The 141,876-nt window shown below is 37.8% G+C and overlaps 1 protein-coding gene across 8 annotated transcripts; it reads left to right on the top strand.

Moving 5' to 3' along the window:
* The first annotated feature begins 20,517 nt into the window (after nt 1-20,517).
* LOC106052104 (EH domain-binding protein 1-like) lies at nt 20,518-132,272 on the top strand. 8 transcript variants are annotated; one of them, XR_008777063.1, is made up of 24 exons: nt 20,535-20,663; nt 31,895-32,054; nt 32,439-32,496; nt 32,601-32,750; nt 37,166-37,344; nt 41,865-42,100; nt 43,922-44,360; nt 45,064-45,118; nt 46,332-46,480; nt 58,341-58,389; nt 58,486-58,672; nt 66,084-66,487; nt 66,853-66,885; nt 68,050-68,142; nt 68,894-69,008; nt 69,812-69,856; nt 75,482-75,598; nt 76,960-77,018; nt 83,035-83,155; nt 83,689-83,788; nt 101,706-101,779; nt 128,072-128,186; nt 129,012-129,193; nt 129,571-132,272. XR_008777063.1 is itself a non-coding variant. In XM_056024574.1 (23 exons), exons 2-23 carry the CDS (start codon nt 31,954-31,956, stop codon nt 129,097-129,099), a joined length of 2,967 nt encoding a protein of 988 aa, XP_055880549.1. In that variant the 5' UTR covers nt 20,518-20,616; nt 31,895-31,953; the 3' UTR covers nt 129,100-132,272. The 8 variants fall into 8 exon arrangements, 6 of the variants coding, with proteins under 6 accessions (XP_055880549.1, XP_055880551.1, XP_055880550.1 ...); XM_056024574.1 differs by having other exon boundaries at nt 20,518-20,616; nt 129,012-132,272; XM_056024576.1 differs by having other exon boundaries at nt 20,534-20,663; nt 41,865-42,049; nt 129,012-132,272.
* Nucleotides 132,273-141,876: the final 9,604 nt, after the last annotated feature.

The following is a 141,876-nucleotide window of genomic DNA, read 5'->3' as shown; positions in this document are numbered from 1 at the left end:
AAATACTATAGCTGTAATAGAGTCGGACAACTTTATTTTTTTTTGAGGGTCTTAAGTTTGTTTTAGGGCTTAAATACATGCACTACGGTCTAAGTTGGTACCCAAGGAAAATTGCTGCCTAGTTTTATCAAGATTGGTCAAGCGGTTTATGTATAAGTAACATACATCCATACACATTCTACTTTATAATATAGAATAAAGTATTATCGATATTCATGAATATAAGGAGTTAGAGTTGATGTATATTATGTGTTCGTATTTAAGTTAAGCAAGTATTAATGAATTATAATTGAGTAACCAAGAAAGTATCAAGCAAGTATTATTTAATATTCAAGAAACCCCTAGTGAGCCAAGTTAAGAAACACAACAAGAACTAGAGACAAGCAGCAGTATATATATATATATATATATATATATATATATAATTTGGAAACCCTGACAGTATTAACAATATGTATTACTATCCAGTGAATTTGTCTGTGCGCGAACTATCAATTAATGATTTGTCATGAACCAACTGTCGGTGAACAAGTTGTCTGTGTCAGGTGAACGAATACAAATGTCGGGTGAACGGTGAAATTCTAGATCTATTTCTTTTAGAGGTTTTAAACTTTACAAGTTCTGATTTGAACAAAGGTATTGTAAGAAGACTTGAGCGAGAGTCAGTTATTAGACAATAGTACAAACATGGTTTCGTTCTTGAGCCTTCGGGCTCTATTTATAATAGCCCCAACTGTTCTTATCATCCCTATATGAGTTTGGTGTCCATGGAACTTGCAGTGAAGTTAATATTGTTAATTCCAGTTTGGGTAGACTATTAGGGCCATAAACCCAGATCTAGCAGGTTCCTTTAATGCCTACCCATCCGTACATGGGCGTAACCAGGGGTGGGTATGGGGTTCAACCCTCCCCAGAAATGAAATCCCCCCTCTCCCTACAGGGGGGGGGGGATAGGAATTTAGTGACTGATTTTTTGCTTTGATTTTGTTTATTTTAGGTGAGATTTTAATACTAATCCATCACTTGCCCCAGCCTATGTGGTTTTGAGTTTTAAACCCCCTACCAGGGGGTTTTGAGTTTAATACCCCCTACCAGGAATTTTTGCAGTAAAATTCCTCTCTTCTATAAAACAAAAAAAAAAAAAATGCAGCAAACAACAATCCCCAATTCCAAGAGCACAGTTAAGGAAGATTTCGATTTTAAAACCCCCTCCAAAATGTACGATAAACCTCTCTTCAATGTAAAAAAGCAAATTACACACTCAAAATTCTATGAGCGTAGCCAAAAGGGTTTTGAGTTTACCCCCCCCCCCTTTAGTAGGGTTTGAAGCTAAAAAAATACATCTTCAATACAAAAAAAAAACAAATTACGCACTCAAAATGTTATGACTCAGTTTTGAGTTTAAACTCCCCTTCAGAGGGGTTTGAAGGTAAAAAATATCTCTTTAATATTAAAAACAAAGCAAATTATACACTTAAAATTCTATGAGTGTAGTCAAAGGGGTTTTGAGTTTAAACTCCCCTCCAGTGGAGTTAGAAGCTAAAAAATACATATTCAATATAAATATATGCTATGAGCGTTGCCAAAAGGGGTTTTGAGTTTAAACCCCCCCCCTTCAGAGGGGTTTGATGCTAAAAAATACCTCTTCAATATAAAAAAAAGCAAATTACACACTAAATTATTTGAGCGTAGCCAAGCCAATTGGGGGTTTTGAGTTTAAACCCTCTCCTCCAGATGGTTTTTTAAAAGTTTAAAACCACTCAAAGATAGTTTTGAATTTAAAATCCCCCTACAGAGCGTTTTAAGGCTGAAAGCCTCTCTCTTCAATATTATTTCTAAAGCAAACTACAGTCACCAAATTCTATGACCGTAGCTAAATGTGGTTTTGAATTAAAAAAAAAACAACTCCAGATATATTTTAGCTTAAAACCCCCCAACAGATGATTTTGACGATAAAACTTCTCTTTTCGATATAACATCTAAAGCAAAATAGTCACCTAATTCCAAGATCGTAGACAAGAGAAGTTACACATGTCTACCAGTGGCTGTGCTCCATTAATAAAGTGAATTGAATAGTCATCTGCCGAAATTGAAAAGCACTAAATGTGGCTCTACAAAGATGGCTAAGACGGATTTTAGGAGTCAGTTATAGAGATCGGGTCTAAATCAAAGAAATCCTATGCCGAACTGGGAGTCGACCCCTTGGTAAGATTGTGACAGAGCGTCGTATGAGAATTGCGGGACATGTTCTCCGACAAAATGAATTAAGCATAATAAGAGTTGCGATGACATCCTAGTATAACTTGGCGCCACACTTTAATGGAGGTCCCTCAAGCAGGTGGGAAGAGGCTTCAGACATTGCCAGTGACAGATTTTTGTGGAAACAGCTTGCCAGCAAATGCGCCGAACGGCACGGGAGGGTCTAAGTCAGTAAGAATAGCACATTAGGTTTTTGAAATAAAACTTTCTAATAGCAAAATAATGCACTGTAGGTGCAATTAGTTGGTTTTCAATACCAGAAATAGAGCTCTCAGCGCTACCCCAGACCCCTTGCTGGCAATGGCGAGGAGTCTGCAATTTTTTCGCTAACTCCAGGAAGAACCTATTAAAGGGCACAATGAACGTCTTCCGAAAGAATGAAGGGTCAGAATGTAATAGAGATTAATTATGTACACACACACATCCATCCATAGAAACATATATATAACAACCCCCCCCCCCCGAAAAAAATCCGGCTACGCCCATGGGTCTTTGCCGAACTGGCGTGTACTGTCACTGGTCACGGTTGACCGCTCGTCTAGCGCTGGACTGGGGCGATTTGCGTAGGCTAAAAGCACACTCAGCCTACCACCATCTGTGTCACCACCAGGTTTATAACAATATGTAGCTCTAGATCTACTATATTACCAACGCATTCATACAGATTTCAATACATAGATTTAATTATAGGCCTACTAATAAAGAGATATAATTTTGATCTTTACATTGTTAGCGAATAGCGTTAAAAAAAAAACGAACCTGTGTTTTTCTGAAATCTGATACTTGGTTTGTAATAGTAAAACAGTACCTACCTAAATAAATCGTAAATAGAGTGCGAATACATACATTTATTGTAGTAGACCTATATATAGGTCTGTGGTTTTATATTATATAACTTTCGTAACTTCTTCTATAGAGAAATGACTTTTGTAATTTCTTTTACTGAAAATTTGGGCTATTCGCGCCTGACACATATATAAATTTTATGTGCAGCAACAAAGCCCATTACAAGATATGCCCATGTCGGACAAAGATAGTTTGCTCTCAACTTCCACATCACTATCATCACAATAGTCATTGTTCTGTTCATGTTTGTTGTTTCCCACACTTATCTTATATTCACCAAAGGGTAACGTTTTCTGCTTGTTCAACTCATCTTCTAGATTCATCAATTCACTACGCCACTACAACCACCAACAAAATAACCAAACCAACTATCTAACACAAACTAATAAAACCAACTATCTAACTAAATGACGACAACTACTACACTAGACCTAGATCTACACAAAAACACTACAATAAACTAGTCTAGATCTACAATATTCTACTACTACAACCAACCCATAACACTAACACTAAAACAAGAATGCCTTAGTAATGAGTACCTTACTATTAGAATTAGTATTCACTACGTCACTAAGAACAGACTAAGCCTGACTAAGCTGACTAAGTACCCAAAAACAATAACACTAGACTCTATATCTACAGCAGCAGCCTAAAGCAGCAATATTAGATACAGCAGCATGTATTTCAGCAGTAACAATAGCAGTAATAATAGCCTGCAATACATAAATGCAAAACAATAATTACAAATCATATATTCTATTACTACCATTAGATCTAGAACACTTATAGCGGGACTAATGGGCGCCGCCATCTTTAATACAGCATGTTGACAACTATATGACAAATAGTCCAAGCAGAAAATAAAATAACTACCTTAAAATGTAAAGTATATTTACACATATTGTGACATAGATCTAGTAAAAGAAAATATAAAATAGTTACAAACTTACAGGCCGTCCCAGGTACAGGAATACAAATATTGAAAACAATTACTAGCATTTCAATCCCCAAGACCTTTCGTCACACAGACAGAAATGCTGTACTGTACACTGGTCAACTGTCCAAGAAACAGCATGGACATAGCATTATATACTATCCCGCACTAACCTTTATAAAAATATGCGGAAGTACAATTGTAAAAATAGCTCTAGCCTATAGAATTAATAAAAAAATACACATAAAAACAGCTCTCGGAGCGCAAGCTCACATTGGCATTGACTTGGGTCTCTTTCAGACAGAACTGCGGTTCACGCAGTTTTTTTTTTTTTTGTTTTTTTTTTACTGTTTGACGCTCAAACAGGTTTTTTTTTTCAAACTTAGAGCTTAAAGAGCCTTCGGCTCAGATTTAGACGATCAAACGGTCAAATGCTACGCCCCAACGAAAGACAGCGAAGAGGAGGAGAAGCACAATTTTTACAACAGGCTGACTACCATTATACATGACAGACCTAAAAAGAACATCCTCATCATTTTGGGGGACTTCAATGCTAAGTTTGGCAATGACAACAGGAGGATATAAAGTGATCATGGGGAAAACAGGAACTAGGTGAGATGAACGAAAATGGAAAGAGATTTGTAGACATGTGTGCCACGATCGACTTGATGATTGGAGGAACTGTCTTCCCACACAAACGAATACACAAGACAACGTGGATATTACCATACCCAAACCAAACTCACCAACCACTATTCAGATCCACTCCTGTTAAACCTAAATCTACTAAAATTAATACAACAGCCTCACTAAACAAACCTACTAAAGAAGTAACACCAAAATACCTTAAAACCTTAGTAATAAATTTTCAAAGCATTAGGAACAAAACAGCAGACTTAGAAATTTTATTAGAATGTGAGAAACCAGACATAATTGCAGGCACAGAAACTTGGCTACATCCTGAAATTTATAATGCAGAAATTTTCAATAGTAATTATGAAATTTTTAGAAAAGATAGGGCTGATAATCATGGAGGAGTCCTTTTAGCAATAAAAAACACTCTTATAGCAGAAGAAATTACCTTACCTAACTCAAAAAATATAGAATCAACATTTTGTAAAATTAATACCACCTCAACATCCCTAATAATAGGCAGCATTTACAGACCACCAAATTCTAGTTTAGAATACATGCAGGAACTATGTAATCAGATTACGACACTTAAAGAGACAAATAAAAATGCAGTTTTTTTGGATTATGGGTGATTTCAACCTACCTGATATAAATTGGAAAACACTAACCATAGATAAACACCAAAACCTTAAGGACATAAATGAGCTTTTCATAGAAACTTTACACAACCTAAGTTTAGATCAAATCATTAAAAAGCCAACTAGATTAAACAACACATTAGATCTCTTCTTAACCAACAGACCTGGATTAGTAGTTGATTATGATATTATCCCTGGTCTATCAGACCATGAGATCATAAAAATACACAGTCAGATAAAAGCAGTAGCCAATACAAAACCCAAAAGAAAAATCTTACTCTGGAATAAATGTAACCTAACACAACTACACCAAGCTGCATTAAACTTTCAACAAACATTCTTATTAGAAAAAGACATTAACCAACCAGTCGATGACCTCTGGAATTTCATTAAAAACCATCTTAAAAGCATTATAGAAAATCAAATACCAACTAAATACACATCAAACAAAATAAATAAATGCTGGTTTAATAATAGACTAAAGAAGCTTTGTAAACAGAAGGAAAACCTATATAGAAATTTAAAGAAACTAATGCAGAAAGAGTTTACAAAAAGTATATAAAAATTAAACACTTAACCCAAAAAGTAAGCAGACAGCTGCAGAGTGAATACATAAACAATGTAATATCTAAAGACAACAACAAAAACCTATGGTCATACATTAAGTCTAAGAAAATGGAAACAACAGGCGTAGCGCCATTAAAAGATGAACATAACATAATACATAATGATAATGAAACTAAAGCAAACATTCTAAACAAATACTTTGCATCAGCATTCTCAGCTCCAGGAGACAAAGACATATTACTGAATTTGAACCAAGTAGACAACATAGAAGATATAGTAGTACAAGAAAATGGAATTCAAAAACTATTAGCCAACACCAAACCAAATAAAGCTTCTGGACCTGATGGTATTCCAGCTAGATTACTCAAAGAACTAAGTAATGAGCTAGCCCCAGTGTTCAAAATACTCTTTCAGGCTTCACTTAACCAGGGCAGAGTACCAAAGGACTGGAAAGAAGCTAATGTCACCCCCCTATTTAAAAAAGGAGAAAAATCTGACCCAGGAAACTACAGACCAGTATCACTTACCAGCATCACATGTAAAATCCTAGAACACATAATATGTAGCAACATCATAAACCACTTAGACAAACATAATGTCCTCACACCATACCAACATGGCTTTAGGAAATATAGATCATGTGAAACACAACTAATAGGACTAATTGATGATTTTTCAAAAGGTTTAGATAATAGTGAACAAATAGATGCTATCTTACTAGATTTTTCTAAGGCTTTTGACAAAGTTCACCACCATAGTTTGCTTAAAAAATTAAAATATTTCGGCATTAATGGTCCACTGCATCAGTGGATTAAAGACTTTCTGATAGGGAGAGAACAAACTGTAATAATAAATGGCTCTAATTCAACACCGATAACAGTAAACTCAGGTGTACCTCAAGGAACAGTCTTGGGTCCACTACTATTTTTAATTTACATAAATGATTTACCAAATTGCATTAGTTCAGGAACAAAAGTCAGATTATTTGCAGACGATTGCATAATATATAGAACAATAAAAACAACACAAGACACAGATATTTTACAAAGAGAATTAGATGAATTACAGAAATGGGAATCAAATTGGAGCATGTCTTTCCACCCAGAAAAATGTCAGTTGTTAAGAGTAACAAAAAAACTAAAACAAATTAATTCCACTTATCTTATTCATGGCAAACCAGTAACACAGACTGAAAACGCAAAATACCTAGGTGTTATAATAAATGAAAAACTGTCATGGAATCCACATATTGATGAAACTACAAAAAAATCAAACAAAGCATTAGGATTTATTAAAAGAAATTTCTATAAATCAAATAAGAACATAAAACTAAAATGTTATTTAACCTTGGTTAGGCCAATAATAGAATATGCATCCTCTGTTTGGGACCCCTCAACTCAAGAAAACATTAAGAAACTAGAACAGACACAAAATAGAGCAGTGCGATTCATAACAAACGAATATTCACATTTGACTAGAGTAACACCTTTAGTAAAATCACTAAATTTAGAAAGCCTTCAGGACAGAAGCCTCAAAAGTAAAGTAGCAATAATACATAAAACACTGAACCATAATCTTCAAATACAAAAACAAAATTTAATAAAATACTCTGAAAGACACAAAGATAAAGGCACATTCCTCGTCCCATATGCTAGGACAAATTTGTACAAATACTCCTTCTTCCCTAGTGCTATTAGAGCATGGAATGGGTTGCCTGAGCTAGCCAGGAAAACCAGTGACTTGGCAGAATTTAAGTCATTGGTTAATATGCATGACTAAATGCATGACGCGTTGGACGTAATCATCTTCTTTTTTGAAGTAACGTCTGTATTATATAAGATAAGAAAGAGAACCAAATAGACCACGTCTGTATTGTGATTAATTTTCGACGCTCTCTTCAGGATGTACGTGTCAGACGAGGCGCAGTTATTGCTTATGATCATCATCTTCTGATCGCCCGAGTAAAACTGAAGCTGGAGAAGAGTTGAAGGTCCAGCCACACCACACTACCAAACCATTGCGCTGAAAGACTGCACAAAACAGGAAGAGTTCAATGTTATTCTATCAAACAAGTTCCAGCTCCTAGAAGAGCTTTTAGAAGAGGAGACAGTATAACAGACGTGGCAGAAAGTGAAAGAAACTGTAACCTCCTCATGCCAAGAAGTACTGGGCCACAAGTCATACACCTACAAGGAGTGGAGTTTAGCAGAAACTTTTAAGAAGATTAAGGAAAGAAGAAATAAGAAAGCAGGTATGAATAGCAGTAAAGCAAGAGCAGCAAAAGGAAAAGCACAATAAGAATATGCTGAAATAGAAATGTCAAGTGTAGCCTCAGAACAGAGAGGCAGAACTATTCAGAACAGCACCAAATACCTAACTCAATCATCAAAAAGATATTGGGAAAATTTTCCAAGCCAGAAAGTCCAGTAAATGGCAAAATGTTGAAGTGATAGCAGATACCAGATGAAGATGGGCAAAGGATGGATTGATCAAGCATTATCAAACCTACTCCTGCAAACCCACCAGAGATACCGCCAGCTGCAAGAGACCTGCATATAAAGAGCGGTGCACCCACTAAAGAAGAGATTCGCAGCGCAATCAAGCAGTTGAAGAAAGGGCAAATCTGCAGGACCTGACATCATCCCAGAAGATTAAGGAAATAAGAAATAAGAAAGCAGGTATAAACAGTAGTAAAGCAAGAGCAGCAAAAGGAAAAGCACAATAAGAATATGCTGAAATAGAAATTTCAAGTGTAGCCTCAGAACAGAGAGGCAGAACTATTCAGAACAGCACCAAATACCTAACTCAATCATCAAAAAGATATTGGGAAAATTTTCCAAGCCAGAAAGTCCAGTAAATGGCAAAAATGTTGAAGTGATAGCAGATACCAGATGAAGATGGGCAAAGGATGGATTGATCAAGCATTATCAAACCTACTCCTGCAAACCCACCAGAGATACCACCAGCAGCAAGAGACCTGCCTATAAAGAGCGGTGCACTCACTAAAGAAGAGATTCGCAGCGCAATCAAGCAGTTGAAGAATGGGCAAATCTGCAGGACCTGACATCATCCTAGAAGAAAGGCAGATATTGATACCAGTGTGAAGTTACTCTACTCTCTCTAATTCAAGATATAGAAAAAAGAAAAAGTACCACCAGAGTGAAGGAAAGACTACCTCATCAAACTTCCCAAGAAAGGCGATCTTAGTTCCTGCTGCAACTATCAAGGAAAAATGTTTAATTGCATTTTGCTGAGCCGAATGAAAGATGGTGTAGATCCACGCCTCCGTGACCAACAAGACGGCTTTCGAAAGTAGAGATCATGCACAGATCAAATTGCAACCCTGCGCAAAAACGCATCATTTTGGAATAGTCCTTGAAATAGATCTCCCATCTCTACGTCAGTTTTTATAGACTATGAGAAGGCGTTTGACAGCGCGGACAGACAGTCCCTCTGTAAAATACTGAGACACCATGGAGTGCCTGAAAAAAAAAACAATATCACCAGGAAATCATATGAGGGAATGACTTGCAAAAAAGTTCATGGCAGACAACTGACAGCATTTGAAGTCCAAACAGGAGTGAGACATGGCTGTTTCTCCATTCTTGTTTCTGCTATAGATTGGGTCATGACGACAGCAACGGACCAAAAGTGGAACAATGTGGAAACAGCTAGACGACCTCGACTTTGCAGATAAACTGGCTCTTCTTTCCCACACACAACAGCAGATGCAGGAAAAGATAAGCGTCATTGCGGACAATTCATCCAAAAGGAGTCTTACCAAAACAGAGGGTAGATCAAGGTGTTCTATGTAAAGGCGTCCAACAACACACCCATTACAGTTCAAGGTGAGGCGCTGGAATAGGTGGAATTTTTTAAGCTTCACCTATCTCGGTAGTATCCTAGACAACCATGGAGGAATAGATGCAGATGTCGGAAACCGAATTTTTAAAGCTTGAGCAGCCTTCCATCAGCTGAATAACACCTGAAATGGGGATCTAGGAAAATAAACACCCCCACTAAGATCAGGCTCTTCAACATGATTGTTAACCCAAAACTACTTTATGGAGTAGAGACCGGGAGAACCACCATCACCACCATGATAAAAATCCAAGTATTCATCAATACCTTCCTGAGGAAGATTCTTATGATCCACTGACCACACAAGATCTCGAATGAGGAACTGTATCGAAGAACAAAGCAGAAGCCAATTGAAGCAGATATGCTTCAGAGACGCTGGAGATGGATAGGTCAAACCCATCGTAAGATTGCATCCAAACATAGCTAGGCAAGCCCTAACCTAAAACCCCCACGATAAGAGGAAGAGGGGACGGCCCAGGAATACATGGCGTCGCGATTTGGAAGCAGATAATTGTTTGTTTAACATGTTTCGGATGTTCCTTCAGAGTTGAAGATAGTTTACTTCCTAGTCCAAACCTCCCGCAGGACGACGGGGGATGGGAGCGGGCAGGATTTGAACCATCGATAAATCCGAACGACAGTCCAGCGCTCAAACCGCACAACCAGGATGCCAAGCAGATGGACAAGACATGGGGACAGTTGAAAAGACTCGCCCAGTACCGAGACACTCTGAGAAAGCTGGTTAGTGGCCTATGCCACACAAGGGACCACAGTTTGAGATACGATGATTTCTTTACAAAACGCAGAAGGTATATTCTTTACTCAGATTGAGCTGTGAATAAGTTAGGTGGTTGGCTATTTTGTAGCTGAACGTGTCTTAAAGTAAATTCCTACTTACTATTGTTAACGAGCTCATTGTCAACCCCTATTTTTCTTTCAGCGTTACATCAATGTTTTCTAACTTAACCTCTCTCATCCCTTTTTTTTGGTAATATTGTCATTGGACTCTTTAAAATACGGGGAAGGGAAGGAGAAAAAATGGGAGTGCCATCAAACGTCAATGCCGACCAGCAAAATGATTTGGCTAAACACAACCTCTAAACCGTGAAAGCACGATATTAAGGACAGTGTATGTAGGCTATACTAATGTAAATTATTTGATATTATTGTTGAATTTCAAACAAAATTAATTTTAAAAAATAAATGTTTTCGGTCATCTGTATAAGGCTGCTGTCACGTACACTATGACCATATATGGTAACAGTTTCGGGTTGTTTGCCGACATAGCTTGACATAGCTGGGAAAAAAAACAAGCATGTAATTAAATGAATTCCATTGGTTCCGAAAGTTAAATGTTGTACATTAGACTGCAATGATTGGTTGGTCTGGGAGGGGTAAGTTGTTTATCACGTGATTACGAGCTGAAACCCGGCGAAGATGCAAAATAGCCTCAGTCTTGTACGGAATGTGTTAGTGTAAACATGTACTAAAGTCTTGTCTCGGAAGTTGTAGTGTTAACATCTAACTTGTATGTAACGTGAAATTGAGAATATATATCTTATTTGTATTAAGACTCAGATATACTATAGTGTAGATTCAATTCAAGTACATTTTAACCATTGTAACTATTTGTGAATAGTGTTTTCAAGTTATTAATTAAAGTAATTGTTTTGGACGAAGAGAAGTTTCTTCATTGAATTTAGAACGTACTTAGATCATATTTGTCAAGTAGTAACTCCTAGACCTAGATGATCCTCTTATCAATTGGCAACATTCTGTATGATCGTATTATCAACATAGATCTGTCTACTTCTATACGATCATCTTATTGAAAGATCATTTCAAGATCCTCGGCAATCACGATCATTGATAGTGCAATATAGTTCAAGTCTGATCGTGACAGTGGCACAATCAAGATTAAGCGTGACATCTGGCACCATCTTAGATTGTGACATCAACACCATTGATGATATTGACATCTGGCACCTCCGACACTCGATAAAGGTCATCACAAGGTCATCAAAAGATCATCAAAAAGATCATCCAAAAAAAATTTAGCACGAGAAAGTAAGGCTTAGGGTTTCCCTTATGCTTAGGGTGAGGGGGTAAGGCTTATCCTTAGCGTTAGTATTAGGTTGTTAGGCTCTCCGTTACTTTCAGTTCATGCTTAGGTTTTTTTTTCTGTATTATGCTTAGTGTTTGTTTGGTCTATACTTAGGGTTCGGCCTAGGCACGGCCAGCCTAGGGCTCGGCCAAGGTTAGGTTGATATGCCCTCTGTTGTTTCAGCTTATGCTTAGGGTATGTCTGTATTATGCTTAGGTTTAGGCTTATGCTTAGGGTTTCTTCGGCATATACTTGGGCCTATACTTAGGGTTTGGTCTAGGTGTGCGGCCTATGGCTCAGCCAAGGATTAGGGTTAGGCTGATGTTGTTTGTTTCAGCTTAAGCTTAGGGTTTGTCTGCATTTTGCTTAGGTTTTGGCTTATAATTAGGGTTTCTTCGGCCTATACTTAGGGTTCGGTCTAGGTGTGCTGCCAGCCTAGGGGCTCGGCCAAGGATTAGGATTAGGTTGATATGCCCTCTGTTGTTTCAGCTTAAGCTGCATTTTGCTTAGGTTTTGTTAGGTTTTGGGTTATGCTTTTTTTTTTGGCCTATACTTAAGGTTAGGTCAGGCCTAGGGCCTAGGGCCTAGAATATTTTGCATCGGGGTACTAGTACTAAAGTATTAGTACTAATAATATCTAATATACTAATATCTAATACTTTAGTACTAGTACCAGAATCGATAGCTATACTAGCATAGAATCTAATGCATTAAAGATGACAGTGTTTGTATGTCTGTGTGTGTCTGCACTAGCGTTTTAAAAATTGCTAGGTACAATGGAATTAAGAACAATTTTTTTTTTAAGATCTAAGGAAACATTTTCGAAACTTCGTCAAATACAACCCTTCGATTTTCTTCAACTTGAGAATAGTTCTACTGTGTTTAAAGGTCAGTTTGGTTATCGATATCTTATCTTATTATAGCTATAGATCTACGATAGAGTTTTCAATATAACTCTCGAGATCTAATATTATTATATTGTATTGGCATTGGCAATAAGACCAATATTATTTAACTGGCATGATATATAAGCCCAGTAATATTTAGCTGGCATAACATAAGCCCAGTTCTGGCATAACATAAGCCCAGTATTATTCAACCGACACAGTAGATAAGCCCAGTATCATTTAACTGGCATCATTAGTATTATAGATAAGCCCAGTAGAAATTACCTGGCACTATAATCTATCAAGTATCATTCAACTGACATCATTATTACTATAGATAAGCCCAGTAGCAATTACCTGACACTATAAGCTATCAAGTAAACATTTTTCTACTAAATGATATCAAGTCAATCGTACAGAACGACGACTTTAATACTACAAGTTATACTAGATCTACAATCTCAAGAAAGAGAAAGTTCATAGCCTTGTACGGCTCAGCAATATTTTATTAACCTGATACGGTTGAATACATCTACACTTCCTACAACGACTCCAGTAGTACTTCTACTGTAAAACAAAGTTATACTTCATAGCCAGTTACGGCATAACTAACATTGATTTGTTATATTCCAAACGGTACTATATTTGTACATTCCAAGTTCGTATATATTTATCAACATGTCTCCAAAGACAAGAACAAAAGATTGTTGGAATTACTTGACACAGCGGGGTTATTGGTATTACCGCCACATGAAATACTGCCTTTGGTAGATCGTCAATTAGATCAAGAAGAAGAAAAACAAAACCAAGCTGAAGAAAAACAAAGACAAGAAGCAGAAAAACAAAGACAAGAAGCAGAAAAACAAAGACAAGAAGCAGAAAAACAAAGACAAGAAGCAGAAAAACAAAGACAAGAAGCAGAAAAACAAAGACATGAAGCAGAAAGACAAAGAGAATATGAAGCAAAGAAACGTCAAGCAGAAAGACAAAGAGAAAAAGACAAACAAAGACAAAAAGAACTGAAACGAAAATTATTAGAATTGAAAAATACTGAATTCAAAGCTGAACAAAGCAATGATACTACAATAGAAAGAATGTACCAGAGAGCTCAATCTAATAGAATTACACAAAACTTAGCATATCTCGAAGAAGGATTTCTCAAGAAGATTATTGTCCGCAAGTACACCAATGTAATTGAACAAATATATGTACCACTAAAGTACAGAAAACAAATAATTGAAGCAAAGCATGAGTTTCATTACACCAAACATATGAGTGTAACAAGTACTAAGAAGAGAATTGCCAAAGAATATTATTGGCCTAGCTTGAACAAAGATGTCAAGAAATATGTTGACAATTGTCCAGATTGTAAAAGAGACAAACTTAAAAAGAAGCAAAGTCAAAAGCAATCTAAATCAATCAAAACAAAGAATGAACCAGACTACTAAGTCAGAACCGACAACAATGAATCTATGCATCACGACTCAAGCAAATCTACAGGGACATCACTGCCTACTAGATCTACATGTCCATCCCTACCTGTTACTACATGTCCATCCCTACCTGTTACTACATGTCCATCCCTACCTGCTACTACATGTCCATCCTTACCTGCTATTACATGTCCATCCCTACCTGACAATACAAGCCCATCCCTACCAAGTACTTTCCCATCCCTAACCACTGATGATGACTTCATACATCAAGACTTGAATAAGAATGCATCTGCATCAAATACTATGGTATGCATTGAACATTTCTGCTACAATAAAGACAAGTCTCATGAACCAGAAGCAGATAACAAAGAAACTTTTATTCAATCAACTTCGGCTATACCAGACAAAAGTGAAACTGTTCAATCTAACTATACCACTCATACAAGTATTCCTCATTTGAAAGAATGTGAGTCAACTAAAGAAGCCATTACAACCATGAACATTGGAAGTCAAAGAATATTACATGAACACATGAAATCAAGATATTTTGCTCAAGGAGATCAAGTCAAATTACTGTTACCAGATTGGAGTAACAAACTGTTCTACAAATGGCAAGGTCCATTTCACATCACCAGAAAGATTTCCAACCTGCTTTATGAAATCAATGTCAACAAGGTTACCAAGGTATTTCATGTTCATATGTTTGAACATTACCATGAAACAGATAATGAAGACATCAAAGCAGAAGTTGAACATTTTACAAGCTTAGCAACTATTCCTGAGGAAGAAGAAGAAACATCATCAACACCCATTCCTGAGATAGATGTTTCATTACCAACATCAAATCACATTGACATTCCCAAGGTCATCACTCTGGATGACATAGCACTACAAACAGTGAAGAACATTAAAGTGTTTCCAGACCATGCAGATTTCTTTACCAGTCTTTCTGAAACATTTTCAGTCCTGCCATTTGAAAGAAACTCAGAAAGCAACAACATTGACAACACCAAGTTTCATCCTCCGTCCACTCAAGGGGCAACTTTTCTTCAGAAAGGAACAAATGAACTTCTTCAACATTGCTGTATTGACCGATTGAACTCAGACCTGTTCAGTCATTGCTCTATTGAACATTATAACGCAAAGCATTCTGCTACCATTGTTCTACAGCGTCAAAGTTCATCAACCAGAAAATTGAGTTTTGGTTTCGGACAGTTCTTATTTTCACCAAATTCAAACGCGGTTCAATCAGACATTATCTGTGAGATCAATATGACATGGAGACAACAGCTTCATAAACTGAAAGACCTTTTTTTCAAGTTTAGAAAACGCGCACACCCATCCATGACGGCAACTCAGAAGGGTTCCGAACTTCACACTTACATTTTATATATGTACTATACCATATTTAGTGTCACTTGATCCATTATCATTCATACTCGTCAAGGAAGAACAATATTCAGTTATATTTAATCAATTAATTAATTTGTTTACTCATTTTTTCCACAGGTATTCTATATCAGATTATGTTACATTTATTTTAGCACCAAGCAACCCATTGAGAAAGGTCACTCATTCAAGATACGTTGTTTATTATGTTTCAGCATCTTTGCATATGACATGCATCAGACATCTTAATTTTTAAATCATGTGTATTTTATTTCAGGTATAATATTATTGCATATATCCTATTATAATGGTACGGATACATGACATGTAATTGGAATTTTTTATTGCTTCACACATGTTGAGATTTATATCACATTGAGTATTATTATTCAGAAGATTGATCACATTGAGTATTATTTTCTCAGAAGATTGTCATGTATTATCAATTTTTTCTATGTCAATTTTTCATATGCAATATATTTTTCCATGTACACATTTTCACATTAGTACTAACCAAATGAGTTATAATGTCTTAATAATTTTTTTGTGTATTATACGCATTTCTATTACCATACAAATGCTTAAGATAGCGGGGTGTAATATGTCACGTACACTATGACCATATATGGTAACAGTTTCGGGTTGTTTGCCGACATAGCTGGGAAAAAAAACAAGCATGTAATTAAATGAACTCCATTGGTTCCGAAAGTTAAATGTTGTACATTAGACTGCAATGATTGGTTGGTCTGGGAGGGGTAAGTTGTTTATCACGTGATTACAAGCTGAAACCCGGCGAAGATGCAAAATAGCCTCAGTCTTGTACGGAATGTGTTAGTGTAAACATGTACTAAAGTCTTGTCTCGGAAGTTGTAGTGTTAACATCTAACTTGTATGTAACGTGAAATTGAGAATATATATTTTATTTGTATTAAGACTCAGATATACTATAGTGTAGATTCAATTCAAGTACATTTTAACCATTGTAACTATTTGTGAATAGTGTTTTCAAGTTATTAATTAAAGTAATTGTTTTGGACGAAGAGAAGTTTCTTCATTGAATTTAGAACGTACTTAGATCATATTTGTCAAGTAGTAACTCCTAGACCTAGATGATCCTCTTATCAATTGGCAACATTCTGTATGATCGTATTATCAACATAGATCTGTCTACTTCTATACGATCATCTTATTGAAAGATCATTTCAAGATTCTCGGCAATCACGATCATTGATAGTGCAATATAGTTCAAGTCTGATCGTGACAGTGGCACAATCAAGATTGAGCGTGACATCTGGCACCATCTTAGATTGTGACATCAACACCATTGATGATCGTGACAGCTGCTTTTTTAAAAAAGTTGTCTGTATATAAAAAAAAGTTTTTAGTGCCGGCTCACCAGGCATTTGCTCGAATGCCCTTATAGACTAGCCAGTTTGCCCCTGCCTACAGCCTTTGTGAATAAATTTAGATCAGCGGTTCTCAGCCTTTTTAGTGCCGCGACCCCTTAATACGATTCCCCATTAGGCGTCTACCCCCAGCCGTAATTGTTTTTTTCGTTTTCGCCTAGGTAAATGTAAATTTTCTATTGTTATTAAATCGTTATCTTAATGTCTATATATGACGTATGTATTTTCATTGATATAAGTTAGATATAGGAAAATGGTTTATATAATCGTAAATAGTGTAAAATAAATGTGTTTTATAATTAAATCGCTAACATAAAATTATCTTTATAAGTTGCATTATTAACTTTTCTACTGCGAATTCACCATATTCCTGTGCATACTTGTGTGACAATGTGAAAAGTAAGTGGAGTATGATATTATATAAGGTCAACTACATTGCTACACATTTCTAAATAAGCCAACATTAGTGCGAAAGTTGGATTCTTGTGGGAGTCTTTGTAAGAGCACAATGAATGTAATCTTCAGCATCAATCAAATTCTTTATTGAGACTTGGTAACTAACAGGCTGGGAAACCCTGCTCCACAAAGATATAAGCCTACTTTTAGAACTGGACCATAAAGACGCAACACAATCTCAAAATGGGATATGTCTACAAACACGTTATCCAGAATTGTTTAACTGACATTGAAAAGCAATCATTTTTAGCTGCATCGCTTTTGATGAGCTCAACAAACTCTTTCTGTCTCTGGAACATCGTTAACTTAGAGTTTAGGAAAATGTAAACAGGATATCCTGCAGATTCGCAAAGTAAGTGAAATTTCACTGGCACACTAGTACATATGTTCTTTGACATAATTTACCATTGTATTCGTTTTGTCAAATTCAATGCCTTTTATTCTCCATAGATAAAGTTGGCAAGATATCAATTTTATTTTCGTATCTTTATCTTATATAATACAGACGTTACTTCAAAAAAGAAGATGATTACGTCCTACGCGTCATGCATTAAGTCATGCATATTAACAGTGAGCCAAAGTCTGCCAAGTCACTGGTTTTCCTGGCTAGCTCAGGCAATCCTTTTCCGTGCTCTAATAGCACTAGGGAAAAAGGAGCATTTGTACAAATTTGTCTTAGCATACGGAACGAGGAATGTGCCTTTATCTTTGTGTACAGTTACTGTTGAAGTTTCATTTGGACGAACGGATCTTTCTAGTTTAAACAAATCGAGGCACAATGTATTTGGTTCTTGCATTGAATAATTATTTTAGGTGACAAAGATGTCTACCAGGTCGGCTTTTATCTGTATTTGTTATTGCTTTAAAAAAAAACTTTTTCACGAAGTTAAAAAAAAAAACCTCAGTTTTTTAGAAGTTTGACTCTCGAGAAGCTTGTAATATCAGTGTGAAATAGCAGAACACGTTGAACGCATCAAACTCATTACAAAAAAGTAACTATCAATGAAAAAAAACATGTCTACCTTCAAACGATGACGTTACACTCACAAACTCAAAGTACCATCTGTATCCACTAACAAAATATCAATCTTCTAAATAGAATTTATGTTACCATCATTTTTTTAAAAATATTTTATTAAATTTATGTTTGACGGTCGTTACATCGTTTGTAAAATAAAAATCAATTTCAGTAATGTCCCTTTGTTTTGTTATCAGAAATATAAATGTATACAAACTATGGTACAATTATGTTAAAACGAAAAAAAAAATTTCGATGATAAATAGACCAAAAAAAAAAAAACAACAACAAAAAAAAAAAAAACAAATTTCCGACCCCTGACAAATGGTCATTCGACCCCCAAAGGGGTCGCGTTCCATAGGTTGAGAACCCCTTATTTAGATCTAGAGCAGGGGTGGTCAACCTTTTCCTATCGAGGGCCGCATTACAAAACTTTTGGGAATGGGGGGGGGGCGCATATATGTATAATGTACCGTACTTACAACTTACACTAGCTAATATCTTAATTGGCATTTATACTGATTTAACAGGATTTAATTTTTTACACTCCCAGTTGAGGGAATTAGCGATTTCTGGAACTAATATTTTCGATAATTTTTTAATATTTTTGTTATAGACTGTTTACATCAGACCATTTGACAACAAATGAACAGTTGTACTTAATTTGAGTGTTTAACTGTTTACACTCGAGCATAATGTTCCAGAATTGTGGAACTAGCTTACTAGTTGTTATTACACTCAGTCAGCATCGACCTATTCCTACACTTGCTTGTTCATAGATGAATGTGCACAAAATTAATGTGAAAGTTTAGCAGCTAAGTATTTTTAAAGCGTGGAAATCCCTAAAACTCTCATGAAAGAACTGAATGGAACTTCTTTTATTTCATAATTTGCTTGGAGGTATGTCCTCTAGAGCTGAATCAGCAACTGCACTAAAAGGGTTATTGGGTATCTGAGAGTATTGTCGTTTTAAAACTAGTTTTCAAATTCTACAATCAAAGAATTCAAATAAGTCTTGTACTTTTCAACCTTTTCACTAGAAATAGTTTCACCTTTCAACAAAGGAAAATGACAAAACCTGTTTTCACTTGCTTGCCTGGAGAAATGGGAAAGCTTTGTTTGAAGAGATTTAACATGCACATTGATGTGTACTACTGTCGACTACAAAAATGAAGTCTTCACCTTTTCATCAGAAATATTAGTAACAAAGTTACAGTAAATTTCTTCAAGGAACATAGCAATTTCTTCCTCGATATTCTATTTCTTCTCACTACATTGCCCATGATAAACCAGCGGATATTACTGTTTTAACGAACGTGGAATGTTTTGTTTCCTAATCTTCAAGTACTCATTGGAGCTGTCTGTGTTTAAGACCCTTAGCAGTGTTAAGATGGATTACTGATATTGTTACACCATTAATGTAATTGATATTTAATGCAGCTTTGCGCAAACTTTTCCGTTAAAAATTTATGGTTGAGATATTTTCTTTTTTTTTATTAAAAAAAATGTTTTTCTGTCAAAACACGGGCTCTATCAGTTGTTACACTTGCCATCTTGTTCCAAGCTAACCCAAAACTTTCAACACAGCTCAAGACATTGAATAAATATAGGCCTGAGTTTGAATCTTTAACTGAGTTTTTCGAAACATTGCAAATAAAAATAATCTTTGTTTACTTTAAGCTTTTTAGAATGACATGTAAAGACAATCTTTCTTTCCCCTCTTCATTAATTATAAGTGATAAGAATCAGGAATTGCAATAATTTATATAGATATTTTAAAATTAGCTATTTTAAAAATATTTGTATTTTTATATGTATAATCTGTGAGCATACCTGATTACGGTAGGTGTCTGTGGGCGCATAAAACAGTTCGGCGGGCCGCATGTGGCCCGCTGGTCGTAATTTGCCCACCCCTGATTTAGAGGTATTGTAAAAAAAAAACAACGCATAAACTCTCGGAAATCACGTGATTAATTTTTTTTGTTCAACATGGCGACATCGCACTGACACATATACATATATATTATATATCTTATTTAACTTATTTATATAAATAGTAGATATTACTAGACTATATCTCTATATGACTAGAATCTAGTAGATATATATCACTGGATTCTAGACTATATTTTATTTACCCAATCTAGATGTAGTATTTTGTAGATCTAGACTAGATTCGGTAATCTATACCTACTCGAACTGAAGACTGTTTTAACTTTTAATTAAGTGTTAGTCATTATCATTAGTACATTAGTGATTAGTGTGATTACTAGTAGTAGTAGACTAAGTAGTCTAGATCTATTTATAAAATCAGTTAGATCTAGAGAATCAAAGTCAAAGTAAAAGACTAAAAAGTCTGTCTTTAGAACTAAAAACTATCAATCTTTCATTCTTTCAATCTTTGTTGTTGATCCAGGTTTTTTTTTTTTTTTTCGTACTAATTTATAGACTTAATTCTTAATAGACTCTACTGTCTCTACTATCTCTAGACTCTAGTTCTAGAGTGCTCTAGATCTAGAATCTAGACTAACCCTTAAGGCTTAGACTAGATTGACTAGATCATGAGTAGATCTAGATCTTGAATTATAACATATGATGATATAATATTAATTAAATTAATAATAGTAATAAGTAATAGATTATAGATCTATTCTAGAATAATAAATTTTTAACTTACATATCTGATTATCTGAGTATAGTCATATAATATAATCTATAGACTAGATTTAACTGGTCAAGATGACATAGACCATATATCAATTATGATGTTACTCATCTCATATCTAGAGGTAGACCTAGACAATCTAGTCAATTTAGAGATGAGATGATCTAGGTAAAAGTTAAAAGCATACAAGTAAGCAGTGGCGTAGAATCCATGGCGCGAAGGGGTTCAATGAACCCGGGCCCACAACCATTTACCCAATGGGCCCCTCTTTGCAACATAACCACTAGCTTTAAAGGGCCTCTATGAAATATTTAGAAGTTACATGTAATACAATATCTGGACTAATATGGGGCCCCATATCTGAAATGACTTTTCATCTCTAAATATAACCTGGCATAGCGTGTATGGGTTTCATTTTGCCTGGTCCCATGACTAATGACCAATTGTAGCCTGCCCTAAACTGCAATTTTGTAAAAAAAAATAAAAAATTAAAAAGTTTCCTTAAATTATCCTGCACGACACGTCATATCAAACTTTATATTAACTTCCAAACATGAACCTGTGTTTTCAACTAGAGTCATTATAAGGGACTGCTTTCATCAGTTTATTGTAATCTGGGGACAGTGCGTTGGTGGTGACGTTTGGATCCCATACGCCCAGTCTTTCTTTTGCTTTTTCCCTCTATGTTAATGAAATCGTTGATAGTATTTAACCTTTTTTCGGCTTTTTTTTTTTTTTTTTTGTTAAAAAATAAGATTTTTTTTCTTTATTTTTCCATTACCAGAAATCTAGACTTAAAATAGGTATTAAACAAGAAAAAACAACATTATATTCTGTTTGTTACTTAGGGAATTATTAAAGATCTTGACTTTTTAGCTACTTATTGTGACTGAATTGGGGAGGAGGTTTATAGGCCTAATAAACATTTTTAAGATATAGCGATAACTGATAGCTCCTCCTTCGTAGTCGAAGGTGAACACATTTCTTATTTCCTATGGACTCGAAGAGACTAAAGTCCAATCCTCGCTTTAAAAAGCCAGCTGCATACGTAGCATGTGTGGGTTAGGTCAGTTACAGATAGGCCTGGTTCTTGTCTCAGTTTTTTGTTGGTTTGGCGCTCTTTCGCCCTGGCCACTCTTCTTGCTTCATATCTTGAGACTCTGTGACTCACAGCTTCACGCCATGAGGAGCAATCGAGAGCTAGTGCTTCCCAGCCGTGATTGTCGATATCACATTCCTTGAAGGAGCTCTTGAGAGTGTCTTTGTAGCGCTTATATTGGCCTCCCTCGGAGCTCTTTCCTGCACACAGCTCCCTGTACAGAAATCGTTTGGGAAGGCGTTTCACTGGCATGCAGACTTCATGTTCCACCCATTGAAGTTGGGACCTTTTTACTGTTGCATTGATACTGTACATGTTGGACAGCTTTAAGATTTCTGTGTCTGGTATGTGGTCGGACCAATCCACCTTATGGATACTCCTTAGACAGAATGGCTGCTTTGTCGTCTGGTATCTGCACTGGAAAGTCATTCGGATGGTCTGGATGGTGTTGGGTTTATACCCTGAGATAGCATCAATGTTGTTTGTTTTCCAATCATATCGTCAAAAAAAAAGATAGGCCTACTATATATATAATTACTTAACTCCATCAACAAGCTTGCAAACAAACATACACAATGAACAACTGATGTATGTGAATCTTATCTAGACAAGGAGCACATTGAAGAAGTTGACAATTACTGACGAAAGTAATTCATTGCATATTGAATACTAGTTTTAACTTTAGCAAGCAACAACCTTTCATTTAGTGGTCATTGCGAAGATTATTGTTTAGGTGATGAAAGTAACAACAACAATGTCTAAAGCATTACATAAATTCTTATGAAAATAAAAACACAACCCTTTACTTCGACCCACAGTTTCAAAACGAAATAATAGACCTGTTGGGCAGTGCAATTTTATCAAAACACCTGAAGGATATTCAATCTGTGTAATTTTTCTCTATCATGATTGACAGCACTCAGAGAGAATTAAAAAGTTTATAAAATTAGCATTATTTTTTGAAAATGTTTTGTCAACTCCGATGACGAATTACTCAAAGAAATTCCAATTAGATAGTTATTTGTAGGTTTTCATAATTTCGAGAAGCAGAAGTCTGCATGATTGACTGAACAAATACTCTTATGTAATAAAATATCACCATCTTTCTTTAAATTACATACGATGCCAAGGCAATGATGGTTTTTTAATATGAGCAAACAGTACAATAGCCTCAGTGGCATAGCTAGGGATTTGTGAGCCCGTCAGGCTTGACATCTTTATGGGCCCCTTCATTTTGACATTCGACATCATGACATTAGATAAAGGCATAATATTTAATATATAATGTAAAACAAACTTCGGACACTCATTTGCTAGACCCCTCAAGTGGGTGCTCAGGGGTATTTTTAAATGTGGACCCCCCACCCTACCTACACCACTATTTCAATATATAGTACTTAAACATGGTCTTTAATGATTCTGTCAGCTGTGCTCATGAATGTCTTTTAGTAAAAGTACTGATACATACAAACTACTGGATTTCTTTGTCACACAAAATATGTGTCATATTTGGGGGTGGGGGAGGGGGGGGCCCATCAACATATTCTTGAACCTGGGCCCACGGGTACCTTGCTACGCCACTGCATACAAGGTCTACGCCAAACTCCTCTCTTACCAGTAGGAATACTACAAGACTGAAACAGGTTACAGGCGCTAGTGGTCCAGTTTGAGCTGCCTGCTGAGTCCTCACATAGAAAATTTAGAGCACTTGTCTTAAACAGGAGTGATTTCGTGAAATTATCTTATCTTATATTTAGACCTTACTTCAAAAAAGAAGATTACGTCGTACGTGTCATGCATTTATTCATGCATGTTAATCAATGACCTAAATTCTGCTAAGTCAACTGGTTTTCCTGGCTAGCTCAGGCAACCCATTCCATGCTCTAATAGCACTAGGGAAGAAGGAGCATTTGTACAAATTTGTCCTAGCATATGGAACAAGGAATCTTTGTGTTTTTCTTAGTATTTTATTAGATTGAGGGGCGCTGGGAGTCAAAGGGGCAGTAGGGAGCAGAAACAACATTAGAAATTAGAGTTCGGCAATTCCCTTTTTCTCTAGATATATAAATAATTAAAATCTTACTCTCTTGCTGTAAGTGGATGGTATCGATTGTCTTTAGTTCTTTAGAGCGTTAACGTTTATGATTTGATAAACAAACTATGTAATACACTTTTTAGATTATAGTTTTTTATCTACATATATGTTAAAATATTAATATATATATATATATATATATATATATATATATATAAAATATTAATTTAAAAACACTAAAGCGAACATTCAAATAGAATAGTTTAACCTTTTTTAAAAGATAAAAACTTTGACAAAGTCAGTCTTGAGGAAAACTCACTAGGGTGCATGTACAGATTACTTCACGTTTATTGAATTATTCCAATGTTCTACTTTGAATGCCATTTTCAAATAAGGTTATGAAAGTTGGCTTCACTTACATATACATATATATAGCAATATCCAAAAAGTAAAATTGAAAGAGCATTCATAAACAATTAAAAAAACTTTCTGCTGTTCAAACAATATTTAAAAATAAAATCTCAAAGCAGAATGCTTTAGTGGCCTCCTAGAAAATTTCATCTATAGTTGTTTTTGTTTTTTTGTCTAAACAAAAAAAAAAAGCCTTAAATTTATGATGTTGTTTGAAAATCGATTATTAAAACTAAAATTAAAAACTTATAGGATACAAGAATAATTTATTTTTTTGGTTAGTGTCACATGTAGAACCTCATTGTGATATACTATGACTTTCTAGTCACTGATCATAAACCGTGCTTATAGTATGGAAAAAAAACCTCAGTGCGGAAAGTTTGATGTTGTTATTAAGTCCTTATAGAATAGCAAGACAGTGCGCTAACAAATACTGGCAGGACCTATGTGAAAACATCCTGCTGGTGCCAGTACACAGACCTAGGATGCCTCCAATGCTGTGGTTTTGTCCTGAAGTATGTGTTGGTAATGCAGAGCTTATGGTATGCACAGAATTCAAGAAGTCTTTGTCCGTTCTCATTCATCCTGCCGATTCCAAAAAGCCCTAGCCAGTCTGGCCAGGTTGTGTGGCCTGCTCCTACTCTTACATTGAATCACCTAGAATAACCATGTGCTCTTATTGAGGAATAATTTCAATGGGTTTCCTTGAGGTCTTCGTAGAACTTGTCTTTGTCCTCCTGAAGTGAACATAGTGTAGGGGCATAGGCACTAATTAGACTGACTTTTCCAGATGTAGTCATCATACTTATGCTTAGTAGCCGTTCCGAGCCACCAACTGGAGAGACTATTGTGGGAAGTAGACTGTTCTTGACAGCAAAGCAAACACCATGCATTCGCTTTTCATTCTATGCTTTTCCTTTCCAAAAGAAAGTGTAATCAGCTTCGGCCAGTCAGGTTTCTTGGAGAGCTGCAATGTCAATGTGTAGTCTTTTCAGCTAGTTTTTTATGACTGCCATCTTCCTTGCATCGTCAACCTGCCGTGAGATCAGGACACATTGTCCTGACGTTCCATGTGGCCAGTTGCACGATAGGAATTTTCTTTTTCATTTTTCTTCTTCTTTTGTTGCTTGGTGCAAGTTTTCAGCCTACTTGTCATTTTAAACTAAGCTCTAAGCACCCAGTAGAGCAGGCAGGCTGTGGTGGATCAGCACCTAACTGTCTGGGGGCTGCCCAGGCGGTAGCTGATCAGTGAGGTGCGAAGACCTCTCCCACTGTCATAGACAACCCGTGGCATCCATACATTACGCCAAACAAGTTGGTCTTATATCCCGTAACTGTTGTCTCCCGTGTTGTTTTAGCCGCTTTGCAGCAGCACCAGAGTTTACTCTCCAGGGCGCATTCCTGGGCCTTAGATAAAGGGGTCATGGGTGGCCCATGCGTCTATGATTTCTCTCTCGACCTTGCTTATGTAATCCAAAGGAATGCATTGCGTTACATTTGGCACCAATTTAGTTGCAGAAGCTGCTGGAGGGAATTTCATAGCTGATACTCCCAACGCCTAAGGGGCTTCACTCCTGATTTTTCCTCGAGGTTTTCTCCTGAAACCTTGTTATCGCAAGGCAGCGGGAGTTTGAAGTCCGAGTACCCCTCTCCTAGCTGAATTGCCTTACTAGGCTGACGAGCTCCATCTCCCCGACTGCAAGTAAAGTAATTGACTTTCATTGATTAAAATTTTTTTTTTCTTTTATTGAGATATCAAAAAATCTACTTTAAAGGGTTTTACAATCTCACATAACTTGTTTGTTGACAAATGAATTACTGCCTAAGGGCATCAATGTCTATACAATTCACCTAACAATGCTCTATGAAGAACTGGCGATTGGCTTCTAGGGTGTAATAAATTTAAAAATGTAAATATAAATGACAATTTTTAAACATCTGTTACTGATGTTCAAATTGAGTTGCAGGAAAACAATAGATTTACTAAATCATGTCTTCAGTAAAAAGAATGTTAATATAGGAGGCACAACAGAGAAATGGCTGCACTTAAATGTTCCTGTAAAATTCCAAAACTGTGGTCGAAAATGAAATTATTTTTAGCTTTTCCATCAACATATATGGTTAAACTGGATTTAGTGCGTAACAAACTTAATGAGTAAGCAAAGACATATACTGGATGTTGCAACTAGGGGTGACCTTCACCTTGCTTTCGCTAATTGACATTTCTAATGTTGTCAGACTGCAGGAGGCATAAGGTTCCCAATAGCTTAACTTCATTTTTTTTTTAGTGAATTTAGTAATAAAATATTTTATAAAAAATAAAACTAAATTTACAATTAAACCTAAAAATAGTAGGCCTTAATATTCAATAACTTAAAAAGGGACTATGCCAAGGATTTGAAAGAAAGTCATGACAATGAGATTAATTTCTGTGTGTAATCACTGCAAGTTATTTGAAAAAAACTTTGTATAATAGTTATAAAATTAATTATCTGTTATTGACGCATGAAAATAATCAATAAATGTCATTTTATTCAAATTTTCCTTCTCACACTTGTTTATTAGTATTTTCTTTAGAGAGGGGCGCTGGCAGATTTTTTTAAAAGAAAAAAATATGAAAGGGTGGCAGTAGACCAAAAAAGGTTGAAACCACTGATTTGGAGTGTTTAAAAAAGCTTAGTGGCACATTCTCAGCCAACTGCTAGAGACCTATGAAAACCTAGTGAGCCTCTTACTCTCTAAGAAGCTACTAGAGTGTATGCCGAGCAAAGTAAAAGTCTTTATTAGAGAACAGCAAGTTTCTGCTCCCTACGACATTGCATCAGCTGCAGACATGTACATGACTGCCCGCAAAGAAATTAAAGGCAAGGTCCCAACATCAGACAAACAAGCTGACAAGCCTTCCTCTCCCCCTTCCATAAAAAGCTATGCCACTCCAAATAAGCACCAACAGACACCTAGGGAAAAACACTGCAATCATAGCAGCACCCCACCAAGCACGTGAATGACCTGGTAGAAAGGGTTCAACCACACCCTGATTACCAAGCTCCATCATCTCACCGAAAGCAAACCAGAATAATGAGATAACCGCCGCCCAGCTGCTCTGTTCGCCTACTGAGAGGTACTGCAAGCCAGCCTGGGTTACTCCCCTTACCAAATAATCTTTGGGTCACACCCCCATGGCCCACTGGAGATCCTAAAGCACCTGGACAAAGCATTGATGAGGAGATAAAAACTGTATCCAAGTACGTTCAAGATCTTCTAGAAAGACTGCAAGAGATGAGATCCATGGCTCGAAACAACAACATCAAGGCTCGCAGGCAAGAAAAGTATTACAACCAGAGGGCCAAAGAGTGAGCCATCCAAGTTGGAGATAAGGTGCTTTTGTTACTGCCTAAAAGCACCAACAAACTGCAAATCTGCTGGCAAGGTCCCTTTGAGGTGATCAGGAAGGTCTCACCCACCAACTACATAATCTAGACCGGACGCTAGGAGAAAATGTGTCACATCTATCTCCTTAAACTTTATTGTGGAACGACCTCCACCATACTCCATGCAGAGCTTATTGGCAATATTTGTTCCTGAATATCATCTTCATCCTAGGGAGACACAAGGACATTAGCATTGGTGTTAACTAAATAGCAGCCACACAGCAGAAGCCAATTTTAAGATGTCATGTCAGATGAACCAGGCAGGACCACCTTGGAATGATTTTCAATGAAGCTCCTTAGCAGCAAATCAATTAGGGCTAATTGGCAGTAAGTGGATGAATTGCTCAAGGCTGGGATCAGTCTCCCCATATAATGCACAGGTGGCGTTAGTCTGCAACCAGGATGGCAGTCACAATGTGCATATCCTTTGGTGGCTTAACACCATGGCTGAATTCTAAGTGGAGCCACTCCCTGATCTGTCAACAATATTTGAGTAATGCCAAATACTTAAGTAAGTTTGACCTTAGCTGCATGTACTACCAGATCGAAGTTGGTAGTAGAATGCCATGAATGAATTCGAGATGGTCCCATTTTGGGCTCAACAACTTCTCCAGGATGATGAGAAAATTGAACAATCCAGGCATCCAGAATTTCATTGACAACATTCTGATAGCCACTGAAACCTGGTCCGAACACATAAAACTTATCTCCTCGCTCTTGCACAAACTGCGAGAAGCCTACTAATGCCACATTGAGTTCAACCGACTGAAATTTCTGGGCCACACTATACAACTCAACTAGCTCTTGCCACTTGAAGAAAATGTGGTGCAGTTACTTGCAGCTCCTCAACCTTTCAACAAGTCAGGAGTGAAATCCTTCCTGGGGACATGTGGATACTCTAAAAAAATTCATACTACATTTTAACTCTATAGCAGCACCCTAGTCAAACCTAATGAAAAAGAGTCAACTCGACAAGGTGACCAGGAAAAAAGAATGCAAGCTGGCCTTCCAAGCACTCAAAATGTACACATCTTACCCAGTGCTCAAACTCCCTGATCTCTCCCCGACGTTCATGCTTAGAACAGATGCTAGTGACTCAGGCCTGGTAGCAGTTCTGATGCAGATGGCGGGAGAAGCAGGACTTTTATTTCTGGTAGCCTATGCCAGCCGAAAGCTTAACCGAGTAGAGCAGGAATGCCTTGCTCTGGTATCGGCCATAGAGAAGTTCCAGACATACCTGTATGACAAACATTTCATCCTCCAAACCTTATCCTATTTGTCATCCAGCAAACACCTCATCACAGGCTCATGAGATGGTCACTCCTCCTGCTACCATACTCTTTCCAGATAGAGCTTGTCACATGGAACAAAAACATAGCCCCTGACTTTTTCAGCCGGCACACCCTGCAAGAGACAGCTGAGCCTAAACCCATCCAACAATCTAAGGAGAACGCTCTAGAGGAGAGGGGAGAAAACAACCTCCCCATCTAAGTGGAGCATGGAAACTCCAATGACACTCTTTAGCCTACATGTAGTGGTCAAGCTTGCAAGCTGGCACCATTGGTTTCATTTATCTTTGAAAGGGTTTTTGTGACAAAACACCATAGCCAGTGTCCTAGAGATTGACCACACACATACACATTGCACTCATTACATCCCCTTAGTTGTTACATAACATCTGAACATTCCCCTAGCAAAATTTTATTTTGGCTGGAACCTCCACTTCTTTATAAAGGTTGGGTTTTTTTGCACTTCAATAAAATGGCCCCCATTTTAACATACTTTTAAGTCCATAAATATGTTTCATTAAATTGAACTGCCTGCTTTTTCTCTTTCTTTCTCTCCCACTTCTCTATCTTCTCTCTCTCTCTTTCCTTTTCTCTCTCTGATATGCTAGTTAACAATAAATAAGGAATTATTAGTTGTTTTGTGTATTATTTGGTTAGGCTTTATATAGCAACAATAATGTCATAATAAAAACAAAGACTAGAGTTAGATATGAAATAAACAATAAACAGTTCATAAGTTTCTACTGTACACTATTCCTTCCATTATAAAGAGTGCATGTCTAAAAAAGTGAAAACAATAAGTTGTGGCACATGCCAATACTGAAGTATTAGGGACATCTGAGACACTTGCAGCCTACTGATACCTTTGTATACTAGTATAGGCTGTATCAGTTAGGGACATCTGAGACACTTGCAACCTACTGATACCTTTGTATACTAGTATAGGCTGTATCAGTTAGGGACATTTGAGACACATGCAGCCTACTGATACCTTTGTATACTAGTATAGGCTGTATCAGTTAGGGACATTTGAGACACATGCAGCCTACTGATACCTTTGTATACTAGTATAGGCTGTATCAGTTAGGGACATTTGAGACACATGCAGCCTACTGATACCTTTGTATACTAGTATAGGCTGTATCAGTTAGGGACATTTGAGACACATGCAGCCTACTGATACCTTTGTATACTAGTATAGGCTGTATCAGTTAGGGACATTTGAGACACATGCAGCCTACTGATACCTTTGTATACTAGTATAGGCTGTATCAGTTAGGGACATTTGAGACACATGCAGCCTACTGATACCTTTGTATACTAGTATAGGCTGTATCAGTTAGGGACATTTGAGACACTTGCAGCCTACTGATACCTTTGTATACTAGTATAGGCTGTATCAGTTAGGGACATTTGAGACACATGCAGCCTACTGATACCTTTGTATACTAGTATAGGCTGTATCAGTTAGGGACATTTGAGACACTTGCAGCCTACTGATACCTTTGTATACTAGTATAGGCTGTATCAGTTAGGGACATCTGAGACACATGCAGCCTACTGATACCTTTGTATTCTAGTATAGGCTGTATCAGTTAGGGACATTTGAGACACATGCAGCCTACTGATACCTTTGTATACTAGTATAGGCTGTATCAGTTAGGGACATTTGAGACACATGCAGCCTACTGATACCTTTGTATACTAGTATAAGCTGGATCAGTTAGGGACATTTGAGACACTTGCAGCCTACTGATACCTTTGTATACTAGTATAGGCTGTATCAGTTAGGGACATCTGAGACACATGCAGCCTACTGATACCTTTGTATACTAGTATAGGCTGTATCAGTTAGGGACATTTGAGACACATGCAGCCTACTGATACCTTTGTATACTAGTATAGGCTGTATCAGTTAGGGACATTTGAGACACATTCAGCCTACTGATACCTTTGTATACTAGTATAAGCTGGATTAGTTAGGGACATTTTAGACACTTGCAGCCTACTGATACCTTTGTATACTAGTATAGGCTGTATCACTTAGGGACATTTGAGACACATTCAGCCTACTGATACCTTTGTATACTAGTATAAGCTGGATCAGTTTTGGGTTCAACAGGATTTCACACAAAAGACATTAACTGGTTGATGGTATGATATACTTATGAGAAATGCAAACATTTTTATTGAGAAATACTGGTAGAATCAAATTGGTAAAGACATGTCTTCTTCAAAAGAATGTTTTGAGCCAATATTTTTGTAGATGTTCCTACTTAGAAGATGAGATGGCATCGCTTTATTTACTTATTTAAATTTTTTAGATATAGTTACATCATATAGATACTTTTTTAGATATAGTTACTTTATCAATATTCAAATTTTGATTTATAATTACAATTCAGATTCAATTGATATTTGTCCATTCAAAAAAAAAAAAATAACATTGATAAATGCTGGTGTAGAGATTTAGAAACATGTAAACTATTTATTCTATTTTTTTTTTTTTTTTTTTTTTTTGTTTCAGAATAATTACTATCATGTACATCTAAATAACATGGTGTAATTTTGTGCACATCAGCCAAGATGTCTGTTTGGAAGCGGCTTCAGCGAGTTGGAAAATCAGCCTCTAAATTTCAATTTACAGCATCCTATCAAGAGTTGGCTGTTGAGTGTTGCAAGAAATGGTAACAAACTTTCTCCCTATTTAGCCTAAGGGTCTTATTTTAATATGGAAACATTTGATCAATGACATAGATCCTAGTTGCTAATACAAACATAGACAAAGTTTTAGGAACCAGTTTCACCTAATTCACGAGAAACACATTATATGGACATAACTATGACCCTTAGAGTCTTTAGAAAAATTTGGCAGTGATCTTGACATTGCTTTGGAATTTATTTCAGAAATATAGTGTATTCAATGTTTGAGAAGCACTTAGCAGTGACTATGATACCAGCCACAGGTTCTAACTTGTAGCATATTTAATTGTAAATGTTTTCAATTTCTCTAAAAATACTTTCATCATCCACTTAAAATCCTGTCTTTTGTTTGTACTGTATTCTACTAGGCAACCTACAAAGCTGTGTGTTGTTTGGACTAGACGAAGTAGACGCAGGGCAACACAAGTAAGTAGATGTACAACTGGATTTGAGTTTTCAGATAGTTTTTTCAATCTTTAATATTTCAGAAAGCAGTTTGAATCTTAAATAAAATCAGATCTATTTTTCAGCCCTATAAATGGGAGCCTACTATTCAAAATCCTTACTTGGGTTTAATAACATGGAAAGTTCCAGAAAACATTGAGATAACTGTCACTTTGTTTCGAGACTCCAGACAACAAGAATATGAAGACAAAGAATGGACATTTACTATTGAAGATGTAAGTCTATTTTATGTTTTCCTGGGGAGTTACCAAAAAGAATATATAACTTTCTCTTTGGATGAAATTAAAGATTTTTTTTTTAATGTTATAACTGAAAAAAAAATTGAAATTCTGAGTGATTCTATTCAAACATTTCAAATCTATTCACTAACCCTAATGACTAGAGTAAAGAAACTAATATTTATTCAGATAAAAACTAGATTAGTCATAGTATTTTGAAACTGTTCCTATGCACACATCTATGCACACTTGAAATGGAGCCACCTTATTGTGTCCAGATTTAAATCTAGTTGAAACATCCTGTTAGTCTTTCCACTTCAACAAATACTTCCTTGATAACCATACTGTTAGCTTGAATCATGTTCAAAACACTTCCACTAGATGCTATTCATATATAGATTTAGACTAAGTTATTTTCACATTTATGCACACATTAATTTTTCAGATACAAAAGGTGTCAAAATGTTTTCTCGTGATCAGAATGGACTTGTAGGTTTATTATATGCAAATATGACCCAAATAAAAATAATGCTTGATACATTCAGTTTTAGCTAAAAATTTAGACTGTTTATTAAGAGATGTTTGACTTAAACCTTCACGGTTTTGAGCTAATTGTGGGCTGTAATCAAGTATATAAAAGTCTAATTCTGTTAGAATACAGAAAACAATTCTGAAGACAAAGAGTTAACTGTTGATGAAAGAAACACTGTAGAGAACTTAAATAAGGCTTTATTAAACTAGAACGACAGATGAACTGACAGAGATAATTAGACAGTAACAAACTAAATCATTGAAAACATTCTCACGACATTACACAAACATAAACAAGTATCAACTATTTCATCACATTCACCCAGAGGGTCAGAATGAGCGTACTCTGGCACCCCAACTAATGACAATAGCAGATTTAGATTACGACAGTAGATGAGGACATATCGGGACATGGGTAGCCAAATGGGAAGCATGGTTAGCCTTGATGAGGGTGCCTGAAAACTGTTTAAAGAATTTAGTCTTCATTTTGTTGACACAGCAGCATTTTCAAGTTCATGTTTAGTTTTTTAAAAACTTTTTTAGCTCATTCAGAGGGAGGAAAGGTTTTATTGTTCACCAATAAATGGATTTTGTTAGAAAAATTTGGGATCCATTGTGAATAATAGGACACTAGTCCAATCACCTTGTGTGATTTCATGTCTTGTGGTGAGTTAGATTTATCAACGCCTGAACCTGAAATCTTTTAGGGTCTGGTCTTAACTGTCCTTGAGAGATTTCGTAGCCTAGGAGGCACACTGTATTAGCCGCAATTGCACTTTTGTCATCATTAAAAGAGATGCTAAATTTCTTGGATGCGTTGAGAAATCTCTGTAGATTCTGGTCATGGCCACTGAAATCATGACCACAGATGGTAACATTATCCATGTATGTGAATGTATCATGTTGCCCTTCCTCCTTAATTATTTTGTTAATTGTCTTTTGAAAGGCAGCAACTCCATTTATCACTATGAAAGGATTGAGGTAACTGATAAAGCTTTCCATAAGCCTCAAACGCAGTATACTGCTTCTCATCTTCCCTGATAGTTTTCTGGCAGTAAGGGCTTTTGAGGTCAAACGTACTGTACTTGAGTATTTAGATATTTCCTTCACCAATTCATCAACTTTTGGCATGGGGTATGTGTCGAGGTTAGTGAATAAATTGATGGTTTGACTAGAATCTCATGATTTCATTTTGAATGACTTTGGCGTCGGGCATCAAATATTTTCTATGTTTAGTGGCAATAGGGTGGCAGTCAGAAGCAAGATTTGCGAAGAGATGTGTGGCTTCAACTCGTGTTGCTTCCAGCTTGCAGACTGAAGAGTGCTCCGTTTTCCCTCAAATGGGGTCATCAGTTTTTCTTGCTGGCAGGTGAAATCTAGCCCTAGGATTACATCAGACACTAGTTAATCTAGTAGTGAGAACTTCACACTTTGCTAATCTTTTTTACTTAATTTTAGCAAAAATGTGGCTGTGAGTAGTGCGAGAAAGATTTGCAGAGGTCATGTAGATTCTTTTTCTGGACGTTTCTAATTTCCCTTTGTACCTTTTAGCTATTGAAGAAAATAGCTTTTTCTCTGTATCTACAAGAGCCTTCAAGTTTACTCCATTGATGAGTACAGAAATAGTTGATTTTTTAATGCTGGATGCTTGTGTCAATGCTCAGGAAGATCCAACACTTGTAGTCCATGACGTCTGATTGCCCACTTTTACTATAGCTGAGGTTACAGATTTGGGTGTCTCTTTGGTTCTTCTTCTTCATCGTTCTCATTGTTATGTTGGAGTGTTCATATGACTAGACCAATACATGAGATGAACTGCGCAGTGGTTTCCAAATCAGGGAGCTCTCCATATAGTTTTCTTTCTATTGGGGTGATTTGGGGCCAATGTCTTATACGGGCCTCTTGGTAGAGAGAGCAGTTTTGGAGGACGTGGTCGGCATTTTCTGGTGATACTCCACATGGGCAGATTTCACTGGTTCCAATTTTGAGCTTCTGGAACATGTGTTGTCGCATTCTATTGTGTCCGGTCCTGAGTCGAAAGATTAGACGTTGGTCTTGTCGGGATAGCTTATAGTAAGCATCATCTTTCTTGTGATTTGGATGGGAGCTCATCCATTTCTCATTTATTTTATCTACAATTAATTTCTTCATTTCTTCTGGATAGAGTGCAGAATTTACTTGTGAGTTTGTTCTCCCACTCTTGGCGAGTGTGTCAGCCTTCTCTTTGGTTGAATTACAGACTTTCTTAAAATGACTTTTCTTCACACACAAGTTGCATGTAGCGTCACAGGCTGGACTTCTAAATCACTTGTGTGGGTTATTGTCACAAAGAAGCATCTTTTACCAGCCACCGCACTCACCTTGTGTTCTTTGACTAGATCTAATTATAGCATTGGAGAAAGCCTCCACACAACAGTGCTGGCTCCACAGGGAGTTTCAGTGCCAATGTTATAAACGATGGCATGGTTTTGGGTGTACTCAAGCTGCCTGGCCTCTTCATCAGCACTTTGTAAAGATAAGGTAGACTTCACTAGGAGTCATTGTCTTATGTTGTTTGAAGCCAATCCAATTGGGAAGTCACTGTTATGAAGATGTCCCTGTGTTCTTCTGCGGTGAGAGTCTGCGGCCATGTTTTTTCAACTTTAGTAAGAATGAGTTGATAGTTTGCCTTATTTTTTTGTCGACAGAGTGTGATCATGTGTATTGAAAAAATTTCACTCTTAGGTTTGACATAAATATTCTGAAGAACTTTGATTGAGTCTTGAAATGATGCGCATTTTTATATACTGGAATATGCTAGAATATACATAATTTTCCAACATTTTTTTTTAGCAATCTAACAGTGAGAGACTGAGGAGATACAATTTTCAAATATCTTTTCTTAGAAGCCTATGGCTCTAGCCTCTTTAGGTTTAAATAGATGTTCCATTTTGTTTAACTAAGAGAAGTCTTGTCTGTGCGCATCACCAAGACAGCTAGTTCTTCTGTCCCTGCTGGGCCATCTATTTCATCAGTGAAGGGCAGGTTAGTTATTCTTCTTCCTCCAATGCTTACAGTACCTTCATAGCCCTTGAGCTCATCTTCCATAATCCTTTCAAGAAAGACATTGAAAAGTGTTGGTGAGAGTAGGCAGCCTTGTCCTACTCCAACTGTGGTTTTAAACCAGTCTCCAATGTTGTTTCTGAAGTACACTGCACTAGTGGCCTGCTTATAGAGGTTTTGGATAACTTCTACTATGTTTTTATTTATGTTGTACTTTTCCATTGTCACCCAGAGTGCCCCATGCCATACTTGGCTGAAAGCTTTCTTGAAATCAATAAAGACTTGTAAAAGATTCTCTTGGTGTTGGAGGTATTTCTCCCAGAGAAAGATTACTACATCCCAGCAATACTGTGGAAGATGACATTGGGTTTGAATGCAGGACCATTGTGCAGACATTTTGATGCATATAGCACACAACCAGGCAGCCCTCATATAGCACACAACCAGGCAGCCATCATATAGCACACAACCAGGCAGCCCTCATATAGCACACAACCAGGCAGCCCTCATATAGCACACAACCAGGCAGCCATCATATAGCACACAACCAGGCAGCCCTCATATAGCACACAACCAGGCAGCCATCATATAGCACACAACCAGGCAGCCATCATATAGCACACAACCAGGCAGCCCTCATATAGCACACAACCAGGCAGCCATCATATAGCACACAACCAGGCAGCCCTCATATAGCACACAACCAGGCAGCCCTCATATTTTGTTATCATTTTTCTCAATAGAGACACACACATTAATGCAAACTTTACTAAGAATTTATGTAATATATATATACAATTTTTTTTTTTTTTTTTTTTTTTTTTTTTCTCGCTCACCAGCATTCAAAGGGCTCTCGTAAAGTTCTAGCATCAAGGGCTATCAATATGAAGGATTTTGCTAGTCAAATCCCAACACAAACAACTTTAAAATTGAAAATGAAGCCTCTAAGTAAAAAAATTGTATCCGCAGTTCTGGAATTGACATTGTCCTGTGCATTCATCAGAGAGGGCAAAGCAACGTAAGTTAGAGAATAGTGTTAGAGAATAGAGCTAGAGAACGTAAGTTAGAGAATAGAGCTATTGAATAGAGTTAGAGAATAGAGCTAGAGAATAGAGTTAGAGAATAGAGCTAAGAATAGAGTTAGAGAATAGAGCTAGAGAATAGTGTTAGAGAAGAGAGTTAGAGAAGAGAGTTAGAGAATAGAGTTAGATAATAGAGCTAGAGAATAGAGTTAAGAATAGAGTTAGAGAATAGAGCTAGAGAATAGAGCTAGAGAATAGAGTTAGAGAATAGAGCTAGAGAATAGAGTTAAGAATAGAGCTAGAGAATAGAGCTAGATAATAGAGCTAGAGAATAGAGTTAGAAAATAGAGTTAAGAATAGAGTTAGATAATAGAGCTAGAGAATAGAGTTAAGAATAGAGTTAGAGAATAGAGCTAGAGAATAGAGTTAAGAATAGAGCTAGAGAATAGAGTTAGGGAATAGAGCTAGAGAATAGAGTTAGTGAATAGAGCTAGAGAATAGAGCTAGAAAATAGAGCTAGAGAATAGTGTTAGAGAATAGAGCTAGAGAATAGAGTTAAGGATAGAGTTAGAGAATAGAGCTAGAGAATAGAGTTAGAGAATAGAGTAAGGGAATAGAGCAAGAGAATAGGGTTAGTGAATAGAGCTAGAGAATAGAGTTACAGAATAGAGTTAGAGAATAGAGCTAGAGAATAGTGTTAGAGAAGAGAGTTAGAGAATAGAGTTAGATAATAGAGCTAGAGAATAGAGTTAGAGAATAGAGTTATTGAATAGAGTTAGAGAATTGAGCTAGAGAATAGAGTTAGAGAATAGAGCTAGAGAATAGTGTCAGAGAAGAGAGTTAGAGAATAGAGCTAGAGAATAGAGTTAAGAATAGAGTTAGAGAATAGAGCTAGAGAATAGAGTGAAGAATAGAGCTAGAGAATAGAGTTAGGGAATAGAGCTAGAGAATAGAGCTAGGGAATAGAGCTAGAGAATAGAGCTAGAAAATAGCTAGAGAATAGTGTTAGAGAATAGAGTTAGAGAATAGAGTTAGAGAATAGAGCTAGAGAATAGAGTTAAGGATAGAGTTAGAGAATAGAGTAAGGGAATAGAGCAAGAGAATAGGGTTAGTGAATAGAGCTAGAGAATAGAGTTAGAGAATAGAGCTAGAGAATAGAGTTAGAGAATAGAGCTAGAGAATAGTGTTAGAGAAGAAAGTTAGAGAATAGAGTTAGATAATAGAGCTAGAGAATAGAGTTAGAGAATAGAGTTAGAGAATAGAGTTAAGAATAGAGTTAGAGAATAGAGTAAGGGAATAGAGCAAGAGAATAGGGTTAGAGAATAGAGCTAGAGAATAGAGTTAGAGAATAGAGCTAGAGAATAGAGCTAGAGAATAGAGCTAGAGAATAGTGTTAGAGAATAGAGTTAGAGAATAGAGTTAGAGAACAGAGCTAGAGAATAGAGTTAGAGAATAGAGCTAGAGAATAGAGTTAGAGAATAGAGCTAGAGAATAGAGTTAGAGAATAGAGCAAGAGAATAGGGTTAGTGAATAGAGCTAGAGAATAGAGTTAGAGAATAGAGCTAGAGAATAGAGTTAGAGAATAGAGCTAGAGAATAGTGTTAGAGAAGAGAGTTAGAGAATAGAGTTAGATAATAGAGCTAGAGAATAGAGTTAGAGAATAGAGTTAGAGAATAGAGTTAAGAATAGAGTTAGAGAATAGAGTAAGGGAATAGAGCAAGAGAATAGGGTTAGAGAATAGAGCTAGAGAATAGAGTTAGAGAATAGAGCTAGAGAATAGAGCTAGAGAATAGAGCTAGAGAATAGTGTTAGAGAATAGAGCTAGAGAATAGAGTTAAGGATAGAGTTAGAGAATAGAGCTAGAGAATAGAGTTAGAGAATAGAGTAAGGGAATAGAGCAAGAGAATAGGGTTAGTGAATAGAGCTAGAGAATAGAGTTACAGAATAGAGTTAGAGAATAGAGCTAGAGAATAGTGTTAGAGAAGAGAGTTAGAGAATAGAGTTAGATAATAGAGCTAGAGAATAGAGTTAGAGAATAGAGTTATTGAATAGAGTTAGAGAATTGAGCTAGAGAATAGAGTTAGAGAATAGAGCTAGAGAATAGTGTCAGAGAAGAGAGTTAGAGAATAGAGCTAGAGAATAGAGTTAAGAATAGAGTTAGAGAATAGAGCTAGAGAATAGAGTGAAGAATAGAGCTAGAGAATAGAGTTAGGGAATAGAGCTAGAGAATAGAGCTAGGGAATAGAGCTAGAGAATAGAGCTAGAAAATAGCTAGAGAATAGTGTTAGAGAATAGAGTTAGAGAATAGAGTTAGAGAATAGAGCTAGAGAATAGAGTTAAGGATAGAGTTAGAGAATAGAGTAAGGGAATAGAGCAAGAGAATAGGGTTAGTGAATAGAGCTAGAGAATAGAGTTAGAGAATAGAGCTAGAGAATAGAGTTAGAGAATAGAGCTAGAGAATAGTGTTAGAGAAGAAAGTTAGAGAATAGAGTTAGATAATAGAGCTAGAGAATAGAGTTAGAGAATAGAGTTAGAGAATAGAGTTAAGAATAGAGTTAGAGAATAGAGTAAGGGAATAGAGCAAGAGAATAGGGTTAGAGAATAGAGCTAGAGAATAGAGTTAGAGAATAGAGCTAGAGAATAGAGCTAGAGAATAGAGCTAGAGAATAGTGTTAGAGAATAGAGTTAGAGAATAGAGTTAGAGAACAGAGCTAGAGAATAGAGTTAGAGAATAGAGCTAGAGAATAGAGTTAGAGAATAGAGCTAGAGAATAGAGTTAGAGAATAGAGCAAGAGAATAGGGTTAGTGAATAGAGCTAGAGAATAGAGTTAGAGAATAGAGCTAGAGAATAGAGTTAGAGAATAGAGCTAGAGAATAGTGTTAGAGAAGAGAGTTAGAGAATAGAGTTAGATAATAGAGCTAGAGAATAGAGTTAGAGAATAGAGTTAGAGAATAGAGTTAAGAATAGAGTTAGAGAATAGAGTAAGGGAATAGAGCAAGAGAATAGGGTTAGAGAATAGAGCTAGAGAATAGAGTTAGAGAATAGAGCTAGAGAATAGAGCTAGAGAATAGAGCTAGAGAATAGTGTTAGAGAATAGAGTTAGAGAATAGAGTTAGAGAACAGAGCTAGAGAATAGAGTTAGAGAATAGAGCTAGAGAATAGAGTTAGAGAATAGAGCTAGAGAATAGAGTTAGAGAATAGAGCAAGAGAATAGGGTTAGTGAATAGAGCTAGAGAATAGAGTTAGAGAATAGAGCTAGAGAATAGAGTTAGAGAATAGAGCTAGAGAATAGTGTTAGAGAAGAGAGTTAGAGAATAGAGTTAGATAATAGAGCTAGAGAATAGAGTTAGAGAATAGAGTTAGAGAATAGAGTTAAGAATAGAGTTAGAGAATAGAGTTAGAGAATAGAGCTAGAGAATAGAGTTAGAGAATAGAGTTAGATAATAGAGCTAGAGAATAGAGCTAGCGAATAGAGCTAGAGACTAGAGTTAGAGAATAGAGCTAGAGAATAGAGTTAGTGAATAGAGCTAGAGAATAGAGTTAGAGAATAGAGTTAGAGAATAGAGTTAGAGAATAGAGCTAAGAATAGAGTTAGAGAATAGAGCTAGAGAATAGAGCTAGAGAATAGTGTTAGAGAAGAGAGTTAGAGAATAGAGTTAGAGAATAGAGCTAGAGAATAGAGCTAGAGAATAGAGTTAGAGAATAGAGATAGAGAATAGAGTTAGAGAATAGAGCTAGAGAATAGAGTTAAAGAATAGAGCTAGAGAATAGAGTTAAGAATAGAGTTAAGAATAGAGTTTGAGAATAGAGTTAGAGAATAGAGCTAGAGAATAGAGTTAGAGAATAGAGTTAGAGAATAGAGCTAGAGAATAGAGTTAGATAATAGAGTTAGAGAATAGAGCTAGAGAATAGAGCTAGAGACTAGAGTTAGAGAATAGAGCTAAGAATAGAGTTAGAGAATAGAGTTAAGAATAGAGTTAGTGAATAGAGCTAGAGAATAGAGTTAAAGAATAGAGCTAGAGAATAGAGTTAGAGAATAGAGCTAGAGAATAGAGCTAGAGAATAGAGTTAGAGAATAGAGTTAGAGAATAGAGCTAGAGAATAGTGTTAGAGAATAGAGTTAGATAATAGAGCTAGAGAATAGAGTTAGAGAATAGAGTTAGAGAATAGAGTTAAGAATAGAGTTAGAGAATAGAGTTAGAGAATAGAGCTAGAGAATAGAGAATAGAGCTAGAGAATAGAGTTAGAGAATAGAGTTAGATAATAAAGCTAGAGAATAGAGCTAGAGAATAGAGCTAGAGACTAGAGTTAGAGAATAGAGTTAAAGAATAGAGCTAGAGAATAGAGTTAGAGAATATAGCTAGAGAATAGAGTTAAGAATAGAGCTAGAGAATAGAGTGTACATTGCTCTTTTTTTTTTAAAGGTTACTTATGAGCATGGGTTATAAAATTGTTCTTATTACTATGAAAACTTTTTTTTCTTAGAGTTGAATAATACTTGTTGTTTTGTTTCAGTGATGAAGATATGCAAAGTGTAGCAAGTCTTATGAGTGTTGGCAAGGTTGATATTGGAAACTTGGAAGATTTAGAAGAGGAAGATGAAAATGAACCTATTAAAGGCCCCAATATACAAGCAACTCACACACAAATTCGAGATATCACAAACCAAATGGTATTGCTTGAACAGGAAGCTAATTCGGGTAATCCTTTTGATGAAGAGGAAGAAGAGCATGATCCCAATAATCCATTTGGTACTAGTTCATTTATTTCAGAATAATCTTTTTTATTTTAATCCTCTTTTAACCTTAAAAGTAGCAATGGTTCCATTTGTATTTCCTATTTTACAATGGTATCTTATTATTTTATCTAAAAAATTGAAATTTAAAACATAACTTCTTTTTTTCTCTTCCTGAATGTATCCTGCTGCTTAGACCTGATCATCTTCATCCTATTATCTAGACAGTTCAAATCTAAAGCTTCATCACAAACATTTGATTCATGATTCACTAAACAACACAGACATTTGATTCACTAAACAACAAAGACATTTGATTTGATTCACTAAACAGCACAGAGATTTGATTCACTAAACAACACTGAGATGGACTCAATTATACAACACAGACATTGACTCACATGTATTGATTCACTTTAATTACACATATTGATTCACTAAACAACACAGACATTGGCACACTTTAATACAGACATCGACTCACTTCAACACATAATTTGAGTCACTTCAATACAGACATTGACTCAATTCAACAAAGACATTGACTTAGTTCAATTCAGACATTGGCTCACTTTAATACAGACATTGGCTCACTTATATTAACTCACTTCAACAACAGACATTGACTCACTTCAATACAGACATTGGCTCAATTCAATACAGACATTGGCTCACTTCAATACAGACATTGACTCAATTCAACACAGAGATTGGCTCACTTCAACACAGACATTGGCTCACTTCAATACAGACATTGGCTCACTTCAACACAGACATTGACTCACTTCAATTAAGACGTTGGCTCACTTCAATACAGACATTGACTCACTTCAACACAGACATTGGCTCCCTTCAATACAGACATTGACTCACTTCAACAACAGACATTGGCTCACTTCAATACAGACATTGGCTCACTTCAATACAGACATTGGCTCACTTCAATACAGACATTGGCTCACTTCAATACAGACATTGGCTCACTTCAACACAGACATCGGCTCACTTCAATACAGACATTGGCTCACTTCAATACAGACATTGACTCAATTCAACACAGAGATTGGCTCACTTCAACACAGACATTGACTCACTTCAATTAAGACGTTGGCTCACTTCAATACAGACATTGACTCACTTCAACACAGACATTGGCTCCCTTCAATACAGACATTGACTCACTTCAACACATACATTGGCTCACTTCAACACAGACATTGACTCACTTAAATAGTAGAAAAAATAAAATAAGACAATCTGTTTTATTGGTCTCTACACTTAGTAAAAGTAGAATAAAACAATAAAACCATCAGTTTTAGTCATCTCTGCACTTCGTAAAAGAGACTTGACATGTTCCTGTGAACTCCTAGGGCAATTACTCATCTTCAACGAACTTGGCTCGGAGCAGCTTTTTGTATCTGCTTCAAGTTATTCCAGCTTCGTTGATAACCAACCTTTTCCAGGTTTGCTGGACCTGCCACTTTCTTCTTGGATTCTAATCAAGTGCCTGCCTTGCAATATTGGTAGTTGTTTTTCTCAGGGTGTGTCTAGTTTCAAAGAACCAATCTAGTGGTCGTTGTATTATGCAGAAGTAAAATGCACACATTTTTTGACATTTCACTTTAATATAAAACCAGATACACAAATATCTTGATTTTCATCAGTAGATATTAAATCAAATTTATTTGGGAAAGTCAACTGGAAACCTGAGCTCTTGTGTCTAGTTTGACTGCAAGACTGGGCCATCACATGCTCTACACCCATTACAAACAAAAACAGTATTCATTAATCAATTTTAATAAAATTAAATCAGTACAAATTATTCTCTATTATACAGCTAATGATGTCAGTAGTAGCAATCCATTTGAAGAAGATGATGAGAAACAGGAAGATGACATTAATGCTGCATTTGAAATATACAAGGCTTCACAAAATGTCAACTCAGAAGTGAAATCTAATTCTTCATCTCCAGTTAAAGACTCGGAACAAACTTTAAACACCTCCTCAACAAAAAGTACCATAGACTCTGAAACAAAAGAATCATTGAAACTGAATTTTAACAAACCAGAGAAAGTCTCTACAGAACCAATAACTAAAGCATTAAGTCCAACTAGTCAGAGTAAACAAGTGTCCCAGGCAAGTCCATCTGTGATCATTCAGCCAACATCTCAACCAAGTCCAGCACGCCCCAATTATGAGGGGACACCACCTTCTACTCCAGAGGAAGAGAAAAAATTCAAAATAAGGCCCTTAACTCCACCAGTTGATGAAACAAAGTGAGTATTTTGTGTTTCTGTATCTTGCATCCTTACAATTTACTCAAATAATGTTTTAGGACATTCACAGAAAGACTTTTGGCATATTGACATTTTGAAATGGTTTATTTAGGTTATTTTTTTTTTTGAATACACATTCTTATTGGTAAATCTTTATTGACTTGAACACTTATTGGTAAATCTTTATTGACATGAACACTTATTGGTAAATCTTTATTGACATGTACACTTATTGGTAAATCTTTATTGACATGAACACTTATTGGTAAATCTTTATTGACATGAACACTTATTTGTAAATCTTTATTGACATGAACCCTTATTGGTAAATCTTTATTGACATGAACACTTATTTGTAAATCTTTATTGACATGAACACTTATTGGTAAATCTTTATTGACATGAACACTTATTGGTAAATCTTTATTGACATGTACACTTATTGGTAAATCTTTATTGACATGAACACTTATTGGTAAATCTTTATTGACATGAACACTTATTTGTAAATCTTTATTGACATGAACACTTATTGGTAAATCTTTATTGACATGAACACTTATTTGTAAATCTTTATTGACATGAACACTTATTGGTAAATCTTTATTGACATGAACACTTATTTGTAAATCTTTATTGACATGAACACTTATTGGTAAATCTTTATTGACATGAACACTTATTGGTAAACCTTTATTGACAGTAAAAGAGCAAGTGCTATGACAAGCCCAAGTTCTCCAGTATACTCCAGTAGTCAGGTACAGACTGTTTTCTTACTTTTAGGCTGCTATTAGTTTAACTTAGATTAAAATTATATTATAACGCTTGCAATTTCCTTACATTTGCTCATCCTGTTTTTCTTACATCTGCTCATCCTCTTTTCCTTACATTTGCTCATCTTGTTGAGCGAGTAAACTCAAATTAGTTATAGTTGTTCTCATATTTAGTACATTTCCCAGGCTTATAGTCTACATATTTTTTTCTTTAACAAAATTGACATTCTTTGAATAGCTAGTGATTGACTTTTTTACAATATCTCTATTCAAGTGACTCCTTCATGGAGCCTAGACCCGGAAGAAACCTGGACAGCTGATCTCAAAAACAGCTCTAACGATTTTTCTAGAAATTAAACAGTATATCACTGAGAAAAGAATGACTGGCTTGTTGGCCACATGGGGAAAACTCTAGTTTGACTTATATTTTTCAAAGTAAAAAATAAATAAATCTAAATTTGGCTAGACTAGACTTAGAAAAAAACAAACATGGCATAGTCAGCCTTGTATACTAAAATTATACGATAACAGGGTAAATTTAAAGTTGCTTCAATTTTATTGAAAGAAATCTAAGCTTTGCTTATATTTTTGAAATTGTAAATCTAATATAGATTACATCTCGATTCTAGATCTAGGTCTAGTATTAGATTTAGATGTCCCTATAATGATAATATCATTAAATAATCACTTAAAGTACGAAGTCCAGGTGGCTCAATTGTTAAATGCATAATTTCACTCATCTGGGTTCGATACCCGGTTTGAACCGAATATTTTTTTAAAAATTATTTTATTTTATTTTATTTTAAGCTTTATAATGATTATTAGAGGTATTATTTAAAAAAAAATGTATTTTTCTTGTTTAATACAATTTCTGACATTTTGGCTGCAACCACAAATCTTAGTGTCTAAAAATGCATTTTCAAAGTGTTTTATATGGTTAAATTTTGCTTCTAATAAGATGATTACCTCTATAACCCATACCTCTTGGAAGGACATGATTCAATATTTGTTGAAGAGCACATAACTCATGAGGAAGCAATAGCTACCAAATTGACACCCTAACCCTTGTCTTGGAAGATTAAGCTCATTATGGTTAATGTAATCTCAATATTAACTAAGTGCTTGGAATGTTCCTTCCACTCATTGTTTCTGTTCATATGCTGTACACGCTAATACAATTGTATCCATTTGATTGCAGAATGACATCAATCCACACGATGAGCTGTTAGCTTGGTGTCAACAAGTGACCCATGGCTATAAAGGTGTTAAGATTACTAACTTGACTACATCTTGGAGAAATGGTCTTGCATTCTGTGCCATTGTTCATCATTTCAGACCTGATCTCATGTAGGTTTACCTCTTCATAGTGTTGAAACCTGAAATGATCAGTAGTTAGTAGATAGTTATTACTGTCTCAGTTACTCTCCACAGGATTTCCCTCCTCTTACTTCCTTATCTAGTCTCACCTCTTTCAATGTGCTTCTTACTTCCTCATCTAGTCTCACCTCTTTCAATGTGCTTCTTACTTCATCTAGTCTCACCTCTTTCAATGTGTTTCTTACTTCCTCATCTAGTCTCACCTCTTTCAATGTGCTTCTTACTTCCTCATCTAGTCTCACCTCTTTCAATGTGCTTCTTACTTCCTCATCTAGTCTCACCTCTTTCAATGTGCTTCTTACTTCCTCATCTAGTCTCACCTCTTTCAATGTGCTTCTTACTTCCTCATCTAGTCTCACCTCTTTCAATGTGCTTCTTACTTCATCTAGTCTCACCTCTTTCAATGTGTTTCTTACTTCCTCATCTAGTCTCACCTCTTTCAATGTGCTTCTTACTTCCTCATCTAGTCTCACCTCTTTCGATGTGCTTCTTACTTCCTCATCTAGTCTCACCTCTTTTGATGTGCTTCTTACTTCCTCATCTAGTCTCACCTCTTTCAATGTGCTTCTTACTTCCTCATCTAGTCTCACCTCTTTCAATGTGTTTCTTACTTCCTCATCTAGTCTCACCTCTTTCAATGTGTTTCTTACTTCCTCATCTAGTCTCACCTCTTTCAATGTGCTTCTTACTTCCTCATCTAGTCTCACCTCTTTCAATGTGCTTCTTACTTCCTCATCTAGTCTCACCTCTTTCGATGTGCTTCTTACTTCCTCATCTAGTCTCACCTCTTTTGATGTGCTTCTTACTTCCTCATCTAGTCTCACCTCTTTCAATGTGCTTCTTACTTCCTCATCTAGTCTCACCTCTTTCAATGTGTTTCTTACTTCCTCATCTAGTCTCACCTCCTTCAATGTGTTTCTTACTTCCTCATCTAGTCTCACCTCTTTCAATGTGTTTCTTACTTCCTTATCTAGTCTCACCTCTTTCCATGTGCTTCTTACTTCCTCATCTAGTCTCACCTCTTTCAATGTGCTTCTTACTTCCTCATCTAGTCTTCCTTATCTAATCTCACCTCTTTCAATGTGTTTCTTACTTCCTCATCTAGTCTCACCTCTTTCAATGTGCTTCTTACTTCCTCATCTAGTCTCACCTCTTTCAATGTGCTTCTTACTTCCTTATCTAGTCTCACCTCTTTCAATGTGTTTCTTACTTCCTCATCTAGTCTCACCTCTTTCCATGTGCTTCTTACTTCCTCATCTAGTCTCACCTCTTTCAATGTGCTTCTTACTTCCTCATCTAGTCTCACCTCTTTCAATGTGTTTCTTACTTCCTCATCTAGTCTCACCTCTTTCAATGTGTTTCTTACTTCCTCATCTAGTCTCACCTCTTTCAATGTGCTTCTTACTTCCTCATCTAGTCTCACCTCTTTCAATATGCTTCTTACTTCCTCATCTAGTCTCACCTCTTTCAATGTGCTTCTTCATCTAGCTTCTTACTTTAAAATGTATACTCTTCATAAAAATAAGTTAAGTTTTAATTTGCCTTTGGATCAGGCTCATTTTTTAAACATTTTAATTTCTTCTATGTACTCAAATAGGATATATTTGTTTTTTGAAAATAGATCTGATATTAAATGTATTTTTGCTTCATTAAGTCTGTGTTTCTCAAACTTTTCCCAGTGTTGCCCCCTTCCATGAAAAGTAATTGTGTTGTGCCCCCTAAACCAGCTGGGGACCTGGAGGAGAGCTGTAGGCATCCACAGTGGGGTCCAGGAGGGTTTTTAAATATAATGAAAAAGAAAAGAAACTTAAAGTTTATTTCTTGAGATTATGGAGAAGGTTCTCCCTCTATTCAGCAAGAAATCCAATCATTTTCCTGCATTCTGAACTTCAGACATTTTTTCTCCACGTCATTAACAATGCCTTTTTCTAGTAAAAAGACTAGATTTTAAAAAAGGTTCAAGTAGAAAAGACGAGCCAATATTGAAGTGTTTTCTTGCAATTAGAGCTCACTATTCATCCTAATAAAATAGTTGCAGGTAAAAGTCTAATAATAAGGCTTGTCTTCGAGTCAGAAGATTAATGAGGAATGCAGTATTTCCCGTGGCTATGAAGCCCCAGCTGTGACCTACATATTTTGCCACATCCAGGGGAACCATTACCATTATCTGCTGATGGTCGATTAAGATTTTCTTTTCGCTGTCTGGGTTTGTCCTTGGCAGCAGATTTTCTTTTGGTCTCAAATGTGTGTCCTGTGGCCTTTGTCAGTGACCTCCAGCTGTCTTGTTCTGAAGCCACATGCAACTAGGTGCTCTCTTCTATGTCAGCTAAGGCAAGTTGTCTTTAAAGCATTTCCGTGGGGCACTTCTGTTACGTCAACCACCATTGGCATACGTTCATCCTTCAACCAGGATACTTTCCCTGCCCAGCGTAACTGTTGGATCATAAGAAATCCCTATATACTGTCCATACCGGCGTTCGCAATTATAATTATTAAGAAAAAGGCAGCTCTGGCCAATACTATTATGTCAGGGGCATTCAAGTTAGTTATAGCTACAAACTTCTGTTATGGGCCTAATTGCTGTAAGATAACTTTCATGTCAAGTAAAAGTCTTGAATATAACAATGCACAACAGACGGGAAACTTTTGATTTGATGTTTTAAAATGTCTTTTTCAAAAGCTTTTTGAGTATATTGTTGCAGACCCCTTTGTAAATTAGATATACATTTATTAGATGAAACAATATCTATTGCTTAAAATATTTTAATTTTTAAAACATTAGTAATAATGTCATTTTAGTCAGTTAATATTAATTTATAACTACAATGAAAATACAACTTTTTGCTCCTTGAAAAATAAATTTGACATTTTATTTCACCGACCCCACACCCCCCTTTCAGAACGTCATGCCCTCTCAAAACCCCTCCCCCCCTTCCCAAGCTGCACAGTTTGAGAAACTATATTAAGTTGTATATTGATGTATGTATGTGTAATGCACAAATTGTAAGACCAATTTCCTTACGGACAATAAAGATTATTATTATGTTAGAAAAAAATGAGCATTCATTTTCTGGCGCTGCCAGGGTCGAGTTTTGTTAAAGGGAAACAAAATTCATTGTAGGCCCACTGAGGAATTTTCTGGTGATGTGGCAGGTCTGCAGTAGTATCGCCCTCTGACAGGCAACAAGAATGTTCCTAGGAATGCCAAGGGCCTTGAAGGTATCTGTTAGGTCGGTTGTTATTATCCCCTCGGTTGATATAACAATTAGGTATATTGTTGTTTTAGATAACTTCCATAAACTCTTAATCTCCAAGCCTAGGTTCCCATATTTTCATAGTTTTTCTATCTCAGTTTTTCTTAAATTATGAGACAGTGGTACGGCGATATCAATAATGGTAGCGGCTTTTTCTTTTTTACAGATGTGAAGCAGATTAGGGTGATTAAAATTATTATTATTATGTTAGAAATGAACGGGTAGTCATTCTCTGGCGCTGCCAGGGTCGAGTTTCGCTTAAGAGAAACAAAATTCATCGTAGTCCCTTTAACAGTTTCAACTGAGAAATTTTCTGGTGATGTGGCAGGTCTGCAGCAGTACCGCCCTCTGACAGGCAACGAAGTTGTTCCTAGGAATGTTAAGGGCCTTGAAGGTGTCTATGAGGTCAGTTGTTATTATCCCCTCGGTTGATATAACAATGGGGTATATTGTTATTTTGGACAAGTTCCATAGACGCTTAATCTCCAAGCCCAGGTTCCCATATTTTCTTTGTTTTTCTATCTCAGTTTTTCTTAAATTATGAGACAGTGGTACGGCGATATCGATAATGGTAGCGGTTTTTCCTTTTTTATCGATGAACAGCAGATCCGGGCGATTGAAATCTACCGTTTTGTCGGTCAGAATAGGCCTATCCCAGTACAGCAGATGTTCAGTAGACTCGAGAACCTCTTGCGGAGAGTATTTATAATAAGGGGGAGTGTCCTTACCGATCAATTTGTACGTCAAAGCCAGGTGTTGGTGTATTAACTTTGCAACTTGGTTATGGCGACCTAGGTAGGCTGATTCTGATAGGGCTGGACATCCTGCCATAATGTGTTCAATCGACTCACCCACATTTCCACATTTTCGGCATTTGTCGACAACATTGAGTTTCAGGATATGCTTCTCGTAATTTTTTGTCCTAATTACTCTGTCCTGTATTGCTGTAACAAAGCCTTCTGTTTCAGGGTAGAGATGACCTGCTTTGAGCCATGTTAAGGAAGCAGCCTTGTCGATGTTGTCCCCATGTAATGAAGCCGGAAATTTTCCTGGAGTGTTTTTTCTTCCCATTGGTGAATCTCATGCCCTACGTCGTCCAAACCGACATTGACATCAGCATTGTGTAGGTTCAGGGGGGTTGCTTCGGTGTCATATTTGCGTAGAAAGGAAACTAATTTGTTGCTGGAGGCGAGCAGTTTTGATCGTATTTTTAAAACTTGCATCTTACACAATTTGAAGATGTTCTGCAATCCACGACCCCCATCCTTCCTGGGCAGGTATAACCTTATGGTGGAGGACTTGGGGTGTAGGCATCGAAACTTGGTTAGTAATTTTCTAGTCAGTCTGTCAATGTCATGTAGTGTGATGTTGCTTGTTCAGGCTGTCTTGAGGTCAACTATGGATGACTGTTGAATTTCAACCAATTACTCTGCAAGCGTTTGGGTGTAATTGTTCGGGTGTATTCAGTGTAGTTGATCAACAATCCAGACAAACAAACACATCGGTTTTAACTAGTGAAGAGATGTAGTCAACACTGATGAACAACTTCACATATATTTATTCTAATAAAAGGCCACAGTAAAAGTCTCTGTCACTAAACACGTCGTTACCCTGGAATATTATATCGCTAACTGATTTTCCGGTCTCTAACCCAACATATCCCAAACGTCACTTGTCCCGTTCAATATGCGTCTTCTATGGTGCGTCGCTAAATAACTAAACTATAAATAAGGTGTCTAACAAATTCCTCCCCCCCTTGAAAAAAAATATGTCAATATTTTTCCACTACTGTCAAGTCTTACAAGGGCATTTTCAATTTAAGGGGAAGACAACAAACATAAAATCTTGACATCTTCATCTTGGCTTGACAGTTCCTCATGTTCATGTCAATGTTCATAACATTCCAGAATCATCTTCATTAGTAAACAGTTCATCATGAAAGAAAATGTGGCATCTTATGGTCACGTCATACACTCACAAATCTTCTCCACTGGCAGTAATCTGACAAAATACAATATTTCAAAAACAATTATAGACTTTATTTCCACATTCAATAAGCTTTTCCTTACTACTCTTTTATACGCTTTTGTCCATTTTTCTTTTATACTCACCCTTTTCCATCGAACTAACTTTCGTCAATGATATATGAAATGATTCACAAAAAATATAACCATACTTACTTTCAAATGCTTAACATCAAATTTACTTATCTCCCTTGTCAACTAGCATTTAAATTGTGCCATGTTAATTAATATTACAACATAATATCAAACAGCAATGTACTATATACATAGTATTTACAAGTATCACCTCCATATGTAATTGTATGTCAATCTAGACAGCATATATCCAATTTAAAATTATCAATCAATAATTAATATCCCTATTTCAATAAATACAAGAGGTACTTTCACTTTAGTTTTATAACTTTAAAAGTTTCAAACATATTATTATTATTCTATGGAATGTCACATCATAGAATCTACTCATCATTATAGTCAAATATTTCATTAATCAACTTAAATACTTTAATTTAAAATTCTTTTATATTATAAACTTTAATAGACAAGTTTAAACTTGATCACGATTCCATATTCAAAATACTTATTTATTTTACATCATATCTTGTCCTGTTTATCATAAGTTCTGTACCCATTTGATCTATGATCATTGTATTTGTTTCTACTTTGGTTAATTCTTCCACCAAATCTACAACTAGAACTCGCTATCTTCTGATTGGTATGGAACCTATTCCAACATTCTCTAGCAAAATGTCCTTGTTTATGGCAATTATAACAAGTCATGTTTCTTCCATTGTATGAGTTCATAGGTCTATTGTATTGTCTAGTATTTCTGTTTAACACATTTCTGTTCAATAAATGTTCATATTTGTTTTGCCATCTGTTAATGTCCCTCATGGTACAAGACCTAATTCCTCTAATGTTACCCAATAACATATCTTGTGTCAAACTAGGTATTGCTACAGCATTACAGTAACCAGTGAAAAAAGGTGTCTTAATAAAAATTCTACAAGCCTTAAATTTCTTAATACTCCCATCTAACAATCTAACCTTTTTCATATAATCTAAATAACACCATGGTTCTACAAATTTGGAATGAATTGCAATTGTTGTGCATGCTGTGTCCCTGATAAAATTTATAGATTTTCCATTTACTAGACCTTTGAATAGTTTAAAAGTATTTCTCTTTCCCTCAACCATGTTAATTTCTTCTATAGTGTTTCCATAATTTAATTGCTCAATATCACTATTCTCATCACTATAATCTCTATCTTGATTTTCATTAGTATAGTAAACTCTGCTTGTTTGATTCCTATCTCTATGTTTACTACTGCTTCTGTTTTGATTTCTATCTTTATATGAGTTCCTCTCATTTGCTTTATAGTATGTTGGTTTTTTGCAATGGGAAGCTATGTGACCTTTCTTATGGCAATTGAAACAAGTTATTTCCTCATAATGATTATCCCTAGATTTTGATCTTCCATTTCTATCTCTATTTCTATTTTCAAACCTTTCTTCATTTTCTCTAGAATATCTATCATTACCTCTGACGTTTTTCTCACTTGTGTATCCTATCAAATCTACCTTATTCTTATCTTTAGTAGAGAATGGATTAGTTGGATAAGCATTTTTATAAATTCTCATTATTTCTGTTACTTCATCTAGGCATTTTGGATTTCTCTCTTTAATGAATGACTGAAGTTGGGGATCACATTTGTTAATAAAGTTATCTAACAGAATGAAATTTTTTAATCCCTCATAAGAATTTCCTACTTTTTCTAGTTTTACCCATTTATTAAAAAAATCTTTCTCCATATTAATGGTAGTTTGAGGTTCTATATCTACTGATGGTATATTGTCAAAGTATTTCTTTCTAAAAGTTGTAGCATTATAACCATAGGCATTCAACAACTCTCTTTTCAAAACTTGATAGCTATCATCAATATGATGGTCATGATTTTGGCATATTGTTAGAGCTTGACCATGAACGAAGTCTATCAGTATTTCAGACCATTCTTCTTCTGGCATATTAAATGTAGACATTTTTGCCTCATATCTTTTCAGAAAATCACCAATGTCATCCTTCTGTTCATCAAAACTTTGTATCTTTCTCTTTAGCCATGTTTGCGAATTAGGGTTGTCTCTTTGTGTGGTAATATTATTTGAGTTATTTCCTTGTTCAGTTTGAGCTCTGGCTTGTGCTGCATCCAATCTCATCTTCTCCATTTTAGCTTCATGCTCCCTAGTTTTTTCTCTCTCTTTGTCTTGCCTTTCTTGGTCCTCTTTTTGCTTCTCATATTCTTCCTTTCTGATCCTTTCTTGTCTCTCTATCTCTTGTCTTTGACGTTCTTCTTGTCTTTCTATCTCTTCTTTTTCCCTTCTTATTTTATCTTGACGTTCCATTTCTTCCCTCACAACTTACTGTACATAAGCTGCTAAGTCCTTTCCTTTTAACTCCATGGCCTTTCCATCCTGCATAGCTGTTTCCTTAACCTCCTTAAGGTCCACATATGATGATGTAGCCATTGTATTTTATTTTCACCCAAATTTATATATTTTTACTTAGCCTATATTAGTTATGGCTATACTTTAAACTTATTTTATATTTAAGTTTTTACAAACTTTTATACAAGTTTTAGGTGTTATGTCTCTATAGATTCAGTAAATGTGTAAATCTAGTCTGATTTATATTCAAATCTGTATATTAATATCACACAAATTTAAATCTAGTATATTATAGTATATATAATAGTACCATTTAGATCTACAGTTATCAAGAGCACTATGACTATTAGTATGAATAACTATGATCAATTTTAAAATCTGATGTGACTAAAGTGTCTAGAGTAGACTCTAAGACTGTCTAGAGTCTAGAGTAGATAAGATAGATTTCTTAGATCCAATCCAGAAATTATGGTTCTATTTAACCATATGAAATAAATATGTTTATACAATGTCAAATATATCTGTAACAAGATATATACATCTATAATGTACTACCTTCATTCATCTTTCAATTAATAATAATATTCCAAATTAGAGTCTAGATGATTAAATGTACCAACGAGATGTACAAAAATTTGTGGATCTCAATTTAGCCAGACGACAATGTTTGACTACAATGCCAGTTTCGGCATTATTCTCATGGCAAAATCATATTTGATTTTAACCGCTCAAACTAAAATTATTTTAGTCTGATTCACAATAAAAGAATCCTACCTGTACTTTCTATCATTAAGTGAAAAAAAATACAGATCTAATTAAATTAATAAAAATAAATAATTTAAAATAATATACACAAATGAAATAATTAAATGAGACTATCGCTATGGGTTGGGATATGACAATATGGCACACATTGATAACGTCACGAAGTAACCAAGCAACAACGGATATGACGTTTACACAAACAAAACAATCACAATCCTAAACGTATAATATAGTTTTTCATCTAAATTACGTCTCCTACCCCGACGGGTTTTAAGGCTCGCTCACCACCTGAATTTTACTCAGGCTAACGTACCAAATTTAGACAAAATCTATTTCTAAAGGCAATCTAAACATATACTAATAAGAAAAATGGCACTTAGCTTTTGATACGAAAGATCCCCTTTGTTCGGATTCCCGAATATGCTAGATCACAACAAACTCCACTGTTCCTCTTCCAGTTCTGACTCTGTTCTCCGGTGCTACCAGTGGATACAATCCGTGTCGAGTATCCCACGTAATGCCACAGATGTCTTGATATGCCACATCAAAATGTTTCAGTTTCTTCGACGACTGTTGATGACCGTTTGTGTAGTTCCGACGACTTTGTGTACACAGTTACTGACGAATAGGTTAACGGTTCTCCTGGCGACGACTTGATTTGCGTAGACGACTACTGACAAATAACAGTCTCTTGACGGCAACTTGATCTGGACGACTGACGAATAACGAATTTCTTGACGATGACTTGATCTGGGCTGACGAATAACGACTTTGACGATGACTTGATCTGGGTTGACGATTAACGACTTTCTTGACAATGACTTGATCTGGGCTGACGAATAACGGTTCTCTAAAATAGTTCACTGCTTCTGCTGCTACTCTGGTAGTACGACGAAGTTTGCTGTTGTATGTTGCTTCACTAGACCAAAATGTCCAATGTAGACTAGGTGAAACCAAGGTCACCTCCGACGACGTTCCGTTATACGATTAACGGTTTTCAACAAAATTAAGTGGATGTAGCTGTTTCCACTACTTCAATATCAACAAGTCTAGATATGGTCTAGACCAACGTATAATAAATATATCAATGTTCAGCAACGATAAATATGATTTCACTTACCTTCCAAAGGTTAAATACAGTGACCGTTATAAAAGTGGCAAGCAACCGGTTCAATGAGCAAACTGCTCCACAAGAATCTCTCAAAGGGTAAGACGACAGAGCGATTTAGTTAGCTACCAAACTTGTAGTACTCACAATACTTCTGACAGCGGGCAAACTGTCCTTCTCAAAACTGACGAGGTTAAACTTGATACTCGATGTGGCTCCTACGACTGTTTTCTCAAGCGAAGAAAAAAATATGTCCAACAGGTTCACTAACGATCTCTCACCCGTTATGAATGAACGGTTCCTCTGGCTGTAGGTCGATTCGGCATACGAAGATCAGGCGTTGATAATATAAACGTTGAGTAGGCCAGACGTTGCGATGATCACTGTCCTGACGAAGGTCACCCTGAGTTAACGGCTCATTGAACGTACGATCAAGCAGGCGACGACTGCATGTAGATCTAGAACAAAGTCACTCTGCGATGATGCTGTGTTCAGCCGTACTCCGATGAAACTTTATATCTTCGAGTGCACGACCCTCACCTGAGTAAACGTTCAGCTTCGAGGTCCGGTTCGAGGTTCGGCTTCGAGGTTCGGGTTCATCCGGGCTTCGGGCGTCGGGGGTCGCCACTGTGATGTTGCTTGTTCAGGCTGTCTTGAGGTCAACTATGGATGACTGTTGAATTTCAACCAATTACTCTGCAAGCGTTTGGGTGTAATTGTTCGGGTGTATTCAGTGTAGTTGATCAACAATCCAGACAAACAAACACATCGGTTTTAACTAGTGAAGAGATGTAGTCAACACTGATGAACAACTTCACATATATTTATTCTAATAAAAGGCCACAGTAAAAGTCTCTGTCACTAAACACGTCGTTACCCTGGAATATTATATCGCTAACTGATTTTCCGGTCTCTAACCCAACATATCCCAAACGTCACTAGTCCCGTTCAATATGCGTCTTCTATGGTGCGTCGCTAAATAACTAAACTATAAATAAGGTGTCTAACAGTAGGTCGGTGTCAGTCCATTTGATCACACCGAACGTGTAAAGGAGCACTGGGACGGCCCAGCTGTTTATTGCAGTGATGAGATTACTGCCAGACAGTTTGGTGTTGAGGATTTTATTAACTCTTTGCCTATATTTACCAAGAAAGTCCTCTTTTAATTTCTTATGGTTTATCTTGGCATTCTGGTTTATTCCAAGATATTTATAAATAGAGGCAGTGTTCAATTCCTCGATGCCTTCAAATTCAATGTTGGTGTTCTTTGCCTTGCCCTTTTTAATGCTTATGATGCCACACTTATCCAGGCCAAAAGACATACAGATATCGTCACTAAAGCATTTTACCGTTTTGATTAAGGTGTGTAATTTTTGCTCGGTTTCTGCATATAGCTTTAGATCATCCATGTATAATAAGTGGGACGCACATTTTGTACATTTAGTGTCAACCCTAAAACCGTTTGTAGTCTTGGAGTAATGTAGATAGAGGATTAATCGCTAGGCAGAACCAGAGTGGAGATAGTGAGTCACCCTGGTATATACCTCTTCTTATGTGCACAGATCCTAGTTTATCACGATTAAGGTGCAGATTTATCTTCCAATTATTCATACAGACTTTCAATAGTTGTTTTATTCTTGGGTTGATTCTATGAATATCCAGGGTTTTTAATAGTCAATCATGCGGAACTGAATCGAAAGCTTTTTTTTAGTCGATGTAACACATGTGTAAATTTCTCTTTCTTCTATTAGCTTGATGCAATATAATACCATCTATAGTTAGCTGTACTTTACAGCCCATCGACTCTTCAATGCAACCTTGTTGTTCCTCTGCTAGTAGCTTATGGGCAGAACAAAATTTATACATTTTACTTTTTAAAAGTGAAGTTAATAGTTTATACACCACTGACAGACAAGTGATAGGGCGATAGTTTGATGGTTGGTTCGGATCCCCTTTTTTGGGGAGGAGAGATGTTCTCCCTTCAGTGAGTTCTAACAGCATTGAAGACGGTTCTGATATTAGCTCGTTAAAACTTGATGTTAGTGGTGCATGTACGGCTGTAAGTTTTTTCAGCCAAAAGTTGTGTATATTGTTCGGCCCAGGAGCAGTCCAGTTGTGGGTTTTTGATATAGCTGCTGAGACTTCCTCAGCTGTGAAATCCTCATCAGGCATTATTATTATTATTATTATTATTATTATTATTATTATTAATATGCATTTTTTTCTTTACGCAACAGAACATTTGATAAACTCAACCCACATGATATAAAAGGGAATAATAAAATGGTGAGCTGTCTTCCTTTTTTTCATCTGTCTCAATTGAAAGTGTGATTTATTCCATTTGAAATGTGTGTTTGAGATAGTGTCATTTACTTTGTCCAGGCCTTTGAAGCTGCTGCCAAGCTAGGTATACCTAAAGTGTTAGAGCCTGCTGACATGGTGCTACTGGCTGTGCCAGACAAACTGTGTGTTATGACTTACTTGCATCAGCTGAGGTCATATTTTACTGGTCAGAGATTAGAGCTTCAGCAGATTGGTCCTAGTGCTAGTGAGAGTACTTACACTCTAGGTAGGTGGACAAACTTTTGTCTTATGGTGCTATAATAACAAAACAGACATAAACAAAAAGGTGACAAACTGACATAAAATAGTTTTGAATAGATAATGTTCTTCTGGAATGTAGTGAAGCATGGTGTTTCTATAGGAAGCCAGTTCCAAACCTGAAAAAACCTGCAAACCCTAACTTTTCAGGAAGAAAAGTTGCTCAACTAGAAATGTTGAGTCCATGGAGCACAGAGCTCTCTGCAGGACTTTGGAGTAATAAGTTCGCTAAGGTACTAGGGCTTCTCTTTATTGTGGATGCAATGATGACAAAGTGTAGATTCATTGGTAAACATTTTTACTTGTTCTAGTGAAAATATACTTCACTTAAAATACATTGATTAACATTTATACTTGCTCTAGTGAAAGTACCTACACTCTGGATATGTTGGTAAACATTTATACTTGCTCTAGTGAAAGTACCTACATCTAAATACATTGGTAAACATTTATACTTGCTCTAGTGAAAGTACTTACACTCTAGATATGTTGGTAAACATTTATACTTGCTCTAGTGAAAGTACATACATCTAAATACATTGGTAAACATTTATACTTGCTCTAGTGAAAGTACATACATCGAGATATGTTGGTAAATATTTATACTTTTTCTAGTGAAAGTACCTACATTCTAGATACATTGTCTCGTCCCGAGACATGACATTAAACTGCGCTCCTCTTTCCTTAGCACTTTTGGAGCTCAAAAGTGCCCTACTTCTTTTCTATCATTGTGTCTGCCTCCTCTTTTCCTAAGTCTGCCTTCATTGATCATCACACTGTCTCCTAAACTTTAAATTCTCACTACGTCCTAGACCAGTCCGTTTGCTGTGGACTGCGATGGGTAAGGGGGGATAAAGAGATCCTGGTGTTTGAGGGGTGGCTATCTGAGGATAAACCACAACAACACAATACTTTGGCTCCAAGTTCCCCTAGACCTGAGACCCAGATGGCCCGCTCTGGGTCAACCGGCTGGTCATGCCGAGCTACCAGCATAGGTCGTCAACCTATGCTGGATGGTGGTGGCTGGAGGGTCAATCAGGGAGCTGCTGTATCTGACACATGTCCGATGCAGCAGCTGACTGAGTATAGCACCTGTGTAGCCCTGGCGGGCTCATTCTGGACATCCGAATGGCCCGTCCCCTTGTTGGACTCGATGGTGGGGAGCACAGGTGCCGAATTAACAAGAAAATATATATGGATAAAAAAAAACCAATAAACTACTTGCCCCAGATTTAAGTCTGGGCAAGAGACGCCGTATTGAGGCAAAAAAGGAGGAGGCCACAAAAAGCTGTACTACCTGGCCATCATTTTTGGTGGTCAGGTGCACAGAGGAGGGGAAAAGCCTGACAAAGCTGAGCCCTTTCCTTATCTATAAGGGACTCAAGTCAGTAGTGGGAGAGCCCAAGAGTGTGTCTAAGCTACACAAATCAATGGAAATTCTTGTAGAAGTAGATGGCAAGACACACTCTGATGGGCTTTTAAGATGCAGAAGACTCTGTGATCTCCAAGTGGAAGTCATGCCACACAAGAGTCTGAACACCAGCAGAGGTGTAATCAGCTTTAGGGACCTACTGGAATGTTCCGAGAAGGAAATAGTGGAGAGCATTGAAGGAGTCACCCATGCCCGGCGCATTACCAGGCGCAGGGATGGGGAGGAGGTCAAAACCGCCACTATTATCCTCACATTCGGAACTAGGACACCGCCAGAGTATGTGAAGGCAGGATACCTACGAGTTCCAGTGAGGCCCTACATACCTAACCCCATGAGGTGCTTCAAGTGCCAGGGTTATGGACACGGCGCGGCAGTCTGCAAGAGGAACACTGTGTGTGCCAGATGTGCTGGAGAGGGTCATGAGGACAAGGGCTGCACAGCCCAGTTCAAATGCCCAAACTGTCACGCTGGCCACTCAGCCTTCTCCAAGGACTGCCCTGTGTGGAAACAGGAGGTTGCCTTGCAGGAGTACAAGGCAAGAAATGGATGTACCTTCAGCCAGGCGAAATCGGCTGTATTGGCCCTACCCAAGGGCCAATTCATCTTGACAAAGACCTACGCCCAGGCTGTTGCTAAGATAGGAAGATCCATAGCCACACAGACGGACACATTGACCCCACCACCCCCTCCTCCTCCTCCTCCAACTCAGAAGAAAACACCGCCAAAGAACACACCTCCGAAGAAAAAGGAAAGCCCTGTTGTCATGCTAAAGAACAGGTTCTCTGTGCTCGCTGATGAGAGCATGGAGACTGAGCAGCATGTCAAAACCAACACTCCGGGAGAACCCGGAGACATCATGTCTGACACAGGTTCTTCTCAGAGAACCCAGCCAGACACCCTAACCTCTACCGAATTAGAGGTTGACCAACTCCCTAAGGGGAGAAATCAAAGCGGAGAGTATGCCCAAGGTGAGAGAGGAGGAAATAACCTCCACTCTAACCAGAGGGATCTCCCCTCTCCAGAGAGAAAGACTTCCCCCAAAAGGGGTTGTCCTCCTCTCCATCGAAACCCAAGAATAAAAATACCAAGGTCACTGGAATAAAGGGAAACCCCTTCGGGGGCCTCCCAAGGCCAAATAGCTCCAAGTAGGTCATCTAGAATAAGCCATGGATTCCAGAATTGTACAGTGGAATTGTAGAGGCCTCAAGGCCAATTATGAGGAAATGCAGCTACTGATGGACTCTGAGACTCCTGTAGCTGTCTGCTTACAGGAAACATTTCTGAAAGATAGCATCAGCTTCCAAAGCTACAGTGCTTACAGCAAGAATGTTGAGGATGCAGAGAGAGCATCAGGCGGAGTCTGTATCCTTGTGAAGGATAGCATCCCCCATGAGAGGGTAGAACTACAGACCACACTACAGGCCATAGCAGCTAGGATAACCCTTCACAAGGTTATCACTTGCTGCAGCCTGTATCTACCACCAGGCGCTCCATTAAACCCAACAGACATGGATGACCTATTGAAACAACTCCCCCAGCCTTATATAATCCTTGGGGATTTCAATGCCCATAACACCATGTGAGGATCCAACAATACGGACACAAGAGGTCATATGCTGGAGGATATCTTCCTCCAACATGATCTATGCATACTTAATGATGCATCACCAAACTTCTTGCACCCAGGAACTGGATCACTCACATGCATTGACCTCACCGTATGCATCCCCGGACTTCTGGACAACTTTAAATGGTCAGTTAGCAATGATCTACGGGGAAGTGATCACTTCCCAATCATCATTACTAACAATCTCCCCTCATTGGGACAACCTCAGCAGTGGAAACTGAATAAGGCCGATTGGGAACAATTCCAAAAAAGATGCTCCGAGGATATCACAGAAAATATCCTCGATGAACAGAACCCAGCTGATACCTTTGCTAGCAAGCTACTAAGTATAGCCAGAAAATTGTACCCCTAACCTCCGCAAATCCAAAACGGCCTAGCAAACCATGGTTTGATACAGCTTGCAAAAGTGCTATTGGCAATAGGAAAAAACGACTGGCTGCATTTATAAAGAATCCTTCCCAGGAAAACCTAAAGCTATTCAGGATAGCTAGAGCAAAGGCTAGACAAACCATACGGTCAGCCAAAAGGAATTCCTGGAGAAGTTTTGTCGGCAGTCTGGATGCCAAAACTTCTGCTAGAGCGGTTTGGAAGGCAGTAAGGCGAATCAAAGGGAAAGAATCAAATGCAATAGGGCAACTGAAAAACCAAGGACGAACTGTCACGTCCCCCAGAGAAATAGCTGACTGCCTTGCATCCTCAATAGCAGAAAAATCATCCACTGCACACTACACGCCAGAGTTCCAAAAAGTCAAAACCAGGGAGGAAAGACACCCCATTGATTTCAGGTCAGAGAACAATGAAGACTACAACAAACCGTTCTCGCTTGAGGAACTGAGGGAATCGCTGGACAAGTCACATGACACAGTGCCTGGAGAAGATGAAATCCATTACCAGTTCCTCAAGCACCTTCCCGAACCCTCATTGGCAGTCCTGCTAGGGGTCTATATCTGTGTGTGGCAAACAAGCGCTTTCCCAAACAGCTGGAGGAAAGCCACAGTTATACCGATACCTAAACCGGGAAGAGACGGCTCTGACCCAGCTAACTATCGACCAATAGCACTAACAAGCTGCATCTGCAAAACCATGGAAAGAATGATTAACAGCAGGCTGGTCTGGTACCTGGAGAGGAATAAAGTGATCTCCAACTACCAGTGTGGATTCTGGCAGGGGTAGACAACAACTGACCACCTGGTAAGGCTGGAAGCTTATATTAGAAATGCATTACTCAGAAGAGAACATCTAGTAGCTGTATTCTTCGATATAGAAAAGGCCTATGACACAACCTGGAAACATGGCATTCTACGTGACATGGCGCTTATGGGGCTTAAGGGACACCTCCCCCCTTTTGTGGAGGAATTCCTGAAAGATCGAAAATTTCAGGTTCGAGTGGGCAACTCCGCTTCTGACACTCATGACCAGGAAATGGGTGTACCCCAGGGCAGCATTCTGTCAGTCACCCTGTTCAACATTAAAATAAATAGCATCATAAATGCGCTGTCCCCTGGCATAGAGTGCTCTTTTTATGTTGATGACTTTGTCATTTTTACTTATGGGAAAAACATGAACACCTTAGAAAGAGAATTACAGTTATGTTTAAACAAAATTCAGGGTTGGGCAAACGATAATGGTTTTAAATTTTCAGACTCCAAAACAGTTAGTATGCATTTTTGTAATCTAAGGGGACTCCACCCAGACCCTGAACTATTTATACACAAAAAGAAGATCCCTGTCGTGAAAACTACAAAATTTTTAGGCCTCACCTTAGATTCCAAATTTAATTTTCTCCCCCACATTAAGGAACTTAAGAAGAAATGCCAAAAGTCATTAAACATACTTAGAGTACTCAGCCATATGGACTGGGGAGCTGACAGAGTTACCTTGCTGCTGCTTTACCGGAGTCTAATTTGATCCAAGCTAGACTACAGATCCATAATATATGGAGCAGCAAGGAAGTCGTACCTAAAAATACTGGAACCAATACAAAATGCTGCCCTGCGTCCCTGTCTCGGCGCGTTTCGTACATCACCTATCCCAAGTCTCCATGTGGAGACTGGAGAACTCCCCTTGGATATAAGAATGAAAAAGCTTGCAATGCAGTATATAGTCAAGCTAAAATCCAACCCCACGAACCCTGCTTTCGACTCCATATTTAACCCCACAGAGGTAGAATTATACAATCGAAGGCCTAACGTCATACAGCCTTTGGGCCTTCGAATGAGAGAACCCATCCAAAATTTAACCCCACCCATTGACCAAATCTCTAAAATAGAAACCCCTCAGAATCCTCCTTGGCTAATGAATAAACTTAAATTAAATTTATCCCTCCTTAATTTCAAAAAAGAAAATACAGACCCAAGCATACTACAAGTCCACATTAGGGAACTGCAGGAGAGCTACGTAGATTGTGGCACCATCTACACAGACAGATCCAAAATGGATGGAAAGGTCGCGTGTGCCTGCTCCTTTCGGAACAAAACAATCTCCTGTAGACTCCCCGATGGCTGCTCCATCTTTACGGCCGAATTGCATGCAATATCGCTTGCACTTATGGCCGTTAAAGCATCAGAAAGGAGGAAATGTATAATCTGCTCCGACTCCAAATCTGCATTGCAAGCTTTGGGGCGGATAAAGATTGGTACATAAGAGCCTGAAGCTGTTGGACCAAATAACAGCCGACCGTAGGGATGTCACCTTTATCTGGGTCCCCTCCCATGTTGGCAATGAGGGAAACGAAGCCGCAGACAGAGAAGCAAAGAGAGCCCTAAATCATGCGGTGTCAGGAACCCAAATTCCCTGCTTGGACCTGAGACAAAGTATTGCCTCTTCCACCTATCGAGAATGGCAGTAAACTCAGGCAGATTGTGGCGGATGTCGGGTGGCGGCCCACATCTAAGGGTCTGACAAGGCGTGGTAGCACGACCATGTCCAGACTTAGGATTGGCCACACCTACATCACACACTCTTTTGTGCTGAAGAGAGAGGAGCTCCCACTTTGTGAGTACTGTGACTCTCGCCTCACCGTGGAACATATCCTCGTTGATTGCCCCAGATACCAGGATGTCAGGGAGAAATATTTTAGAGCCACTGGCTTAAAACACTATTTGATAATGTCGATCCTGGGAAGGTACTGGGCTTTATCCGGGAAGTGGGGCTATCTACGAAGATCTGATTTATGAATTTGTGAACATGTACTATTTACATTAGATTTTTACCAAATAATTAAATTTTTACTACCTTTACTATTTTAACTGTGAATAGACCTTGATTTTAATGATATGACTGTATAGAATCAGGCCCTTGTTGTTTAGAGAAAGAGTAATCCTTAAGGGACTGCAGGCACGACATGGCCTAAATTGTGCCGATGTGCCTAATATCAAAATCATCATCATCTAGATACATTGTCTTCCGAGACAGATAATATAGCTTATACTTATGTATTTGAGATTAGTCCCAATGTACATTTTCTCCTAATTTAGATAGATTGGTTTCATTTTACATCAGCTCTTGTTTAGTTTTAGTTCAGATTTGTCTTAGTTGAAACAATGGTTGATTTGTTGGTCCTAGTCTGATAATCCTAAGGTAACAAGAAAATATTTACAAAATACTTTTTTAAAAGCAAAGTTTATATTGTATCAATTGTTTTAAATCAATCATGTAATTAAATTTGTAATAGATCTAGACCAACAATAATAAATCTGTGCGATTAGAAATATTTTTACCAATTGTTTAACACAATTTTTATGCTTTTGTGGGACGGTGGGAAGAAAAAGAAAGTTGTTTGACTTTAATTTGAACTGGATGGCTCAAGCTAACACATTAGCAACTGAGCCAGTCAAGAGTACTTAATGAAATAGGTTTTTTATTTAACTATTGTTAGTTTCTAATTTTTAACCGATGACCTAATTCTCTACATATGGCTTATCTCCCCTTATCTAGTACTGACTCTTTATAAAACAAAATTAATTAATTATGAAAAATTGATAAAATAATTGGTCAATTTTTCAAAGGTTTTAGGTTTTGTTAGGGGCAATGAATAATTGTGAAAAGTTTTAACAATCCAAAATGGAAAGTGGGAGAAATAACGTGTTCAAGATTATACAGAGAGACAGAGTGAGTTGATAGAAGCTTTGTAAAAAATTAAACCCAAGTCTTACCTTGTCACTGTGATATCTATTTTGACTGTGACTAAGTTTTCAAGATTCAATACTATTTTCAAAAGTAACTATAAACAGTTTATACAATGATGTATGTATGTATATATTTAATGTTAACTTTTTCTGTATTTCCTGAGCCATAGAACTTGTTTATTTTAATCACAAGGTGAACATGACGAAGAAAATGAGCAAAGAATTTCCGAAGAAATGTATGGTTATAGAGCAGCCATTAGAAGCTCCTCCTCCTCCTCAATGTCTGCACCAACCAAAGTGAAGAAATCCTCCTCTTTTGATGATGCCACATTGTCTCAACAACCAACTGTGCCAATAGAGAAAAAGAAAACAAGCAAAGCCCCAGACATCCCACAAGTGGGACTAAAATCTGTTCAGCCAAGCAAAGATCCTGTGATACCTTCTGTTGCCTCTGTCAGTGACCAAGTGCCACAACACATTCATTTTGAAAAGAAAAAAACACGTAGGGCACCCAGCCCCCCTGGAGAGAAATCAAAAAGTAAAGATTTCAATCCATTTGATTCAGATGGGGAAGAAACTTCAGTCCAAGAGAATCAGGTCTGTTTATTTTTTTTAAAGAGGTAAAGTAAAGAAAAACAATCAATTTTTTTTTTCACCATAAGAAAATTATTTTTTTTTTACCCTTGAAGTGGATAAGAATAAATGTATTGACATTCAGTCTTTTAAGCAACATAGCATCAGAAAATCAATAGAGCCTAGCAGGGAAATGATGCATTGATCTTTACCACAATATATGTATTACACACATTTTAAATGAACTGCAATCATTAGTTCACAATACCATCAAACTCATTTGTTTGATCATTATGAATTCCTTATTTCACTAAAACTACAAACATAAATAATCTTTAAAAATATTGTTTAGTTATTTAAATATATTTAATTTCTTGTTTTCCTCTTAGATTTATGCTGAAGACAAAACTGTGTCACCAGAGGTAGGCTTTGACAGTAATCATGCTAAAAATATTGACCTTTGGTCATAGTAATAAACAAATAACTCTTACAAATATCTCTTACAGATAACTCTTACAAATATCTCTTACAGATAACTCTTACAAATATCTCTTACAGATATCTCTTACAAATAACTCTTACAGAACTCTTTGATGGCATAGGATTTCTTAGTGTATTTTTACATCCAGACTTGACTAATTGTCTGATAGAAATTTGTTTTCTATTACTTTTACATCCAGACTTGACTAAGTGTCTGATAGAAATTTGTTTTCTATTACTTTTACATCCAGACTTGACTAAGTGTCTGATAGAAATTTGTTTTCTATTACTTTTACATCCAGACTTGACTAAGTGTCTGATAGAAATTTGTTTTCTATTACTTTTACATCCAGACTTGACTAAGTGTCTGATAGAAATTTGTTTTCTATTACTTTTACATCCAGACTTGACTAAGTGTCTGATAGAAATTTGTTTTCTATTACTTTTACATCCAGACTTGACTAAGTGTCTGATAGAAATTTGTTTTCTATTACTTTTACATCCAGACTTGACTAAATCATTGTAGTAAGTCATTTGTAGTGTAGAAACTTTGCTAAATAAATGTTATTTCAACTAATTTTATTGTGAGTCTAGCAATAAACAGGAGAATCAGAAATAAAATAGACATTGTTAGTTATCATATTGTTGTAAATCAAAGGCTCAATGAAATTCTACAGTAAATAAATTTGTGTGTTTATTTACCAGGACAAACACATTACAGCCTTTGCATTCCAAGAGTCTTGTCACTAATTATACAAGTCCTTTCACCAGCAACCTGAATACGGCCCAACGATAGCCTTCCCCACTTCGCTCCAGGTCCCTACTACACCTTCAGGAAGCACAAAAGACGGCTCCTTAGTTTGCAAACATTCAGACTCTCCACAATCGCTTGATACACTGTTTTTTTGTATCCTAGCGCCTTACTGTTCTGGTTCGATAGTGCGCTTGTACACACCACAAGCACTTGTGTCATCTTTTACCTTAGAACGGGATTACAAAATGACTTGAACAAAATTCAGTTTTAAATAGAGCAGTTTAAGGGATTAAATTCATAGCTGCATGCTTATTAATAGATTAATAGCAGATGTTGACACCTCTTTCATAAGGTTGCTCATTTAGAATTAAAAGAAAGAGCCAGGAAGCTGTTGGAAAAAGCTCAGAAGGATTTAGCATCAGGAAATTTGCCAGAAAGTGTTCAGGTAGGATCAGGAATGTCTTGTCTCATGTCAATAAAAACCTAATGATCATTTTATTTGTGTTTTGAGATCATCAGTTGAACAAACTTTCCATCTAACCTTTGTGCCTAGCTAAGTTATTTTATGAAAAAATGTGTTGTTGCTATCAAGTAAACCATATATATAATCAGATTTTGCTTTTTATTAGTTAAATCACATAATTTTTTAAATTTACTATATCCGTGTCAATGTGTTATGCGCCAGGAGGCCAATGGACTCCGACTTAGCCTGCTTTTCTTTTTGGGTGTGCTCCCATAGCCTTTGATCATCCAAGATCATCTGCAAGGCAGCAGCTGTTTATTTTCAGTTTTCTCTCCTAAGATGAACTGCTATCCCTAGCTAATGAGCTTCATCTACCCGGCTTTAGAGTTTGAGAACCCTATACTCGCTTTTTGCAATCATTGCCCTGGATTTCTTAGATGTTTTTAGTAAATATTCTAACCACTGGAATACTCCACCTCATCCTCCATGAATGCAAACCAGTTGGTCCGTGGCTGTTTATTTGGTATTACAGCTAACCCTTATATCTAAGGGTCTTTCCCCTGTCTGCCACCTGGGGACTTGCTTGGTAGAAGGTGATAACTCCCCAAGGTTTACTATATGATTTATGGCATTAATTACAATGATTTGATATTTTGATGAAATGTATATATAGTCTATTAGATTAGTCTCAGCTCAATTGAATGTTCAAAATATTGATGTGAACTCTTATTAGAATGATGAAAAACAAAAAAGGTTGAGGGAACAGGCTAAGAAGTTGATAGCAGAGACTAGGGCTAGTGAGAAGTTACCTGAGTTACCTGTAGTACATCCTCCTGCAGTCACCACAGGTAAGTTGTACAACCACACAGCCACTTGTAGGCACTGCATCTGGTTGTTAGTATATTGTGTAACTATTTACATTTTTATCAGTACTGTTTGGTTTAACGTCTACATTGAAAACATTCTAGGTATCATAACACCCCCTTTTTTTGTTACAAATCCTTTCATCTCACTGTAAAAATCCACCATTAAAATTGATCACCATCAGTTGCTTCCTAATGATCACTATGGCTGGTTGTCTGGCTGTACTTGTGTTCACCCACTTTTTGTTGAATTTATTCCCAGCCATCTAGTGGTTTCCAACCTGTCACCCTGATTGGTTTTACTAAGGATTTTTTAAAAAGCTTTTGAGCCTTTGGGAAATAAAATGAAAAGTTTGGAAACCACTACTGTCATTAAATGACAAGAAAATCTGTTTTTAATTCAACTGAGGTATTACAGAAAGTTTATTGACTAGTTGAGTTACTAAACTTGCCCATGTCCCTCCAGCACAGCATCACTGATTAGATAACTAACAAGCACTTGATTGGTTGATGTCACAATGGTGTTTCACTTATTGTGTAGTACTAATAGAGCAATGTCAACACTCACTCTCCATGTTGCCTGTCAATATTGTGATGTTTAGCTTGGATCTAAATATTGTCTCAATGTCATTGAATTGAATGAACATTTTCTGTTTGAATTTGATCTCAGCCAAAAAATCCAAATCAAAACAAATCAAACCTAGTGTTACTCTAGTACACTTTCTAGGAGTTTTTGTTCCCTTTTTTTGTTTTAATTTTGTTGTGCATTATCTCCCCTGGCCTGGCAGCCTTGAAAACAGTGAAGATTGAAACCAAACTTGTTCACATAACAGGTAGGTTGTGTTCCTTTTCCCCCCAAAACTTAGCCATTTATTTAAAAAATCACCCATTCTGTTTCAATACATTCATTTATACATTTTTGAACGTCCTTGAAGAAATTAAAAAAAAAATAATAATTTTGTGCATGCTTTTTATTTTATGCATTTTAAAAATATACATTTATATAATTCTCTTTTAACTGTCCTTGAACTAATAACTCAATAGTGGACCTATATTTTTTTTGCATGAGTTGCATAATTAAATGTTAACCAGTAATTTCAAAACATAAACATTCAGCCCAACTTTTACAAAATAAGACCTGTGTTTGGTACATTATTTATTTACTGTACAGAATATAATGTGTTTCCAGTACAGATACACCAAACAGAGAGAGAGAGAACACTATTTTCAGCTGGAATGGTCATAGATGTACTTCAGTGTTAATTTTTTTTCTATTGTAGACTATTATTATTACCAGTTCCTGGATGGGGAATAGTGCTATTAGATTTGTGTGGTCTGTTTGTCCATCCTGTTTAGAACTAAAAAAAACTCAAAAAGATATTGAAAATCTGAAGCAACGGCTACTTTTTTGTTTTCTAAAAATGAACCATTTAATTTTTAAATTACATATGCAAAAAAACTCATTTTTAATAAAGCACTTTGAAGGTAAGGCAATAGGCAACAGACTTTTTCATTACTAACCTTTAGATCCATACAAATTGAATGAACAAACTTGAAAAAAACTTATTTTTGAAAACATATTTAGTTTTATAATTACTATAAACAGATTTTTTTTACTGGTAGATAGATATAAATCTCTACACAAAGTTGTTTGTAACTGAAATGAATGATATTGCATTAAGATTTTGCTTTGTAGTCACACTTTATAAACATTACAGGCTTTTAATTGGATATGCTTATCTAGCTATGAGTCACTCTATCTAGATATTTTCTTTTGTTAGCTGGAGATTCACAGCAACTTTTTTTGATCTTGAGAACTTTCCTCTTTCCTGCAGCCCATCTCAAAGTTTGTGAACTGTTTCTATCTGAAATCTGTTGCTGTCAAATATGAAGGAATTAAAATAGCATTAAAGCTAAGCCATGAAGCACTCTGGTAGAAGTCTAGACTTAAACAATATGTTTATAAGATGCACAGATGTTAAGAATAACATGCAACAGATGATAAACTAGGATGTTCAAATGAATGCTATAGGAAATATAGAAGTAGATCATTAGGATGATTATATATATAGTTTGCTTAAAAAATTAAAATATTTCGGCATTAGTGGTCCACTGCATCAGTGGATTAAAGACTTTCTGATAGGGAGAGAACAAACTGTAATAATAAATGGCTCTAAATCAACACCGATAACAGTAAACTCAGGTGTACCTCAAGGAACAGTCTTGGGTCCACTACTATTTTTAATTTACATAAATGATTTACCAAATTGCATTAGTTCAGGAACAAAAGTCAGATTATTTCCAGACGATTGCATAATATATAGAACAATAAAAACAACACAAGACACAGATATTTTACAAAGAGAATTAGATGAATTACAGAAATGGGAATCAAATTGGAGCATGTCTTTCCAACCAGAAAAATGTCAGTTGTTAAGAGTAACAAAAAAACTAAAACAAATTAATTCCACTTATCTTATTCATGGCAAACCAGTAACACAGACTAAAAACGCAAAATACCTAGGTGTTATAATAAATGAAAAACTTTCATGGAATCCACATATTGATGAAACTACAAAAAAATCAAACAAAGCATTAGGATTTATTAAAAGAAATTTCTATAAATCAAATAAGAACATAAAACTAAAATGTTATTTAACCTTGGTTAGGCCAATAATAGAATATGCATCCTCTGTTTGGGACCCCTCAACTCAAGAAAACATTAAGAAACTAGAACAGACACAAAATAGAGCAGTGAGATTCATAACAAATGAATATTCACATTTGACTAGAGTAACACCTTTAGTAAAATCACTAAATTTAGAAAGCCTTCAGGACAGAAGGCTCAAAAGTAAAGTAGCAATCATACATAAAACACTGAACCATAATCTTCAAATACAAAAACAAAATTTAATAAAATACTCTGAAAGACACAAAGATAAAGGCACATTCCTCGTCCCATATGCTAGGACAAATTTGTACAAATACTCCTTCTTCCCTAGTGCTATTAGAGCATGGAATGGGTTGCCTGAGCTAGCCAGGAAAACCAGTGACTTGGCAGAATTTAAGTCATTGGTTAATATGCATGACTAAATGCATGACGCGTAGGACGTAATCATCTTCTTTTTTGAAGTAACGTCTGTATTATATAAGATAAGATAAGATTATATGCATTGTCATTAAGATAAAAGATTTACTTTTTTCATTTGAAGTGCCAGTAGTATAAAGTGTTTGCATGTTGATTCTTTAACTAGCATGCACTTGAGTAACATAAGGTTAGGCTTCTGCATGCAGAATTAAACTTGCATATACAAGTTAATGTCAAAATTTTCATGCATTTACATTTCTTGACAGTGTTTCTATTGATTCAAAATACTCTCCTCATAGACAGACTACATTGACACCTTGATACTGAACTATTACAAAGTACATTACAGTAATCCCTCGTTAGTTTGTACTTCATCTCTCAAGGATTCACTATCATTTTGTTTTCTCAAGAGGGCAGATGGCCGCTATATCATGGATATTAAAGGAAACAATAAGTTAATCATGAAAGATTGAATTCAATCTATTCAAATGTCATCAATTCCTCTTATGTTTGTTTGCTAGTATTAGCTTAGTGTCAGCCAAGAAGAGTTCACAAATCCTTTTCCTCTTCTTTTAAGTTCATTTGTTATTCTAGATGTTATTATTTAATGTTTAGATTTAATATCATTTTCTTATATTGTGTGTAAATTAAAAGCACCTGATATAAAAAAAATAGACTTGGCCTGTGACAAAATATATCATTTACAAGTATCTCTCACTTTCATGATATGTTTTTGTTCATGTCCTTAAATTTACTTTTGACTAAATCACAACTTAGGAATTACTCGATTTAAGATATCACATTTAGTTTCAGATGAAAAACATTATAGAATGACTGTTGAATGCAAAGGGTTATGAAAATTACATAAAGAGTTTTGAAAGTCCAAATACTCATTAAATACATGAAAAATATCTTTCCTGTACTTTTGATTTTCATTGGTGGTCTTGGGAAAACAAGGGAGCACTGTACATTCGTATTGGAATACTACACATACAGTACAACATTGAAATCATTGATTTAATGTCTATCATCGATGTAGAGTCTGTCTTACATTATTGATGTAGAGTCTGTCTGATACCATTGATGTAGAGTCAGTCTAACATCATTGGTGTAGCGTGTCTGACATCATTGATGTAAACTCTGTCTGACACCATTGATATAGAGCAGTGGTCTTCAACCTTTTTTGGCTTACCACCCCCTTTTCGAATTTTTTCTTTACAACAATCCGCCAGCGCCCCCCTCTAAGAAAAACAGTTAAAGAAGCGTGAGAAGGCAAATTTAAACAAAATATCATCTATTTATTAATTTTTATGCTGTCAATAACACTTATCCCGCTTGGGAGACGACCGCATGCCAATGGCGATTGTTGTGAACTCCTTGGCCTATGACTGACGAGCTTTGAGGAGGACTGAGTGACAGAGGTGCCCCCCTCCCCCGTGAGCGCTATAAAGATTTATTTAGGCGCCATTTCGCTCTCACTGGCATAGAGGAAAGTATCTGGCAGCATTCTCTTGCAGCAGATAGCCTCTGAGCGAAACAGTTTGAGAGCTCTTACAAAAACTGCGGGACAAACATTTGATACTCAAAGAAAAGCCAGCATACAACAGCTTTGTCTGCATAAAATTCGGGAAAATATGTAGGTCGCAGTTGGGTTTGCTTAGTTATGTGAAACACTGGACTCAGCCGTAATCTTCGGAATTAAAGGCAAAAACAGGCAATATTATCATTATGCAAAAATTATTTAAATAATTTGCAGTGATTACACACAAAAATTAATTGTAAAGACTTTCAAATCCTAAGAATAGTCTCCGTTAAAATTTTGGAATATTAGGGCCTACTGTTTTTAGGTTTAATTGTAAATTTAGATTTACTTTTTAATATAAATATTATTATTGCTGAATTCACTACAAAATGAAATTAAGCTATTGGTAACCTTGTGCCTCCTGCAGTCTGACCATATTAGAAATTTCAAGCTTTAAATTAGCCAAAGCAAGGCGAAGGTCTCCTCTAGTGGGTACATCCAGTCTCTTTCTTTGCTTATTCATTAACTTTGTTACGCACTAAATCTAGGTTACCCATGTATGTTGAAAAGCTAAAACATAATTCCAATTTCGACCACAGTTTTGGAATTTTACTGAAACATTTAAATGCAGCCACATCTCTGTTGTGCCTCCAGAGGTGTAGCTAGGAATTTCCATCGTTTGGGGTCCAGGGGGCTTGACATCTTTGGGGGTCACTGCATTTTGCGTAATATTTAATTTAATTAATTAAAAAAGCACTAATTTTCAATCTCCCCCCCCCTCCCCCCACCCTAGCTACGCCACTGTGTGCCTCCTATGTTTACATTCTTTTTACTGAAGACATAGTTTTGTAAATCTATTTTTTCATGCAACTCAATTTGAACGTCAGTAACAGATGTTTAATAATTGTCATTTATTATCATCTGAAAATGCCATCAAAGTAGAACTTACTTTTTTTCTAGTGGCAATTCACTAAATCTCAAGGAAATATTACATGACATCCCAGTGAGTTTTCGTAAAAACATTGTATCAATGTTTTTTGTTTTTAAAAAGTTAAATTATTCTATTAAATGTTACCTTTAATGTTTTTTGCAATTAATATTTTAATATCAATATATTAACATATCTAGATATAATCTAAAAGGCGTATTACCTAGTTTGTTGATCAAATCTTAAACTTTTTACGCGCAAGATCCAAGGACAATAAATACTCTCCGATCACAGTAAAAGAAGTAAGAATTTAAAAATAGAAAATGGGATTCCCGAACTCATTTTCTAACGCTGTTTCTGTTCTTAAATTAGAAGCAAGTTAACTATAATTTGTCTATATTTAGTTTCCCAGCTTTAATGTTGAAGAATTTTAAAATTTGTTCTGTTTCAGAGCACCTTTAGTTTCTTCTTTCTGCCTTTATGCCCAGCGTCCCTTTAGAGCTCCATTTTGTGCCCAGCGCCCCCCTACCGCCCCTTTGGCTCTCAGCACCCCCCAAAATCTCGAAAACACCCCCTAGGGCGCGATATCTCCACCATTGAAGACCACTGATATAGAGTGTCTGACATCATTGATGTAGACTAGAGTGTCTGACATCATTGGTGTAGAGTGTCTGACATCATGGGTGTAGAGTGTCTAACATCATTGGTGTAGAGTGTCTGACATCATGGGTGTAGAGTGTCTGACATCATTGATGTAGAGTGTCTGACATCATTGATGTAGACTAAAGTGTCTGACATCATGGGTGTAGGTTTTAAATAAGCAGAAAACAAGACGAATATAAAACTAAAACTATTATAATCATTAGTCTTTGTCAAATATTTCTAAATGAACACTTTGATATTCTATCCCACATTTGTAGAACCTGTTAGCCCTGTCAAAAAACATCCAGAGCCTCAATTGAAGAAACTCTCCCTAGCTACACCAAAATTGTCTAGCTTACCAGCTGTTGTTATTAAAGATTTTGAGGAAATGCAAGGTAATTATATTTCTTCATTCAGTAAATTTTTTATAATAAAAACAAAAACTATCGGTTGAAAAATGTCAGTCAAAATGTACCTTTCAACAAACATTTGAGTGTAGTCAACCAGTCTAAAAGTACCTTTTCAACAAACATTTGAGTTTGAATGTAGTCAACCAGTCTAAAAGTACCTTTCAACAAACGTTTGAGTGTAGTCAACCAGCCTAAGAGTACCTTTCAACAAACATTTGAGTTTGAGTGTAGTTAACCATTCTAAAAGTACCTTTCAACAAACATTTGAGTTACAGAAAGTAGACAGATCTTAAGTTACCATTACTTATGAAAGCCTAAATTCAAAGAATGAAAAAATCAGGGACATTGAAGGAGTTTGTTTATGAAAGAAAAACTTTTGCTTATGCTAAAAAAAAAAGCATTTCATTCTTGATTCCTTGTGCTCTCCGTGAACACATGTTTTCTAAAAAAAACTTCAAGCATCAGAACCCAGAATAAAAGCTTTATCTTTCATCACCTAGGGAGGTTATGTATTCAGTAGACTCAACAGCCCAGTTTCTATATTAGAAGTTCAATAAGGATTATCTGTCTGAAAACAAACTAATACAAAACTAGAATGACAGGTGTCAGATAAATACAAAACTAGAATGACAGGTGTCAGATAAATACTAAAATAGAATGACAGCCAGCACAACGACCAACCGCCTTTACTTTTCCATAAACTAATGTCAGGTAACCATTACAGCTGTGTGGGCTCAGAGGAGCCCAAAGATCCCAAAATTAAAAATCCCAATCTTCATCAGGATTTGAATTTAGGACCCCCAGTTTGGAAGCAAATCGCTTTAAGTTCTCAGCCACCGCGCCTCCGAAAGAGAAAATAAGACATTTATTCATTCATTTAGTGATGCTTTGACATTTATAATGACAGTGTTGTGATAATAATGTCCAACATGAGTCTCTATTGCTCCCTATCAGAATCCTTTCATATTAAGGTATTTAAAAATTAAAAATTAAAGTATAGCTTTATATAGCGCTACTTTTATGCTTATAGCATGCTCAGGTCCAATCGCTATGGTCCAATCTCATTTGTGGACCGGTGGGGGAAGGGGGTATCTGGGAGAAGGTTTTTCAGTGCTACCTTTAGGCACTCAGTAAACACAACTCTGCTTGAGTTGGGTGTCGAACCTCGAGGCCCCTTCATAGGTAGCCAAGCCAAGTTCAAGCATACTTAGCCTCTCCACCACGCATCCCACAAGTATTGAAGAATAAATTAGTTTTAAATTCTGCTAGCCTTTAGTCTTGTGATCACAAAACATTTTTAATGCATATTAGATTTGAATTAAAATGATATTGTTTCTTATTGTCAGAAAGCATTCCATCCAGTGATGAAGAGAATACTGAACTAGATCTACCATTGACTGATGAAGTAAGTTTGGATCATCCAGCTTAGGAACAAACTAGCAAACATAATGACATGCTAAACTTGTTGATGTGGTCACTTTTATGATGGAAATATTTCTGTTGTGTTCATAGAATGGTTTTCATGCCCAAAAAGTACTTCAAGGAAAGAAATATTACTTTTGCTTTTCTTTAAGTTTAAGACACATTGGATGTGCATTTGTTTAGAGTATTGCTGAATGGTTGAAATTTGGTTTCTTCAGAAGAAAAAAATAAATTAAACAGACTAATTGGAAAAAAAAGGTTTTCTATATGTAACCAGTAGAGTTACCCTAGAGGTGCAATGTACAAACATGAATATGGATAGTTTCTGTAGATGAAAATAATTTGTACCATTAGACTATTTGTCTTTTAAAACTGCATCATCTGAAGAGCCATATACTTTCTTTCACCCATTTGGCATTGTAGCCTAGATGAGAATGAAGATAATCTATAGTCTGAACTCAGTTCTTTGTTTTTGATGCACAATTTATAGCAGACTTTCACACACACACACATAACATATATCAGACTTTCAGACTCAGCAACACATAACAAATAGCAACACAATCACCACCAAGTCTAGTTTTTTTTGTATGGTATTGCTCAACCTTACAGACCTGTGTATAAAAAAATATTTTTGTCACAATTGTATCTTACTGTAATTACAAATACCAGCCAATTAAATTGTGCATTTCTAATTACTTTTTGAAGAGAAATGCAAGAAAATAATCAGCGACTGTTTTGTGATTTCAATTGGAGCTTGAACAAAAAAAGTTGTGCTCCTACAAATATGTCTTCACTTTTGTACTGAAAGCTTGGCCCAGGAAGTTCTATAGGTGTTGGTTGTATGCTGCAGTCTCTATCTTGGTGTGCTATTGAATGTCAACAAAGTTTGAGGCAGCACTTTAATGAGAGACAAGCTACAGACTTCCATTGGCTGCTGTGGCAATAGGGAGAACTCAACTAAGTCACAAGAGCTAAAGCCTCATTGAATTTCTTAGCTATTGAATTAGAAATATATATATATATATATATATATATATATATATATATATATATATATATATATATAATAGACATATTTTACCCGTGACCCGCGTGTCTTTATTTGCGTATTACTGTCGATATAGTCACTGAGAGTGTTTTTAAAACATTTAAACAAAATAATAATGTAATACATAAAGCGAATGTGTTAATGTAAAAATAGTATGAATCAAATCAAAATAGCTAATCTACTTAAATCCATTTTTTCAAATTAAAACAGTTGCTTGTAGGCCTACATATATTTGATTAAAATTTGAAACGAATAGACTTGATTTTGTATGTTTATGTGTTAAAGTATATAAAAGAAGTTTTATCATCTAAGAGTTCAATAAGAGTTTTAGATCTAGGAATAGACTCATTAGAGAGATGTGTTAATGTGTAACCGTTTGGTAATGTCTAATGAAAGAATGTGCATCAGGATATCTAAATTCGCAGATATAAATAACGAATTAATGTAAAAATGCTTTTGAAACACAAATTTGAAGGTTAATTTTATTAAATAATGAAATCAATAAACTATATTTTGTATTTTCATGTGTCAAAAAAAAACTATAAGTGCAAAGTTTAGATCTTAAAATTAGATCTAGATCAAAATCCTTTCAATCTTTTCTCATGTCAACATTGTAAACATGGCCTAGATCCATAAAATACTATAGCTGTAATAGAGTTGGGTTTTTTTTTTGAGGGTCTTAAGTTTGTTTTAGGGCCACAGTACATACACTACGGTCTAACTTGGTACCAAAGGAATATTTCTGCCAAGTTTTATCAAGATTGGTCAAGCGGTTTTTATTTCTATATGGGGAATACATACATACATACATACATACATACGCCAAACAGTCTACTTTATATATTAGATATATATATATATATATATATATATATATATATATATATATATATATATATATATATATATTATATATATATATATATATATATATATATATATATATATATATATATATATATATATATATCATATAAGTTTGGAGAAAATGTATTTCTTTGTGAGCTGAGTAAAAAAACAATGTTTGCCTCTTGTTTCTTCACTGATTTGAAGAATTAGAAAATATATGTTAAATGTCCTTAACCCCCCCCCCTCCCACAGACAGACAGACACACACTCTCTCTCTCTCTTACAGATTTTTCCTTTTCTGATTTTGGCTCCAAAAGAAATAGTGGACAAAACACTTATAGTAATCATAGTAGCTTATGAATTATTGAACTGGACCAATAAATGTCAATATAACGTATCATCTGACCAAACGCAGATGACTGTAATAAAGTCAGTTATGTTTGGTTCAATACACTTTAGAGTGATATATAAGTTATCATTATATCTTAATGGTCCCATTCAAATCATTGTAATATTTCATTTTTGGTTGGTCTCATTGTATCCTGTCACTTAGTAGCCATGCACTCATTTATTTGACTGAAATGTTTGTTTATTTTCCAGCAGAAAGAACTGGTAATTTTTTTTTGCTTTAATTCTTTCTTTTATTTTTTTTTTGTTGCTTTCTAGCCTTTTGTATTTGTCCAATTTTAGAGTTCTGGTCATTTCTTGTTTTGACCCAGTACTCAAGATACCTAACATTACTTTTGTCTTTGTCCAATTTTAGAGTGTTGGCTACTATACTACTGTATTGACCAGTGCTCAGATCAGACCATATTTCTTAGCACATCAACATATAAACTGTAGCATTTCTAGATTCAAGATGAGCAGTTAGAGCAGATTTTGCATTTGGTCTCTATCCCCATATCAGAGTTCTAAGTAGCTAGCTCAATAATTCATTGGTCACCTAAGAAACATTAGCAAGATTTCAAACATTCCTTAATAATTCTGATATTCTCAAAATAATCAATACTAAATAATAAAATTATACTACCATAAAATTTTGTAATTTCACTAACACTAATTATGTGAAGTAAACTTTCTATAAAAACAAGTATAAAGTATAACTTTAATTTCCCTTCCCATAAGAAAAAAAAAGAAAAAAATATATAATTAGTTCATCTCTTTTCTGAATTTTTTTTTAATCATTTATTTTCTCATATTTGAACATTAAGGAGGAAATTTGAGATTTAGCTAGGCCTCAGGATTTGTCATTATATTAAAGACATCTAAAATGTTTGAATATTGAAGCCATTTTTATTTTAAGTTGATTAACTGTTTCTAACCAAGTATATTCCTGTACAATTATCCTTAATAAGAATACTAAATCATTTACTAATTTTGGTAATTATTACAAATACATTATATTAAAAATACATTAAATTACACGAACATTTCATGTCAGTATAATTAGTACTCAGGAATTTGACATTATTATGAGGTTTACTTGTGTGATGCCATAACCCTAAAATCTGTCAAAATAAATGAAAAATACAAACAATAGAAATTTTTAAAAATATTTTCAATTAAACTTTTTTGTTTTTTGTGTTTACTTTTGTAATGAACCAATGATTGATAAGTATTCCCACCAAGTCCTTATCACTGACTTGGTCTTGAACCAAACAATCCAATGCTTTCTCTTTCTTTGATGTGTGTACACAAAATGATGTCATGAATCCATTGAAACCCAAAAGAAAACTTAAAATAGAGCCTATTGCCTGGGATTAACATTGAGGTTCCATTGGGGCTAGAGTTGTTGTTGACTGGTAGATTTACATTTCTTCCTTGTTATTTAGACAGTCTCTAAAGGTCTTGCTGTCTAAAGGTATTGCTGTCTGAAGGTCTTGCTGTCTGAAGGTCTTGCTAGGTTTTAATACAAAACTTTTGATGCTCGTGACATTAATCAGAGTTGGAATTTTGCTCTTAAGGAACAAAGAGAAAACTGCTTTTCTATACAAACATAGTCAATGAAAACTAATTGAATAGGGTTTAAATGTGTGTACTAACATTTCAAGGAATGACAATATTACATCATTCCTATCTTAAGACAATGTTACATCATTCCAATCTTAGAAAATATTACACCATTCCAATCTTAGAAAATATTACATCATTCCAATCTAAAAGAAATATTACATACATTCCTAAGACAATATTAAATCATTCCAATCTAAAGGCAATATTACATCATTCCAATCTAAGATGATATGTAAAATTACATCATTCCAATCTAAGACATGTAAAATTACATCATTCCTATCTAGGATAATATGATACCATTCCACTATCTAAAGGCAATGTTACATCATTCCTATATAAAGACAATATTGCATCATTCTTTTCAAAACATTTAAAGGAAAGTTATGACTTCCCATAAGATCATAATATAATGTTACAATTACATTTGAAACTATCTAGACTCCTTGAGAAATGTCTGTACATTGAAACAAACAATACATGTTCCAATTGTTTCCAATCAACACTGCATATATATATAGATATGGACTTCCAGTGCTACTTGAGAAAAGCTGATTTCCAGCATTCATTGACACAATGTTTTCAAGTCCTAAGATGAGCAGAACTATCAAGGTTCTCATGACCCATATTGTTATACAGAAGCAGCTGTTTCTGCTAGTTCATTATCACTTTGGACTTTGGAGTTTCTTTTCAATGCATGCTTCTTTCTTCAAAGGCTAGTAAGAAATATGCTGACACTGCATCACTCTTGTGCTTCACTCCTTGAACAAGTTATGTTTGAGCTAATTGAAACTTTTGGTCATCACCATATAGGTCAGGGGCTTCACCCACTACAGCCTCCAAACAAGAACTCTTTACCATCAGGAGAATCTCATTCTTTCTTGAGTAGCCTTGACATTACCCTTTATGGAGGTTAGGCACTTTTGCTATAGTCATTCTCTGTCTCAGAGCCATGCAGATGGTTTGGTAGAGCCAGGACTTGGATTTGTATTTGATCAGAACATATAAAGCTCTAGCTGCTTTCAAAAAGCTTACATTTTTTTCACCTGGAACCTTAGAAATTGGAGCTAGTGCATTGCTATCACAGAGACAGCAAACTCAAACAAAACATTCATTCAGATTTAGCAAAAAGCTTTAATTTCTTTTACATTAAGGCCATTTTTTGTTTAAATTTAATGATTTTATGCTCACATGAAATTTAAAAAAAATGGATGTTCTGCCTAAATCAGTTCATGCTGCAGTTTTTGTTTTCATTTGCATCACCTTTTGGGACTAAATTGCATACAAGGTTTAGAAAGAAATCTATTTCATTTTGATTATCTGCTGTCTGAACATGTTGAGAGTTTTCATTGACATAATTCAATTTTGTGAAGGTGTTATTTTTTTTGTGTGTTGCTGTGAACCAATTGCTAAGAGTTATACTCCCCTGACTTGTATGTTGCTCCATTCTGTGTCCACTGACTTGTGTGCAGTGTATTGGACGGGTTGCATGTTTCTAGTGTGTTGATAGGATCAGCATGTTGTAGCCCATTGGTCAAACAACTTGTATATCTTTAATTTGCTTGATCTAATAAAGCTTCTGGACAGCAGCTGTCATCTTTCTGTATAACTTCTACATATATACCTTTCACCAATGTATTGAGAACACACACGTTTTAAGAGAGATATATATGCTGTGTGTGCATGAGTGTGAGTGCAATAGTGAATGAAAACTGTATTCAACTGTCTCAAGAAGTCACATACGCTAATTTAATGTATACTGTTAGATTTTACATTAAAAAGAATAGAGATAACTAACATTTAGAGAGAACAGATAACTCTGTCTAAAGTCATTGAAATAGCATAATTCAAGAGGTTCTTTTCCCAGATTTCCCTTTTTTAAAAAAACCTTAAAGACACGCCCCCATCTTCCTCCCTTTTTTTTTTCTTTCTTCTTTTTCTTGTTGCCTTATTCCCAGCGTTCAACTACTGCCATGGCTCCATCCATTTGATTGGTATCATTCCATAGACAGAGTAAGTATCATCTATTAAGATAAAGCTCTTATTTCTAGCTCTTTGGTAATTGTGACTTATGTTTCATTGACAGAACCTTCAAGACACTAATCAGTATGTTAAGAGTGAGCTGGACTCCCTGGAGCATGAACAGCTTCAGATTGATGCCAAAGCTTCAGAGCTTGAAGGGAGACTTCGCAATGTTATGGAAAAAGGTTTGTCTTTCCTTAGATGTTTAGTGACTATAGGATCACCAACTTGGCTTTAATGGATTGTCTTTCCTTATATGTATAAGGACTCTATAGCAGTGTTTCTCAACTTTTTCCATAACAGAGCGCTTTGCACATTTAGCGGAACACCTAGCTTATTTTTTTAGAGAGATAAATTTACATAGTGCCCGACTATTTAACTATTCCAGTTGTCTGTGGAACAACTAACCAGGTCTTGCAGAACATTAGGTTTCCACAGAACACAGTTTGGGAACCATTGCTCTCTAGGATCCCCAACCTGATGCCTTATGATGGAGTGTTTCCTCAGTTTCAGACTAGTAGAAATGTAAAGAATTTTGTAGGAGTTGGAATCTAGACAACATGGACATTGGAAAGAGTGGAGATTTCATGATACAATAGATCTCAGTCCTAAACTTAATATCTATCAGATATAATTATGGAAAGGATTTTTTTTTTGAAGACTTTCTGTTGTGTCTTTTGAAAGTTTTGTAAAGTCATTCTATTGATTTTTGTGGCAGGTAAAAACAAAGGTCTAGAAGAGTCCTTGATGAAAGAATGGTTTCAGTTAGTCAACAAAAAGAATGCACTCATCAGAAGGCAGATGCAACTCAATATATTGTAAGTATTTTCATTGAAATCAAACTGTTAATAGTTACTGACAGGGGAAATAATAATGGAGGAATATTGTTTTACCTTATCTTACATTGCCTATCTCCCTTTACTTCAAGGTACAGAAATTCTAGAGCAGGGGTGGGTAACCTTTTTCTATTGAGGGCGGCATTAAAAAAATTTGGGGTATGGGGGAGCCACATAAATAAAAAAAAATTATATACATATACATAATAGAATAAAAGTCTTGTACAAGGCCCCAACAATCGTACACCATAGGCCGGCCCTATGTCAAAAATTTGAGATTTAAATGTCTTTCTATTTATATTAGATTGTCAATGCAGCTTTGTGTAAATGTAAACTTTCCCGTTACTAGTTTATGGTTGGGAAATCGTTCTTTATTTTATTAAAAAGCTCGTTTTTCTCAGTCTTAGCATGAGCTCCATCAGTTTTTACCCTTGCCATCTTGTACAAGCCAACCCATCACTTTCAACACAGTTCTTCATAGCACTGAATAAATACTGGCGTGAACTTGCGTCTTAAACGGAATTTTTCGAATTATTGGCATTTAAAATAATCATCGTTTTTACTTTAAACTTTTTAGAATGACGTTTAGAGACAATGTTTCTTTAGCCACTTCATTATAACTGATAAGAATCAAAAGTTTCAATTTCTATAGTTATTACCATTATTTATTTTTTTAATATATTTGCATTTTTTATATATTTGTGTGATTTGTGGGCACACCTGATTTCTTTAGGTGTCCGCGGGCCGCATGAAACACTTTGGCGGGCCGTTGGCCGTAATTTGCCCACCCCTGTTCTAGAGGCATCTAAGCTTTAGGTTTGATAATGCTTCTTTGTTTCTCCACATTTTCATGCCCTTAGGGAATGACCTCCCCTCTTACTGCCACCTTGCAGCTTGCTGTTGAGGGTGACCATAGATTACACTAAGTACTCTAAAAAAAACAATGTGTAATACTGTAAAAACTATTTTAAAAAAGATCTCTACAATATGGTTGATGAGTATCAATCATGGCAGTCAGACTGTACATAGTACCATTTTACAAGAAAATATAAAATCTTGTATGGGCTCTATTCTATCTATCATTCAAAGCAAACATTAGGCAGCAGTGGTGCCAGCCCACCAGGCATTGGCACTAATGGACTTATTATCAGTCCACTCCTGACCATTGGGTCCTCTGCATTGCAGTCATGGCATGTGGTGTACCATTAGGTCCTCTGCATTGCAGTCATGGCATGTGGTGTACCATTAGGTCCTCTGCATTGCAGTCATGGCATGTGGTGTACCATTAGGTCCTCTGCATTGCAGTCATGGCATGTGGTGTACCATTAGGTCCTCTGCATTGCAGTCATGGCCAGTAGTGTACCATTGGGTCCTCTGCATTGCAGTCATGGCATGTGGTGTACCATTAGGTCCTCTGCATTGCAGTCATGGCCAGTAGTGTACCATTAGGTCCTCTGCATTGCAGTCATGGCCAGTAGTGTACCATTAGGTCCTCTGCATTGCAGTCATGGCCAGTAGTGTACCATTAGGTCCTCTGCATTGCAGTCATGGCCAGTAGTGTACCATTAGGTCCTCTGCATTGCAGTCATGGCATGTGGTGTACCATTAGGTCCTCTGCATTGCAGTCATGGCATGTGGTGTACCATTAGGTCCTCTGCATTGCAGTCATGGCATGTGGTGTACCATTAGGTCCTCTGCATTGCAGTCATGGCATGTGGTGTACCATTGGGTCCTCTGCATTGCAGTCATGGCATGTGGTGTACCATTAGGTCCTCTGCATTGCAGTCATGGCCAGTAGTGTACCATTAGGTCCTCTGCATTGCAGTCATGGCCAGTAGTGTACCATTAGGTCCTCTGCATTGCAGTCATGGCCAGTAGTGTACCATTAGGTCCTCTGCATTGCAGTCATGGCCAGTAGTGTACCATTAGGTCCTCTGCATTGCAGTCATGGCCAGTAGTGTACCATTAGGTCCTCTGCATTGCAGTCATGGCCAGTAGTGTACCATTAGGTCCTCTGCATTGCAGTCATGGCATGTGGTGTACCATTAGGTCCTCTGCATTGCAGTCATGGCATGTGGTGTACCATTAGGTCCTCTGCATTGCAGTCATGGCCAGTAGTGTACCATTAGGTCCTCTGCATTGCAGTCATGGCATGTGGTGTACCATTAGGTCCTCTGCATTGCAGTCATGGCCAGTAGTGTACCATTAGGTCCTCTGCATTGCAGTCATGGCATGTGGTGTACCATTAGGTCCTCTGCATTGCAGTCATGGCATGTGGTGTACCATTAGGTCCTCTGCATTGCAGTCATGGCATGTGGTGTACCATTAGGTCCTCTGCATTGCAGTCATGGCCAGTAGTGTACCATTAGGTCCTCTGCATTGCAGTCATGGCATGTGGTGTACCATTAGGTCCTCTGCATTGCAGTCATGGCCAGTAGTGTACCATTAGGTCCTCTGCATTGCAGTCATGGCCAGTAGTGTACCATTAGGTCCTCTGCATTGCAGTCATGGCATGTGGTGTACCATTGGGTCATCTGTATTGCTTGCATAGACCATGGGCGTAGCCAGGGGGGGGTTTTGAGGGTTCAACCCCCCCCCCCGAAATGACTCCCCCCCCCCCCCCCGCATTTTGTTTATTTTAGGTGAAGGGGTTTTGAGTTAAAAACCCTCTACCAGGGGGTTTTGAGTAAAAAAAAACAACCTATCAGAGTGTTTTGAGATACAAATCCCTCTACCAGGGGGTTTTGAGTTTAAACCCCCCTACCAGGGGTTTTGCAGTTAAATCCCCCTCTTCTATCAACAAAACTATAAAAAAATGCAAAAGACAATCCCCAAATTCCAAGAAAACAGCTCAGGAAGATTTTGACTTTAAAACCGCCTCCAAAAATTACGATAAACCCCCTCTCAGTATAAAAAAAGCAAATTACACACTCAAAATTCTATGAGCAAAGCCAAAGGGGTTTTGAGTTTAACCCTCACCCCCTCCAGTTGGGGTTTGAAGCTAAAAAGTACCTCTTCAATATAAAAAAAAGCAAATTACACACTATAAAATCTATGAGCATAGCCAAAGGGGTTTCGTGTTTAAAACCCCCTGCCAGCGAGGTTTGAAGCTGAAAAATACCTCTTCAATATTTAAAAAAAAAAAAAGCAAATTACGCACTCAAAATGCTATGAGCGTAGCCAAACGGGAATTTGAGTTTAAATCTCTCTTCAGAGGGTTTTGATGCTAAAAAATACCTCTTCAATATAAAAGAAGCAAATTACACACTAAAATTCTTTGAGCGTAGCTAAGCTAATGAGGAGTTTTGAGTTTAAATCCCCCTCCTCTAGATGGCTTTTTAAAAATTTAAAACCCTTTCAGATGGTCTTGAGTTTAAAATTCCCTTACATAGCGTTTTGAGTTGAAAACCTCTCTCTTTAATATTATTTTAAAGCAAACTACAGTCACCAAATTCTATGACGTAACTAAATGGGGTTTTGAATTAAAAAAAAACAAAAAAACTGCAGAGATTTTTTATTTTAAAACCCCTCAACAGATGATTTTGACGATAAAACTTTCCTTTGCGATATAAAATCTAAAGCGAAATACAGGCATGTATTTCCAAGAGCTTAGTCAAGAGAGGTTACAAATTTCTACCAGTGGCTGGGCTCCATTAATAAAGTGTGAATAGTCATCTGCCGAAATTGAAAAACACTAAATGTGGCTCAACAAAGATGGCTAAGACTGATTTTAGGAGCCAGTTATAGAGATCGGGTCTAAATCAAAGCAATCATATGCCGAACTGGGAGTCGAACCCTTAGTAAGGTTGTGACAGAGCGTCACATGAGGTTTTGCGGGACATGTTCTCCGACAAAATAAATTACGCATAATAAGAATTGAAATAGCTTGCCGGAAAATGCGCCGAACGGTGCGAGAGGATCTAAGTCAGTAAGAATAACACATAAGGTTTTTGAAATAAAACTTTTTAATAGCAAGATAATGCACTGTAGATACCTCAGAATATGTATTTTGTTGGCTTTCAGTACCAGAAATAGTGCTCGGCGGCGGGGCTTCGCCCCGATCTGGGAGAACACTGCGAGCTCCCCCAGACCCCCTTGGTAGCAAGGGCGGGGAGTCTACAAGATTTCCACTAATTCCAGGAAGAACCTATTCTAGGGCACAATAAACGTCTTCCGAAAGGGTCAGAATGTAATAAAGATTAATTATGTACACACACATATATATAATTTTTTTCCGGGATCCCCCCCCCCCCCGAAAAAAATCCTGGCTACGCCCATGGCATAGACTATTATTTAATAAATATTCTGCATATAAATAATTCCCAACTTCGTTTTCTTTCAGATTTCTACTTTTTTAAATCAGTTAGTTGATATGCACTAGATTTCAGTGTAGCTGATATGCACTAGATTTCAGTGTAGCTGATATGCACTAGATTTCAGTGTAGCTGATATGCACTAGATTTCAGTGTAGCTGATATGCACTAGATTTCAGTGTAGCTGATATGCACTAGATTTCAGTGCAGTTGAACAACGTCTCTGTCTGCACTATTCTCTTCTCTCTTATATGGTAGATAACTGCAGTTGAATGAAATCAAATATTTTATTTCCAAAGTTATACCCCTTGCATAAAACAACGTTGGGAAATATTTATATGCAGAATATTTATTAAATAATAGTCTATGCAAGCAATACAGAGGACCCAATGGAACACTACTGGCCATGACTGCAATACAGAGGACCCAATAGTACACTACTGGCCATGACTGCAATACAGAGGACCCAATGGTACACTACTGGCCATGACTGCAATGCAGAGGACCCAATGGTACACTACTGGCCATGACTGCTCGTTACAGATTGATATCTCCTTGCTGTGTCTTGGTGTTTTCTACTACCTACATGTGTACACTTGTCTAAATGTCCACTTGATTGTACATGTTTGTCTACATGACTACACTTGTCTAAATGTCCACTTAATTGTACATGTTTGTCTACATGACTACACTTGTCTAAAAGTCCACTTAATTGTACATGTTTGTCTACATGACTACACTTGTCTAAATGTCCACTTAATTGTACATGTTTGTCTACATGACTACACTTGTCTAAATGTCCACTTAATTGTACATGTTTGTCTACATGTGTACACTAAGACGTGTCTAAATGTCCACTTAATTGTACATGTTTGTCTACATGACTACACTTGTCTAAATGTCCACTTAATTGTACATGTTTGTCTACATGACTACACTTGTCTAAATGTCCACTTAATTGTACATGTTTGTCTACATGACTACACTTGTCTAAATGTCCACTCAATTGTACATATTTGTCTACATGTGAACATTGTTATTTTCACTCTTACACAATTGTACGTAGTCTGTACATTGTTTGGTATAGATGTGTACTTAATGTTTGTAGATTTACATTTAACTTTGTGTACAATTTGTGAGTGTTATACATTATGTAACTTCTAAATCTATGTTTTGAAGAATTTTACCAGTAAAAGTAATCTAAATTCCGCCCATTAGTTGGTCCAAAGATTTTACCCCCCCCCCTTTCAGCTTGATCTGCCCTAAGTTTTCTTTTTCAACCCCCCTAAAGACAACATTTCTTTTCTTTAATCCGCCATTTTCAATTTTGTGTGTGAGCCCAGCAGAGTGACATCGCCCCTGTGCCGCTTGCTTTGTTCTGCCTCTCCACTAGAGGAGGACTCTATTCTCTGGAGCGCCACTGATGGGGGATTGGTCTTTCCGTTATGATTAGCCTCCCTTCCCGTTGAAAACATGCCTTTTGTTGTTTTAAATAATGATCAAACACACACGTTGGCCAGAGGTTGTCACTGTGGTTTTAGCCTGTAGTCTCTTTACATTTCTTTACTGGACCTGAGCACTTCTCGTGTGTGTGTGTTTCTCTCGAACTCATCGTCTGCTCTTACATTTCCTTTTAATGATTTTTTTTCCTTTGAGAATCTAGTGAGGATTAAATGTGTGAAAGTGGAAATCAGGTCACTTGACAGTGGAGTTTTCTCTTTGCCGTTAGAATCTGTCATGAGTTGTATGGCCGAAGAATAGAATCCATTGTATAGATGTGTTAGGACTGGGGGTCGAATCTATTGCAAGTGTGTAGTAAGTCTGAATGTGACACTAGACAGAATCTTAAACTGTGGATAAAAGTTGTCTGACTTGGAATAGAATCTGTTCTGTTGCATCGATGGAGGACATTAGAGGAAATATTTTGTGCGAATCTTTTGTCAAGCAGCATACAACTGTCCACTCTTTTGTCAAGCAGCATACAACTGTCCACTCTTTTGTCAAGTAGCATACAACTGTCCACTCTTTTGTCAAGTAGCGTACAACTATCAACTTTTTTATGACACCAACTAAGTTTGTTGGGATTAAATCTTTTGTAGCACATGATATTCTGTGTGTCGTGACATATTATGTTATCCACATGATATTCTGTGTGTCGTGACATATTATGTTGTCCACATGATATTATGTGTGTCGTGACATATTATGTTGTCCACATGATATTCTGTGTGTCGTGACATATTATGTTATCCACATGATATTCTGTGTGTCGTGACATATTATGTTGTCCACGTGATATTTTGTGTCGTGACATATTATGTTGTCCAACAAAACCAAATAATCTGCCGTGACAAAGGAGAGAATATTTGAATAAAATGTTTTTGGGACTGTGTTGGAACACTGAAGGCAATTTTTGTATGAGTGGATTGAATATGTTGTATGAGTGGATTGAATATGTTGTATGAGTGGGTTGAGTCTGTTGTATGAGTGGGTTGAGTCTGTTGTATGAGTGTGTTGTATGAGTGGATTGAGTCTGTTGTATGAGTGGGTTGAGTCTGTTGTATGAGTGGGCTGAGTCTGTTGTATGAGTGGGTTGAGTCTGTTGTATGAGTGGGTTGAGTCTGTTGTATGAGTGGGTTGAGTCTGTTGTATGAGTGGGTTGAGTCTGTTGTATGAGTGGGTTGAGTCTGTTGTATGAGTGGGTTGAGTCTGTTGTATGAGTGGGTTGAGTCTGTTGTATGAGTGGGTTGAGTCTGTTGTATGAGTGGATTGAGTCTGTTGTATGAGTATTGAGAAATGTTGCTGTGATTCCATAAGAAATATTAGGTTATAGTGTTGTTTACTTCTGTTCCTGTTGCCATCCTACAGTATAGGTGTGTTCTAAACTCAACTACTTCTAGCCTGAACAGCATAGTTTCCTATTTCAAACGTCTTCAATTAGCTTCTCATCATTTGTTTGGCCACTAACAGATTGGAGGGCGGGCTGCGGGGATGAACATCTTTGCACAAACCTGTGGCACATCTTGACTGGCTGGAAAAATTGACCCTGTGATCTTTTCTTCTGTCTCCATTGGCTTGTGCCTGGCACGTGACCATGGCCTACTGAACACTGTCCAAGAGTTGTCTTTTCTTTCTACCCTTTTTCTTGCCATATGTCCCAAGAAACTCATTAGTGAGTACAAAAAAATTTACACTTTTCAAAGGATGGAAAAAATAAATCTCGTTTTTGTCAAGTCTTTGACTGTCCGCCCTCGTGCTGGTGCATGGCTAAAGCTGGCGTTTAATATTTTGTGTCAACTCCATTACAGCCATCCCTGCTGGTGCTAAGACTGTTTGTTCATTAAGCTAATGGGATAGTGGTCTTGATCACCTACAGCCTGTGTCTTGACCAACAAGTGGATGGCATGGCGCTTTGGGGGGGGGGGGAGCCCATTAAAAAGAGCACACTTTATTTGGATAGGCAGTGGGACATTGAAATGATGGGTGTGGGTTTAAACAATGACGACTTAGCACACACACACACACACACACACACACACACTAAAAGCTAGCTGGTGTTCTCTCCCCTGTCTCAGCAGGTCAACACCTACCTTGGAATGCAGAATCTAGTTTCCACCGTCCGAATAACGGTAGAATCCCCCCCCCCTTTTTTTTTTTAAACCTTAAAATACTTTAACGGTTAGTAAAAACTCTGGAAAAAAAAGAACCGTCAAACCGCCCCAAATAAAACACACACACTAGCGATCCAGAACTTTTGGGGGAGGTGCAATTTTTCCCCCCCATGTAAACCCTTAAACACACACAGGTATATTTGTTTATTTAGGATTTAGATCAGTGATTTCAGCACAAAGGTATATTTATTTATTTAGGATTTAGAGCAGGAAATAAAAAAGGTGCCCCTCCTCTTGAAAAGCTAGGAGTCTGTGGCAGCGCTGTAAGCTCCCTCAGCGAGGTTCAATCTTTTTAGTGCTCTAACGCATTCTCCATACGTCTACAGTTCATTCTCCAACCTAAAAAAGGGCAGGTCAAATTAAGTAAAATATAGTAAGGGGAAATGATACTGAAATGTAACAATCGCTTCACATGTAGCTGTCTTTATTTGAGATAGTCATCGTAAGATTAGCTTGATGGCGACACCTCTTGTAATAGGCATGTGTCTTGGTCAGCAGAAGACGTCATGGCGACACCTCTTGTAATAGGCATGTCTTGGTCAGCAGAAGACGTCAATAGAAGTGCCAGGTGAAACGCTCTGGGGGAAATTCGACGCGCGCAAAAAGGGTTGAGTTGGCTTGGTGGATACATTATTATTATGTTTAAATTATAAGAACATTTTAAATATTGCTTTTACTTGTCAAATATTCAAACATGAATTGCAAATACAATCGATTCCAAGTTGTGTAGTTCAAGCAGTTTAATATTTGGTTAGGAGAGTACTAGGCCCACACTTGTTTAGACTAGAGAAAATACTAAGATTGGCAAAAGGCGACTAAGAAAAAAAGGAGTATCTGGACTGAAAGCTCATCTCATCTGTTACACACCTTCATTTGTTCCACTCACACACCTTCCTTCATTTGTTCCACTCACACACGTTCCTTCATTTGTTACACTCACACACCTTCCTTCATTTGTTACACTCACACACCTTCCTTCATTTGTTCCACTCACACACGTTCCTTCGTTTGTTCCACTCACACACCTTCCTTCATTTGTTCCACTCACACACCTTCCTTCATTTGTTCCACTCACACACCTTCCTTCATTTGTTCCACTCACACACGTTCCTTCATTTGTTCCACTCACACACCTTCCTTCATTTGTTCCACTCACACACCTTCCTTCATTTGTTCCACTCACACACCTTCCTTCATTTGTTCCACTCACACACGTTCCTTCATTTGTTCCACTCACACACCTTCCTTCATTTGTTCCACTCACACACCTTCCTTCATTTGTTCCACTCACACACCTTCCTTCATTTGTTCCACTCACACACCTTCCTTCATTTGTTCCACTCACACACGTTCCTTCATTTGTTCCACTCACACACGTTCCTTCATTTGTTCCACTCACACACGTTCCTTCATTTGTTCCACTCACACACCTTCCTTCATTTGTTCCACTCACACACGTTGCTTCATTTGTTCCACTCACACACCTTCCTTCATTTGTTACACTCACACACCTTCCTTCATTTGTTCCACTCACACACGTTCCTTCATTTGTTCCACTCACACACCTTCCTTCATTTGTTACACTCACACACGTTCCTTCATTTGTTCCACTCACACACGTTCCTTCATTTGTTCCACTCACACACGTTCCTTCATTTGTTCCACTCACACACGTTCCTTCATTTGTTCCACTCACACACGTTCCTTCATTTGTTCCACTCACACACGTTCCTTCATTTGTTCCACTCACACACGTTCCTTCATTTGTTCCACTCACACACGTTCCTTATGAACTCTACATTGTCCAAAGTCTTACTTCCAATAATTGCAACAAAAATTCAGGCCACAAAATCACTATTGTTCAAACCTGAAGAAGGACATACAAAAGGTCACCAGAGGGAAGGTTGGGGAAGAACTGAAACGATTCATCACATACGGTGCTATCTCTACATTTTATATTTAATGAGGACATTTACCATTTGCGGGGGAATCAAAGAAGGCAAAATAGAGCATATATATTTCACTAATTTTTTTAACAAACAGTGATTTCTGCACAAAAATTAAATCGCCCCCCCCTCCACCTTTACAACCCGAAGAGTTAAGATTGGGGAGGGCGGTAGATTCATTCACCACGCCCAAACCCCCAGTAGAGGGGCGGGCGGCATACCAAAACATTGTTTAAACTTGAAATAATTAGTATATAACTTAAGAAAGTTCATATGTTTGTACACTAATTTGATTTGTGTATACTAATTTGCGGGGGTGGGAGCGATCGCCCTTTACCGCCCCCCTCCCGGAACCCCATTTCAATGAGAATAGTCCACCATCTCGCTAACACTTGATCACATTATTTCCACACCCCCTACTACACGAGTAGACTTCTTGTCCAACGTAATGTTACTGTACTCTGATTATGGCGTCTGATTTAGTTAGCCGTGAGTCACTCAGTTCAGTAGATGGACATAGGTCTCAATTGTCAGGGCCTCCATCTTCAATCCCGAGAATACAAACACTACTGCAATGAGAGACAGAAATCAGTCTTGTTAGACGTGAGCTGTGCGATGCACCATGTTATTGGCTGGTCACCCTAGAGCTGAGAAATTGTTCAATCAAGTCAATATCTAAGTGTGTCCGTCTCCTGTGTGCCTATCTCTAAGTGTATCCGTCTCCTGTGTGCCTATCTCTAAGTGTGTCCGTCTCCTGTGTGCCTATCTCTAAGTGTATCCGTCTCCTGTGTGCCTATCTCTAAGTGTTTCCGTCTTCTGTGTGCCTATCTCTAAGTGTGTCCGTCTCCTGTGTGCCTATCTCTAAGTGTGTCCGTCTCCTGTGTGCCTATCTCTAAGTGTGTCAGTCTCCTGTGTGCCTATCTCTAAGTGTTTCCGTCTTCTGTGTGCCTATCTCTAAGTGTTTCCGTCTTCTGTGTGCCTATCTCTAAGTGTTTCCGTCTTCTGTGTGCCTATCTCTAAGTGTGTCCGTCTCCTGTGTGCCTATCTTTAAGTGTATCCGTCTTCTGTATGCCTATCTCTAAGTGTTTCCGTCTTCTGTGTGCCTATCTCTAAGTGTGTCCGTCGCCTGTGTACCTATCTCTAAGTGTGTCCGTCTCCTGTGTGCTTATCTCTAAGTGTTTCCGTCTCCTGTGTGCCTATCTCAAAATGTGTCCGTCTCCTGTGTTCTTATATCTAAAGTGTGTCAATCTCCTGTGTGCCTATTTAAAAATGTATCCGTCTCCTGTGTGCCTAATTCTAAGTGTGTCCGTCTCCTGTGTACCTATCTCTAAGTGTGTCCGTCTCCTCTGTGCTTATCTCTAAGTGTTTCCGTCTCCTGTGTGCCTATCTCAAAATGTGTCCGTCTCCTGTGTTCTTATATCTAAAGTGTGTCAATCTCCTGTGTGCCTATTTAAAAATGTATCCGTCTCCTGTGTGCCTATCTCTAAGTGTGTCCGTCTCCTGTGTACCTATCTCTAAGTGTGTCCGTCTCCTGTTTGCATATCTCTAAGTGTGTCCGTCTCCTCTGTGCTTATCTCTAAGTGTTTCCGTCTCCTGTGTGCCTATCTCTAAGTGTGTCCGTCTCCTGTGTGCCTATCTTTAAGTGTATCCGTCTTCTGTATGCCTATCTCTAAGTGTTTCCGTCTTCTGTGTGCCTATCTCTAAGTGTGTCCGTCTCCTGTGTGCCTATCTTTAAGTGTATCCGTCTTCTGTATGCCTATCTCTAAGTGTTTCCGTCTTCTGTGTGCCTATCTCTAAGTGTGTCCGTCGCCTGTGTACCTATCTCTAAGTGTGTCCGTCTCCTGTGTGCTTATCTCTAAGTGTTTCCGTCTCCTGTGTGCCTATCTCAAAATGTGTCCGTCTCCTGTGTTCTTATATCTAAAGTGTGTCAATCTCCTGTGTGCCTATTTAAAAATGTATCCGTCTCCTGTGTGCCTAATTCTAAGTGTGTCCGTCTCCTGTGTACCTATCTCTAAGTGTGTCCGTCTCCTGTTTGCATATCTCTAAGTGTGTCCGTCTCCTCTGTGCTTATCTCTAAGTGTTTCCGTCTCCTGTGTGCCTATCTCAAAATGTGTCCGTCTCCTGTGTTCTTATATCTAAAGTGTGTCAATCTCCTGTGTGCCTATTTAAAAATGTATCCGTCTCCTGTGTGCCTATCTCTAAGTGTGTCCGTCTCCTGTGTACCTATCTCTAAGTGTGTCCGTCTCCTGTTTGCATATCTCTAAGTGTGTCCGTCTCCTCTGTGCTTATCTCTAAGTGTTTCCGTCTCCTGTGTGCCTATCTCAAAATGTGTCCGTCTCCTGTGTTCTTATATCTAAAGTGTGTCAATCTCCTGTGTGCCTATTTTAAAATGTGTCCGTCTCCTGTGTTCTTATATCTAAAGTGTGTCAATCTCCTGTGTGCCTATTTAAAAATGTATCCGTCTCCTGTGTGCCTATCTCTAAGTGTATCCGTCTTCTGTGTGCCTATCTCTAAGTGTGTCCGTCTCCTGTGTGCCTATCTCTAAGTGTATCCGTCTTCTGTGTGCCTATCTCTAAGTGTGTCCGTCTCCTCTGTGCTTATTTCTAAGTGTTTCCGTCTCCTGTATGCCTATTTAAAAATGTGTCCGTCTCCTGTGTTCTTATATCTAAATTGTGTCAATCTCTTGTGTGCTTGTTTTTTAGTGTCTATCTTTTGCTTATCATTAGTTCCCTAAAGAAAACAAAGCCTCAGTCTCTACTTGTCAATCCTTTACTGGGGGTAATATTATCTCTGTAAGGTCCAGTACCCTGAAAGAAGCTTAGATTGACCAGCTCACACAGTCATCTTTTTTTTTTTAATAACTTGTCTTCCGTTCGCTCCCCCCCCCCCCCGCCACCCGTATTTGTTTTCCCTGTAAGATTATGGCCCTTGGGTAGCTAGTTGTTTGTTTCAAAAAATGAACAGCAGCAGCTGCTAATGGAACCTCACGTAATGACTAGAGCGGTCATATGTTTTGTTAACGAGGGTGTCATGTGGCCAGCACAATGACCAACCGCCCTTTCTTTCCCAAACTAATGCTAGGAAGCCATTAGAGTTTAATGGACTCAGGGGCATATGGAAAAAATCCCAAAATTCATAAGCCAAGCGTTTGACCGTTCAGTTAACATTATATTTTTTGTTTACCAGTAAGTTGGCGTTTTGACTTCTAGTACTCCATTGAAAACAAGCAACAGAGGAGCACTGAGTGTTCTCAGCATATTTTAATAATCCACTGAATATTAGTGGCATAGTTTTTTTAGTAATCCACTGATTGCTTGTAACGTATGGTAATTGTGCACTTAATGCTAGTAGCATAGTGTAGTTCTTCGTTGAGTGCCAGTAGCATATTTTAGTTGTACACTGAATGCTAATAGCATATTTTAGTTGTTCATTGAATCCTAGTAACATATTTTAGTTGTTCACTGAATGCTAGTAGCATATTGTAGTTTTTCATTGAATGCTAGTAGCATATTGTAGTTGTTCATTAAATGCTAGTAGCAAATTGTAGTTTTTCATTGAATGCTAGTAGCATATTGTAGTTGTTCATTAAATGCTAGTAGCAAATTGTAGTTTTTCATTGAATGCTAGTAGCATATTGTAGTTGTTCATTAAATGCTAGTAGCAAATTGTAGTTTTTCATTGAATGCTAGTAGCATATTGTAGTTGTTCATTAAATGCTAGTAGCATATTGTAGTTTTTCATTGAATGCTAGTAGCATATTGTAGTTGTTCATTAAATGCTAGTAGCAAATTGTAGTTTTTCATTGAATGCTAGTAGCATATTGTAGTTGTTCATGGAATGCTAGTAGCATATTGTAGTTGTTCATGGAATGCTAGTAGCATATTGTAGTTGTTCATGGAATGCTAGTAGCATATTGTAGTTGTTCATTGAATGCTAGTAGCATATAATAGTTTTTCATTGAATGCTAGTAGCAAACTGGAGTTCAGTAAATGTTAGCAGCATACTGTAGTTACCTACTGAATGATCGATTGTGGTGTACTGATAGCCAATGGGCTACTGAATGATCGACTGTAGTGTACTGATAGCCAGTGGGCTACTGAATGATCGCCTCTTGTGTACTGATAGCCAGTGGGCTACTGAATGATCGACTGTAGTGTACTGATAGCCAGTGGGCTACTGAATGATCGACTGTGGTGTACTGATAGCCAGTGGGCTACTGAATCTATCAGGTGCTTGTTCACAAACTAATATCCTACAACGAAGAGCAACTCTCCAGACTGTGAAAGCAAAGAAAACTCCACTATTTTATAGCAGTATGCTAAGAAGATTCCAGAGACTAAACATGGCTAAGATCTTTAGTTTAAGAAGATCTAATGTAGTTAAGTTCTTTAGTCTCCTACACACTGTGCTGTTTGGACGTAAGCTGATCAGGTCTCTACACAGTGTGTTCCCAGGCTTTAAGCCGATCATGTCTGCATACGACTCAAGCCCTAGAGGAGTTAAAAAAAAACAACAGCAGTTTAGTCTCAATGTTTAGCTCTCATTCGATGGTTATAAATACATAAGAGTGTTCTTGACCTCAAGCTAGTAGTCATAGGCAAGTGCTTGGAATACAGGAAAGTTCCCTTTTTGATAAGGAGTGTGTGTATATGTGTCTGATGTAGAACAGAAAATGTGCTAGTAATTTAGTGAAATAAATCATATTTCGTTGAAATAATGAAAACATAAATGTCACCCCCCCCCCAATTTATTTTTCTCTTGCAAATGTTGACGTGATGTGTGCACGAGCTCCCTCACTGCGCATGTCTCCCATGGCTTCCTAAAAGAAGATTTCAGTCCAAGCCGCTAATCCTCTTAGCTGTGAGCCTCGTTCTAGCCTACAGGATCAGAACGAGGCGAGCTTGAAGAAATGTGTTTAGGGCCAGCAACATAAACACTGACACCTTGCATACGTAGTACATCTCAAACATAGACTGGACATTTTTTTAGACAATTCGTATCACAAACATTGTTATAGTAGTCTTCTCACACATTGCTATAGTAGTCTTCTCACACATTGTTATAGTAGTCTTCTCACACATTGTTATAGTATTCTCACACATTGTTATAGTAGTCTTCTCAAATATAGTTATAATAGTCTTTTCACACATAGTTATAATAGTCTTCGCACACATAGTTATAATAGTCTTTTCACACATAGTTATAATAGTCTTCATACACATAGTTATAATAGTCACGTTTTTTGACTGGCGTCCTTCTATCACACACATAGTTATAATAGTCTTTTCACACATAGTTATAATAGTCTTCATACACATAGTTATAATAGTCACGTTTTTTGACTGGCGTCCTTCTATCACACACTGCATATGTTTCAACTTTGACGGTCTTATGCACTAGTCAGGTACTTATGAGAATGTCATATGCATGCTTTATAAATAGATATCATTACAAAGCTTATATCAACTCATTTTGTACAATGATTTCTTTGACCTGACAACACAAGAATCCATTGATAAAACTGAACCAATTAGTTAATACACTATTGGTAATTAATTATTTTGTTTGGTACCTCGAAAATGAGAGTTTTTTTTTTTTTTTTTTTTTTTTTTTTTTTGTACTTGACTGAAGTGGTGATATAATCTGAATTAGTCCCCTTTATAGGTCGCCGCTTTAAAGTAAGTTTGAAACAAACAATACATAACTAGACAATCTTCTATAGTCACAAGTGCCTCACTAGCAGAGTATGGTTAGTATGTCGGCTTGAGGAGGTGTGAGCAATAAGTTCGAATTCAGGTGGTTCCCTTGTGTGGTGCAGTGGCTCAGACAAGTGATAGGATCCTAGTGTGGTGCAGTGGCTCAGACAAGTGATAGGATCCTAGTGTGGTGCAGTGGCTCAGACAAGTGATAGGATCCTAGTGTGGTGCAGTGGCTCAGACAAGTGATAGGATCCTAGTGTGGTGCAGTGGCTCAGACAAGTGATAGGATCCTAGTGTGGTGCAGTGGCTCAGACAAGTGATAGGATCCTAGTGTGGTGCAGTGGCTGAGACAAGTGATAGGATCCTAGTGTGGTGCAGTGGCTCAGACAAGTGATAGGATCCTAGTGTGGTGCAGTGGCTGAGACAAGTGATAGGATCCTAGTGTGGTGCAGTGGCTCAGACAAGTGATAGGATCCTAGTGTGGTGCAGTGGCTCAGACAAGTGATAGGATCCTAGTGTGGTGCAGTGGCTCAGACAAGTGATAGGATCCTAGTGTGGTGCAGTGGCTCAGACAAGTGATAGGATCCTAGTGTGGTGCAGTGGCTCAGACAAGTGATAGGATCCTAGTGTGGTGCAGTGGCTCAGACAAGTGATAGGATCCTAGTGTGGTGCAGTGGCTCAGACAAGTGATAGGATCCTAGTGTGGTGCAGTGGCTCAGACAAGTGATAGGATCCTAGTGTGGTGCAGTGGCTCAGACAAGTGATAGGATCCTAGTGTGGTGCAGTGGCTGAGACAAGTGATAGGATCCTAGTGTGGTGCAGTGGCTCAGACAAGTGATAGGATCCTAGTGTGGTGCAGTGGCTGAGACAAGTGATAGGATCCTAGTGTGGTGCAGTGGCTCAGACAAGTGATAGGATCCTAGTGTGGTGCAGTGGCTCAGACAAGTGATAGGATCCTAGTGTGGTGCAGTGGCTCAGACAAGTGATAGGATCCTAGTGTGGTGCAGTGGCTCAGACAAGTGATAGGATCCTAGTGTGGTGCAGTGGCTCAGACAAGTGATAGGATCCTAGTGTGGTGCAGTGGCTCAGACAAGTGATAGGATCCTAGTGTGGTGCAGTGGCTCAGACAAGTGATAGGATCCTAGTGTGGTGCAGTGGCTCAGACAAGTGATAGGATCCTAGTGTGGTGCAGTGGCTGAGACAAGTGATAGGATCCTAGTGTGGTGCAGTGGCTCAGACAAGTGATAGGATCCTAGTGTGGTGCAGTGGCTGAGACAAGTGATAGGATCCTAGTGTGGTGCAGTGGCTCAGACAAGTGATAGGATCCTAGTGTGGTGCAGTGGCTCAGACAAGTGATAGGATCCTAGTGTGGTGCAGTGGCTCAGACAAGTGATAGGATCCTAGTGTGGTGCAGTGGCTCAGACAAGTGATAGGATCCTAGTGTGGTGCAGTGGCTCAGACAAGTGATAGGATCCTAGTGTGGTGCAGTGGCTCAGACAAGTGATAGGATCCTAGTGTGGTGCAGTGGCTCAGACAAGTGATAGGATCCTAGTGTGGTGCAGTGGCTCAGACAAGTGATAGGATCCTAGTGTGGTGCAGTGGCTCAGATAGGATCCTAGTGTGGTGCAGTGGCTCAGATAGGATCCTAGTGTGGTGCAGTGGCTCAGATAGGATCCTAGTGTGGTGCAGTGGCTCAGATAGGATCCTAGTGTGGCTAGATGCATGAAATAGCGCCCAACAAAAACAATTTGTAAAAATATTTGTTCAGATTATCGTCGTTAGTCTAAATCTATTATTACAAATTTAATTTCTTACATGACTGATCCAAATTAATTTCTGACATGACTGATCCAAATTAATTACTGACATGACTGATCCAAATTAATTTCTTACATGACTGATCCAAATTAATTACTACAATTTCACTTCGTATAAGCTTTTTTTTTTAAATATATTTTTTTAGTGTTTTTGTTTTGGCTCATTCACTCACACATACACAAACACATTGGCTCCCAAAATCTTTTTCTGATCAATTCAAAAAGGAACCACTCTTTGTATTCATGTACTTAGACCACTGTTCCAGCTGATTCAAAGTCTCTGGTTAAGGATTACTTTGAAGCAAAGATTCAAACCCGATGTGACTATCTAATGATTAGAGTTCTAGTTACTCAAAGAGTTACAAATAGATGTCCTTGACAGTGGCGAAGTGAAGTCCCTGTAGTGAGTGTGATGCGAGTCTGACCTAATGTCCCTTGCTTGTCTTGTTTCAGAGAGAAAGAAGACGATCTAGAGCGAAGGTTCGAGTTGCTGAATAGAGAACTGCGGGCCATGCTGGCCATAGAAGGTGAGACATCCCCTGGGAGTTCAGGTCATACAATGGTATCACGCTACCTAAGACTAGATAAATAGGGTGTGAACATTACATGCTAGTATAGGCATCGTTTTGACTTCTAAAAAATGCTATTCTGTGCGACCTATAAATAATTTCTTTTTAAATCTCTTAATGTCTATCGAAAGTACTCATACTGAGCAGGAAGCTTTTGGGCTGACAAAATATTTTTTCATTGGCACTTTCAATTCTATTGGTAAGGAAAATTTGAATAACTCTTGTCCAAATATTTGAACAAATCGAGTGAAGGCTTTTTTTTACAAAGCTCATATCCACTGACTCTCTGGTCAAAATGTCTGTACGCGTGATTTCTCCCACAGCCAATCTCGGATCAAGCTGAAATTTCGTACAATTATTTTTAGTTGAAACACAATGTAAAAAATTAAACAATTCACTCTTGGTAATTAATTATTTTGTTTGGTATCTTGAACAAGGGAAAGAAACCTCGTACTTGATAGATGTGTTGGTATCTTGAGCTCTGAGCCCCTTATTCCCATCCCTTTCACAACTGGTCCAGACAAGTGATAGGATCATAGCGCATGGAGAAAGCTAAAAGCTAAACAAAAACAATTAGTAAAAATATTTCTATCGCACAGATTTGTATGTCTAGGTCAGTATTCCCCAAACTTTTGACTTATGCGTACCCGTTCCAGAATGTTTGTAACGCTAAATACTCCCCCCTCCCCCTTGTTTTCCCCCAAAAAAGAAAAGGATTTTTAAAACTAACAAACACTATTTGTTTAGTCGGCCTACATGCACACAAGAATAATGACTCTATCACAATTAAGTATTCAATTAGTGAGTTTATTGTTTGCATGCTTCAGAGACACAACAAGGACATTCTAAAGAAAAATGTTTGGACATTGAAAAGTAGACGTGTCGACGGAAGTTGTAACATCCCAATCCAATTCTGGATCTTTGTAGAAATTAGTTTTAAAATGTACACTAGCACCTTATTTGGGTTTGTAAAAACTTAAAGGATTTAAACTTATGTATTTTATTCTTATTTATAAACTAAATGGATATTTTAAAAAACAAATCAATCTAGTTAACCCCCCCCCCCCATCGTTTGTTAGGATGCTGCCAAGGTATGGGAACTTGTCCAAGCTTTGACTAGCCAAGTCTGACGGGGGCACCCTTTGCCTTGTATCCCACTCGCAAAATTTTAGTCTTATCCAAGTGTATGCGGAGGCCAATTTTGGGTGCCTCTCTATCTAGGCACTCCGTCACTTCTTGTATGCTTTTATTTGTAGCCCCGAGTAGGGCAACGTCATCGGCAAAGTCCAAGTCCGTCATTCGGTTTTGTTCACGCCATGGAATATTAAAGGCAGTCTGGTTCATTGCTCTCCTCATTATGTAGTCGATGGCTAGGAGGAAGAAGAAGGGAGATAAAATCCACCCTTGTCTCACACCTGTCTCAATGCTAAAAAACTCGGTTGTTCCTTCTTCTGTTTTAATGCAGCAACTAGACTGACTGTATAGGTGTCGTAGGATCTGGACGAATAGTGATTCTCGGTGGACACTATCAAGCTTTAAGAGATGTCTAGACCATATCACAAAGACTACTAGACCGTATCAAATATTGGTATGTGAAGGACTAGACCTTTTCATACTGAACTACTGAACCTAGTCAGAGAGACTATTTAACCTAGTCAAAGACTACTAGTACTGAACCTAGTCACAGGTACTACTGGACATAGTCACAGAGAGTACTTGACTTAGTCGCAGAGACTTCTAAACTTAGTAATAGGAATTTTCACGATTTTTACTTAAAGAAGGAAATATCGTTGGGTCCAGGCAAAAAAAAAAAACAACAAAAAAAACATTTTCAAACATTTCTCCAACATCTGATATCGCTGTGTTTACTTGACATTGAAGGCCCATCAGGCCAATAGTTGGGCACTAGCCATTCAATGTTCTGCCTGGAGCCAGATATAAAGGTTGATGCCAAGTGCACAAAGAAGAAAAGCTGTCAAATGTTCACCCATCTAAATTGACACAGAATAGTAACTTGCATTTTGTGTGCATGGTTGAAATCAAAGCAATCAATATCATTAACACTCAATAGACTTCATTTGTACATATTTTAAAACAAATTCAGTCACATGACACGAGTTCAAATCATGTCGTAACACACCAGTTCACATCGCGTCATAGCACACCAATTCACGTCACAGCACACCACATCACGTCACAACACACCAGTTCACATTACGTCACAACACAACACTTCACATCACGTCACAACACACCACTTCATGTCACAACACACCATTTCACATCACGTAACAACACACCAGTTCACATCGCGTCACAGCACACCAGTTCACGTCACAACACACGAAATCACGTCACAGCACACCAGTTCACATCGCGTCACAGCAGACCAATTCACATCACGTCACAACACATCAGTTTACATCACGTCAAAACACACCACTTCACGTCACAACACACCAGTTCACGTCACAACACACCATTTCACATGCGTCACAACACACCAGTTCATGTCACTTCACATCATGTAACAACACACCACTTCAGATCACAAAACACCAATTCACAACACACCAATTCACAACACATCAAATCACGTCACGGCACACCACTTCACATCACGTCACAACACACCAATTTACGTCACAACACACAATTTCACATGCGCCACAACACACCAGTTCATGTCACTTCACATCATCTAACAACACACCACTTCACATCACAACACACCAATTCACGTCACAACACACCAATTCACATCACGTCACAGCACACTAATTCACGTCACAGCACACCACTTCACATCACGTTACAACACACCAGTTCACATCACGTCACAACACACCAGTTCATGTCAGAAAACACCAATTCACATCACGTCACAATTGTTCACGTCGCGTCACAACACACCAATTCACGTCACAGCACACCACTTCACATCACGTCACAACACACCAGTTCACACCATGTCACAACACACCAGTTCACATCACGTCACACCAGTTCATGTTACAACACACCTGTTCATGTCACAACACACCAGTTCATGTCACAACACACCAGTTAACATCACGTTACAACACACCAGTTCGTATCACAACACACCAATTCACATCGCGTCACAGCACACCAATTTAAGTCACAGCACGCCACTTCACATCACGTCTTAACACACCAGTTCATGTCACAACACACCAGTTCATGTCACAACACACCAGTTCACATCACGTCACACCCAGTTTATGTCACAACACACCAGTTCACGTCACAACACACCAGTTCATGTCACAACACACCAGTTCATGTCACGTCACAACACACCAGTTCACAGCACACCACTTCACATCACGTCACAACACACCAGTTCATTTCACAACACACCACGTCACATCACGCCACAACACACCAATTCACATCATGTCACAACACACCAGTTCACATTGCGTCACAGCACACCAATTCACTTCACATCACGTCACAACACACCAGTTCACGTCACAGCACACCACTTCACATCACGTCACAACAGACCAGTTCACATCACGTCTCAACACACTAGTTCACATTTCGTCACAACACATCAATTCACGTCACAACACACCAATTCACATCACGTCACAGCGCACCACTTCATATCACGTCACAACACACCAGTTCACATCATGTCACAACACACCAATTCACGTCACACCAGTTCATGTTACAACACACCAGTTTATGTCACAACACACCAGTTAACATCACGTCACAACACACTAGTTCGTATCACAACACACCAATTCACATCACTTCACAACACACTAGTTTACATCGCGTCACATCACACCAATTCACGTCACAGCACACCAATTCACATCACGTCACATCACACCAGTTCACATCACGTCACAACACACCAGTTAATGTCACAACACACCAGTTCATGTCACAACACACCAATTCACATCACGTCACAACACACCAGTTCATGTCACAACACACCAGTTCATATCACGTCACAACACACCAGTTTACATCACGTCACAACACATCAGTTCATATCGCGTCACACCAGTTCACATGACGCGGGTTTAACGATTTCCTGAAATTTTTTTGAAGTCCCTTTTCCAATTACTGCTAGTCACAAATACTTCTATTTCTAGTGTACTTGACATAGTCGCAGAGACGTGTAGACCTAGTCACAGATACGTCTAGAGTAAAAGAGTACTTGACCTAGTCACACAGAGTACTTGATCAAGTAACTGAGACTTCTAGACCATATCAAAGAACTGATCAGTGCTATGTAGAGTAGAAGTCAAAGTAACAGAAACCTTTTTTTTTTTTTACATAAAACCTTGAAAAAAAGCAGCAACAAGCTGTGTCCTGTTGTGGTGTACACACAGCTCAGAACAGAAGAATGATTTTGTCTGTAGAAGTTTGTAGATACCACTCGAAAGTGTGTTCCTATAGAACAACAAAAGGCGATGTCTTCTCTCAGTGGTGTGTGTGTGTGAGTCTGCTTTGTTGCTGTGTGTCTTTGTCTTAGTCTACTTTGTTGGTGTGTGTGTGTATCTATTTTGTTGGTGTGTGTGTGTGAGTCTTCTTTGTTGGTGTGAGCGTGTGTGCACCCCTCTGGTGTTATTTTTTGTGCTAAATTTTCGTTGAACAGTAAGTCTATTATCAACTCAACTGTTGGCCCTGAATGTTTTAGAAATGATACCAGATCAGTCTCACGATCCCCCTATTAACAAAGCTTAGATCAAATCTTTCTATATGTCTGTCTGGCTGGTCAAAAGTTTGAAATTATTTTTTCTCCCATTTCTCGAATCAAGTTAAAACTTTACACAATTCTCCATCGGGTTGTCATCGAAAAATGAAAAATTGTAAAAAGTTTCAATTTGATCCGAGAATGGGGAGAAATAACGTGTCCAAGATTCTACCCAGACAGTGAGTTGATATAAGCTTTGTAAAAATGTGCCATGACTTTGACTGTTTTGATTTTGTTTTCAATCAGGGTAAGCAAATAAAACATAAACATTTGTCTTTGATATTCTTCTACATCACATGACTGACAACGTGTGCCCCGCCCCCCCACCAATGTGTCTAAAGAGTCAGAAAAACCCAGAAAACCAAATGTGTCGGACTAAAGGAAACTATCCCATTTAGTCTCGTGCCAGCAGTTGAAAAAAGAAAAGTCCCATTTATTATAAAGCTAATATCAACTCACTCTATGACTGATAAAAAGTTTGAACACGTTATTTTTCTAAGGTTGAAACTTGAAACAATTTTTTCTTCTACCTAACTAAACAATAATGAATAAAAAAATTAACCAATTAGTCAATTAATTATTGGTAAATAATAATTTTATTTCATATCGAAGAAGGGAAATAACTTCAACATTATAGAGAGAGATATTTGTAAATTAGGAGTTTTTCCTCTTAGATAAGTTTTTTTTTTACAAAGTAATTTTTTTTTCTTGATCTCTACTTTTAACGTGTCCCCCAAACAAATAGACTCGCCCCCCCCCCCCCCGCCATGTAGCAAGTTTCTTCGCTCATGAGCTAAAAATAGATGGCAAAATGTCCCATCACGTGACCCAGCCTCAAGATGTCCCCCTGCTGCTAGTAGAAATATTTGGAGACTCCTTGACAATGAATTCCTCTCTGTATGTGGTCCTCCATGTCACAAGGAGAAGAAAAGTCAAACAACTCAAGTGGACTCTGGTCAAGTCCAGGAGTGCTCCATTAGCCGCTAGTTTTGACACTTGGCCATTGATGGCAGACTCAGCCTTACCTTAGGTCCCCGAGGTCTTTTGTCCACTTGTTACTAATTATTAGGCTACTTGAATTAAACTATCTGTCAGTCCAATGTCAGGTAGGCAGCAGTAAGCCGTAGGGTTCTATTTCATTGCACCACATTTGGTCATTTCACTAAGTACTTGAATGTGTGTTGTCACCAGCCACTTGTTTCGAAAAGAATTGCCAGCTGAGGAAAAAAGAATGTTCACTAGACCAGTAGAACTACAAGACACGTCTCACTGGCTGTTGCTGATCTGTTTACTAGACAAGTAGAACTACAAGACACGTCTCACTGGCTGTTGTTGATCTGTTCACTAGACAAGTAGAACTACAAGACACGTCTCACTGGCTGTTGTTGATCTGTTCACTAGACAAGTAGAACTACAAGACACGTCTCACTGGCTGTTGTTGATCTGTTCACTAGACAAGTAGAACTACAAGAGACGTCTCACTGGCTGTTGCTGATCTGTTCACTAGACAAGTAGAACTACAAGAGACGTCTCACTGGCTGTTGCTGATCTGTTCACTAGACAAGTAGAACTACAAGAGACGTCTCACTGGCTGTTGTTGATCTGTTCACTAGACAAGTAGAACTACAAGACACGTCTCACTGGCTGTTGCTGATCTGTTCACTAGACAAGTAGAACTACAAGACACGTCTCACTGGCTGTTGTTGATCTGTTCACTAGACAAGTAGAACTACAAGAGACGTCTCACTGGCTGTTGTTGATCTGTTCACTAGACCAGTAGAACTACAAGACACGTCTCACTGGCTGTTGCTGATCTGTTCACTAGACAAGTAGAACTACAAGACACGTCTCACTGGCTGTTGTTGATCTGTTCACTAGACAAGTAGAACTACAAGACACGTCTCACTGGCTGTTGTTGATCTGTTCACTAGACAAGTAGAACTACAAGACACGTCTCACTGGCTGTTGTTGATCTGTTCACTAGACAAGTAGAACTACAAGACACGTCTCACTGGCTGTTGTTGATCTGTTCACTAGACCAGTAGAACTACAAGACACGTCTCACTGGCTGTTGCTGATCTGTTCACTAGACAAGTAGAACTACAAGACACGTCTCACTGGCTGTTGTTGATCTGTTCAGTAGACCAGTAGAACTACAAGACACGTCTCACTGGCTGTTGCTGATCTGTTTACTAGACAAGTAGAACTACAAGACACGTCTCACTATCTACTGGTTGAATAACACTCAATGATGTACCTACTGGTTGAATCACACTCAATGATGTACCTACTGGTTGAATCACACTCAATGATGTACCTACTGGTTGAATCACACTCAATGATGTACCTACTGGTTGAATCACACTCAATGATGTACCTACTGGTTGAATCACACTCAATGATGTACCTACTGGTTGAATCACACTCAATGATGTACCTACTGGTTGAATCACACTCAATGATGTACCTACTGGTTGAATCACACTCAATGATGTACCTACTGGTTGAATCACACTCAATTATGAGGAAGCCATTTTTGTTAAACATCTCATTTTCAGTTTAAAAATTTTTTTTTTACAAAGGTTTAATCAACTCACTCTATCTGTTTGTCTGACTGTCGGGTACCGTACACGTTATGTCTTCCTATTCTATTTTTTATATAGAAAAAAAGGGAAATAAATATCACAATATTAATATATATATATATATAACTGCAAACATGCAGCTATTTCCCCTATATTTTATTTTGCTTGTTTTGTGCTCGACTTGGTGGTAGAATATAAAAAAAAAGGGGGGGGGAGTGATTAACATTTCTATTCTATCGAGTTCTAGTCTTTGGTTTTCCAAGTCAAATTTAGTTCTTCAGTTTTCTGTTTCTCTTCTACCTTGGACCTAGACTTTCACTTTTAATCCTAAGGGACTCACATTGGAAACCTTTTAGAAATATGTATTGCTGAAGTCTTGACATGACACACACAATAGATGGAGAAGAAATATTCCGTACTGGCGGATCCAGGGGGGTAGGGGCGGACGAATTTTATTTTAATAAAGAAATCACACAATTTGTATACGAATGTATTAGTTTTGTTAATAATATATACTAATTATTTATATTTCAACCTATTTTTAGATTTTTTAGCCCCCCCCTTCTAGTATGTTAAACGATTTGGTGGGGTGGGGAGGTGGCGATGGTATCAATCCCGTCTCCCCCGAACTTCCGAGTGGGGGGGGGGTCCGATTAATTTGTAGAAATCACAGCTTGTTAAAAGAATCAAATATCTATATGATTAGAACTTGTTATTGATATTTTAACCGATCTTTATATTATGTCGTTCCCCTGGGTGGGTTGGGGGGGGGGCGAATAAATCTATTATCTTTCCCACCTAAACCCTTTGAGTGGGTAGGGGGCGGTCCTACTTTTATTTATAAATCATAGTTTTTGAACAAAATTAGTTTAATTACTATATAATTTTTATATTATGTCGCTACACTTCTGGTACCTTAGCCGAATCGGTGAGTAAAGGGGGGGGGGAGACGATTGCTTCTACTTCACTCCCCACTCTAGCCCTCTGAGTTGGGGGGGGGGGAAGATTGCTTCTAATTCACTCCCCACTCTAGCCCTCTGAGGGGGGGGGGGCGATCGCTTCTACTTCACTCCCAACTCTAGCCCTCTGAGTGGGGGGGGGGACGATTGCTTCTACTTCACTCCCCACTCTAGCCCTCTGAGTGGGGGGGGGCGATTGCTTCTACTTCACTCCCCACTCTAGCCCTCTGAGTGGGGGGGGGGCGATTGCTTCTACTTCACTCCCAACTCTAGCCCTCTGAGTGGGGGGGGGGGGACGATTGCTTCTACTTCACTCCCAACTCTAGCCCTCTGAGTGGGGGGGGGGACGATTGCTTCTACTTCACTCCCCACTCTAGCCCTCTGAGTGGGGGGGGGGCGATTGCTTCTACTTCACTCCCAACTCTAGCCCTCTGAGTGGGGGGGACGATTGCTTCTACTTCACTCCCAACTCTAGCCCTCTGAGTGGGGGGGGGGCGATTGCTTCTACTTCACTCCCCACTCTAGCCCTCTGAGTGGTGGGGGGGGGGCGATTGCTTCTACTTCACTCCCCACTCTAGCCCTCTGAGGGGGAGTGGGGGGGACGATTGCTTCTACTTCACTCCCCACTCTAGCCCTCTGAGTGGTGTGGGGGGGGGGGGCGATTGCTTCTACTTCACTCCCCACTCTAGCCCTCAGAGTGGGGGGGGGGACGATTGCTTCTACTTCACTCCCCACTCTAGCCCTCTGAGGGGGAGTGGGGGGGGGACGATTGCTTCTACTTCACTCCCAACTCTAGCCCTCTGAGTGGGGGGGGGGGGGTCGATTGCTTCTACTTCACTCCCCACTCTAGCCCTCTGAGTGGGGGGGGGCGATTGCTTCTACTTCACTCCCCACTCTAGCCCTCTGAGTGGGGGGGGGGCGATTGCTTCTACTTCACTCCCAACTCTAGCCCTCTGAGTGGGGGGGGACGATTGCTTCTACTTCACTCCCCACTCTAGCCCTCTGAGTGGGGGGGGGCGATTGCTTCTACTTCACTCCCAACTCTAGCCCTCTGAGTGGGGGGGGGGACGATTGCTTCTACTTCACTCCCAACTCTAGCCCTCTGAGTGGGGGGGGGCGATTGCTTCTACTTCACTCCCCACTCTAGCCCTCTGAGTGGGGGGGGGGGACGATTGCTTCTACTTCACTCCCCACTCTAGCCCTCTGAGTGGGGGGGGCGATTGCTTCTACTTCACTCCCCACTCTAGCCCTCTGAGTGTGGGGGGGGCGATTGCTTCTACTTCACTCCCCACTCTAGCCCTCTGAGTGGGGGGGGGGGCGATCGCTTCTACTTCACTCCCCACTCTAGCCCTCTGAGTGGGGGGTGCGATTGCTTCTACTTCAGTCCCCACTCTAGCACTCTGAGTGGGGGGGGGGGCGATCGCTTCTACTTCACTCCCCACTCTAGCCCTCTGAGTGGGGGGGGGGCGATTGCTTCTACTTCACTCCCCACTCTAGCCCTCTGAGTGGGGGGCGGTCCTATTTTTATGGAGAAATCATAGTTTGTGAACAAAATTAGTTGAATATCAATATTGTTACGATCTTCTCTATCAGGCCTTCTGTAAACACTGCTAAACACACAACACATCAACACAAGAACCTGGCAACAAGAGCTCAAAATAATCTGGTACTTTAATAATGGCCAGATAGATAACAGCCATTACTAGACAATTGGCACACAATCAACTACTAACAATGCTACACTGTACATCACCGTACTAAACTCTTACTGTCTCTACACTGTACATCATCGTACTAAACTCTTACTGTCTCTACACTGTACATCACCGTACTAAACTCTTACTGTCTCTACACTGTACATCACCGTACTAAATTCTTACTGTCTCTACACTGTACATTACCGTACTAAACTCTTACTGTCTCTACACTGTACATCACCGTACTAAATTCTTACTGTCTCTACACTGTACATTACCGTACTAAACTCTACTGTCTCTACACTGTACATTACCGTACTAAACTCTTACTGTCTCTACACTATACATCACCGTACTAAACTCTACTGTCACTACACTGTACATCACCGTACTAAACTCTACTGTCTCTACACTGTACATCACCGTACTAAACTCTACTGTCTCTACACTGTACATCACCGTACTAAACTCTACTGTCTCTACACTGTACATCACCGTACTAAACTCTACTGTCTCTACACTGTACATCACCGTACTAAACTCTTACTGTCTCTACACTGTACACACTCTGTCTCTCATCCGTGAAGGATTTCGATCACATGACCATAACACGGGTCATATTTGTATGTACTAGCAGTACTGTCCCTTGTCCATCCACAGCCGTTGACCTGAGTGATTTGCCTCAGTTGACGTGTGTTAGCTGAACCTACGCGCCGCCAATAGGGTTATAACAATATAATATACGCTACATATTGATGATTGATGTTTTAACCCATTTGTATATTATGTGGCACACATTCTGATCTCAAATTTTATCATTAGTAAATATAAAATAAAAAAGAGTTGTACTAGGTGGGAGGGGCGATGCATGCAATCACCTTCCGCCCATCGGACAACCCAATACCGGTACTCTATTATTTTTGTATTTTAGTTCTGAAATTAAAAAAATAAATAAAAAATTGTCTCTAATAATTTATATATGCTTTAAATTAAATTCTTATATCGAGTCGCCCCACCCCCTATTCTTTAATGCCAAATGCAATCTTTAGCAGGAATTGTAAAATAGGAGCGAGGAGTAACATTTTCACTCTACCGCTCTCTCCCCTTTCCAGAAGAAAACATGACGTTTTAAAACAGAAAAGTCAAATATGGCGACAGAGTTAAAGTAAATGCACACGAATTTATCTTAGTTATTTTAAGAAAGACTTTGGAAAATGTAGAATTCCTACGAAATGTTTCATTCTAAGAGTCACAATTGAGATGAGTTCTGAACCCAAATATTCTTTTCTTAGTCTACAACCTGTACTCAGACTGATCTGTTTCTATTGTATACATACATTTGGGACTATAACTCATAATATATTCTTGAATCCTAAAAATGCAAAACAAAATTTAGAGTAGAATCTGATTGGTTCACTTCATTTTTCCTCCCACTTCCCAAATTGTTTTTGTTAGAGCTTTGAATTCTAGTTCTGTAACAAAACAAAGTTACAAACATGCCTAGTGAACAAAATGTATCACTTACAAATGAGCTTTTTAAAAAAAAATATTTTCCAATAATTTTTTTTCGGCGGCGATCTTCAAAGTCTTATCTTTTCAAAAACAAATCGGGTGTATTGGCAATGTAGTAAGGGCCTTTAACTTCAGAGTAGAATAGTTTCAAGTCAACACATTATTCAAAAGTTCCTTTTTTAATTGCATGAACAATGAGCTGTAGATGTCAGGAGAATGCGTTTCTGCACTGAAGAATGCAAGAAAACGCTTTGGCGTCGGAGCTTCGCACTGCTTTTTAAAAAATTCTAATATATATATATTTGTTGTACGCGCGTTTATGCTTAGGGTTTGGAAAAAAATCGCCCCCTCCCACCTCCAAAGTTCTTGATCCGCTAGTACTGCTGGCCTAGTCGCCCTAGAAGGCAGTGCAAAGCCCTGAGTCCCTTGTTTCTATTCCATGTTACATGGATATTTTCAGAAGTTTGTTTCCGGTCTCAAGTGACGTCAGTGCTAATCAATTGGAACAAAAACTAGTCTGGCACTCAGCGCCCTCTCTGTTTCTTTCATCCACCATCTTCCCATTTTCTTGTCTCTAAGAGATCTCCTCCAATCTGAAATCAAAACAGGATGAAAGTGTCCATCTTGAGGCAGTGTGTACAGTCTTTAGACTTGGACATCCATCAGAGGCTTATGTCCTGAGCGGTCCTGGGTCTGATGGGAAATCAATCAGGATTCCCATCTCGCTTCAATTAGCCAACACTTGGCTGCGTGTCGCGAGCTGAGTGATCTCTCCCTGGCCAACGAAATAGTCTTCTAGCGAAAGATTTTTTTTTCATTTAACATTAACAATAGTGTTTATAGCACCACATCTAGTGTAAACAACTGCCTTAATGAAGAGCGCACTAGATCTAGTGTAAACTATTGCCCCTGTTAAGTAACAAAGAAATACATTGAGAAGTTTGGAGAATACAAACCCAAAACCTGTAGGTATTCAACATTGTTGTTGTTCACTAGACTCGAGTTTCTATCACACCCCCCCCTCCCTCTCCGAAACTAATGTTGACTTTTCATGAATGCCTAGCGTAAACTATGGATGGCTACCTGGTTGTGTGGTATGGGCTCGGTAGGTCGACTGGATGGTCCCGGGTTCCTAAAGGAACATTGAAAGCATGTCAAACATAGAAACTATGAAAGGTCGTATTCCGACCTGAGTCCAAGATAATGAGACACTCATCCAGAGACTCTGCACAGGATGACATTCCTCAATTGTTTCGCTATCAATTCAATCATTTTCGCGTCAGCAAAAAATTGAATCGATTTTTTTCTTCATTGTTTCATTTTATTATTTTTTTTATTAAAAACCACTCACACATACACACACTCACACATACACACACACATACACTCACACATACACACACACACATATATTTATATATATATATATATTGCAATGTGAGTGACATAGTAATTACAGAACAAAAACTTCAATCCCAAATGTAAAATTGAAAAATAACTATTTCTTCTTGACATGAAAAATACGTTTGAACACAAACACACTCAAAACAGATGTGTATCATTTTTTGAAAGACATAATCAAATGAAGATATAGTGTGGCTAAATCATCAACTAATTCGGTTTAAGCACATCTGGGATACTGTATTATGTCTTGGATATTGTATTATGAAATACTTAGATACTGTTTTATGTCTTGGCTGGCTATTGTATTATGAAATACTTAGATACTGTTTTATGTCTTGGCTGGCTATTGTATTATGAAATACTTAGATACTGTATTATGTCTTGGATATTGTATTATGAAATACTTAGATACTGTATTATGTCTTGGATATTGTATTATGAAATACTTAGATACTGTATTATGTCTTGGATATTGTATTATGAAATACTTAGATACTGTATTATGTCTTGGATATTGTATTATGAAATACTTAGATACTGTTTTATGTCTTGGCTATTGTATTATGAAATACTTAGATACTGCATTAAGTAAGACATGAAGAAAGAATTTAATCTATGACTTGGATACTGTACTGAGTAAGACTTTGACAACTTAATGGATACAGTATATATTTGAGAGATCTATTTCTAAGCGTCCAGATGACATACACTGAGTTGACTCGAACGAGTGCCTGCCACTAATGAAGAGACCATTACGTCCCACCTCTACTTCAGACGTCTCTTCTCTCCAGATGTTTTTCCATTCCAAGAAACAAAGAGTTACGAGTAGCAACTAAACGATCTGTCACCTGATTGAAACGTTGGCTGCTCTGTGTGTGTGGTGGGGACATCGTTTAGCTCCAATCCAATGGTGTCCAGCTAAGCCTGGTCTGGTGATGGCCTCTGACAGCCACATCAATGAAGACCGCCGTGGTTCCATATGCTGCTAGCATCTCGTATTACAGTAGCATCAAGAAAGGAGCGGAGAGCGTCATGTTCTGTCATCCCCCCCCCCCCCCCCGTGTCTACATAAGGTAGACGTTCCATCCTAGCCGCGACAAGAAGCCAACCATTGGATAAGAAGGACACGATGCTGACGGGACCAGTATCTCGTTTAGTGCCCCCTTCCTTTGTTCTTGCTCCACTGGACCTTCTGTCCACCAGTGACCAAACGCCAAACTAACCGGCCACGTGCCTATATAGCCATCAGCCCCTCCCCACTTGAGTGTCTGATGTTTAGTTTGTGTAGTATCAGTTCCAAGATCTTGTCACGTGACCAGTCCTGTCTCGACAACCTGCTTCTTGTATCACATATCATCTAAGTTGATGTTTGAAACCTTTACACATCTTAGGACTTTGAACTAGTAGGTTATAGACAACATGCTTCTTGTATCATCTAAGTTGATGTTTGAAACCTTGACACATCTTAGGACTTTGAACTAGTAGGTTATAGACAACATGCTTCTTGTATCACATATCATCTAAGTTGATGTTTGAAACCTTTACACATCTTAGGACTTTGAACTAGTAGGTTATAGACAACATGCTTCTTGTATCACATATCATCTAAGTTGATGTTTGAAACCTTGACACATCTTAGGACTTTGAACTAGTAGGTTATAGACAACATGCTTCTTGTATCACATCTAAGTTGATGTTTGAAACCTTGACACATCTTAGGACTTTGAACTAGTAGGTTATAGACAACATGCTTCTTGTATCACATCTAAGTTGATGTTTGAAACCTTGACACATCTTAGGACTTTGAACTAGTAGGTTATAGACAACATGCTTCTTGTATCACATCTAAGTTGATGTTTGAAACCTTGACACATCTTAGGACTTTGAACTAGTAGGTTATAGACAACATGCTTCTTGTATCACATCTAAGTTGATGTTTGAAACCTTGACACATCTTAGGACTTTGAACTAGTAGGTTATAGACAACATGCTTCTTGTATCACATCTAAGTGGATGTTTGAAACCTTGACACATCTTAGGACTTTGAACTAGTAGGTTATAGACAACATGCTTCTTGTATCACATCTAAGTGGATGTTTGAAACCTTGACACATCTTAGGACTTTGAACTAGTAGGTTATAGACAACATGCTTCTTGTATCACATCTAAGTTGATGTTTGAAACCTTGACACATCTTAGGACTTTGAACTAGTAGGTTATAGACAACATGCTTCTTGTATCACATCTAAGTTGATGTTTGAAACCTTGACACATCTTAGGACTTTGAACTAGTAGGTTATAGACAACATGCTTCTTGTATCACATATCATCTAAGTTGATGTTTGAAACCTTTACACATCTTAGGACTTTGAACTAGTAGGTTATAGACAACATGCTTCTTGTATCACATATCATCTAAGTTGATGTTTGAAACCTTTACACATCTTAGGACTTTGAACTAGTAGGTTATAGACAACATGCTTCTTGTATCACATATCATCTAAGTTGATGTTTGAAACCTTTACACATCTTAGGACTTTGAACTAGTAGGTTATAGACAACATGCTTCTTGTATCACATATCATCTAAGTTGATGTTTGAAACCTTTACACATCTTAGGACTTTGAACTAGTAGGTTATAGACAACATGCTTCTTGTATCACATATCATCTAAGTTGATGTTTGAAACCTTTACACATCTTAGGACTTTGAACTAGTAGGTTATAGACAACATGCTTCTTGTATCATCTAAGTTGATGCTTGAAACCTTTACACATCTTAGGACTTTGAACTAGTAGGTTATAGACAACATGCTTCTTGTATCACATATCATCTAAGTTGATGTTTGAAACCTTTACACATCTTAGGACTTTGAACTAGTAGGTTATAGACAACATGCTTCTTGTATCATCTAAGTTGATGTTTGAAACCTTTACACATCTTAGGACTTTGAACTAGTAGGTTATAGACAACATGCTTCTTGTATCACATATCATCTAAGTTGATGTTTGAAACCTTTACACATCTTAGGACTTTGAACTAGTAGGTTATAGACAACATGCTTCTTGTATCACATATCATCTAAGTTGATGTTTGAAACCTTTACACATCTTAGGACTTTGAACTAGTAGGTTATAGAAAACTTTGAAGTGGTCGTCATAGAAGTCAAGGGAACTTAACAACAAATTGACTGAGTACAAGAGAACTAGAGATCTATCTTTAGACCTATACTGGAAATAGTTAATGCGCAGGAGATATACCACATAAATGTTGCCGTACACTAGGCATACACTACACAAGTACTGCAGTACACTAGACTAAACTTTATAAGTACCGTAGTACAGTGTCATACACTACACAAGTACCGTAGTACAGTGGTATACACTACACAAGTACTGCAGTACACTAGACTAAACTTTATAAGTACCGTTGTACAGTGGCATACACTACACAAGTACCGTAGTACAGTGGTATACACTACTCAAGTACTGCAGTACACTAGACTAAACTTTATAAGTACCGTAGTACAGTGGTATACACTACACAAGTACTGCAGTACACTAGACTAAACTTTATAAGTACCGTAGTACAGTTGCATACACTACACAAGTACCGTAGTACAGTGGCATACACTACACAAGTTCTGCAGTACACTAGACTAAACTTTATAAGTACCGTAGTACTGTGGCATACACTACACAAGTTCTGCAGTACACTAGACTAAACTTTATAAGTACCGTAGTACAGTGGCATACACTACACAAGTACCGTACTACAGTGGCATACACTACACAAGAACCGTAGTACAGTGGCATAAACTACACAAATTCTGCAGTACACTAGACTAAACTTTATAAGTACCGTAGTACAGTGGCATACACTACACAAGTACCGTAGTACACTAGACATAGACAACGCAATGTACACATGAACCGCAGTAGAATGGACATACACTACACAAGTATTACACTAAACCCCGTTCTTGAAGTATGAAATGTAACAGAGTCTGTGTACTTCAAGAGTAGACAGTGTAGAGGCTAGCCCTGGAGCACTTCCCACTGTACTTTCTTAGACCTTGATCTCTTGACAGACGTGAGTTCATGATGTCCCACTATACTTTCTTAGACCTTGATCTCTTGACAGACGTGAGTTCATGATGTCCCACTGTACTTTCTTAGACCTTGATCTCTTGACAGACGTGAGTTCATGATGTCCCACTGTACTTTCTTAGACCTTGATCTCTTTACAGACGTGAGTTCATGATGTCCCACTGTACTTTCTTAGACTTTGATCTCTTGACAGACGTGAGTTCATGATGTCCCACCCTGCCATGTATGTTAGAGACTCTGCTAAGCTGTTGGTTTTCATGGCTGTTTCATGCAATCCATTTCATGCTCTAATGGCACCAGGGAAGAAGGAGCACTTGTAGGAATTTATCCTAGCATGTGGAATAAGAAATTTGCCTTTATCTTTGAGTCTTTTATTAGTTCTAACCAAGGTTAAATAGCATTTTAATTTCATTTTCTACTTGATTGGTTAACAAATTATTTGAATAAACCATATAATAAACCTTTGTTTGATTTTTAAATAATTTCATCACTATGCAGCTACCATAACATTTCATTTCTTATAGCATCCAATCCAAATAGTTTGAGTGTTAGTTTTAATAATAATTAGCATTACTTCTGAGTGGAAAGACTCCAATTTGGTTCCCGTTTTTGAAATTCCTCTAATTCTCTTGTTCCAATGTCAATATCTTGTGTTGCTGTTTAGCGACCCCGAAAGGGAAATAGACTTTATTCCTTTTTATGGACCGTCCGTCCCGCTTAGATCTCAGAAACTAGAAGAGAAAATGAAAATCGGACATCGTGATATTTTAGATCGTTCAAAGTTCTGATGCCACGGCTACTTTTTTCTTTTCCGAAAGTGAACCATTTAATTAAAAAAAAAAAAAGATCTATGCAAACTAATGAATGTTTGATTAAAAAGCAATGGAACATTTTGTACCCCACCCCCACCCTTCTCCTTGTGAAGTAAATGTGTAGACCTACTAGATAGTCCCATAGATCTTATCTTATACATTTTAGACGTTAGTTCAAAAAAGAAGATGATTACGTCATACGCATTTCATGCGTCATCTAGACTTAGAAGAAGGTACGCAAAATATTTTTGATCATTAATTTTGTAAACTCTTTGCTAAATAGAGCCTACATGCGGAAATACCCGAAGACGTCTCGAGTCCGTTCTAGATCAATAGTTTCTCGTTCTCCAGACACATTTTATATTTCTGTCTTTTTTTACTTTGAAAAATTAGAACGGTCAAACTCGAGTTCTCCCAGTGTGACCAACTAGAGTTCTCCCAGTCACTGGCCAACTAGAGTTCTCCCAGTGTGGCCAACTAGAGTTCTCCCAGTGTGGCCAACTAGAGTTCTCCCAGTGTGGCCAACTAGAGTTCTCCCAGCGTGGCCAACTAGAGTTCTCCCGGTGTGGCCAATTAGAGTTCTCCCAATGTGGCCAACTAGAGTTCTCCCAATGTGGCCAACTAGAGTTCTCCCGGTGTGGCCAACTAGAGTTCTTCCAGTGTGGCCAACTAGAGTTCTCCCAATGTGGCCAACTAGAGTTCTCCCAGTGTGGCCAACTAGAGTTCTCCCAATGTGGCCAACTAGAGTTCTCCCAGTGTGACCAACTAGAGTTCTCCCATGTACATCAATCAAATTTCTAGGAAAATAGTTTTCGAGAACCTTGTCCATCCAGGTTTTAGGTTTTGCCCAGACGATTTTCCCAATGGACCTCATTCACCAATCGTAAACAAACAACATTTAGCCACGTGATTCTCTATCTCTTCTATACAAATTACGTAATCCATAAAGGCTGTCATGTGATACTTTGTTTTTCATTGTTTTATCAATAATATCACGTGGCTAAATGTTGTTTGTTTACGATTGGTGAATGAAATCCATTCCGAATGTGCACTTGAATAGAGGTATTGTAAAAATAATAGTTTCTCTTTTTTTTTTATTGCCCGCTGTTTTGTTGGGTAACCAGACTTAGCAGCTATGTTATTAAGAGTTGTGAAACCTAACTAAGCTCTAAGGAGGACCACCGTCCCTACTAGAATTAGTCCTCCTTCAATCTGTCCAAAAAAAGACACCAAAATCGTTCTTAGACTTAAATATCAAGCTCTTGTTCATTGGAGTCCAACTCTGGAAACCTGTCAACCTGCATTGCTGACTTAACACCAGGCTGAGTGAGTCGAAAAGTTTCGAGGTGACATTCACATTGAACCTCCAGATTGAGTGAGAGGAAAAAAGTTTCGAGGTGACATTCTCATTGAACCTCCAGATTGAGTGAGAGGAAAAAGTTTCGAGGTGACATTCTCATTGAACCTCCAGATTGAGTGAGAGGAAAAAGTTTCGAGGTGACATTCTCATTGAACCTCCAGATTGAGTGAGAGGAAAAAGTTCCGAGGTGACATTCTCATTGAACCTCCAGATTGAGTGAGAGGAAAAAAATTTCGAGGTGACATTCTCATTGAACCTCCAGATTGAGTGAGAGGAAAAAGTTTCGAGGTGACATTCTCATTGAACCTCCAGATTGAGTGAGAGGAAAAAGTTTCGAGGTGACATTCTCATTGAACCTCCAGATTGAGTGAGAGGAAAAAGTTTCGAGGTGACATTCTCATTGAACCTCCAGATTGAGTGAGAGGAAAAAGTTTCGAGGTGACATTCTCATTGAACCTCCAGATTGAGTGAGAGGAAAAAGTTTCGAGGTGACATTCTCATTGAACCTCCAGATTGAGTGAGAGGAAAAAGTTTCGAGGTGACATTCTCATTGAACCTCCAGATTGAGTGAGAGGAAAAAGTTTCGAGGTGACATTCTCATTGAACCTCCAGATTGAGTGAGAGGAAAAAGTTTCGAGGTGACATTCTCATTGAACCTCCAGATTGAGTGAGAGGAAAAAGTTTCGAGGTGACATTCTCATTGAACCTCCAGATTGAGTGAGAGGAAAAAGTTTCGAGGTGACATTCTCATTGAACCTTCAGATTGAGTGAGAGGAAAAAGTTTCGAGGTGACATTCTCATTGAACCTCCAGATTGAGTGAGAGGAAAAAGTTTTGAGGTGACATTCTCATTAAACCTCCAGATTGAGTGAGAGGAAAAAGTTTCGAGGTGACATTTTCATTGAACCTCCAGATTGAGTGAGAGGAAAAAGTTTCGAGGTGACATTTTCATTGAACCTCCAGATTGAGTGAGAGGAAAAAGTTTCGAGGTGACATTTTCATTGAACCTTCAGATTGAGTAAGAGGAAAAAGTTTCGAGGTGACATTCTCATTGAACCTTCAGATTCTTGTCGAAGCAAATTCCTTTTTTTTTTCGCACGTTTCGAACGGAAATGGAGTTGTTCCATTAAAATGTAGTTAGATTTTGAGGACTCAATGTTTAGATTCTATTCAATGCTGCATGCTCTGTGTTGCGTCCTGAGACATGACGTTAAACTGCGCTCCTCTTTCCTTATCACTTTTGGAGCTCAAAAGTGCCCTACTTCTTTTCTATCATTGTGTCTGCCTCCTCTTTTCCTAAGTCTGCCTTCATTGATCATCACACTGTCTCCTTAACTTTAAATTCTCACTACGTCCTAGACCAGTCCGTTTGCCGTGGACTGCGACGGGTAAGGGGGGATAAAGAGATCCTGGTGTTTGAGTGGTGGCTATCTGAGGATAAACCACAACAACACAATACTTTGGCTCCAAGTTCCCCTAGACCTGAGACCCAGATGGCCCGCTCTGGGTCAACCGGCTGGTCATGCCGAGCTACCAGCATAGGTCGTCGACCTATGCTGGAGGGCGGTGGCTGGAGGGTCAATCAGGGAGCTGCTGTATCGGACACATGTCCGATGTAGCAGCTGACTGAGTATAGCACCTGTGTAGCCCTGGCGGGCTCATTCTGGACATCCGAATGGCCCGTCCCCTTGTTGGACTCGATGGCGGGTGGGGAGCACAGGTGCCGAATTAACCAAAATATATATGGACAAAAAACACACACAAAACTACTTGCCCCAGACCTATGTCTGGGCAAGAAACGTCGAATTGACGATAAAAAAGAGGAGGTCCCAAAAAGCTGTGCCAACTGGCCATCATTTCTGGTGGTTAGGTGCACAGAGGAGGGTAAAAGCCTGACAAAGTTGAGCCCTTTTATTATCTATAAGGGACTCAAGTCAGTAGTGGGAGAGCCCAACAGTGTGTCTAAGCTACACAAATCAATGGAACTCCTTGTAGAAGTAGACAGCAAGACACACTCTGATGGGCTTTTAAGATGCAGAAGACTCTGTGATCTCCAAGTGGAAGTCATGCCACACAAGAGTCTGAACACCAGCAGAGGTGTAATCAGCTCTAGGGACCTACTGGAATGTTCCGAGAAGGAAATAGTGGAGGGCATTGAAGGAGTCACCCATGCCCGGCGCATTACCAGGCGCAGGGAGGGTGAGGAGGTCAAAACCGCCACTATTATCCTCACATTCGGAACTAGGACACCGCCAGAGTATGTGAAGGCAGGATACCTACGAGTTCCAGTGAGGCCCTACATACCTAACCCCATGAGGTGCTTCAAGTGCCAGGGTTATGGACACGGCGCGGCAGTCTGCAAGAGGAACACTGTGTGTGCCAGATATGCTGGAGAGGGTCATGAGGACAAGGGCTGCACAGCCCAGTTCAAATGCCCAAACTGTCAAGCTGGCCACTCAGCCTACTCCAAGGACTGCCCTGTGTGGAAACAGGAGGTTGCCGTGCAGGAGTACAAGGCAAGAAACGGATGTACCTTTAGCCAGGCGAAATCGGCTGTACTGGCCCTACCCAAGGGCCAATTCGGCTTGACAAAGACCTACGCCCAGGCTGTTGCTAAGAAAGGAAGATCCATAGCCACACAGACGGACACATTGACCCCACCACCCCCTCCTCCTCCTCCAACTCAGAAGAAAACACCGCCAAAGAACACACCTCTGAAAAAACAAGAAAGCCCTGTTGTCATGCTAAAGAACAGGTTCTCTGTGCTCGCTGATGAGAGCATGGAGACTGAGCAGCATGTCAAAACCAATACTCCGGGAGAACCCGGAGACATCATGTCTGACACAGGTTCTCCTCAGAGAACCCAGCCAGACACCCCAACCTCTACCGAGTTAGAGGTTGACCAACTCCCTAAGGGGAGAAATCAAAGTGGAGAGGATGCCCGAGGTGAGAGAGGAGGAAATAACCTCCTCTCTAACCAGAGGGATCTCCCCTCTCCAGAGAGAAAGACTTCCCCCAAAAGGGGGTTGTCCTCCTCTCCATCCAAACCCAAGAATAAAAATACCAAGGTCACTGGAATAAAGGGAAACCCCTCCGGGGGCCTCCCAAGGCCAAATAGCTCCAAGTAGGTCATCTAGAATAAGCTATGGATTCCAGAATTGTACAGTGGAATTGTAGAGGCCTCAAGGCCAATTACGAGGAAATGCAGCTACTGATGGACTCTGAGACTCCTGTAGCTGTCTGCTTACAGGAAACATTTCTGAAAGATTGCATCAACTTCCGAAGCTACCGTGCTTACACCAAGAATGTTGAGGATGCAGAGAGAGCATCAGGTGGAGTCTGTATCCTTGTGAAGGATAGCATCCCCCATGAGAGGGTAGAACTACAGACCACACTACAGGCCGTAGCAGCTAGGATAACCCTTCACAAGGTTATCACTTGCTGCAGCCTGTATCTACCACCAGGCGCTCCATTAAACCGAACAGACATGGAGGACCTATTGAAACAACTCCCCCGGCCTTATTTAATCCTTGGGGATTTCAATGCCCATAACACCATGTGGGGATCCAACAATACCGACACAAGAGGTCGTATGCTGGAGGATATCTTCCTCCAACATGATTTATGCATACTTAATGATGCATCACCGACCTACTTGCACCCAGGAACTGGATCATTCACATGCATTGACCTCACCGTATGCGTCCCCGGACTTCTGGACGATTTTAAATGGTCAGTTAGCAATGATCTACGGGGAAGTGATCACTTCCCAATCATCATTACTAACAATCTCCCTTCATTGGGACGACCTCAGCGGTGGAAACTGAATAAGGCCGATTGGGAACAATTCCAAAAAAGATGCTCTGAGGATATCACAGAAAATATCCTCCATGAACAGAACCCAGCTGATACCTTTGCTAGCAAGCTACTAAGTATAGCCAGGAAAGTTGTACCCCTAACCTCTGCAAATCCAAAACGGCCTAGCAAACCATGGTTTGATACAGCTTGCAAAAGTGCTATTGGTGATAGGAAAAAACGACTGGCTGCATTTATAAAGAATCCTTCCCAGGAAAACCTAAAGCTATTCAGGATAGCTAGAGCAAAGGCTAGACAAACCATACGGTCAGCCAAAAGGAATTCCTGGAGAAGTTTTGTCGGCAGTCTGGATGCCAAAACTTCTGCTAGAGCGGTTTGGAAGGCAGTAAGGCGAATCAAAGGGAAAGAATCAAATGCAATAGGGCATTTGAAAAACCAAGGACGAACTGTCACGTCCCCCAGAGAAATAGCTGACTGCCTTGCATCCTCAATAGCAGAAAAATCATCCACTGCACACTACACGCCAGAGTTCCAAAAAGTCAAAACCAGGGAGGAAAGACACCCCATTGATTTCAGGTCAGAGAACAATGAAGACTACAACAAACCGTTCTCGCTTGAGGAACTGAGGGAATCGCTGGACAAGTCACATGACACAGCGCCTGGAGAAGACGAAATCCATTACCAGTTCCTCAAGCACCTTCCCGAACCCTCATTGGCAGTCCTACTAGGGGTCTATAACTGTGTGTGGCAAACAGGCGCTTTCCCAAACAGCTGGAGGAAAGCCACAGTTATACCGATACCTAAACCGGGAAGAGACGGCTCTGACCCAGCTAACTATCGACCAATAGCACTAACAAGCTGCATCTGCAAAACCATGGAAAGAATGATTAACAGTAGGCTGGTCTGGTACCTGGAAAGGAATAAAGTGATCTCAAACTACCAGTGCGGATTTCGGCAGGGGCGGACAACAACTGACCACCTGGTAAGGCTGGAAGCTTATATTAGAAATGCATTACTCAGAAGAGAACATCTAGTAGCTGTATTCTTCGATATAGAAAAGGCCTATGACACAACCTGGAAACATGGCATTCTACGTGACCTGGCGCTTATGGGGCTTAAGGGACACCTCCCCCGTTTTGTGGAGGAATTCCTGAAAGATCGAAAATTTCAGGTCCGAGTGGGCAACTCCGCTTCTGACACTCATGACCAGGAAATGGGTGTACCCCAGGGCAGCATTCTGTCAGTCACCCTGTTCAACATTAAAATAAATAGCATCATAAATGCGCTGTCCCCTGGCATAGAGTGCTCTTTGTATGTCGATGACTTTGTCATTCTTACTTATGGGAAAAACATGAACACCTTAGAAAGGAAATTACAGTTATGTTTAAACAAAATTCAGGGTTGGGCAAACTATAATGGTTTCAAATTCTCAGACTCCAAAACAGTTAGTATGCATTTTTGTAATCTAAGGGGACTCCACCCAGACCCTGAACTATTTATACACAAAAAGAAGATCCCTGTCGTGAAAACTACAAAATTTTTAGGCCTCACCTTAGATTCCAAATTTAATTTTCTCCCCCACATTAAGGAACTTAGGAAGAAATGCCAAAAGTCATTAAACATACTAAGAGTACTCAGCCATACGGACTGGGGAGCTGACAGAGATACCTTGCTGCTGCTCTATCGGAGTCTAATTCGATCCAAGCTAGACTACGGATCCATAATATATGGAGCAGCAAGGAAGTCGTACCTAAAAATACTGGAACCAATACAAAATGCTGCCCTGCGTCTCTGTCTCGGCGCGTTTCGTACATCACCTATCCCAAGTCTCCATGTGGAGGCTGGAGAACTCCCCATGGATATAAGAATGAAAAAGCTTGCAATGCAGTATATAGTCAAGCTAAAATCCAACCCCACGAACCCTGCTTTTGACTCCATATTTAACCCCACAGAGGTAGAATTATACAATCGAAGGCCTAACGTCATACAGCCGTTGGGCCTTCGAATGAGAGAACCCATCCAAAATTTAACCCCACCCATTGACCAAATCTCTAAAATAGAAACCCCTCAGAATCCTCCTTGGCTAATGAATAAACCCAAATTAAATTTATCCCTTCTTAATTTCAAAAAAGAAAATACAGACCCAAGCATACTACAAGTCCACTTTAGGGAACTGCAGGAGAGCTACGGAGATTGTGGCACCATCTACAAAGACGGATCCAAAATGGAGGGAAAGGTCGCGTGTGCCTGCTCCTTTCGGAACAAAACAATCTCCCGTAGACTCCCCGATGGCTGCTCCATCTTTACGGCCGAATTGCACGCAATATTGCTTGCACTTATGGCCGTAAAAGCATCAGAAAGGAGTAAATTTATAATCTGCTCCGACTCCAAATCTGCATTGCAAGCTTTGGGGCGGATGAAGACTGACATCCCATTGGTACATAAGAGCCTGAAGCTGTTGGACCTAATAACAGCCGACCGTAGGGATGTCACCTTCATCTGGGTCCCCTCCCATGTTGGCATTGAGGGAAACGAAGCCGCAGACAGAGAAGCAAAGAGAGCCCTAAATCATGCGGTGTCAGGAACCCAAATTCCCTACTCGGACCTGAGACAAAGTATTGCCTCTGCCACCTATCGAGAGTGGCAGAACCGATGGGAGGCTGAGACTCACAGTAAACTCAGGCAGATTGTGGCGGATGTCAGGTGGCGGCCCACATCTAAGGGTCTGACAAGGCGTGGTAGCACAACCATGTCCAGACTTAGGATTGGCCACACCTACATCACGCACTCTTTTGTACTGAAGAGAGAGGAGCCCCCACTTTGCGAGTACTGTGACTCTCGCCTCACCGTGGAACATATCCTCGTTGATTGCCCCAGATACCAGGATGTCAGGGCGAAACATTTTAGAGCCACTAATCTAAAAACACTATTTAATAATGTCGACCCTGGGAAGGTACTGGGCTTTATTCGGGAAGTGGGGCTATCTACGAAGATCTGATTTCTGAATTTGTGAACATGCACTATTTACATTAGATTTTTACCAAATATTTAAATTTTTACTACCTTTACTATTTTAACTGTGAATAGACCTTAATTTTAATTATATGACTGTATAGAATCTGGCCCTTGTTGTTTAGAGAGAGAGTAGTCCTTAAGGGACTGCAGGCACGACATGGCCTAAATTGTGCCGATGTGCCTCAAATCAACAAATCAAATCAAATCTGTTTTACCATGTTCTCTTGCGTAGACTGGCAGAAGACGGATGCCCAAAAACGACGAGAGAGACTTTTATTGGATGAACTAGTGACTGTGGTCAACAAACGTGATGAATTGGTGCAGCACTTAGATACACAGGAGAGGGCGTAAGTAGTACTTGAGTTGTAGTGGCTGAACTAGTGCAACCAAAGACATCAATAAATATAGACTGGCCGATTAAAGAGTTTTATGAAACGAAAATTTGTGACTTGCAATTTTGTGTACTTTATTATACAGCATTTATGAGCAGTATAAAAGTTAAGTGTTCATATCTATTTCAGCCACACACCTATATATATTGTAAATAAGAAAGCAGTGTAGTTTTGTTTAATCTCTAAGAATGAAGATCATGCAATTTTTCAACATTCGGAAATCCGAATACAATAGATATACATGTTTTCAAGTTACATGAAGTTATTTCCTTCGGCCAGTCTCTATTTATTTATGTCTATGGGTGCAACATAATAGTGTAGTGAAGCTCATTGTTACCATATCTATGTCTCTTCATTTGAAGCTGTCATTGAAAGTGTAACTTATTGTTGCATAGACCAAAGGCAGAAGTAAGGTCTGAAGTTTTTGTTTATCACACAAACAGAGGAGCTTAGACTGCGCTGTGTTTTGTTGAATTCAACATGAAGGCTGGGGATGTCTTCCTATTCTGTAATGGCCACAAAACCATGGCATGGTGGTCTTGTTGGATGCCACTAAGGTAACCCAACAGAGGCTAGGTTCGCTACCGACTGTCTACTTGCTGTGACAGACCTTTGCTATGTTGAGGTCGGGGAATCTGGAATGTTGGTCCAGACCAAACAAACACTTTCGTTGATTCTCTTCTATACAAATGTTTCACTAGTTTAGTGTATAGCTTGTAGTGTCTTAAAACTCAAAGCTTAGAATACTTCGATGTTTTCTTTTCATTCTCCCAACTGTAGCATTGAGGAGGATGAACTGTTGGCTAGAGACATCTCTTCTGGGAAGTTGACTTTGACAGAGAAAGAGAATGCTTGCTGTGTGCAATAAACAAAGAATCACGTCAAAGACACCAGCTGGGATTTCTTAATCTCCGCCTAACACCACATTGAGATTGCTAAACCTACATCTACACACCAACATGCTACACATCACATTGAAATTGTTTAACCTACACCTACACACCAACATGCTACACATCACATTGAGATTGTTTAACCTAAACCTACACACCAACATGCTACACATCACATTGAGATTGTTTAACCTACACCTACACACCAACATGCTACACATCACATTGAGATTGTTTAACCTAAACCTACACACCAACATGCTACACATCACATTGAGATTGTTTAACCTAAACCTACACACCAACATGCTACACAGCAACATGGTAAAGTGAGATTGCTAAACCTACATCTACACACCAACATGCTACACATCACATTGAGATTGTTTAACCTACACCTACACACCAACATGCTACACATCACATTGAGATTGTTTAACCTACACCTACACACCAACATGGTATAGAACACATTGAGATTGCTAAGCCTACATCTACACACCAACATGCTACACAGTACATTGAGATTGCTAAGCCTACATCTACACAGCAACATGCTACACAATACATTGAGATTGCTAAGCCTACATCTACACACCAACATGCTACACAATACATTGAGATTGCTAAACCTACATCCACACACCAACATGCTACACAGCAACATGCTACACAATACATTGAGATTGCTAAGCCTACATCTACACACCAACATGCTACACAATACATTGAGATTGCTAAGCCTACATCTACACACCAACATGCTATGCAACACATTGAGATTGCTACACCTACACAGTACATTGTGCACTACAGTGTTGTCATATCAATACTATTGTTTTGATATTTATTTGTAATCTATTTGATCTACTGAGACACTCGATTGTCTAAGAGTTACCATAAAACTGGTCAATACTGTTTGACACTGTCCTATTTGTGTCATATTTATATGTTTTATATGCCTTTATGTGTCCTATTTGTGTGTTCAATTTATGGGTGTCATATTTGTATAATTTATATGCCTGATGTATGTGTCATATTTGTATGACTATATGTCTGATGTATGAGTCATATTTGTATAATTTATATGTCTGATGTATGTGTCATATTTCTATCATTATATGCCTGATGTTTGAGTCATATTTGTATAGGTATATGCCTATGTGTGTCCTTTTTAGGGGGCCGAGTGTTTTTTTTTTATTTGCACATTTCAAGTGAATTTTGTCTAACCCAGGAATGTCTATAGTAATGAAAACTAGGAATGTCTGGAACAAGTAAGACATGAAACTAGCCAGTTCATGTACAGTACAAAGTAAGACATGAAACTAGCCAGTTCATGTACAGTACAAAGTAAGATGAAACTAGCCAGTTCATGTACAGTACAAAGTAAAACATGAATTTAGCCAGCTCATGTACAGTACAAAGTAAGACATGAATCTATCTAGTTCCTGTACAGTACAAAGTAAGACATGAATCTATTAATTTTGTTTTGTATTTGCCTGTATAAGAAAAGGTGACTTTATTGATTGCACTTCTTAGTGTTTGCTTTGATTGTTGTTTTAATTTGTGCATTAAGACATTTCAATACTCCAGAGTCATTAAATCCCCTCCCCCCACTTTGTTATCTTTCTATAGTGATATGTCAGCTTGTGTGAGAACATGTTCTGTCTTGAAGACATAGGGACATGTCAGCTTGTGTGAGAACATGTTCTGTCTTGAAGACTTAGTGATATGTCTGCTTGTGTGAGAACATGTTCTGTCTTGAAGACTTAGTGACATGTCTGCTTGTGTGAGAACATGTTCTGTCTTGAAGACTTAGTGATAAGTCTGCTTTTGTGAGAACATGTTCTGTCTTGAAGACTTAGTGATAAGTCTGCTTGTGTGAGAACATGTTCTGTCTTGAAGACATAGTGACATGTCTGCTTGTGTGAGAACATGTTCTGTCTTGAAGACATAGTGACATGTCTGCTTGTGTGAGAACATGTTCTGTAATGAAGACTTAGTGATATGTCTGCTTGTGTGAAAACATGTTCTGTAATGAAGACTTAGTGATATGTCTGCTTGTGTGAGAACATGTTCTGTCTCAAGACTTTCAGTGAGCACAATTCCAAGTCTCTACACTTTTGGTTTGCTACAAATCATACTCTAGACCTTTAGGTTTTCTTTGTGTATAAATAATTATTTATCACTTTTGTCTACATCTGTCTGTGCTGGTGATATTGTAGATTTATTTACTCTCTGGTTGTACACACATTACTTAGACCTTATAATTTCAGTGTGTACAAATAATACTTAGACCTTATAATTTCAGTGTGTATACTTGTGATACTATATTTATTGCTTGCTTGTTGTTTAGGCACACACTGTGTCTCTATTTGAAATTTGTTTTGTTACAAAATGTAAATCTTTTTTTTTAAACATTCACCAACACACTCACACAGACACATACTACTCAATAAGTAGACTTATGTTTCAACACCTGTTTACCCAATGTAATGTTAGAGACACTAGTTGACTCATACCTTATAGCATGTCTATTGTAGTATTATAAATGTCAGACTACACTACTAAATGACCATACAAATGTATGTACAGTAGAACCACTGAGGAAAACTCTATACTCTCTCTATTTCTATACTGCCCAGCCTTAGGGGACTTTTGTGCTAATGAATAAACTCTCTAGACGCTGGAAGTTCTGTCAGGGACAAGTCTTAATGTTGAGTATAGGTAGATGCAGTTGAGAATGAAATCCTTTGGGTTCAATGGGATAGACTCCAACATGCTGAACCTATGACCTTGTCATCAATATCAATCAAAGTCATCCAGAAAGTCAAGGTCAACCTTTACAACAACATTCACACACACACACACAATTGTCTGCACTCCAAGATGACATTTTGTGACTTTTTTTCTCTTCAAAGTGTTCCAATGCTTTGGTCATGTGTCCAAGTAGTTTATGCTTCGCAACTAATAAAAAAAAAGGAATGTGTAATGTGTTGTTAGACCTCTTTTACTCTTGAATGACTGTGTCCAGTGTTGTCTTTCTTAGAGCTGTTCTTTTCTCACCTTGACTGCCACATTGTGCAGTGCTGTCATAGGGTAGACAGTGTTTCCACATTCTGAAATAAATATTCAACTGAAATATAAACCTTGAGTTATGTCTTTGTCATCTGGTAGCTGTGAGTTTTGTTTTAATTTAATCTGGTAGTTTTGTTTTGATTGCAGTTGCTTATGAAATCATTGTCACAAGTGAAGCTTTAACAATATAACAATAGATTCCAGTTGATGTATTAGCTCATTATATCTTTATCTCCTATTAATGGTATACAAAACTGGCCTTAACAATCAACAATAGACATCACAGCAGTCAAGTATGTACATAACAGCAGTCAACTATAGACATCAGAGCAGTCAACTATAGACATAACATCAGTCAACTATGGACATCACAGCAGTCAACTATGGACATAACAAGTACCGTAACTCTAAGCATCACAACAGTCATCTCTAGACATGAACAGTGGCGTAACTAAGGGGGGGGGAGAATTTTATGATCCCCCCGGGCCCCCACCTGGTGTCCCCCAAATGAGTGTCCGAAATTTATTTGTAAATCCATAAATAAATATATTTGATTGACAAATAATGTCAACGGCTGTCTTTTTTTTCAACATTTATGGATTAAATTTATCACAAAGACTAAACCTAGATCTAGGTCTATCAGTACGTTGACTTTGTTGACATTTTAAAAATATTTTTTCCCACAGAGATCAAAATTTTTTTTTAGAGTTTGTTTTACATTTTAAACTTTGTTGCCACGAATAAAACTGCATGATATACAGCGAATATCAGGTATCGTTACCTTTACTAATAATAGATCTAAATGGTGAGTATTATATGGCTACACTAATTAACCTTGAAGCAAAATTTACAGAATCGAGTATAACAGATCCAAAAGTTATTTTTAATAATGCTAGAATAGTCCATTATTCGGGTTTGGCGTCTATAATTTCAGAATTAAACTTCACACTTGAGTTATTACCCCTCTATTCATCTTTCCTCAATCCAATGGAAACACTCTTTTTATTTCCATCTAATCCTTTTGCTTTCGCACAAAACATAAACAACAAACAATAACGTACTATCATATAATATTAGCACATCCTTCCTTTTGAAGTTATTATCACATCCTTCCTTTTAAAAATCTTAAGACTGATATCTACTAAGAACTTTAACAATTCGTCCACTTCTGGTTGTCTTGACTGGCACAACAAGTTCTCTAGACGTTGGTCTATAACTGTCAGTTTCGTTTGTTCCAACAGTTTGCAGTTCATTGTCTCCATCGGTATCATAGTACCCAGAGATGTCTTCATCGAAACTTATTCAAAAAGCGTTGATTTCTTCTGTATTTTTTTCCATCGTTTGTCTTTATGATGTAAGATCTGGGTGCTGAATGTTTTTTTTATAACAACTGCTTTCCGCCATGTTTGTCCTCTCCGACAGAGTAATCTTTAGGTAGTCTTGCTTTTGCATCGTATTTCACTTTGCTTTTCATCTGTCGTTCGTTGAGTAATGTCTCTGCATTTTCAGTTACCGATGGTTTCAATAGTTTGGGATCAGTTGGAATGATTCCCTGAGTCTTCTACTCGTCAGCAGTTGTGATGGTGAATACGGCAGTTCACTTATCGGAATATTTCTATACTCGAGCATAACGAGATATGGATCTTTACCACTTTTGTATGCTTTGAATACTTTTGCTTTCGCACAAAATATAAACAACCAACAATGACGTAATATCATATAATATTAACACAGAATCGTCTTCATGCAGTGGAAAATTAAAAATTTTTTGCTTATCTTGAATTCTGGTCAAAGCTACTGCGCCCAATTAATATAGTTCAGAAGAAACTACAAAAGTCTGGGCTGCATATACGGGAAGCTGCTGAAGAAATTAGTACCCTTTCATGCTTTCTGCAAAATGATGAGAAACTGACAAAAACCCAATCCATCGAAAAAGCAAAAGAAGGTAGTGAATACTATGGATTCTCTGTAATCAAAACAACCAGAAGAAAGAAAAGACTTGATGGGAAGTTGAGTTCTAATGTAGTACTGTCAATAGAACTGCAATTCAAACCTGTTGCGACAGATTTCATATGGAGATGAATGGCAGATTCCATAAAGGCTGGAAAGAAAATGGATACCTTTGGTTTTCTTCTTTTATTCCATCAGGCCCACCAGCTTTCATTGGGTTGACGTTTTTGAAAATGTTACAAACTTGCTCTTTAGTAATCGCTAATTCTAAGCAGTTGTTAACATTGACATCCTCAAGGGCTTTGAGTCTTAGATAATTAAAATCTTTCGTGTCGAAGCGACAATAGAAATCATTTAACTCGTTGGCCAATGTTTTTTCGTCTCTTGTAGCAAGATTATTTTTAAATTTGACTTGTGCTCCTGCTATTTTGTTCATGATGCCCCACGCCTGTCTCATGTCACTTGTATTAATTGTGTCTTCCAGCTTGGTGCGGTAGTTTCTCCTCCCTTCCTCAAGAACGACGTTGAGATTTCGTTGAGCTATTTTCCTTGTCTGTCCATCGCCACTCATAAATGCTCTTTTCTTTTTGATTATTTCCCGTTTTATTTTTGCAGTGACCCATGGTTTATTGTTGGGGTATATCTTGATGCTCTTAGTACTGACACACATGTTTTCACAGAATTTGATGTAATTTGTCACTGCGTCGACCCATTCTTCCAGATTTGAAGTGGTCTCTTTGAACAAATTCCAGTCAGTGCAGTCTAGACATCCCTGTAGTTTGAGAATATTGTCTTGTGTCCATTCTTGTACGTTTTTTTGAATGATTTTTCCTTCTTTAAGTTTTGTACGGTAAGTAGGCAGCAGTTGTATTGTTTTGTGGTCCGATGATCCTAGTGGTGGCTTTTCACGAGATGTGAATGCTCCTTTGATGTTACAATAACATAAGTCCAGAGTTCTGTTTTCTCTTGTCGGACATGAAATGTGTTGATAGAAGGTGGGTAGGTCAATCTTCAAGGTGCATTTATTAAAATCACCCAGTATAACTACTGGTGCGTCCGGTGACCTTGTCTGAAACTCATGCACTACGTCAGCGATTATTGCAGCTGAAAATTCCGTTTTGGCTGTAGGCGGAACATAAACCAGGACTATGTAAATAACACCAAAGTCTCGTGGCAAATAAAAAGGTCTCAATGAAAGCGCCAGTAGTTCTAGATCCGGACAGCACATTCTCTTTTTAACCGTGTAGTTGGTACAGTATTTGAGGTTGATGTACACACAAAGCCCTCCACCTTTCTTCTTCTTAGACTCAGCCGTTCTGTCAGATCTCACGCAAGAGAAACCATCAATAGCAATCAGGTTGTCGTTGTCATCCTCCTCTAACCATGTCTCAGTAAAAGCCAATAGACAACTTTCCCTAAATACGTGGTCGTAGCGTATATGGGCACATATCTCATCCCTTTATTTCTTATTGAGCGGACGTTAGCTAGAATAATCGTAGGAAGTGGTGGACGAAACCCTCTTCTTCTCAGTCTTTGCCGTAGTCCTCCTTTTTTCCCTCTTTTCCTTGTACTAATAGAGGAAGGGTAGAAACAATTTATATGTGCATAACACGGTGGAAGAGGCTTCCTCTTTGAACGAAGTCCGAGGAGTTGATCTTTACTATAATGAATAGATCTAGTACTAGAACGGCCGCCATCTTGGGTCGCCATTTTTCTTCTTTTATTTCTAACCAAATAACCAAAGTTGAACAAGTCTAGATCTAGTAAAACGTTTAATGTAAATACTCATTGTGGAGCCCACCTTGAAAACAGAAGTCTTCATCTGCATAACTGACTACAAAAGAACATTCAATATACATCCAGCAAAGAAATAATAATGAATAATGAAAGCACAAATTGCATGTCGCCACAGTGCAGCGCCATTTAAAAAAAAAATCATCTATAATTGTACCTGTGCCATTGAGTCATCTATAATTGTACCTGTGCCATTGAGTCATCTATAATTGTACCTGTGCCATTGAGTCATCTATAATTGTACCTGTGCCATTGAGTCATCTATAATTGTACCTGTGCCATTGAGTCATCTATAATTGTACCTGTGCCATTGAGTCATCTATAATTGTACCTGTGCCATTGAGTCATCTATAATTGTACCTGTGCCATTGAGTCATCTATAATTGTACCTGTGCCATTGAGTCATCTATAATTGTACCTGTGCCATTGAGTCATCTATAATTGTACCTGTGCCATTGAGTCATCTATAATTGTACCTGTGCCATTGAGTCATCTATAATTGTACCTGTGCCATTGAGTCATCTATAATTGTACCTGTGCCATTGAGTCATCTATAATTGTACCTGTGCCATTGAGTCATCTATAATTGTACCTGTGCCATTGAGTCATCTATAATTGTACCTGTGCCATTGAGTCATCTATAATTGTACCTGTGCCATTGAGTCATCTATAATTGTACCTGTGCCATTGAGTCATCTATAATTGTACCTGTGCCATTGAGTCATCTATAATTGTACCTGTGCCATTGAGTCATCTATAATTGTACCAGTGCCATTGAGTCATCTATAATTGTACCTGTGCCATTGAGTCATCTATAATTGTACCTGTGCCATTGAGTCATCTATAATTGTACCTGTGCCATTGAGTCATCTATAATTGTACCTGTGCCATTGAGTCATCTATAATTGTACCTGTGCCATTGAGTCATCTATAATTGTACCTGTGCCATTGAGTCATCTATAATTGTACCTGTGCCATTGAGTCATCTATAATTGTACCTGTGCCATTGAGTCATCTATAATTGTACCTGTGCCAAAGGTTTCCAAACCAAAAGAAATGAATGACTATAGACTTGTTTCACTTACTTCCATTGTGTCTAAATGTTTAGAAAAATTGGTTAAAATGTTTCTTCTGAATGATCTTTGTAATAAGTTAGACCCTTTACAATTTGCTTACCAAAAGGGTAAAGGTGTAGACGATGCCATCCTAAATATTTTAAACTGTGTCTACAAACATCTGGACTTACCGAACACTTATGTAAGATTGCTCTTTATGGATTTCTCATCAGCTTTTAACACTATGCAACTTCATTTACTCATTGAAAAGATGAAAGCGTTGCAGATTAGTCCATACATAATACTATGGGCTAATGAATTTTTGACCCAGAGAGCTCAGAGGGTTAGGGTAAACAATGTTATATCTAATGAACGCATAGTTAACACAGGGGCGCCCCAGGGGGCTGTGACATCGCCATTGTGGTTCATTTTGTACACCAATGATTTTCAATCCGATAGTTTTTGTTGCTCTTTCACAAAATTCGCGATGATGCGGCTCTTCTTGCCCTGCTCTCAGAGAGCTCAGACGTGAATGAGTATTTCAAAGAATTAGAACACATTGAAGAATACTGTAAAGATAATTTTTTATTATTAAATGTAAAAAAAACCAAAGAAATGATAATCGATTTTCGTAGGGACAAGAAGGAAAATGATATTGTTTCTGTAGCTGGAGATACTATTGAAATTGTGCAAACCTTTAAATACCTTGGTACTATCCTAGACAATAAACTAAATTTTACTGCAAATACTGATTATATCAGCAAAAAAGGGCAGCAAAGATTACGACTACTAAGAAAACTGTCCTCGTTTAATGTTAGCGAAAAGGCCTTGGCTATGTTTTATCACGCTCACATCTGCAATATTTTCAGTTTCAATATCACTGCCTGGTATGGCAATCTGAGCATTAAAAATAAAAATAAACTTAATAGAATCCTAAATGCTGCTGGCAAAATCATTGGCAAAAAACTAACCCCATTTGGGCAGTTGTTTGAGACAAACATCTATAAAAAAGCTAACAAGATCCTCGAAATAAAGAATCACCCTTTGTGTCAGGATTTTGTGATTTTACCATCACAAAAGAGATACAAGACACCGATAGCAAAGACAAACAGACACAAACACTCTTTTGTTCCCCTGGCAATCAAATCATTAAATAAGAACAATCTGGTATAAACTTTGTCACATGTAAATTATGAGTGAGTCTGGTGTGAATGTACACTTTGGTTTCTTATAGTTATAATGTTTTTTGTTTGGTGTAATGCACTAATTGTAAGACAAATTTCCTTACGGATAATAAAGATTATTATTATTATTATTATTATTATTATTATTATGATGAAATAAATGGCAAATCGCTTTTTCAATGATGTCATTGATGCACGAGCACTTTTCATCAACAAACCAGTAATACAATCACCAATAGACATATTGAGGAAACCGGCTTCATATGGTAATTACGTGTGCTCAAACCTTGCAACCTCCTCCGAATACCGCTAACTCAGGCCACTTCCATTACATCATGTGAGAGATCATTCTCAAAGCTCAAGTTCATCAAAAACTATCTCAGGAGCACAATGACGCAAGAAAGGCTTTATCATGGCTTTAATGTCAGTGAAGTCACAAATACTAGAAAGTATCGATGTAGATGATGTTATAGATGCCTTTGCTGCACAGAATGCACGACGTGAAGCGATATGAATTGAGATTTGTCACTTGTGCATTATTTAACTAATAAACAACGGTATTATTCATTAAAAGAGTCTTAATAAGATAAGATAATTTTTATTGATCCAATCTAATGGAAATTCAGTCTGACTACAATTGACAAGCTCAGCGAAACTACTGTACAAAAACAATATTGATTAAAAATTCGAACTACATTCACACACGAAAACACATACACATTCACAACCAGCGCTTTATGAATTTGACTTCTATGTACTTCTCGATGACGACAGCTGATCTTGAAACACTCTGACCGAAAGTGGGATAAAGGAGTTTTTAAATCTTTCAGTTTTAGTCCTAATGGAAAGGAGGCGATCACTTCTTTCAGATCTTATGTAACAGTGGTTTAATGGGCGCAGTTTGTCTTTAAGAATCGTGAGTGATTATTTTTGTTAAGTTTATTGATATACTAAACCAATAGGGTTTGTTGGACTAGTCCGTTTCGTTTCTTTGATTAAAAAGTATTGGGCCGGAAGTCGCTTTTTTCCCTATATATCTTTGTATTTTTCAGTTCTCTCTTTAAATTAAACTGACATTATTATGCTATAATTTTAAGTGTACCCGATAGAGAAAAAAAATCTGCACAAAAATACCGGTAGTTGGGATATAATCCGATAGAGGCTATAAAAATAAAAGACCTGAAAGTAGCGCGTGAAACTACACATTTACAGTACTTTATTTGATGAGTATTTTACCCAAGATTTGTGTTGTTTTTTTTAGGACTAGCTTATTTCAAGTACCCGGCATTTTCCGATACACAATTTCATACACAAAATAATTGTTGAAAAAAATTGTAGCGATTTTAAACTTTAAATGATTACTTAAAAAGGTGTTACTCTAATCAATTTTGAATATTATTTTGTTATGAATGTCATTGTTTATTTTGTGTCTGTTCTAGTTTCTTAAATTTTTCTTGAGTAAAGGGTTCGTTTTTCTCCTAATGGGTATACCTGATTTCTCCAAGCAGCCTTTGTAAAATATTGGTCCTAAATAATGCTATGTTTATAAACGAAAAATCGCATGGCTGCATTTTGATGAATGTACGTGTTAGTTCAATATATTTTATATTACTAGGTAACTATAAATAACCGCATAAATAGACGTAAGTTTATTTTTTTTTCTGTTAGATAAAGTCATATGGCAAATTTTTGTTTATATCCTAATTCTAAAAAGGAATAATAATAGAATTATACAGTAAAAATAATCACTAAGTTTTTCCTTTAATAGTTTTGAAAGTCTTGAGTTTGTGTTTTTGCAGATGTACACAAGCTACACTATGAGTCAGTCCATCTCTTCTAATTGTTTAGAAATGAGTGTAAAAATGTAGGCTTCGATATTTTTAGCCTGAATTTTAGAAGTTACAAACTTCAAACAACTAATATATTGCCTCTTCAAATACAACTTTGTACTTAAAAAATAAATTCATCCAATGCTCGAGATCCTGCTTGTATACTTAGGCCCTATATAAATCGATACAGAATCAATGTATTAAGTAGCAATAACCCCGCAAAAAAAAAAAAATGAAAGAAGATTGAGATATACATATATTTTTGTGACGGTACGCACCGGTACGGGGTACCGGCACCTTTTTTCAATGTCGGCAAAAATGATTAGGCCTACTTTTCTTGTAATTCAACGTTAATTCTTAATTTATTATTAGTTGAAAGTTAGGCAATCTATCACTGAGTACAGGAGCCTCTTTTTTATTTTTACAAAAAAAAAAAGCACTTTATATACTTTCAGCCGACATGCCGTATTATTAAAAACACCTCTATGTGAACTTCTCAATCATCTAGAGTCTTAGACAGTCATTATTTTAGACTAGATTCAAGTAAAGTCTAGACCTAGATTTAGTAGACCTATTATTATAAACAAAAATAAGAAAATAATCAGTCATTATAGACATCATTCGCAATTTTATTATTAGGTCTAGGCATTGAAAAGTAAATCTATTAATAAACTATAATAGATCTAAGTTTAAGTACTAATTTAACTTATTAAAGCCCCCAATCTATGTCTTATGTCTATATCTAATAATCTAATAATTAAAAAACGTTAATCTTTATTAATATCTAGACTTTTTTCTAATAAAAACTGACTATAGGCATAGCATAGGCAAGACTCGGCAATCTAGTCTCAAGATAGAATCTATACTATTACTAGATCTATTCGATTTTTATATATAGATCTAGACTAGAATTAGATTATAGATCTAAATATACTAATGGAGAGATGATATGAGGTGTTAGCTAAAAATAGCGTTGCACAAGAAACAAACCTGGGTTTTTCTAAACTCTAATACTTGGTATGTAATAGTAAAACAGCACCTACCTAAATAAATCGTAACTAGCAATCAAAAACCTATATTTATTGTAGTATATATAGGTCTGTGGTTGTATTTTATATAGCCTTCGTAACTTCTTCTATAGATAAATGACTTGTGTAATTTCTTTTACTGAAAATTGGGCTATTCGCGTCTGACACATATATAATTTTTATGTTCAGCAACAAACCCTATTTGATTTTGGGCTTATATATTTTTGCGTACATTATCTCATGTCATATGTCTAATGTCAAAATGCAAGCCCCCAAAGAGGTAAATCCCCCCGGGCCCCCAAACCCCTAGTTACGCCCCTGGACATGAACTGAAAGCAACCAGTGCTATGCTTGAACAGATTTCCTGAACATTTCAACATTTGTTTTCAAGTCACTTTCTTTGTGTCTTGTCCTCTATTTGACTTCCTCCTTTCAGTGAACGGTCCATTTCAATCTAGTCATTGAAAACAAAATGTCTGCCTATTACTTTCATTCCATATTTGTTTACATCTAGTTTCATTGGTCAAGAGAAATATATTTTTATATATACACATCTAGATCAAAGACCCATATGTAACGTCAAAACTATTTGTGGATAGCATCACCACATTTCTAGTTTTGATCTCTTCAGAACAAGATCAAATAGTACATTTTGTAATCTGCCGGTGAAATCATTGTTTGCGTCCAAAGCGTCTCTTGTCCTAAATCTGAGCTGGGAGTTATTAATAACTAGCCCAGCCGTGAAATAGATAGGATCATTAATTGGGCCTATAAGACTAAGGTCAGTGCAATGTCATCCAAATACCTGACACGTTGCCTCCGACACGCGACATG

Source organism: Biomphalaria glabrata, chromosome 3 (genome assembly GCF_947242115.1).
Source record: "Biomphalaria glabrata chromosome 3, xgBioGlab47.1, whole genome shotgun sequence".
NCBI classification, from domain to species: domain Eukaryota; kingdom Metazoa; phylum Mollusca; class Gastropoda; family Planorbidae; genus Biomphalaria; species Biomphalaria glabrata.
This window is presented reverse-complemented; position numbering and strand designations above follow the sequence as displayed.

Coding starts and splice junctions, on each gene's coding strand:
- LOC106052104 (XM_056024574.1), top strand. CDS start 31,954: ATGTCTGTTTGGAAGCGGCTTCAGCGAGTTGGAAAATCAGCCTCTAAA. Junction 44,361..45,063: donor CCACCAGTTGATGAAACAAA/GTGAGTATTTTG, acceptor CTTTATTGACAG/TAAAAGAGCAAGTGCTATGA. Junction 77,019..83,034: donor ATCTACCATTGACTGATGAA/GTAAGTTTGGAT, acceptor TTTCATTGACAG/AACCTTCAAGACACTAATCA.